Below are 121,896 nucleotides of genomic sequence, written 5' to 3' on the forward strand. Positions count from 1 at the left end.
AAGAGGCGCAATAATGGGAATGCAAGCTGGTGCAGCCACTCTGGAAAACAGGATGGAGGTTCCTCAAAAAACTAAAAATAGAACTACCCTACGACCCAGCAGGTGCACTACTAGGCATTTATCCAAGGGATACAGGTGTGCTGCTTTGAAGGGACACATGCACCCCCATGTTCATAGCAGCACTATCCACAATAGCCAAAGTCCGAAAAGAGCCCAAATGTCCATTGATGGATGAACAGATAAAGAAGATGTGGTATATATATACAATGGAGTATTACTTGGCAATCAAAAAGAATGAAATCTTGCCACTCCCAACTACGTGGATGGAACTGGAGGGTATCATGCTAAGTGAAATTAGTCAGTCAGAGAAAGACAAAAATCCTATGACTTCACTCATACGAGGACTTCAAGAGACAAAACAGATGAACATAAGGGAAGGGAACCAAAAATAATATAAAAACAGGGAGGGGGACACAAGAGAAGAGGCTCATAAATATGGAGAACAAACTGAGGGTTACTGGAGGGGTTGTGGGAGGGGATAAGGGCTAAATGGGTCAGGGGCACTAAGGAATCTACTCCTGAAATCATTGTTGCACTAGATGCTAAGTAACTTGGATGGAAATTTTAAAAAATAAATAAATAAAATCAAAAAAATTAAAAAGAAAAAATTAAAAAAAAAAAGAGGGGCGATAAGATCTAATGCAGAGACGGAATGGTTGGCTTTCAAAGCAATGGGAACTCATCTTTAGCAACTAGATAGAAGGCAAAAAATATGAGTACACATGAACGTATGTGGGTAGATGTTTTGGTAGAAGTCTGCAGAAGTTTTCTTCTGATCGCTTCAATTTTCTCAATGGAGTAGGAAACACGAACACTGAGAGAGAGCCCGAGGGAGGAGGTGTTGGGTGTTTGAGGAGAGAGGAGAATGTGTGAAACAGTCATCTGGGAGAGTGGGTGCACAAATGGACTAGAGAAAAGTAGTGAGATTGTTAGGTGGCACTAAGGGCCCACTTGAGGTACATGAAACCAGTCAGCGAGGCTGTGTGTTCACTCAGCCACGTTCGGCTACACAGGTGAATGTGCAGAGAGGGCACGGTTGCATTTAGCCAGTACTACGGTTTTACCACATGAGAGACGCAGGAAAGCGATTAGGTATCTACAAGGACCAAGGGAACGATCAGCACGTAATTTAAGCTGGGAAAGGACGGAGGTTATGACACACGTAAGGGATAGTGAATCTGAGCAGAGCAGACCCTCCCTGGGTTCCTAACCCCAATCCCACAGCTCAGAAAAAGAACTGGAAAAAGAGAAGACGAGTCCCAATAAACCAAAAGAGTTTTACTGGTGACCTTCAACTTAGAGACAGATGGAATGAAGGAGCACACCAGTCCCCGTGGGACCTCAGAAATGGCAGCAACACCATCAGGAAATAGGTCAAGGCCAACACTAGTGAAATACACCCGAGTGGGTAGAGGGGCCCCGACATGTTTAACAAGATCTTAGAAGAGAAGGTTCTCAACGCAGGTTTTTCTGCAAATCCCCGTGTAATGCCACTTCACCTACAAGAACTTTCCTCCGGCTGTGAGACTACAGGAACCGACATTCGGAGACCACACTGTACCTTAGCATGGGCCTGGGGTTTAAAAGATGGATCTAAGTAAAACAGGAAGGGTATCAAAGACCATGATCACTTACTACTGCAGAGCAAATAAAAGGTTTGGACAAAGCTGCCAGTATTAAGTAAGAGTGAGATGTAAAATTGCAAAGCAACTATGCAAGAAAACTACCGCAGAAAAGGAGAAAGGGAAGGGTATGAAGGGGACTGGAATGGAAGAAAAAACTCAGCAGATCTGGAGGAAAACGAAACTTAAGAAACCAAAGCAGTTTTTTACATTTTTTTCTGGGAGTACCTCAAGCTAGGGGGGAAAAAAAAGGAAATAAAACAAGAATGAAATATAAGATAAAATCAGAGGAGATATACAGAGGAACTAAGAAAATAAAATGAAAACTAAAATCGTCTTAATATACATTATAATAAATAAATAGGAAATGACAAGTAAACAGAATCTACTGCCTGCAGGAAAGACCTGGAGATTAACGAAAATGGCTAAGTGTCCGGATCCGAATCCCGATTCTTGGGCAGGAGGGGTTTCAAGACCAGCACCAAGCAATTCTCCTGACACCGACTCAGTGTCCTGCAATTCAACTCCAATCTGACACCATCTCCCCAAAGAGAGCATCACATTCCACAGCTGAAAGGCTTCCTCCAAGACTGCCCTTGCCTCCCCTCCTTCAGAGGACACTCGCCGGTCCAGGTTGTTACCTGTTCTTCTGACCAACTAGCTATAGATCAGAGGTTTCCACAATGCCCTCCTTTGGAGAGAATAATTTGCTAGAGCATCTCACAGAACTCAGAAACATTTTACTTCCTAGATTGCTGGTTATTACAAAGGGATATACAGCACAGGAACAGCCAGATGGAAGAGGCACGTAGGGGAAACTATGTGGGAAAGAACATGGAGCTTCCGATCCCTCTGGGAACATAATTCTCCCCAAATCCCCACATGTTCACCAATGCAGAAGCTTGTTGACCCTGTTTCTTTTGGGTTTTTATGGCGGCTTCATTACATAAGCATGACTGATTAAATTATTAATTGGCAACTGATTCAACCCCTAGCTCCACTCTACTTCGTAAGGTTGGTGGGAGTGGGACTAAAAGTTCCAAGCCTTAAATCACCAGGTTGGTTCCTCTGGTGGTCAGCCCTCATTCTTAGGTAATCTAGGGACATTCCAAAAGTCATATCAACATAACAAAACACACCTTTATAACTTCCTTCACTTACAAAATTCCAAGGGTTTTGACCCCAGGGTCGTGGGATGGGGCCCCTTGCTGGGCTCTCCACTGAGTGCAGGGTGTGGAGCCTGCTTCAGATTCTCCCTCTCCCTCTCTCCCTCCCCCACTCTCACATGCACATTCTCTCTCTTTCTCTCTCTCTCAAAAATAAATAAATAAATAAAATTTAAAAACATACTATTTGATAATGAAATGCAGCCAACCAACAGGGGGAACCAAATGAAGATTTCACGACCATATAAGGTAATGGGACCATAAGCACTGAATTCAATTACACATACAATTTAATCATGGGGCACCGGGGTGGCTCAGTCATTTAAAGGACTGATGCTTGGGGGCACCTGGGGGGCTCAGTCGGTTGGGCGTCCGACTTTGGCTCAGGTCATGATCTCACAGTTCGTGGGTTTGAGCCCCGCGTCAGGCTCTGTGCTGACAGCTTGGAGCCTGCTTCAGATTCTGTGTCTCCCTCTCTCTCTGCCCCTCCTCTGCTCGCACTCTCTCTCTCTCTCAAAATAAATAAACATTAAAAAAAAATTTTAATAAAGGACTGACTCTCGATCGAAGCTCAGGTCTTGATCTCAGGGCTGGGTAGCTGTGAGCCTACTTAAAAACAAAAACTGAGGGAACTGTGATTTCAAAGGAACACATAAACATTTATAAGCCCTGATGACATAAAACCAAAACAAGCACCAAAAACTGAGAGGTGAAACAAAGGAAGTGAGACAAATGGTAAGAGAACTCAATATTAATACAGATTCATAAAGTTAAAGTTGAAATATGGAATCCTATAACAAATACTTACTTCAGTCTCTTAATGATCTTAAGAATCTGTTTTCTCAACCTTAAAGGGATCTTTTGAGAAGCACAACTGCATGGCAAAGAAAGTTTTCTCTCATGTTCAGTGATTTCCTCAGCCCTATCTTACTTTGTGTTAAATGCAGGAAAACTGGGGCGCCAGGGTGGCTCAGTTGGTTAAGCGTCCAACTTTGGCTGAGGCCATGATCTTGCAGTTCGTGGGTTCGAGCCCCACATCGGGCTCTGTGCCGACAGCTCAGAGCCTAGAGCCTGCTTCGGATTCTGTGTCTGCCTCTCTCTCTGCTGCTCCCCCGCTCATGCTCTCTCAAAAACAAACATTAAAAAAAGAAAAATAAATCTAGGAAAAATAAAATCTAATACTTTTCTTAAAATAGTAACATGCTCCTCTACAATCCAATCGTTTTAAATTTGTGTCTATCTGCACACCTATACATCCATTCGTACTTCTGTCTTTATAGAGAGCACGAACTATAATAATGGCTACAAAGTGTGATAATATCACTCATTTCTGAGCACTGAGACTTCAGATTTTGTTTGAAATATATTCTTTGTACTTTCTTGTGTCGCTTGAATTTTTATAGCTAGCTAGCCTATGTCATTTTCATATAATGTTCACTTCTATTAAAACGAATTAGATGGTCAATCTATGATAAAGAGGAACGGGGGAAAGACAGCCCAATATTTATTTTTGACCCTACAATGAGGCTTTAACTGCAAGTCTCCCATGTCAGAACTGCTTTACAGGGTCATGACTTAGGGCAATTTCAAGTTGATTTCAGTTGTTGAACATGTGCTGCCTGTACTATTCCAGCATGTAAGTCTTTCTCCTCCTGCTTGTGCGGAGTCAGACCCTGGCCAGGAGAACGCTTGACGGGAGACATCATCCACCCTGTGAGTTAGAGGGACAACCGAGGCTTTTACTGTCTGCAGCGGTGCTTTGGGAGCCATTCGGAGATAGGAAGCAAAAGGATTCTGGTGGCAATAGCTCTGTGACACCCCTTGCAGGCTGAGGGAGACCATGGTAACTGGCCTGGCCTTCTGCCATTCAACATACAAGAGCTCACCACGTGTCATTACACAAAGCCCGAAGCAGAGCCTGAGAGAGACAACACCCATCTAGAAGCATGCAAAAACAGTATAATTCTGAGGTTCCAGGCCTAGTGATACCAGATCATTTTTATTTATAGACTTATAAATCTGTAGATTGGTAACCCACCAAAGACATAATAAATGTGTGCGTCCTATGGAAATAGTCATTAGGCTGGGAATCAAGTTCCTCCCCTTGAAAACCAGGCAAGTCTTGCCCTCAGGGATGGGACCAGAGATCTTCAGAGAGGAATTTTCCCAGCAGGAAAACTGCAAAAGCAATAGGGTTCACATCTACCCTTTATCTAGCTTCTCCTAATGTTAACATCTTACATAACCATAGTACAATCATCAAAACCAGGAAATTAACATTAACGAAATACTATGAACTACATGCCTTATTCAAATTTCACCACATATTCCACAAATGCCCTCTTTCTGTTCCAGGATCCCACCTTGCATTCAGTTGTTATTTCTCTTCATTCCTCCCCAGTTGGCAACAATCCCTCAGTCTTCATTGGTCGTTCATGACCCACACACTTTTAGACACTACTGAGCAATTTTTAAAAAATGTTTATTCATTTTTGAGAGAGCGTGAGCAGGGGAGGGACAAAGAGAAATGGGGACAGAGGATCGGACAGAGGATCTGAAGCAGGCTCCGTGCTGACAGCAGTGACCCCAATGCAGGGCTCGAACTCAAGAACCATGAGATCATGACCTGAGCCAAAGTCAGACACTTAACCGACTGAGACACCCAGGCGCCCCAGGGGGAGAAATCTTGAAGCAGAAGAATGTTCATGGAAATTGTGTAAGTCTCAAAACCAGAAAAATAATCCAGAGGTCCAATAAGACACAGCCTCATAAATTATGATTCATCAATAGAATACTATCATAGCACTAAAGATAATTATGCGAACTACACAAATAGGAAAGGTTTTAATATATAAAGTGAAAAAGCAAGCTACACAATGATTATAATTGCAACGATGCCAAATTTAAAACAATAGCTGTGTGTAAACATCACCCATCATCAGGGAAATACAAATCAAAACCACAAGGAGATACCACCTTACACCCATCAGAATAGCTAAAATAAACAACTCAGGAAACAACAGGTGTTGGGGAGGATGTGGAGAAATGGGAACCCTCTTGCACTGTTGGTGAGAATGCAAACTGGTGCAGCCACTCTGGAAAACAGTGTGGACGTTCCTCAGAAAGTTAAAAATAGAACTACCATGGGGCACCTGGGTGGCTCAGTCGGTTAAGCGTCCAACTTCAGCTCAGGTCATGATCTCACAATTTGTGAGTTCGAGCCCCATGTCGGGCTCTGTGCTGACAGCTCAGAGCCTGGAGCCTGCTTCGGATTCTGTGTCTCCCTCTCTCTCTGCCCTTCCCCCACTCGCACTCTGTATCTCTCAAAAATAAATAAACATTCAAAAAATTTTTTTTCAATAGAACTACCCTATGACCCAGCAATTGCACTACTAGGTATTTATCCAAGGGATACAGGTGTGCTGTTTCGAAGGGACACATGCACCCGCATGTTTATAGCAGCACTATCGACAATACCCAAATTAGGAAAGATCCCAAATGTCCATCGACTGATGAATGGATAAAGAGGTGATATATATACACACACACACACACACACACACACACACACACACACACAATGGAATATTACTTGGCAATCAAAAGGAATGAAACCTTTCCATTTGCAACAACGTGGATGGAACTAGAGTGTATTACGCTAAGCGAAGTAAGTCAGAGAAAGAAAACTATCATATGATTTCATTCATATGTGGAATTTAAGAAACACAACAGATGAACATGGGGAAAGGGAAGAAAAAAGAAGATAAAACAGTGAGGGAAGCAGACCACAGAGACTCTTTAAGAGACCAAGGCGCCTGGGTGGCTCAGTCAGCTGAGCGTCCAACTTTGACTCAGGTCCTGATCTCACAGTTCATGAGTTCAAGCCCCACGTCGGGCTTGCTGCTGTTAGTGCAAGGATCCCACTTCGGGTCCTCTGTCCCCCTCTGTCTCTGCCCTTCCCCCACTCGTGCTCTCTCTCAAAATAAATACACATTTAAAAAGTATACAGAATGAGAACAAACTGAGGGATGCTGGAGGAGAGGTGGGGGGGGTGGGTAAATGGGTGATGGGAATTAAGGAGGGCACTTGCTGGGATGTGCACTGGGTGTTATACATAAGTGACGAATCACTTGGTTCTACCACTGAAACCAGTACTAAACTATATGTTTAGTACTAACTTGAATGTAAACTAAAAAAAAAAAAGGAAAGGAAAGGAAAGGAAAGGAAACAGTAGCTGCGTGTAGCTACACCAAAGTGAGTTGATGCTGGGAAGTGCCTGCCCTGTCTGTATATGTCCCAGTTCCTCCTGCATCCAGGTAGAGCCATGTGGCCGAGTTCTGGCCGACTGACCTGTGTAGAATAAATGTGAACGACCTCCCTGCCTGGCCCACGCACATCTCCCGGGCGGCTTCCTTCCTTGTCTGCCAGCTGGATGTCAATAACAAGAAACCATGTGTTGACGATGGCAGACTGTCCGTCTGGGTCCCTGAGTATGAGACAGAGCCTTACCCCTACCATTGCCAACCGGGCTTGTAACAGCCAAGGAATAAACCACGGAGGTATCAGAGTGTATCTGATTTGAAATTTTCTTCAATGCTACCATTTTGCCATCTGTTAGAATAAAAAGCAATAGGACACTCCAATCTGTAGGGGGGGGGGGATGTCAAAAAAACAAAACAAGCAAGTGAGTTATCAGCATTCCTTCCTGTAGTGCTTCACCAGGAAGGTGGCCAATGGAAGCCAATATCAGAACACTCCCGGATAAGGGCTAGAAGGTGTATTTATGTTCCTCTGACTCTCAAAAAGCTGCACTCATATGGCTGCCACAGCCAGCGGGAATACAATCATCTAGGAAGCCAAGAATGTCAGAGATTTGGGGCTGTAAAAAATGACCGGCAATATATCAAAACATCACCTTAATCCAATTGTTCAAGCAAAGATGTATTAGACACAACAGCTGCCTCGGGCCCGTCGGAGATCAGCTGACCCAAACCTCCAGACCCTGACAAAAGGCGGCCACGGGGCTGTAGATCATCAGCCTTAATATTTGCAACCACATGTAAGAACAGCTTTGCTTCTCCCGTTAGAACTCCGGCTACCAGCTTGCCTCCTGTGCCTTTGTGCTGGGGCTCCCTACACACTCCAAAGCCAAACGAACAGCCCAAGAAATACGCTTCCAAATATTTTGAATTTCCTATGTATTATGATGTTTTGACATCCTTAAAAAAAAAAAAATACCTTTCTTGCCGGAAAGAGTCTGGCCCTCCAAGGGCCAAGCCAGGAGCGTGCCACTGACATATAAACCAACTAATCCGAAGCCATACCTCCTCCCTCTGGTCCCTACACCCGAGGAAACAATATTCCTGTGCCTTAATCCTGGTGGGGCACTGATGCCTGACAACTAGAGATCATCCCGATTGCTCGAAGCCCATGGGAATTATTCCAACGAGCCGATCCTAAACTGTTCACCCTCCCTTGCCTTTCCCTCAGAAACCCCAACAAAGGCCTCGCCTAAAACTTCCCTCAGTCCTCTCTTCTGACCACCTCTGCCTTCTGACCACCTGGTGTCCTCCTCCTGTGGCCCTATATGGCGGGCTGGGATTCCGGTCTCTAACCCTAGGAGCGTCATAAACTTCATTTCCCCGAGCCTCTCCTCTGCCTCCCCTTGTGACTGTACCTGACTGACCACCTTATAAAAGAATACAACAAGGAGCCCATGTCCCTTAAAAGCCCAGACGAAGAGCGTCTGGGTGGCTCAGTCGGTTAAGTGCCTGACTTCGGCCCAGGTCATGATATCACAGTCAGGAGCTCAAGCCCCGCGGTGGGCTCTCTGCCGACAGCACAGAGCCTGCCTCAGATCCTCTGTCTCCCTCTCTCTGCCCCTCCCCTGCTGGTTCTTTCTCTCTCTCAAAATAAATAAATAAATAAATAAATAAATAAATAAATAAATAAATAAATAAAACTTTAAAAATAAAATTTTTAAGAAAAGCCCCAACTGAAAGCCCACTCCCTCCAGAATGCCATCCCCTACCTCTAACCTACAAGTGTAGCAAGGGGGAAAAAAAAAACCCTGACAACTATGAGCTCTTAGAATGCATTCAAGTGTAGAGGGTGCCTGGGCAGCTCAGTCAGTTGAGTACCTGACTCCTTTCTATTTATTTCTTTATTGAGAGAGACAGGGAGAGATTGTGAGCAGGGAGAGGGGCAGACAGAGAGGGAGAGAGAGAAATCCCCAGCAGGCTCTGTGCTGTCAGTGCAGAAACCGACGTGGGGCTCAACCCCACAAACTGTGAGATCATGACCTGAGTTGAAATCAAGAGTCAGACGCTCAACCAACTGGGCCACCCAGGCGCCCCCTGACGCTTGATTTCAGCTCAGGTTGTGGCCCCAGGATCATGGGATTGACCCCCACATAGGGTTCTTGCACTGAGTATGGAGCCTGCTTAAGATTGTATCCCTCCCTAAAGAAGAGGTGATACACACACACACACACACACTGCAGTATTATTCAGCAATCAGAAAGAATGAAATCTTGCCATTTGCAACTATGTGGATGGAACTAGAGGGTATTATGCTAAGCAAAATTACTCAGAGAAAAACAAATATCATACGACTTCACTCATGAGGTACTTTAAGACACAGAACAGATGAATACAAGGGAAGGGAGGCAAAAATAATATCAAAAATCACAGAGGGGGACAAAACATAAGAGACTCTTAAATACGGAGAACAAACAGAGGGTTACTGGAGGGGGTGTGGGAGGGGGGGATGGGCTAAATGGCTAAGGGGCATTAAGGAATCTACTCCTGAAATCATTGTTGCACTAGATGCTAACTAACTTGGATGGAAATTTTTTTACAAATTTTAAAAAGATTGTATCCCTCCCTCTGCCCCTCTCCCTCGCTCACACTCTCTCAAAAAATTTCAAAAAAAAATTATTCAGCGTGTATTATGCTTGTCGTAGTGACTTAAGTTGCCCATCTTGTAGCCCCTCTTCTGTGTTCCTTCTGAGCAGGGGCCATGTATTTTTATTTACCACTCACCCTTCCACCTTCTCATTTCACGGCCTAGAAAAGGGCCATACGAGGCCTGTGTACTTATTCATTGCATCTGAATGAATGCAATTTGAAATGTATCAACTAATTGGGTGTTTGCAAACTGAATTTGCAAACACCCAAATAGTTGATACATTTCAACTGGAGAATGCTTTCAGTTTAGTAAGCCACTAATCTAAAGATGCTGCTGAGTTGGTAAACCCAATAAATTATTCATTTGTTTTAACTCAGGGAAATTTTCCACACAAACGTCTCTCCTGATTATACTGATTAAATTAGTCAATTCGGCCTTTCTAATAAATTAAATACTTCTGTTGTATTTAATACCGAATAGCTGATTTGCTTCCCCCCCCCCCCCCCGCATTGAGGTAACCAATTGTGCACATACACAGTTGTTCCGCCTTTACTGTATCTATTATAGGGTTGGTAACCTGTAAAATGTTGCTAAACTTTCAACTCATATAGTTGTAGGGGAGCAAATTTTGCGGCCCTAAAGATACGCCTCTTTGACATATTGATTATTTGAGGCTGGTTATTTTTAAGAACTAGCAGACACAGGAGAAACTCTGAAAACTGACTGGAAGTTACCCTTTTATAGGAAATATTTACATGTATAAAGAAAATCTCCATTTGTAAGGCTGTACCAGGAAGCGGGGAATGACTTAATTTCTAGCATCAGTCATCAAGGAAGAAGGCATAACAACTTTATCCTTACTTACTGTGCTTTTTCTGGTCACCTCCCATAACTGACTCCCCACCCCAACAACTTCCTTGGCTTTTAGCTGGAGATGGTATTTAAGGTGATGGCTTCAGTCATTTCAGGGAGTTTTCTCGGGTCCCTCCCATGTATATGGGGCATATACATGTTATTAAGCTTTGTTCCCTTTTCTCCTATTAATTTGTCTCATGTCAATTTCATTCTTCGGCTAGCCAGAAGAATCTTGAAGGGCAAATTTTTTCTCTTCAAGACAGTCTAGAACTCGGACAATGATAGTATGTCCATTTTACAGCTACAAAAACTCAGGCTCAAAGAAGTTAATTGATTTTTCCTATCCCATGGGGTAAGTAAATGGCAGTACCAGGATCTGAACCCAATTCTACCCAATTCCAAAATCCAGTAGGCCAAGGCTTATACAGGTAGAAAACAAATCAAACCTGTTACGAGTGGTTTCTTTGTGTGGAGCAGATCCTCTCCATAAACAGTAGCAGCCGGAATAGCAGGGAACACCGTCCAGCAGGCTGGAATTAACATGGGGCATTAAGTCTGATGGGATTAACTGAGTAGATGGGGGAGAGACCTGGGCAGTCTCTAGGAAAGGCTAAAACGGTGTTTGTTGGGGGGCTTCCAGTTGTGGTGACCTAAACCACACACGGTTCCTTCCTAAACACCATAAATGAGAATGAAGGACTAAAAATTGGACACGTGTATAAGAACACAATGCTAAAAAGACAAGGAACATTCAGAAAACTAAATACAGTCTTGTGGATGAAATATTAATAGCAGAATTTGTTTTAAAGACCACAGAAAGGTTGGAAGCTAAAGTTGCAACAATCTGATCTCCTTAATTATAGATTGGCCGACTAGGTAGGCTGAGGAGGCGGCTTGACGTTGTTCAACTTTAAAAACAGCAGAAGCATTCAAGGAGCTGTCAAAACAAATGACTACTGTCATGGGCCTCTCCTGGCTGTGAGCACAAGAGTCTCAAGAAGCAATACTATCTTATCTCTATGTCCACAGTGTCTAACATTGCTCTGTCAACTCCCCAGGCACAAACACCGATACTCAAAAGGATGATCTGTCTTCTCCTGGATCCAATACCTCGCTTCACCCTGGCCAGCTCAGGCTAACCACTGTCCAAATGACTTGATCTTCATGAAGAACTTCTCAAGGCACAGACCAGCAATCTCAGGCATGACGAATTGTGTGGCGCAGGTAAGATACAATTCCATTCTCCTACAAGAAACCTAACCCTATACAAGTGACACCTAAAATCCTAATATAATGCTGGTCTTAAAGGAGAATATTGGTATCAGTTTCAATACGCAGTTGTTGTGTTTGGAGTATATGCTTTGGCCAGGAATGAAACTGAACCTGTGTTATAGAAAGGTTGGGTGTCATGGAGTTTGTCTTAGTCTGCACAAGATGCAGTAACAGAATACTATAGACTGAATAGTGTAAACAACAAACATCATTTCTCACAGTTCTGGAGGCCAGGAAGTCCAAGATCCAGGGGCTGGCAAATTTGGTTCTTGCTCAGGGCTCCCTTTGTACCTTACGGACAGCCGCCTTCTTTTCTCACTGTGTCTTCACACGGCCAAGAGAGGAGGCTCTGGTATTTCTTCCTTTACTTACAAGGGCACTCATCCTATCATTGGGGCTCTACCCTCTTGACCTCAGCTAATCTTAATTACAACCCAAAGGCCCCACCTTCTAATACCATCACATTGGGAGTTAGGGCTTACATATATGAATTTTGAGGAGACACAAACATTAAGTCCATAGGAGAGTTCTACTTCATTTAACTCTATGCAGAGGCAAGGAAAGTTCATCCTTAACTCTCCTTCTAGGCTTGAAAATGGAGTACAATTTTTTTTTTTGAAATTTACTTTTTTTTTTTTTTTTTTTTTTTTTTTTTTTTACTAATCTCTACATCCAATGTGGGGCTCGAACTCACGACCCCAAGATCAAGAGTCGTATGCTCTTCTGACTAAGCCAGACAGGTGCCCCAAGAACAAAAGACAAATGTACAGTCCAGACATTTTAATTCTAAGAGCTTGGGTTAGACTAAAATTATTTTTGGAGACTATTCCACACTATATCTCATAAAGATCATCTAATTCAAGGAAGATTTATCTCTCTCCCTTTTTGATACAATTATAACCAAGCTCTCAAATTAAACTGCATAAGAATATTGATGATAGTTCAAGAACTGAATGCTTGAGTGAGATTGTCTTCATTGATCTTGATTTGCAATGTAATAATGGGGCCGGACAATGTACATAAATGACCACACAGAAAGTTCACGTTGAGTCATGGTTTATATCAGTCTCTGGCTTCTCTCCTAAAATCCCAACAAGAGAAGAGTTAAGAACTAATAGTGAATAGTTTTTTATTTATTTATTTTTTTGTTTCGTTTGCTTGTGGTGAGACACATTTTCTATCTCTTAGAAAATGAAATCAGAAAGGAAAACTTCCAATTGGTGTCACGGATGTCCCTCCTTCTCGGTAAAGATGCTTCCCAAGGACCACAGCAGCTGCATTCACCGATACTGTCCTGAACACAGAGCCATTCGGGGGAGGAACTCACAGAGCGAGAAGAAGAATAAAGATTTGATCCAGCAAGTTACATTTCCCGGAAATCTACTTTTCGAGGCTTCGGTCTTTGAACACAGTTGGCCATGGCCATGATGGTATCGTCTTCCTCTTTAACACAGGAAATAAATGACTCCCCTTAGTTTTTACTTGACTAGAATCAGATACAGTATTCAAACTATTTATCTTCGACGAACAATCAGAAAGATGGAGGCCTGAGGGCTGGACCTAGGTGGTCCGGATGTCCCTTGCTTCACTAGAATTTAACTCCTTAATCGCCAGATGGAAGAGACGGGGGCGATGGGTGAGAAGGCCTGTCCTGTTCTTGGAAAGCAGCTGAATATAACCCTGACTGCTACTGCAAGTTAGACTACTCAAAACCGACCTGGCCGACTTCAGCACAGCTAGACAGTACAGTTAGCATTCCTACTGGCAGAGGTGAAGGCCGTGGTTATAACAGTGCTAGGAGTAACGACTGTAGTAGTAACAAAAGCAGCAGCAACAGCAATTAAGCTGCTTAAGCAATTAGGCAATTAAGCAAGTGAGCTAGGCTTATGCTTCTTATCTGTGATCATCAAAATAAACATGCCAGACAGGTATTATGTATAGTCTGTAAATAAGGACACAAGTTTCAGACGCTTTAAGTAACTAGCTCCAACTCACACAGCTAGTAGTAAGTACGTAACAGAGCCAAGACTGGGGCCCAGGACTCTCAAGCCTGTGGTAGGTCGCTTATGCCACACTGGCTTCTCCTATGAAGTAAGACATTAAAGACTGATGCTCTCCACCTGGAGGCTGACATCTCATAACAATTCTGGTATGTACTTCCACATCTTGTTTTAAAGGAATTTTTAAGTTTAACTATTTTCAAAGAGAAAGAGAGCTTGTGCGAGAGCACGCAGAGGCATTGCGCCCAAGTACGGGAGGTGGAGAGGGGCAGAGAGAGAGAATCCCACGCAGGCTCCACACGGCTAGCACAGAGCCTGATGGGGGGCTCGAACCCACTAACCGTGAGATCACGACCTGAGCAAAATCAAGAGTCAGACGCTTAACGGACTGAGCCACCCAGGCACCCCTACAACTTATAATTCTATAACAAGCTTCTGCAATGAAAAAGCAAAACTGCAGTTCACATGGAAAGATTTATCTACAGGGGCTAGTTAAGTTTCACCAGTAAAATTTGGGAGTGGGGGAAAAAGTGATAAAGCCATTATTCTGGATGGTAGGTCATTCTACCTTTTATTCCCTTTAAAAACACAGGATCTGGGGCACCTGGGTGGCTCCTTCAGTTGAGCATCCGACTCTTGATTTCAGCTCAGGTCATGATCTCGTGATTCGTGACCTGGAGCCCCAAGCCACATCAGGCTCTGCGCTGACGGCGAGGAGCCTGCTTGGGATTCTCTCTCTTGCTCTCTCTCTTCCCTTCCCCACCTGCACTCTCTCTCCTTCTCAAAATAAATGAACTTAAAAAAAAAAAGATACAGGGTTCAACCACTTTAAGACAAAGTTCCCTTTTCTACTAGCCTCTAGTAATTTCCACAAGAACAGTTAGACGGTAGACTTGACCGACAGGTATGGTGATTAATATTTTCCTCATATGCAATTCATGCTCATTTTTAAACTCTGGAAAACACAGAAAAATATAAAGACTGAGAGTCACCCATAATCCCACTGTGGAAAGATAACCACAGTTAAAATTTTGATATATTTCCTTCCAATTTTTTTTGCTATGCATATACATATACACACAAATCGAGATCACTTCTATATGTATATGTACACACATATGTACATATGTATATACATATATATATACATATACACACATACACACACACACACACACACATATATATATGAAATGAGCATTTTCTAATGGTCATTAAAAATTCTGAGAAACAAAATTTAAAGCTTTCTTAATACTCCAACATAGAGATGAAGCATAATTTATTTAACCATCCCCCTATCTTTGGAGAACAGCAGGCCTTGGTCAGGAAATAAATGGTTATGTAAATAACAGGACCTGAATTAAGTGCAGAAGATTAAGAACCCTAGGTTATTCCTTGGTCTCTGCAAGTTAATAGACTCCGGGGAGTCAGGACAATCAAACGCAGTATTTTCAGCCTTCAGAAGGATCCATCCATATATGCAGACATTTAGCCTTTTTTGCTGATGTGTTATGCTGAAAGGTGACCCCATAGCAAAATGTTTAAGACAGAGGTGCCTTACCAAAATGTGAGAGTCACTCTTGTACATGTAAGTGTCAGAAACCACTACCAGAGAATACAATCGTGGGACTCAACTGGGCCCATCAACACCTAGCTTCTAAGAAAAGCAGATCGAGGTTTTTATTCCCCAAACTCATGATATTTAATAAATATGAACATCTGAGCTGAAATTATTGTCAGTTATTGCATTGGGGCATTTTTATCCTCTAAGTGGTGGGTCCAATTTTACAAGGGGGTTTTCTGGCTCCAGAATGCATCAACGCTATGATGTTGCAGCTATGCCCATATAGAGGCATCTATCCTCCAGACACATTATTTAAATGCACGGAAAGGACTGCATTTCTTACCAGTGGCTTTGACTTGTGGAGGACTTTGTGATTACACATAGATCAGATGGAAGAGAAACAGAGCAGCTCCCTTAGGGATCAGAAGAGCTGAGGCACTCTCGTGGAACAGTGTTTTCAAAGGATGGTGAGACAACCACCAGCAATGTACTGTTGTCATTGGAAAGGAAGTGCCCAGCCAGAGGGGACATAGCCCACTCCCTCTTGCATCTATGTGGGGCCATGTGACTAGTTCCGGCCAATGGAATGAAAGCAGAGGTGGAGTTATGTACCATTTCTGGTATTCCATCCTTGCACTTTTTTCCCCTGATCCAGTAACCATGGAGACTCATACCGAAGATGACAACATCACAAGGTGGAAGGAGACTGCATCCTGGAGCCACCATCAAGAAGAGAGCTGCCCGTGACAATGGACTTGCCAGGAACATCAACGCTAGATTCTGTATGACCAAGAAGCGAATATTTATGGTGTTAAGCCGCTGACATTTGAGAACTGTTTGTTAAATTAGACTCTCTCAACAGGGACTCACTAAAAGAGCCTCTGGTAGATGACAACCTGATTCGGCGGAGAGAAGAGTATGGGGAAAAAATAAGCGTGGAGCACTTCTTCAAGATGGAAAATATTATTTCTCGGTAAAACTTAGGGGGGAAAAGATGGACGACATCACAAATGGGGTACAAGGCAAGGAGTCAACAAAGCACCAAGGTTCAGAGAGAGTAAGTTGAACTTCCAGAAAATCAAGGTGGTGGAGAGAAGCCTAAAATAAAATTTCTTTTTTTAATGTTTTTTTTAAGTTCATTTATTTATTTTGAGAGAAAGAGAAAGAGACTGTGAGCAGGGGAGGGGCAGAGAGAGAAGGAGAGAGAAAGCAGGAGATCCCAACAGAGGGCTCGAGCCCACAAACCGTGAGGTCATGTCCTGAGCTGAAACCAAGAGTCAGATGTTGAACTGACTGAGCCACCCAGGAGCACCTCAAATTTCTTTTAGATACGACGTAGGCTCTTGATTTGTTCTGTGGCCTACAGGACCAATGAAACAATAGTTACAAACGTGTATTTCTGTCAACAAGCGCTTCTTCTTTGGTATTCAAATCATTTCTGTTCCCCCAAATAATCTCCGTTTTTGATTGATGACTCTTTGCTCTTGATTTTAGGCCACATTCTAATTCACTGGGTTCTCTGGGGATTTGGGTTACTGAAGCAATAAAGGCATAGAAAATAGTTTGAGATTTCATTACACAGATTAAAGACGTTAATGAAAGCTTTTTGATCCTAAGCAAGATTACTCAGGGATTTTTAGTCAGCTATAGATTTTTCATAGCTCGGAAAACATGCACAGTGACAAGAAGCTGCACCAATCTGTTTACTGGGATCTTGAGTGTTAAATGCTCCTCGCATGACTCTCCAAGGATAAAAGGGTGTTTAATTGCTATAAACTATAAGCCCTTGCCTTCTGCAACCCCGCTCCGTTGGAACCACTGGGTTTCATTTCCGTCAATGTAGGTCTCCATCTGTGTATCTGTCCATCTATCCATCCACCCATCCATCCACCTATAAATTTTAAGCTACCTATCTATACATTTTTCTCTCTCTACCTATAAGTTCTAAGCACTAATAATGCGCTAGGCAGGGAATATATGCTAAATGTTAAAACCAATCCCGACTAGAGTTCAGAGTCTTATGAGAGCCCCAGCTACACCAAGAGATGGGGTCAAGACTGTGTCTTCCTGCCCTCGTATGATCCTCGGTCAGCCTGGTACATACTCTATCCGCTGGCCTTTCAGTTCCTTACGGTCTATGGGCATTGTATCCTCAATATCTGGCTCAGAATCTGGCACAGAGTAAATGCTTGGCAAATGTACATTGAGTAGAACTAAGTTCTGGAATGCTCTGTCACGATTTCCTTAGAATGCTTCCGAAACTGGTCATGTTTTTGCATGGGCTTCTGCCCCAGTTTCCTGCTAGGGCTTAATATCACCTTTGCAAACCAGCCATACCCCATCCCAGAACTGTTCAGGCTTCTCCTATAGGATTTTAAACCCTGCTCACAGCGGATCTATCGATTGCTTGAGGACCTTCTCCAAAAGAACCAAACGATATTCTCTACTTGATTTAAGAACGTCATCCAAACCCGCCACATGCCCCCCTCCAACCCGCATACACACAGACAAGCTGGAGTTTTGAAGATTTCCATATAACCTTTGGTCAAAGAAGAGTTCACTGCCCTCTGCTAGATACTACACTTTCCACTGTGGGGCAACCATGCCTTAGGAACGTAGCCTATAATTCTGCCTTGTCTCTTAACTTCTCCTATTTCCAATGCTTCTCCCTCGATGCCTGCTCCCTACAGAGGCTCCAGTAAGCCCTTCAACGTAGTCCTTTCACTCAGAGACATCGACAAAGCAGTCCCGTTTATGTTTACATCAAAAAGAATAAAATACCCAGGAATAAACTTAACGAAGGAGGTGAAAGACCCATACGCTGAAGACCGTAAGACACTGATGAAATAAAGTAAAAACAGAAACACAGCAGAAAGATGTTTCGTGCTTGTGGACTGGAAAATACTGTTAAAATGTTCACACTACCCAAAGCAATCTACAGATTCGGTGCAATCCCTATCAAAATTCCAATGGCATACTTCACAGAACGGGAACAAATAATGCTAAAATTTATACGGAACCTACACAAAAGGTCCTGGATAGCCAAAGTAATCTTAAGAAGAACAAAGCTGGACATAGTCCGCTCCCGGACTTCAAACTATGCTACAAAGCTGCAATAATGAAAACACTATGGGGGCACCTGGGTGGCTCAGCCAGGTTCGAGTCCAGTTCTTGATTTTGGCTCAGGTCATGATCTCACGGTTGGTGGGATGGAGTCCCACGTCGGGCTCCACGCTGAGAGTGCAGCGCACGCTTGGGATTCTCTCTCTCTCCCTCTCTCTCTGCCCCTCTCCCACTTGAGCACATGTGCGCACGCGTGCTCGCTCTCGCTCTCTGTCAAAATAAATGAATAAACATTAAAAAACCACTATGGTACTGGCACAGAAACAGACACATAGATCAATGGAACAGAATTGAAAGCCCAGGGATGAATCATGGGAATCTACTCCCAAAGCCACGAGCACACTGTATACTCTGTATGTTAGCTAACTTAACAATAAATTATAGTTTTAAAAACAGAACTGAAAGCCCAGAAATAAACCTACACATATATAGACAATTTATAACAAAGGAGCCCAGAACATGCGATGGAAAAGGGAGAGGCTTGTCAATAAATGGCGTTAGGAAAATTGGTCAACTACATGCAAAAGAGAAATTAGACCACCATCTTATACTATACACAAAAAGGAATACAAAACGGATTGAATACTTGAATGTAAGACTTGAAACCATAAAATTCCTAGAAGAAAACATAGGCAATAAGCTCCTTGACATTGGTCTTAGCAATGTTATTGTGGCTCAGACTCCAAAGGCAAGGGAAACCAAAGCAAAAATAAACTATTGGGACTACATCAAACTAAAAAGCTTCTGCACAGTGAAGGAAACCACGATCAAAACAAAAAGGCAACCTACTGAATGGCGGAAGATACATGCAAATCATACATCTGATAAGGAGTTGATGTCCAAAACATATAAAGAACTCCTACAGCTCAACAACAAAGAAACAACTCAAAAAACAGGCAGAAGACCTGAACAGACATCGTTCCAAAGAAGACACATGGATGGCCAACAGATACACAGAAGGATGTTCAACATCACGAATTATTAGGAAAAGGCAAATCAAAACCACAATGAGATATCACCTCATCTCTTAGATGCCTATTATCAAAAAGAAAGAAAGAGCAAATGCTGGAGAGGATGTGGAGAAAAGGGAACCTTTGTATACTATTCACGGGATTGTAAATTGCTGCAGCCACTAAGGAAACCAGTATGGAGATTCCTCAAAAAATTAAGAATGGAGGGGTGCCTGGGTAGCTTAGTTAGTTAAGTGTCCGACTTTGGCTCAGGTCATGATCTTGTGGTTGGTGAGTTAGGGCCCCGCATCAGGTTCTGTGCTGACAGCTCAGACCCTGGAGCCTGCTTCGGATTCTGTGTCTCCCTCCCTCTCTGTTTCTCCCTGGCTCATGCTCTGTCTCTCTGTCTCTCTCAAGAATAAATAAACATTAAAATTTTTTTTTAAAAATTAAGAATGGAACTCCCATATTATCCAGCTATTCTGCTATTGGGTAATTTTCTGAAGAATATGAAAACACCAATTTGAAAAGACAAATGCATCCCTATGTTCACTGTGGCATTATTTACAATATCTAAGATACAGAAGCAACCTAAATGTCCATCAGTAGAAGATTGGATAAAGACAATGGGGTGTATGAGTGTGTGCGTGTGTGTATACATACATATACACATATATATACATACACACACACACACACACACACACATTGGAATACTACTCAGCCATAAAAAAAAATCTTGCCAGGTGCAACAACATGCATGGAACTTGAAGGCTTTATGCTACATGAATTAAGTCAAAAGGAAAAAGATGAGTACTGTATGATATCACTTAGATGTGGGATCTAAAAATACAAACATACAAACAGAAGAAAAACGAACTCCCAGATACAGAGAACAGATTAGTTTACCAGAGGGGAAAGGGGCTGGGAGGGTGGGCAAAAGGAGTGAAGGAGGTCAATTTGTACGGTGATGGGTGGTAATGATACTTTGGGGGATGATCACTTTGCAGCATACACAAGTGTCAAATTATAATGTCCACCTGAAACATAATTTTTTTAAAGTACACATGCAGAAAGGCAAACTTTAGCTGAAAACGACTGAATCGATTTGCTGATGAAGAAAATTTCACTAAGACACAAGATAGGCAATTCCAAGTAAGGAAAATGAAGAGCATATAGAAATAAACTTATCAGAACTTTCTAGAACTCACCAGGACATGAACCACAGAACTTCTAACAATCATACAACCAAAACCCCCCCTAGAGCAAAACATTTCATTATTTCGGTTTCCATTCTGTGCATGCCACAGTGATACCTACAGGTGTAAAAGAATAGTCTTTCCTTTCTACCACATTCCATTCAGAAATCTAGCATATGAAAGAGCACAATGAATCTCATTCTCTGTGATAAGTCATATGAGATAGTCCGCGATTAAAAATTGAGATGCCTGATGACCAGAAAAGAAGTATTAGGCTGCACCCCAAAAGTCAACTAAATAAATCCGTAACATTAATCTTGAACTCTTCTTGACAACTGTAACATACACTAAATTATTAATGATATGATTGCTGATGTTCTGCAGTCCACTGGGTAGTTATGCTAAGTTATACTCCTCACACGGACATTCACTAGAACATAATCATAATTACTTTTAGTACAGCCCTGAGCTATCATTAGTGATAATCATGATGATGGTGTTCAATGTTATTGACTGCATGAATGATAATACTATTATCAAATTAGATTGAAGGTCTAAGGGGGAGAAGTAAAATCCTCTCCACGAGAGGCCAAGAACTACCTACAGGTTGCCAGCACGGTCTCCTATAAATTCTAACGATGTAAGGTGGACAATCTAAGAGGTGCTAAGTTTCCAATTCAACAGATACTCAGGCCCCTCTCCTGAGTGAGAATAAGAGTATCCTAGTACTTCCCATGTGCATTTTTTTTAATGTTTATTTTCTTTTTGAGAAAGAGAGAGAACACAAGCAGGGGAGGGGCAGAGAGAGAGAGAGACACACACAGAATCTGAAGCAGGCTCCAGGCTCTGAGCCGTCCGTGAAAAGCCAGACGTGGGTCTCGAACTCACAAACTATATGATCATGACCTGAGCTGACATAGGATGCTTAACTAACTGACTGAGGCACCTAGGCGTTCCCACCCCCCCCCCTTGCATTAATTAGCCAAGGCTTCCAGCTTCTGGTGAAAGACCCAGAGAGCTGGCAGTGGAGGGACCCAATAAACTGGGATAGATCCAAGCCTTCAAGTCAATGTCACTAGAATAGAGATCTTGCCAGAAATTCCAAGTCACAGGGTAAGTCAGAAGAGGAAGAGCTTGTGCTCATGCACCCGAAATCAGCCATCAAAACTAGGGAAGGGCCAGACTGAAAAGCCATACTCAGGTTCACAGGACACAGCCAAGGGCGGGCACGTGCCCATTTTCCTTTTTCCATCTTCTCACCCAAAGCCTTCACTTACAGGGGGGCTCCTGAGTGGCTCAGTTGGTTAAGCAAAGCCTTCACTTATTTTTGTTTACCTTGCGCTTTGTGTTTCATTACATGTCACCTCAAATCCTTTTTTGGATAAAGTCCAAATGAAAGGATAAAAATAATGGTCAATAATACACTGGCCTGGCTTGCTGGCATTTCTTGCTGCTGTCAACGGCTTCCACCAGTCTTCCTTCATGGTGATGCTTTGCTACCTAAAAACAGCTTAAGTGAGTCACCGTAAATCAATCATTGATTTGCACAGGAACATTTCCGGAGAACTATCCTGAGCTGAACACAAGCCATCGGTTCCCAGCTAGCAGTGGTCCCTGAAGAGAGAGATGGCCTGCTTAGAGAACTACCCCTGTGCTCCTGGTGCCCAAAGACAGTCTCAGATTATTAAGAGCTGACCTGGACCAAGCCGCACCCCTACCATTAAATGCCTATTGGGTACTTTTGTCTTTTTAAGTAACTTGAACTCGAATCATTGAATAATGCAATTCTACCTATTTCCAAAAGGGTTAAGCGGATTCCACACCTGTGACTGGCTGGAGATAAATGTGGATATGGGGGGAAAAATGGTTAGTGAGTTTTGGAATTTTCTCTGAAAGCCCCGTCAACACATGCAGACAGGTAAAGAAACTTCCGCTGAAAATGACTCAATTGAACGAGAAGGAAAAAGAAGATTCTTCGACGCTTTTAACCACACCATGCATGTTTCTAGGCAGCCTGAATCCAACTTCTTTTGCAGCTGCACCCCTATACCAACACAGAAGATCCACCGGTCCACGGATATACTCGTTCTCTAACCCCATGCTTCTACGTATGATTCGTGTTACTCCTTCAGATTCACGGGTTTTGAGCATCAGATGATAACACCTTGTACCATCTTATCTGATCTTTGTAACAAATCTGTCGAGGGATTGATATCATCATCCCCATTTTATACGTAAGGAAACTGAGCTTCTGAGAAGTTTAGTCACTCACCCAAGGACACATTCTAGTGAGTGGCAGAGCTTGAATTTGAACTCAGATCTTCTGGTTCAAAGTCCTGTATTCTTCCCACTACACCATATAGCCTTCCTTGGATACAAAGTGTCTCCGACTGCACCCCACTCCAAATGCTCACCTGAAAACCGAAAATTTCTCTTTTAAGTGTCTGTTTCAAATACTATCTCCTCCATAACGTCCTCAATGATCACCCAATCCAAAAATGAGCTCCCCTTGCTCTGATCTCTTTAGTATGGTTTCTGTCAATTCAGTCATTCAGTAAACAACCGAGTACCCACTGTGTGCTAGCTTGCATGGTAGTTACTAAAGAAATAGCACTGAATGACACAGAAAGAAAGCTGATCTCATGGGTCAGACATTTTTATGGTATTTATCATAAAATCACTGAATGATAGTTTGACAGATTTCTTTTTTATATAATGTTTATTTTTGAGAGAGAGAGAGCAAGCAGGGGAGGGAGAGGGGGGGAGGGACAGAGAATCTGAAGCAGGCTCTGCTCTGACAGCAACAAGCCCAACGCGGGGCTCAAACTCACGAAATGTGAGATCATGACCTGAGCTGAAGTTGGACACGCAACCGACTGAGTCACCCAGGCGCCCCACTGAATGATACTTTTAAATTTCATGTCATCTAAAAGCTCTTATTTTTTACGTGCCTGCCTGGCCGGCTCAGTTGGTCAAGCATGTGACGCTTGATCTTGGGGTTGTGAGTTCAAACCCCATGTGCAGCACAGAGTTTAGTTAAAATTTAAAAAAAAATTAATTAAAAAAACCTTTGTTTTACAGATGAGTAAACTCATACCCAGGAAGTTCAGTGTCACGCCTACTAGAAGCAGAGCCCAGACGACCCGTCTCTATCCATGCTCCTCATCAATACTGTGTTTATAGCTTCTTTCCCCTAATAGGCTGTCAGCAACTTGAGGGCACTCTGTCTTGCTCATGTCCATACACCCTTCAGCATTAGCACCCGCAATCCGGAAAGTGGGGCAATGTGTGATAACGGCAGCAAACCAGAAAAACGGATCACCTACACCGTTAGATCTCAAATGGACAAAAGGACTAGATATTTAACATTTATAAAGCATGTTACAATTCAGCGTCTTCCCCCACGTCATTCTTCACACAAGCTTTCATAAATCACAGACGTACGCTGCTGAGCGAAGCTTGTGTAAAGGATCACGCATTTTTAGAAAATGTCTTCTGTTACAATAACCTGTAATTTTCAGTTTCCCTTCTTAATTTAATCCCCAGACTTACAAATAGTATACTGATAGCTAACTTACCCGAAGACTACATACCAATCAACTTCAACCATGAAGTCATTGAAAATAAAAAAGGAAGCAGAAAATTCCTCTGAGCAGCCAACATAAATTTTACCAAGTATAGACACTACAGAAATACAATGCATTGGTTCTTTTTTTTTAATTTTTTTTTATTATTTTTATTTTTGAAGGAGAGAGAGAGAGACAGAGCATGAGCAGGAGAGGAGCAGAGAGAGAGGGAGACACAGAATTTGAAGCAGGCTCCAGGCTCTAAGCTGTAGGCACAGAGCCCGATGCAGGGCTCGAACCCACAAACTGTGAGATCATGACCTGAGCCGAAGCCGGACACTCAACCGACTGAGCCACCCAGGCTCCCCAATGCATTGGTGCTTTAATGTTCGTTCATTCCATAGTTACCCAGGGCTCACTCCGGGACCCTTAACTCTGAGTTTGGGCACATTTCTAACGGGCACAAACATCTAATTTTCATATCCCATAGCCAATGCAAAGCAGCAAACAGAAGGTGGAAAATGTTGGCCAGAAGTAGGTGTAGGGGCCACTTTTAGGCAACAGGCCTGAGCAACGGAAACCTGAACAGGGCAAAAGGGCCCAGAGTGACCACCGGGCTCAATGCAAACAGGCTCATTAAATGACCGGCCGTGAAACAGCCATGGGCCCTACCCGACCAATTACAACCAGGCACAGTTCCTAAGATTAACAAAACAGGGAAAATTCCGTAAGTCCCCATACTCCCTCACTCCGCCCTGTAACTGTGGCCCCCCGCCACTGCCTCGTCACAGCCTCTCTCTCCTTTGCTGTCCTGCCCGCTACTCCCTTGGGCCGTATTCGATAAATTTCTATCTCTTTTGTTCTGCCCTGGGTAAATTCTTTCACCGCCTGTGCTGCCAGGCCCACCCACCCAATTAGGTCACCCCAGAGTGGCTATCCATCCCATCTCACGGTCCCCTGGAATTCCAACAGCCCCAAGCAGAAGTCATAAACGCCAAAGAATGGACGCAGTGTCAGCCTACGGGTTACCGCAGTTCATGACATTTGTGAACGTGAAATGCATAAATACAGCGTGCGAGAGAACTCGGGTTCCTTCTTAGCAACAGCCAGGTAATGATCAGGTAATGGACGGTGGGAGAAGTATTCATTTATCTTTCAGGATTTAAAAAAGCAAAACCATTACCTTTGTGTAAGTGAAGGCAAGGCATCTTGTCACCATCAGACTCAAATTACCTGCCCTTAAATTTTCAGCTTCTGAACACAGTGTATGTGGATTATTTTTCACCAGCAGGGGGAGGTTAAGACAAGGAAGTCCTAAAAATGTCCCAGTCTTCACCAGAGGGGCTGAGTCTCTTCGCAGTGTGACTGAGTGGCTCCCTTTGGCAGCCTGGTCGAATTCAGAAAGGTCAGGGAGTAGTGTTTTACACTCCCTGACGCAACAAACTTGGGAGAAACGACAGCGGCAGAAAGGAAACGCTCAGCTGGACCAGCCCTTGCACAATGCCTTCAAGGAAAAGAGCTGAGGGACAAACAGCAATTTCTGCACCACTGCACCCCGACAGGAAATACTTTGGGGGGAAGGCCTGGCTGGCGCAGGTGGTGGAGTGTGAGACTCTTGATCTCGGAATCCTGAGCTCAAGCCCCAAGCTGGCTGCAAGGCTCACTTTAAAAACTGTATTTGTGTGTCACGAAATCACACTTGGCATACTTATGCAGTGAGAAGACATCTACACTTCAACTCAGAGAGAGCTGAGGGCTTACTCTTCGTTGCAATGAAAGTGATGATGTAAAGGCATTGGTTATTGTTGTCTTTATGTGGAAATCATCATGGATAAATCCAACTCGTCGGCAGGACCAGGGGGATAAGCAGAGGGCAGCCAACTCCCCAAGAGCAGCTGGCACTGGGGTCCAGCAAAGATGGGCCCGGGGGCCCAGAAAGGTACATACCACTTCGGATTCGTCCAGGGAGGCTGAGTAATTACCACACTGTAGAGCTTACCTTTCCATAGCACCACCCAGAAGAATCACCAGACCAAATCACAACCAAGGGGAGAGAGGGTACTTCTTCGAAAAAGCACATTCTGCCAGATCATTTGCATCTCCTGAAAGACAAGAAGAGGCACAGCAAATCCAGGGAAGTCCAAGCTCTAACATGAACTTGTGTGACCATGAACCAGTTATATCCACCCCCCCCCCCCCGACTTTGATTCAGTTCCTCTATCTGCAAATTGAGGGAAAAAATCCATAGACTAGAGAATCTCTAAAATCATCTCACTCAGTCCTAACATCCTGAGCTCAATGATTCAATTGCCAGATTGAAAATACATGAGTGGCATTATTTTCCCCAACTACGGTTATTACATTTATTTGTTTATTCATCATAAGAGAGATGGGCCAGCTGTTATAACAAAAGGGGTCAACCCCCCTCCCCCCCTCATGAACTCTGCTCGATTTCTGGCTACATAACTCTAGTGAAGAAGAGGGACACTTGTGACTTTGAGCTGGCTGCAATATGACTCTCTAGGAGAGAACTGTTTTTTATTTAAGACAAAAACCATGTTTGGTTACAACGGCTGACGTAGAGAACAAAGGCAAAAGAAAAAATTAAATCTGCTTCCAACTTACAGCCCATTGACAAGTCCATGTGACAGGCAGTGGGGCCTTCCTCCAGGAACCCAACTGCCTCCTTATTAATACTTTAGGTTACCATTAGCCTGACCTCCAGGATCCTGTAAGTCTCCTTTAACACACAAAAATTCCTCTGGAAACTTCCTTTACCTCTATCCCCCAAGATATATGTTAGAAATCATCCTCTGAGCATATGGCCCGCTGACACACATCTGAAGGGTGTCATGGCTAAGGTTTTACTAGACAGTAGTAAATGACCTTGTCCTAACAACAGCTAGCCCCTCAAGGTCCCGGAAACCTTGCTTCCAAATTCCTTAGACACTTACGCTGTCCCTAACCCCCTCCCAAGTTGGAAGTGTATAATCAGCCACTCCTCACAACCCCAGTACAGCTCTTTCTGTCCATGGGTCCTGTCCCCGTGCCTTAATAAAACCACCCTTTGTGCACTGAGGACACCTCAAGAATTCTTTCCTGACCGTTCGCTCCAAACCCCAACATTTCACATCCGCCACTTGGCACAGCCCGAACTGTCTGCGCTGAGACCAGCCTAACGGCTAAACTGCTCACCACAAGAAACAAAAAACCGTGAGGTGGTTAGAAGGGTGGTTAGGAGAGGGAGAAAGGAGAGGTAGAAGGCAGGAACAAGAGGCTGTGCAGCACAATGGACAGCTGAAGCACCGACATAAGGGAGGTCTAGGAATATCTCCCACAGGCTAGGGTTGCAGATCAAATTTAACTGAACCTTGTGTTTGAATTTCAAGTGAGCGAGGAATGATTTTTAGTAGAAGTATGTCCCAAATATTCCTTGGGATATACTTACACGAAAAAAAACATTCGTTGTTTACTTGAAATTCAAATGTAACTGGGTGTTTAGCCAAGGATTACTAAGAATGTAATCCTTCTCAGAGCTACTGCTAATCCATACCCAACGTCTGGGTTAACTAGAAAAAGGTTCCGCTTCCTCCCAGGACACAGCTTAGGGCACAAGGCTTGGTGAGTGGCTCGTGGACTGAATTTCAGCCCCACTCGCCCTTCAATCCTGCCTCCTTCCCATGTCTTCAAACCTTTACCAAAGCCCACTGCACACAGCCCTAAATCAAAGGTATGGGGGAGGCAGTGAAGCCCTCCCCCAGCCCAGTGCAGAACTGGCATGGAGAAATATCAGAAAAGAGAAGCAGGTTGAGTCCAGGAGATAAGCCTCAGAGCAAAGATCAAGGATTCAGTGGCCACCAGAGGACAAGATTCAGAGGCAACTTAGTAAAACGGTCTTCAGCCCTTGCCAAGAATCCCCAGAGAGAGCAGAGGTATTCCAGGCAGCCCACTTTGCCCTGGGCGTGATGAAGTTTTGGGGTGATGGGGTTCGGAGCTGACGGTCAGGAAAGAATTCTTGAAGACATCTTTGGTGCAAAACGGTGATTTTATGAAAGCACGGGGACAGGACCCGTGGGCCGGAAGAGCTGCCTGCACTGGGGTCCGGAGGATGACTGGTTATGGACTTGCGGGAGGTAAAGTCCAAACTGACGTTTCCAAGGAGACCTTCCGATGCTAAAGACTCGCACGGATCACTGGAAGCCTAGCTATTGCCAAGCTAAGGTGGTTTTTCCCTCTAGCAAAGCATTAAGACAGCAGGGAGTTCCCTGGAGGAATGTCTTCCTCTGCCAGCCTCAAGTAGTTGTCAATGCGCTGCAGGTGACAAGGAAATTCAATTTTACCGGCCATCTCCTTTGTTCCCCACAACGCTATGGAAGGGAGGGTGATATCAGGGGCTCCAGGAAACGGAGTCTATAGGTTTCCAGAGATTAGGCTACTAATAAGATTGCCTTGGGGCGCCTGGGTGGCTCAGTCGGTTAAGCGTCCAACTTCAGCTCAGGTCACGATCTCTCGGTCTGTGAGTTCAAGCCCCGCGTCGGGCTCTGGGCTGACGGCTCAGAGCCTGGAGCCTGTTTCGGATTCTGTGTCTCCCTCTCTCTCTGTCCCTCCCCCATTCATGCTCTGTCTCTGTCTCAGAAATAAATAAACGTTAAAAAAAAAAAAAAAGATTGCCTTTTGCTGGTCATTGACGAAGGTATTTGTAAACTGATGGAGAGTCTACCACTTTAACCATTTGTTTTCTGTCCTTTCCTTTGTCCTTGGGCAGCCAGGAGTGCCTGAGGAACGTCACACATGTCCCACCTGTGGGGCACAATGCTAGCTTGTGCCGCCGGGCCCCCACCTTGCCTTATGGTCCCCTCATCAGGTGGGTTTAGAGTCCACCATAAAGCACAGGGTAAAACCTGAAGGTGGGAAGATTTCGGCATATGAAAGTGGTTACGTAAATAAAAAGGGAAGTAGAAGAGTTCATGGAGATTTAAAGATCACAAACAAAAGCGAAACCCCAACTCAGACTTCAAGACTGAGGTCAACTGTTGGCAGCTCTGTGAAGCTTTCTCCTGATGGCTCCAGGCAGAATTCATTCCTTCTCGGGGCTCCATTGTTCCCGCACCCACCTCGGTGAAGCCACAGGGAAAGAAACCATCAGAATTTAATGTGAGGCTCTCTCCCACTAGGAGTTCGAAGGGGAGATGTGTCACCCCAAAAGATGTCTCTTTGGCATTAATGGATTATCTTGAGCTGGTTATTTTTAAGAAGCACCAGGCACTTGGAGAAGCTCTGAAAGCCTGAACAAGTTACCCTTCTGTGAGACAAATTTAAATGTATAAGGGAAATCTCCATCTGTAAGGGTGTCTCCCTCTCAGCTCCCAGAAGAGGAGGACGACTTAATCTCTAGAAACTCTTACCCAGGCGAAGGCAACGCCTTGAAATCTACATCACAACAGTAAACTGTGCACTGCCTGAAACTTTCCCAGATGGGGCTCCCCTCCCCACCCCCAACACCTTTTGGCTTTAGTTGGAGATGGTATTTAAGGAGACAGATAGCCCTAGTGCTATTTGGGGGAGTTATTCCGTTTTCCTGGAAACCTCCCATATATACGAGAGGTATACAGGTCATTAAACTTTGTTTTCCTCCGGGGGTGGGGGATCAGGGTTTCGGCCAAGAACGCACAGAGGCATGGGAAAGTATTTTTCCTCCCCTACAAGTCCTTCGAAGGCACACTGACTTATTACCTTATTAGTTTTATAGCCCCAATAACTACCACCTATTAGCCACTTGATACACTTGTGGTAAAGAGAAAAGATATTCTGATGTTTGAAATTAAGACAATGAGACAAAATAATAGTGGTCTGCATGTATAGAAGGGCTTGTACAGTTGTTCTCCAGGTCCATAGAGGGCAAATCAAGAGAACAGACGTTTCAAGTGCAAGGTGAGCGAACTAGGCTAGCTTTTTATTTTTTTTTTAATTTTTTTTTCAACGTTTTTTATTTATTTTGGGACAGAGAGAGACAGAGCATGAACGGGGGGAGGGGCAGAGAGAGAGGGAGACACAGAATCGGAAACAGGCTCCAGGCTCCGAGCCATCAGCCCAGAGCCCGACGCGGGGCTCGAACTCACGGACCGCGAGATCGTGACCTGGCTGAAGTCGGACGCTTAACCGACTGCGCCACCCAGGCGCCCCTAGGCTAGCTTTTTAAAAAAGGGGGAAAGGAGCCAATGGCTCGTCAGCCGCTGATGTGGGCTTTTAAAAATAGAAAAGCAATCCTTTTTTCACTTCTTTAGTCAGTTGAGTAAGGTCCTACCTGATGGTGCCTTGCCGATCCAGAATCCTGTTGCTGGTAACTTTGAACTGTAAGTACGGTGGAAGCAATGGCATTACCATTTCCCTAACCCAGGAGGGTAATTCACTCTTCAAACTGTAATCCTATGCTAATGACCAGGAGAGGTGACACTCTGGGAACCCGCAGAAGAAAACATAACCCCAAAAAGGAAAACATCGAATTGCCAATCCCTAGGTGACCCTGAAATATCTGCTTTGACTCAACTACGAGCTTCACCTTTAAGGAGTGTTGGAACCGTCTGACCGCTCGTATGAAAGAACTGTGAACAGAAATCTGGAAAGGAGAAAGGAAGGACAGGTCGAGTCTGAGAATAATATTGCTAATAGTGATGATGAGAATCTGTGAGCCCTACAAAATCTCACAGGCTTCATGCTCCCTCTTTTGTTCACGTTACGACTCTCAAGAAAGAGCCCCCCTCTCGAAGGTTAAGCACATCCTAATTGGTGCTTTTGTGCCCGTCCCTCTTCTAGGACTTTACCCTATTAATTCTTGCTTTTTCTCACCCTCCTCCTTTCCCCTTTCAAATTCCTCCTCCTCTGGCACCCTTCTCTTGGCCCTCGCACATGCTCAGTTCTCTCCCTGGTTAAATCCCTCTTCTGCTTCTCTGCACCTTCCAGGCAAATCTGACTCATCCTCACCAATATCCATTTCTCCTCTTCTCCCCCGGTGAATGAAGCCCGCACTTCCCCCTGCCTTACAGTTAGGTAAACTCCTGGGGCTAGTTTGGGGCCAATGAATTGTGAGTGGAAGTAACATGTCATTTGGGGACATAAGCTTAGGAGGGCAGTGTGAAATGTCCATGCACTTTTTCTTTGAAGAGGCAACGAAAGAGACGCCGTGTTCCATAAGACAGAGCAAGATGACTGAAGCCTCTGTCAGCCTGTGTCAAATAGAGACCTCTCCACTGGCTTTTGATGGTCATACAGTAGGGGTGAGAAATCAGCATTTCTCACTGCGAAATGGGTTCAAAAACACTGAAATTTAAGGGTGGCTTAGGGCAATATCATCCAGCTAATCCTGATGAATACATATACAAGTCTGTCTCTTTGACCAAGTTTTCCCTTTTTATAAGGCCACCAGTCATACTGGATTAGGATCCACCCTAATGACCTCATTTTAACTTGATTACCTCTGTAAAGACCCTACCTGCAAGTAAGGTCACATTCTGAGGCATTAGAAGTTAGGGCTTCAACATATGAATTTTGGGAAGACAATTCCACCAGTAATACTTCCACGGTGAATTTACAAAACAGATGAACGTAGAGAAAGGGAAGGAAAAAAAAGATAAAGACAGAGAGGGAGGCAAACATTAAGAGACTCTTAAATACAGAGAGCTGAGAGTTGCTGGAGGGGAGGTGGGGGGGGGATGGGCTAAATGGGTGACAGGCATTAAAAAGGGCACTTGTGGGGATGAGCACTGGGAAATCACCCAGTGATATGTAAGTGGTGACATGATATGTAAGTGATGAATCACTAAATTCTACTTCTGAAACCATTATTACACTGCGTGTTAACTGATAAGGTCTTGGGGGTGCCGGTGGGGTTCCAAGCTGGCGGCCCAGAAACAAATCTTAAAGACATCTTTGGTGCAAAAAGGTGGATTTAGTAAGGCATGGAGACAGGACCCCATGGGCAGAAAGAGTGGCACTGGGGTTGCGAACAGTGACTGGTTATACAGTGTGCGGTTGGGGGAGATAAAGTCAAGTGGAAGTTTCTTAAAGGGATTCACATATGCTAAAGAAGACTCACAGATTACTGGAGGCCTAGCTCTGGTCAGGCTAAGGTGGTTTTTCCCTCCAGCAAAGCATTAGCATTAAGACAGTAGGAAGCTCCTGGAGATTAGGCTATTGATAAGATTGCCCTTTCCTGGTAATTTACGAAGATATTTGTAAACTGATGCAGACTATCAGTTTAACCATTTGTTTTCTGTCCTTTCCTTTGCTCTAGGGCAGCCTGGAGTGCCTGAGGAAAGTCACACATATCCCCCTTGGGGGGGGGGTGCGGGGTGTCAGCTTCCTTATGCTCCTTGTGACAAGGGAGATGATTCATTCATTTTCAGAAATACCAAATAAAAGCTGTGCTGTCTAGTCAACAATAGGTTTACAGTCTATTGGAAATATGTATGAACTACCCGCCCGGGCGCCCCCCCCGCCCCCCCCCCCCCCCCCCGCTCCCGCCCCAATGGAATCCCAAACCCTTAGACATCTCACATCCTGGTTCTTCCCCTCTCTATTTTGTGGTCTTACTTTGCAGGCTTCGCAAGGAGCATGCGCCAAAGAACTGAAGTCTCTCCGTCACCTCAAGGAATGTACATTTGTTCCAATCAGACTACTTTTTCCCTTACGTGGCCATAGGCGACTTCTGGGTAAGGCTGTAACCTCTGTGGTCCTCAGCCAATGAGGAACCAGGGGAGGGACTTACATGCTAGGAGATAAATGGTCTGCTGTAACTGCCCCAGTGTGCCTGTCCATCAGGCACCTGCTCTTGCAAGAACACTGATTAAAGCCTCGCTTCACTGTGCTCCGAGTCTCTGCGTCTCTCCTCTTATTGGGTCGGCGGGTTTACTGCTCAGACTCCTTATCATTAACTAACTTGGATTTGAATAAAATGTTTAAAAAATAAAAAATTACTGGGGCGCCTGGGTGGCTCAGTCGGTTGGGCATCTGACTTCGGCTCAGGTCATGATCTCGCAGTCCGTGAGTTCGAGCCCTGCATCGGGCTCTGTGCTGACAGCTCGGAGCCTGGAGCCTGTTTCAGATTCTGTGTCTCCCTCCCTCTCTGACCCTCCCCCGTTCATGCTCTGTCTCTCTCTGTCTCAAAAATAAATAAACGTAAAAATAAATAAATAAAAAATAAAAATAAAAAATTACTTCCACAGTGATTTTGCCTACTCAGTGGTTTGAATGATCACTTCTGTGCCTGTGACCCATCAATCTTGGCCTCGACCTCTCTCCCAATCACCAGTGTACCGATTTCAAACAGAAAACAGTACTGTGAACCTATGATTTCTCAGTTACACACTGAACAAGCAAAGTCTTTCTCTACGCAAAGCTAATAGAAACTCATTACACAAAGAGCTGCAAGGGAAGGTGGTGAGGGTAGAGGTAGGCAGAATAATGCAGAGATATCTAGGACCCTCCGGCAGGGGGCTCTATCCTAGTCTTGTGGCACATTTCTGACAGCTTTGGGGGTATCGCTGTTTAGACATTCAACCAGCACCGCAAACCCAACATGTTCAAAACCAGGCAGATCTCCTTTTTCGCATCAATGGCTGCAGCTGATTTCTCTATTTCTAGGAGTGCCCCTATTCATCTAGTCGCCCAGGCCTGCAAACTTGCTGTCATCTTTGCTGCTTCTCTGCCTTATTTCCAACAGTCAGCCCATCACAAGTCAAAGCCAATTTAGCTCTCCAATACGTCTCTCAGTCCTGCCTCCCCTGTTCTATTCCTACTGTCACCAGGTTAGGTCAGCCTCACTTCATCTCTACTTAGACACTGTGGCGGCCACCTGCCTTCCACGCTTCCAGGATATTCTATACAGTACTGTCCAATTAGCGTTCTAAGCAGCTAATCTGGCTAGCAATGGAGTTTACCCCGACCTATCTTTCCAGCCTCATTCCCTGTCACACCCCTACTTTACATGGAATACGAGCAACGTTTTCTAATCTCTTTCCCTGCTTTTAGTATTTGAGATGTAAATTTACTGAGAACAGGCAATGTAATACCCATTTCTATTGCTACATACGCCTTCCTTACTCTAGAGTGTCTTACCCTCAATAAATACAGCTCAGTGACTATGTTTTGAAGTGTGTGATGTTCTATGTTTCACAAAGGATATATCATTAATCCCCAAATTAACCCTTCAACATGAGTGCCGCCTTTGGCAGTGCTCTCCCAATTCCACTCGACGTCAAAACATACAATTTTTCATGGTTGTTGGGCCAGGAAAAAAGGAAAGAGCGATTCTAGAGCTTTAGAAGCATGCCCCTTGCCGGGGAAATGTACCAGGCCATGTAGAGGAAGGCTGTGTTCATGAAATGACTTTGGGCACCTGTTTCAGCCCCCTACATTTTGCTCTCCTCCCTGCTTGCTCCCTTAGGCTTATCTGGCTTCTAGCTAACACCGCCCTTCCAGTGTGGTGCCGTGTGTGGCCAATCTTGTGGCTCCTGATTCTCCTGCTCTTGATTCCTTCCCAGCTATAAACTGCCTTCGTCCTCCAGACGCAGAACTTCCTGAGACTCAGTTCCAAGACACCATTTGGCTTGGCCCCCGGACCTTTTAACTAGGAGTCGTAGTTCTATCCCAGCCCAGGGGAGTTCATATAACTGTGGAGCCGCTTACAAATTTTGTGCTCGGGTCTGACAGCAATAACTGAAAAACACCTCCCAACTTATTTTAGCATGAGTAGGACAGCTTGCAAAGGCCTGGGTGCGTCACCTTCCATCTATCATTCCCGAAATCCTGGGTCCTACTGTGGAGGGATGTCAGGACCGGAGTTGATTAGTCTCTCAGCAAAATCTCCATGTTTACTGACCAGAGAGGAACTCTGCCTTGATTCCCCGTTGTCTGCAGTGTCCTGATCAAGTTCCTGGGGCATAAAGCTCCTCGTTGGTACTTTTTCTAGACTGAAAAGAGAGAGCGTAATCGGCTGTTACCCATTCTCACCTGCTAAAAGTCCCGTCAGGCTTTCGTGCTCCTCAGACGGGTGATAGGAAGGTCTTGTCTGAAGAGCTTCAGGATACTAATCCGGACAAATGGCAGATCTGGTATCAAACTGTTTGCTCTGCTTCTCTCTTCACAGTTCCAGAACAGAAAGCACAGGGCCATGAGGAAGATATTTTCTCTTTTATTCCACAAATATCTTTTCTTTACGTTTCTTTATCCGGGAGAGAGAGGGAAAGAGTTCATGAGCGGGGGGAAGGATAGAGAGACAAGGAGAGAGAGAATCCCAACCAGGCTCCGGACTGTCAGCACAGAGCCCCACATGGGCCTCGATCTCAGGAACCAGGAGATCATGACCCGAGCCATAATCAAGAGTCGGATGCTCAACTGACCGAGCCATCCAGGTGTCTCCTAGTCCACAAATATCTAAGTACAAAGGTCGCCTCCCTCAAGTAGCTCACAGTACAGTAGAGAAGAGCCAGACAGAGCCTTTTTATTATGAGCATTCAAAGCAAGCATTTTCTCACATTTGGGAAGCCCCGGCTCCACTTTTTTCTATCAGCTTCTACCTTCTTTTTTTTCTTGCGAGAGAAAATGAAAGTTTTGCTTAGGGAATCTTGCATATAGACCCAGTGGGCAGAAGATCAGAGATTTTTATGGCAGTGGCTTATTACAGCCTTTTCTTTGCAGAGTTCTTTCAGCCATAGACGATATTCCATTTGAAGGAAAGTTTGCTTAATTCTCCCTCTCCTTTGTCTTGGGGAAACCATAGCATCAGGCACCGTGAACTTGAAAATGTCCCACCTCCACAAAGAGATCACTTCCACACACTGTGCTTTAGAGCAGCGGGAGGTGAGGTGACGCCACAGAAGAAGCACAAAGGGCCAGGCCTGGCATCCGGCCCAGATGGAGAAGCCGAGGTCACGAACGACGTCTTAGAGGTGATACTTGAGCCCCATCTGAACCATTAGGGTAAAGAGAGGGGAGTGAGTTGGGCTAAGAAGATCATGGTGGAGGAGGGCCTCACTTCAGGCAGAGCACAGTGGGAGCAATGACATGGGGGTGAGGAACTCAGCACCTAGAGACTGTGGACCATCAGCAGGAGACGGGAGACAACGCTGGCAGGGTAGACTGCGGCGAGTCACTGATGAGCTATCTTTACTTCCTTGGCAAACAGGGACAACAAAATATCTGCAAATTACCTACCTCTGCTGTTTGGGAAACTTCTTCAGGGACACTGGGAAAGATTTTTACCCTGTGTTGCTATAAAGAATTTCCCTTTCTCCGCCAACAGAATAGCATATGTCAAATACAAAATCATTTGAGTCTCTCTAAGCAGATTTATTTATATACATATATATATATATACACACACACACATATACATACGTATATATATATATTTTTTACATTTATTTTTGAGAGACAGAGTACAAGTGGGGGAGGGGCAGAGAGAGAGGGAGACACAGAATCCAAAGCAGGCTCCAGGCTCGGTGCTGTCAGCACAGAGCCCGATGTGGGGCTCGAACCCATGAACTGTGAGATCATGGCCTGAGCCAAAGTTGGATGCTTAACCGACTGAGCCACCCAGGCTGCCATCCCCTCTAAGCAGATACTTTTTAATAAAGTATTTTTATTTTTATGTATATATATTTTTTATCTTAGAGAGCATAAGCACGACAGGGGCAGAAGAGAGGATCTCAAGCAGGCTCCACACCCAGCACGCAGCCCAACACAGGGCTCGATCTCATGACCGTGAGATCATCACCTGAGCCAAAATCAAGAGTCAGACGCTTAACCGACTGAGCCACCCAGGCGCCCCTCTTTAAGCAGCTATCTTAAAGGGTGGTGAAAGTCGATGGGTCTCCTTTGAGAATACAGAGGCCCCGGACAGCCATTAAAACCCTTTTGAGAATATGTAGTAACAGATGTCTGCCTGCCAAAGAAAACAGAAGGGCAGGCTCTCAGCCTGGACCAAACAGCAGGTGCCGTCCGGAGTGATCGGAAGGAAGGCCTCACAAGTAAGAGTAAAGAGCAGAGGGACAGGGAGGAGGCCAGAATTTCAAAATCAAGGTGCCAATCGGCAGGGCTATGCTCCCTCCAGAGGCTCCAGGGGTGAACACTTCCCTGCCAGCTCTGGCTCCGGTATTCCTTTACTTTATAGCCACATCATAAACTCTGCCTTAGCTTTCTCTGCCGTGTTTATGCCTTCTCCTCTTCCGTCTCTTATAAACACAGTTGTCATTGGATTTAAGGCCCACCCAGATCATCCAGAACGATCTCAAGATCCTTAACTTAATTATATCTGTAAAGACTTCTGTCCAAATAAGATCACATTCACAGGGTTTAGGAGTTAGGGCACGGACATGTACTCTGGGGGTCCTCCATTCAACCCACAGTGTTTACAAGACAAAGTGGTAACCTCTTTCTCTTCTGATTTGTATATACCCGTTCATTACCAAGAGTATAGAAAATACAAAAAAGGCACAAAAATAAAATCAACCTTTAATGCAAAAACCCAGAGATGACCACTGTTAACAATTGAGAAATTATATTCTAGACTTCTATGAATGTATACGCATATTTTACCAGGCTCCTACTGTACTGACAATTGTGTCATTTGCTTTTTTCCTAATCACTGATATATTGCGAAATCATCCCATGCCATTAAACATCTTTTTTTTTTTTTTTAACATTTATTTATCTTAGAGAGAGAGAGACAGAGACAGAAACAGAGCGTGAGAGGGGTAGGGGCAGAGAGAGAGGGAGACACAGAATCGGAAGCAGGCTCCAGGCTCCGAGCTGCCAGCACAGAGCCCGACACGGGGCTCGAACTCACAAGCTGTGAGATCATGACCTGAGCTAAGTCGGATGCTCAACCTACTGAGCCACCCAGGCGCCCCCATTAAACGTCCTTTTACAACAGAAATTTTTATCAGCTGCATAACATGCCATCACACGGCTATATCGTAGTTTAACCAGTTCAGTACTATTTGCCATTTGGGCTGTTCCTAATTTTTCAGTGTGAGACATAACACTGAGATGAGAAGATGCATGCCAGGGTGTTTATAAGAAGACCTGGGTTGTGGGGTGCCTGGGTGGCTCAGTTGGTCAAGCATCCGACTTCGGCTCAGGTCATGATCTCACTGTTCGCGAGTTCAAGCCCTGCGTCGAGCTCTGTGCTGACAAGCTCGGAGCCTGGAGCTTGCTTTGAATTCTGTGTCTCCCCCTCTCTCTCTCTGCCCCTCCCCCGCTTGCATTCTCTTCTCTCTCTCTCAAAAATAAACAAACAATAAAAAGAAATTTAAAAAAAAAAGACAACCTGGGTTGTATGATACAAAAGGATACTGATTATGTTTACCCTACACTGAGTTTTAGGGTGAAATGTACATGGGGCTGCACTGAATCGGGTCAGAGTCAGGCCACGGATTTGGCGGGGAGCCGGGAAGCACTCTACTCCTCTTTCTCAAAAAATGCTTCATTGTTCAGTTTTATCTCCTGCCACTCCCTACTTTATGCTTTTTATTTTCGAGGATGGTGGGGGTGGGTAACACAACTGTTGCCTGCATTTAAACCGTAATAATATTTTATTGATGCTTACCATCTTATCTAGCCAAGGAAACCTTCTTACCCAGGGAAGCAGAAATAGAGCTTTTTAAGCTCCATAACAAAGCCTGAAATGAATAGCACTAGAAAAGTCCACCATGATTTTTTTTCTTTCTAGGCTTGAGCCGAGAAATAGCTGTACCTAGACTAGAAAAATTGGAGGGTAGGAGAGGGGCCATGCGTAAAATGAGCAAATAGTTATTTGCAAAGCCAGTCAGGCTCCTGAATGACCAGAAAAGATAACCCTCAGATTGATGTAAAAGGCACCCTTATGTTTGAATTACAACAAAATCAATGTAAACCCATCTCAGCGTCTCATATAATCAGGAATACAAAGAGCCTCCAGACTGTTCATTAAAGAAAATTAGTATTTGCTGAAGAAGTCCATTCTTGCATGCAGTCAGCTGGCTTTTTTCGAGTGATACAGGAACTAGGAAGTTCCGATCTACTCATATTTATAGAATTTTGGCCCATACCTCGAGTGCTCTTTCTGGTTTTGGCATTCTGCATTTTTTAAGGGAGAAACTGCTTAGAAAAAAACAAAAGTAAAAGGTCAATCTTTTTAATTTTTTTTTTTAACATTTATTGATTTTTGAGAGACAGAGAGACAGAGCATGAGCAGGGCAGGGGCAGAGAAGAGAGGGAGACACAGAATCCAAAGCAGGCTCCAAGCTGTCAGCACAGAGACTGACGCGAGGTTCGAACTCACAAACCGCAAGTTCATGACCTGAGCCAAAGTCGGACGCTTAACCGACTGAGCCACCGAGGTGCCCCAAAACTAATTTTTTTTTTTGAAATCCAGTCCTAGCTAAGGGGGTTGCTGAGAACTTCAGAAAAACACATTTTAATGCAAACGATCGACTCATTCACAGTAGCTTCTATTATCTCCCAGCCTCCTACTGCTCTCTGCTTTCCACAGTGAGTCTGGATGCAACAGCACGAGCACTTAGCCCTTGGATTGGCCGAATATGCTGTTAGGTTTGTCCCATTCAGTTCCTTCCCCGTTCATCAAGCATCTACTACGCGCACTCCCACGGACCTCAAAATCTAACAGGAGAGGAAATGCACAAATCAAAGTATCCAGCGTGCTAAGCACAGTGAGAATGGCAGGAGCACAGAGGAAAACCCAACACCAGGACGACTTACCATCTCAGCGAACTGCCCAGTGTCCGGGTCCTTCCCAGCTTGGCTACAAGAGCGAACGTTCGGTTTTTATTTATAGTGTGCTCGTTGGGTAACATCTATTTTTCATACGTTATCTCATGTAATCCTCACGACGACCATACGAGGTAGATACAAATGCCATTTAATGGGCACAGAGAAGATGAATTAAATTGCCCAAGAATTTGAGCCGAGCCTGGCCTAATTCCAGAGCTCTGGTTTATGTCACCTCGCCACGCTGACTCTCAAATTTCAAACGTGAAGGCGGCTACTAGGGTTAAAAGGTACAGAATGGTGGACCACAGTAAGAAAAGGCCTCTAGATTTAATGACTAGGAAATCCTCCTTGTGCCCACCATGGTCGTGTGTTAGGGCCGCCACAACAAGCCACCACAACTGGGTCGCTTAAACAACGGAAACTCGTTTTCTCACCGGTCTGGAGGCTCCAAGTTCAAGATCGAGGTGTTGGCAGGGATGGTTCCTTTTGAGGACTGTGAGGGAGGCTCTGTTCCTTGCCCCTCTCCAAGCTTCTAGTAGCCTCCGGTGTTTCTTGGCCTGTAGATGGTCTCCCCTCTCTGTACATGTCTGTTGTGTCCAAATCTCCCCTGTTTATGTGGACACCAATCATACTGGATTAGGGCCCACCTTAAAGATGTCCTCTTAAGTTGATTACCTCCAAAAAGGCTATTTCTAAATAAGGTCGCTTCTGAAACAAAGGAGAAGGGGAGAGAAGATTCCAACAACTGATAGTTCTGTGCATTTCTGAAGACATCTTCATCACCTTCGCCCACCTCTTATTCCCAGACTCTCCAGAAGCCTGCCTCCTATTTCTTCAGCAATTTGCAGTTATGGCTTTATACCATCACTGACAGTGTTCTTCGCCGCTAATTCTCAGGTGCTACTTACCACCTGATGCAAAGTATCACAGGATGATTCCCATAGTTATTTCTAGAAAAATGCCTGAATGATTGAGTGAATAAGTCAAGTGGTGAATATAAAGAGAAGGAGACAAAATAATCCGGTCTTGCTTCTACTTAACTCTGAACTTCAGGGGCACCCGGGTGGCTCAGGCAGTGAAGCGTCGGACTCTTGATTCCGGCTCAGGTCACGGTCCTCGCAGTTGGTGAGCTGGAGCTCCACGTGGGGCTGTGCGCCGACAGCGCAGAGCCTACTTGGGATTCGGTCTCTTCCTCTCTCTCTGCCCCTCCCCTGCGCGCTCCCTCCTTCTCAAAATAAATAAACACTTTAAAAAACCCCTGAAATTCATATGCTGCCCTGCATGGCTGAGGTTAAAACGAGGCAAAGGCCTGCGTGGACAGATAGGGAGAAAGCACCGAACAAGGATGTCAACGAGACGAACACCTCTGTGTCAAGACACATGGCAAAGAGGGGTCCTACATCTGCGGAGAAAACGAGCACACGGCCCCCTCACCCTCATTTCCAGCTAGGGTGAGCAGCAGTTAAGTGTGGGACCGGAACCCCTTATCACATCATGAAGAGGAACGTCACTATTTCAACCTAGTGGTCGAAATCCGCAGCTACTGGATAAGGTGCAAGTCCCTCAGATCAGCACGCGATGGGCCTCTGTGAAAACGGATGTTCTGGACGTGGTGGTGACGGACCGGCCCCCAGGGCTCCAGAGATCTGGGCAGCGCCGTGTGGAGCGGGCCCCGGCGCTGCTAACCTGGAACTCGGTCAAGCAAGACTCCTGCCACATCGCGCCGTATTCATTTTGGCGAATTGAGAAAGCCCGTTAGAAAAACACGAAATGCGTTCCCAGGATCTCTTTAGCAAGTCGGTGCAAGGCTACAGACTGGGACCCAAAACCCCTCTAGGTGCCCCGCTTCTCTCTCAACCGTGAACAACAGTGGCCTCAAGAATACAACACAAAAGGGGCGCCTGGGTGGCTCAGTCGGTTGGGCGTCTGACTTCGGCTCAGGTCATGATCTCACAGCTTGCGAGTTCGAGCCCCGCGTCGGGCTGTGTGCTGACAGCTCGCAGCCTGGAGCCTGCTTCAATTCTGTGTCTCCCTCTCTTTCTCTCCGCCTCTACCCTGCTTGTGCTGTCTGTCTCTCATAAATGAATAAATGTTTTTAAAAAAAAAAAAAAAAGAATACAACACAATACTGAAGCCACTTCTCTCTCCCGTCAAAAGTTCTCTTGGATTCATACGTGTAGGCTCTATTTATGGCAAGAGTTTATTTTTAGCTTACCTGCCTAAGGGCATGAGTCATTCCACATAAAATGTGACATCTTATAATTGAGCACATATAGTCTTTATTCTCTTACTAACTCGATGGTTCTCTTTTGAAATGAAAAGCTCTCATAAACCAGCACCCTTTGTTTGCAGGTGTGTGCGTGCAGGTGTAATAACCAAGAGAATGTTCCGGTATTTGAATCAAAAAGAGCCTCAACTCCATAAGCCTATCCCAAAAAGAAAATGAAGGTTTCAGAAAACCTGACAGGCTCAAATCCTAAGCCCGGTCACTTCAAGCTATGATTCACAGAAGTCGATTTTTGAAGTTTTGTATCAAATTATAAAAATCATTACACAGTCCACCTGCTACACTACCTGTTTATAATTCAGAGGTTTTATTTTCAAAGGAGGCTGCACGTGAAGAAACAAAGCCAAGCAACAATGCCCATAGACTAATTCAGTCAAACCATTCACTACTTTGCTTTCTCCCCCACCCCCTTTCCTCTTCTCCTGGGAGCTAAGAGGCAATTAGTGCTGTCTCTATGCGCTCTGGTTAACCACAAAAGAACTCAATTCAGAAAGTCCAACTGGTGCTTGCTCACGCCAATTAAAGGGCTCTGTGCTTAAATCTGCTCCGGGCCATCTTTTAGAAATGAGTCTTTCTGACCAAAATTCTCAGATGGGGAAAGGCACTGAAAATTAATTAGTACTATTCCTAGGTACATCAAGGATGCTGCACCACCACTGTGCTTTGCGAAGGCTCACCTGGGACTTGAAGGTATTCTCAGAATTTGCACCTGCTCACTGATTTTCTAAATTGATTACAAATGACAGATACTGGCAGGCAACTTCAGGGGAGGTAAAATTCAAAGAGCAAAGGACCAAAAGTTGGGCTGAGGGTTCAATTCACAATACATACGGCCTTGACCTTCTGCTTCAGAAGACATGTGTATATCAAGGATAGCTCTTCAAACAAACAGAGATATGGAATCAGCTTCCAAGCTGTCACTGGTGACATGACATTTGATGGTGGCAGACGGGAAAAACAGCTCTTGGGTCCTCTTTTGTGTCACCTGTTGTTGAATGTCAGAACCAACGATGTCAAACGTTCAAATAGTCTCTCTTGCTTCATGCTGACCTTTACATCCCTATCCTGCCCGTCCTGTCCCCAAATTGAAAAAGAAGAAGAAGAAGAAGAAGAAGAAGAAGAAGAAGAAGAAGAAGAAAAGGGAAAGACTGGCAAAGTACTAAAGAAACCCGTCATGAGGATGGAATGCAACCATGTCTTAATTAATTAAAACACACTGCATCTGCTAGAACAAAAAGTGGGTCCATTACACTAGTTGCTTTGACACATCTGTCACTGCCCAGTATCTTCGCCATCTTGTAACAAAATCATCAGGGGGTGGTCTCCCCCACCCCAAAACTTTACGTGAGGAGACCCCTCACACACAGTCCACTCTGAAGTCCCTCCACCAAGGGCCGAATAGAGCGAAGGACTCCCGGAGACAAATTTTGTTCTGCATTTACTCTGTCAGGCACACACTTGGGGTCGCTCAGATCATCTCGCTGCCATCTCTGTTTTGGTCACCTTTGCTAGCTCCTCCCCGTCTCCCTGACCTTTAAATGTTAGAGGGCTCCGGGGTCCAGTCTTTGGCCGTCGCCCCTTCTCTACACTTACTCTCTTGGTGGTCTCATCCGTCTCGTGTCTTTCAACTCCACCTCTATGCAGAAAACTCACAAATGTAAGCCTATTTTTTTTCTGAAGCCCAGATGTGTGTATCCAGCTGCCTCCTCAAGAGTTCCACCTGAGTGTCGAACAGGCACCTCAAATTTAACATGTCTGAAACCAAAACCCAGACTTTCCCCTACAACCTGCCCCTCCTCAGTCTTCCCCATCCAAGTTAACAATCACATCCTTCCTACTGTTCAGGCCAAATCCTTAGTCATTCTGACTCCTCTCCTTCTCTCACACCCATACTCCATCTGTGAGAAGATCCTACTGGCAATACCTTCAGAATACATCTAGAACCCCAGCATTTCTCACTCCCTCCATGGTCACCGCCCTGGTCCGGCTGCCATCATTTCTGCCCCAGACTGCTGCAATAGCTTCCTGAGTGAGCTGTTTCGGCCCATGCTTCTTTCCATCTGTTGTCAACACAGCGGGTGGAGTGATCCGGGTAACACGTGTCAGATCATATCCCTTCTCTGTGCAGACGCTGGCACTGGCTCCCAACTTCTTCCAGAATCTGGGTTCAAATCCTGGCACTAGACTACAAGACCCTCCGTGATCTGGACCTCCATGTGATTTGTGATTTTGTCTGCCATCATGGTCCACCTCCTTTACTCAGCTCTAGTCATCTGACATTTCACATAACTGGCTACACAGAGGCTACTCTCCCTCTGCCTGGAATGTTCTTTCTCCCTGGTGTCTGCATGCATCACTCCCTCAAATCCTCTATGTCTTCACTCAAATGGCACCTTATCAGCGAGGCCTTCCCTTGCCACCCGGTCCCAAATGGTACCATCTCCCATACACCACAAGTACACTCCCTGTCTATGTTCCTTTATTTTATGCCATGGCACTTATCGCCAACATACTGTACTTTTTATTTACTGTTTGATTCTGTCTCCCCCGTCACTTGAATGTATATTTTATAAGGTCAGGGGTATATTCCTGCCTTACTTTTTGCTTTATCTCTAGGGCCTAGAACAGTACCTAACACATAGTGAGTGCTCAACAAATACTATATGAATAAATGAACTTAATCTCAAGGCAACAGTAAACTCAGAGTAAAAATAAGGCTATTAAAGTAGGTATACACTGAAGAAAAGGTGCACTCAGGGGCGCCCAGGTGGCTCAGCCAGTTGAGGGTCCGACTTCGGCTCAGGTCACGATCTCGAGGTCCGTGAGTTCGAGCCCCGCGTCAGGCTCTGTGCTGATAGCTCAGAGCCTGGAACCTCCTTCGGATTCTGTGTCTCCCTCTCTCTCTGCCCCTCCCCCACTCATGCTCTGTCTCTGTCAAAAATAAATAAACATTAAAAAAAATTTTTAAAGGTGCACTCAGCCAGTTATTTACACACACACACACACACACACACAGAGTGCCTACACCAGTCAGCAACGAAGGAATACAGACAAGAAGGGGTGTGACGTGGCTGAACAGAGGCGTTTCCAGTCTCTTGGGTCACCACTAGGGTGAAGGCCAATTTTGTAGGCCTAATGCTCTACAAAAATCTTGCAAAGCTTATGATGAAGCACTACTGACAATTCAATTAACCATACAAAAAAGCAGATTCATCCAACCCCTGGCTGAAAGCTCTTCATTTTGCTATATCAAATGGATATAATCAGTTATAAACAGTTACCAAGTCTGATTATTTTTTCATCTGATAGCTCATCATCAAACAGAGAAACAGACTAGGCCCAATAGAAGGAAAATGATCAATGCTCCAGGAGGGAAGTGAGGTTTACTAAATGAATTAATAATCATGTTTGTCCTTTCTACTATAGTCCTGCCTTTCTCACCACTCGTTTCTGTCATTGGAGTGGGAAAGCTATTGTTGCAAGAATTTTTCTTTAACTCAAACACTTCATCTCAACCTGAATTTTTTTTTTCTTTTACCTTTCGATATTTTTCCTCCCGGATGTATTTTACCATGACAGGACCTCTCAGATGAAAGCAGAGTTTGTGGTAGGGTACCACATACAAATCTAATTAAATATTGGAGGGAAAAAGGTCTTTTGATCCAGCAAGAATTTAAAAATTCATTTATTCATTTCCTATCTAATATATTAAAAAGTGAAACGTGGGGGGGGGGGTTTAAATGGCTGAACAAATAATAACAAAGCCAGTCCACATACACCCAGCTTCTTGGATGGCAGAGTGGGATAAAGGCAAGAACACTGGCCAGGACTCAGAGTCTTGGTTTCCATACCCGTAAGACAGACACTTACTCTTTTCCCTGCCCACCTCAAAGGATTGCCATGAGACCCAAATTAAAATGAATGGGAGTGAGCTCTGCCAATTAAAAGATGCCAGCCATGTATAAGCCAAACTGCTGGGACAACTAGGAGGAAGTTACTTTAACTTATTCTCAAGATGGAAGACCACACAGAATTGTTACAATGTAGAACCCTTTGGCTCCTCCCAAAAATAGAGTACTTTAGCAAGCAAAAGAGGGACACCTAGGTGGCTCAGTGGGTTAAGCGGTTAAGCGTCTGACATCAGCCTAGGGCATGATCTTGCCGTTCCCGAGTTCGAGCCCTGCATCAGGCTCTGTGCTGACAGCTCAGAGCCTGGAGCCTGTTTCAGATGCTGTGTCTCCCCCTCTCTCCACCCCTTCCCAACTCACGCTCTTTCTGTCTCTCTCAAAAAGTAAACATAAAAAAAAAAAAAGCAAAAGAATATTATTGTGTTGAGTCACTCAAAAATTCCTTTTACCTTTCACTGGCTGTGATGTATTCTCTTTGGAAGCAATAGGATGCTTCTCTTCTAAAAATGTCACAACTTTGAGGCTACTAATTTAAGCAGTTCAGACAAGACAATGAATGTCTCTTAGAGCATCCTCTTTGAAAAATGACCAAGTATAAATCCTTTCCCCTCAATTTGTGTCACAACAATCGATAACCAGAGTGGCTAGCTGACTTATAATTGGCTCTCTCCGACCAATATGGCTCTTGATTCCACAATGCAGGGAGGCAGCAACTACTTTTACAAGAACCTGAGATACATGCTGAAAGCCAGCTACGCACACAGCACCATTTTCTTGTATGTCAAAAATCTTATTATGTAACTTACATAGAATGGGGTCCATTCTGCTCCTTTTCTCCATGTAGTCACATTATGCACCTCATTTTCCCCAGGCTATTTTGCTCATTTGCAGATTTTCACCCAGAGAGGATGCGAAGTGCTTATCATTGCATCCTCCAGTTTGAATTCATAAATAGACTAAGTATAACTTAACGCGTTTCTGCAGCTGAAATACGAGAGGGGTTACTTCACAAATCATCCACTAGCACAGCCCAAATCTCAACACCGTAAAATGAAAAAGGTCAAATCCTCACGCTCTCAGTTACTGACTGCCAGCAAACCTGTAGAAGTTTCTTTTTTCATTTTTTTAATGTTTATTTATGTTTGAGAGAGAGAGAGAGAGACAGAGCACGAGCAGGAAAGGGTCAGAGAGAGATGGAGATACAGAATCCGAAGCAGGCTCCAGGCTCTGAGCTGTTAGCACAGGGTCCGACGTGGGGCTCGAACTCACGAACCGCGAGATCATGACCTGAGCTGAAATCAAACACTTAACCGACTGAGCCACCCAAATCGCCCCAAACCTATAGAAGTTAAGGTCAGTCAGCTGTACCTCAACATCCCCGCTCTGTAGCCTTCCCTGATGCTTGTACTTGCTCCATTCAAATAGAATACTCTATTATTAATATCTATCTATAAATATTCTATTCCATTCTCTTTGCTCTCTGTTCAAAGGTAGGCAAAAATAACTGATAATAGGTGCAAATTTTAGGTCCCACCCTAGTATGATATATAGTGGACAGGAATCAAGGAGTTAGGAGAGAGAAGTAGCACTTAGTTTATCAAATATCTACTATCTGAGCAGCAGTTTATAGACATTATCTCACTCATTCATTAATTTATTCACCAATAACTTATAAATGGCAGACAACCCAAACTAAGCACACCAGACAGCATTCCTACCTCCAGGTAGATAATAATCAAGTTTAAGAAACAGATATTTAGGGGTGCCTCGCTGGCTTAGTCAGTAGAGCATGTGACTCTTGATCTTGGGGTCATGAGTTCAAGCCCCATGTTGATATTGGAGCCTATTTTAAAAAAAGAAAAAAGGAAAAAAAGAAAGAAAGAAACAGATGTTGAAAAATAATCTCACAACTTCTGCTTCCAGGTAGAATATGATATATTACAGTAAATAAATACTCTTGCTGTGATAATTAAATGTGGATACATTACAAAACTCATATTTTAAATGCCTGAGAGGGACACCTGGGTGGCTTGGTCAGTTGGGCATCCGACTTCGGCTCAGGTCATGATCTCACGGTTCGTGAGTTCGAACCCTGCGTCAGGCTCTGTGCTGACAGCTCAGGGCCTGGAGCTTGCTTCGGATTCTGTGTTTCCCTCCCCTCAGCTCCTCCCCTGCTCACACTCTATCTCTCTCTCAAAATAAATAAAGATTAAAAAAATTAAATTAAAGAAAATGCCTGAGAGAGCTTCAGTAACAACTGACTAAATGACCCTAAAAGCACATCTAAAGTGTATGCAACCATTTTAAGCCCTACACTAAATAAATAAGGGGAGTTCTTGAGACAGAGGAAAAGCATCCCAGAAAGAAATGGGGAAATGCAAGAAGGAATAAAGAACACAAGAATGGACTAATATGGGGGTGCCCGGGTGGCTCAGTTGGTTAAGCATCTGACTCCTGATTTTGGCTCAGGTCATGATCTCACAGTTCATGGGATCAAGTCCTACATCAGGCTCTGCACTGATAGCACAGAGCCTTCTTGGGATTCTCTCTCCCCCTATCTGCCCCCCCACCACCACCCTGCTCACATTCTATCTCTCTCTCTCTTAAACAAACTTTTAAAAAAAAGAATGGACTAATATGTGGGCAAATATAAATAAGCATTGACTTCACAAAGTAATAATACTGCCTTGTAGAATTCACATTGAATATCTTGTTATTGACAAGAATATTAATAACAAGAGGCATCTGGGTAGCTCAGGTGGTTGAATGTCTGATTCTTGATTTTGGCTCAGTCATGATCCCAGGGTCATGGGATCAAGCCCCACTTGAGGCTCTGCACTAAGTGTGGAAACTGCTAAAGATTCTCTCTCTCCCTCTACCCCTCTTCCCCTCTCTGACATTAAAAAAATTAAAAATCAAAAATTAAAAAAAGAATATTACTAACAAAATAATAACAGTAACAGAGCAGTAAATAGAATTTACAGGCTCCAAAGCCCTAAGGTTATGGGTATTATGCAAAATAATCTGTATTCCAATGAAATAATTCATAAATGCATGTTATAATCTTTAGAATAACCACTACAAGAATAGCCAAAAAATGTACAACAAATTTTAAGAAAAAAACAGCACAATACATTTTTATATTAATCCAAAAGAAAGAAAGGATGACAAAAGTAACAAAATGGATGGGTCAAGAAGGAAATGAATGTTAACATGATATATACAAACTCAGTCATGTCAGTAATTACAATAAATGTAAAGGGGTTAACTGTTCCAAGTAAAAGACTAAGGCTAGAAAACCAGACAAGATAAACAAACCAAAACCAAAACACAACTATATACACTGCTACTAAAATTGAAGACATCACAATAAAATAAGGCTACAAACTGGTATGTCTTATGAATATAGATGCCAAGATTCTCAATGAAATACTAGCAGAGTAAGTTCAGTGACATAAAAAGGACTATAAACCATGACCATAAGGGATTTATCTATGGAATTCTAGGTGATTTAACCTATGAAAATTACACAATGTGATGTATGGACGTGTTGAATCACTGTATTGTACACCTGAAACTAATAGAATACCATATGTTAACTGGAATTAAAACAAATACTTAATAAAAAACATGAAAATCAATGTAATAAACCATATTAATTGATTAATATAATAAAGGACAAAAGTTACATGATCATCTCAATAGATGCAAAAAAAAAAGTATCTGACACCCTTTCCTGATGAAAACACTCAACACATTAGAAACAGAAAAGAACTTTCTCAACCTAAAAAAGGACATCTATGAAAAACCTATAGCTAACATCATACATTTCCCCTCCTAACATCAGGAACAAGACAAAGATGTAATTAGGCAAGAAAATGAAATAAAATGTGCCAAGTTAGAAAAGAAGAAATAAAACTATCTCTATTTGCAGATGATGACACTATCTTAAATTCCTAAAGAACCCTGCCACCCCCCCCAAAGACTATTAGAATAAGTGAGTTCAGCAAAGTTGCAGGTTCAAGATTAATATACAAAAATCAATGACACAAAAAAAGACACTCAGATCAATGGAACAGAATAGAGAACCCAGAAATGGACCCACAAACGTATGGCCAACTCATCTTTGACAAAGCAGGAAAGAATATCCAATGGAATAAACAGTCTCTTCAGCAAGTGGTGCTGGGAAAACTGGACAGCGACACGCAGAAGAAGGAACATGGACCACTTTCTTACACCAGACACAAATATAAACTCAAAATGGATGAAAGACCTAAACATAAGACAGAAAGCCATCAGAATCCTCGAGGAGAAAGCAGGCAAAAACCTCTTTGACCTTGGCCGCAGCAACTTCTTACTCAACACATCTCTGGAGACAAGGGAAAGAAAAGCAAAAATGAACTATTGGGACCTCATCAAAATAAAAAGCTTCTGCACAGCGAAGGAAACAATCAGCAAAACTAAAAGGCAACTGACAGAATGGGAGAAGATATCTGCAAACGACATTTCAGATAAAAGGGTGTCCAAAACCTATAAAGAATTTATCAAACTCAACACCCAAAAAACAAATAATCCAGTGAAGACATGGGCAAAAGACACGAATAGACACTTCTCCAAAGAAGACATCCAGATGGCCAACTGACACATGAAAAAATGCTCAACAGTCTCATCATCAAGGAAATACAAATCAAAACCACAATGAGATACCACCTCACACCTGTCAGAATGGCTAATATTAACAACTCAGGCAACAACAGATGTTGGCGAGGATGCGGAGAAAGAGGATCTCTTTTGCATTGTTGGTGGGAATGCAAGCTGGTGCGGCCACTCTGGAAAACAGGATGGAGGTTCCTCAAAAAACTAAAAATAGAACTACCCTACGACCCAGCAATTGCCCTACTAGGCATTTATCCACGGGATACAGGTGTGCTGTTTCGAAGGAACACATGCACCCGCATGTTTATAGCAGCACTATTGACAATAGCCAAAGTATGGAAAGAGCCCAAATGTCCATCAATGGATAAATGGATAAAGAAGATGTGGTATATATACACAATGGAGTATTACTCGGCAATCAAAAAGAATGAAATCTTGCCATTTGCAACTATGTGGATGGAACTGGAGGGTATTATGCTAAGCGAATTTAGAGAAAGACAAATATCATATGACTTCACTCATATGAGGACTTTATTTATTTTTTTAACGTTTATTTATTGTTGAGACAGAGAGACACAGAGCATGAACGGGGGAGGGGCAGAGAGAGAGAGGGAGACACAGAATCCGAAGCAGGCTCCAGGCTCTGAGCCATCAGCCCAGAGCCCGACGCAGGGCTCGAACTCACGGACCGTGAGATCGTGACCTGAGCTGAAGTCAGACGCTTAACCGACTGAGCCACCCAGGCGCCCCCATATGAGGACTTTAAGAGACAAAACAGATGAACATAAGGGAAGGGAAACAAAAATAATATAAAAACAGGGAGGGGGACAAAACATAAGAGACTCATAAATATGGAGAACAAACAGAGGGTTACTGGGTTACTGGAGGGGTTGTGGGAGGGGAGATGGGCTAAATGGGGAAGGGGCATTAAGGAATCTACTCCTGAAATCATTGTTGCACTAGATGCTAACTAACTTGGATGTAAATTTAAAAAATAACATTAAAATTAAAAAAATCAATTGTGCTTCTATACACTACCAATGCACATTCTGAAATTAAGAGAACAATTCCACTTATAATAGTATCAAAAAGAATAAAATGTTGAGGAATAAATTTTTCAAAAGGAGTGCAAGACTTGCACACTGAAAACTACAGAGCATTGTTGAAAGAAATTAAAGAAGACCTGAATAAATGCAAAGACATCCCAAGTTCATAGAGCGGAACAATTAATATTGTCGCGATGGCAATACTTTCCAAATGTATCGACAAATTCAACAAAATTCCTATCAAAATCGCAGCTGGCTTTTGTATAGAAATTGACAATCCAATCAATGAGAATGCAAGGGATCTAGAATAACCACAAGAATCATAAAAAAGAACAAAGTTGGAGGACTCATTCTTCTTCATTTCAAATTTTACTACAAAGCTATGGCAATTAAGACATTGTGATACTGACATAAAAATAGACATAAATCAGTGGAACAGAACTGGGAGCCCAACAGTTTGACAGTTCTTCATATGAAATTTAAAGTTACCATACAACCCATCAATCCCACTCCTAAGTGTATGCCCCAAAAAACTGAAAACATATGTCCACACAAAACCTTTATGTGAATGTTCATAGCAGCATCGTTTATGATAGCCAAAAAGTGGAAACAACTGAAATGTCGATCAACTAACAAGCAGATAAAAAATTTGGTATATACGTACAATGGGTTATTTTTCAACCATAAAAAGGAGTGAAAAATTAATAAATGGTACAATATGTGGGATGCCTGGGTGGCTCAGTCAGTTAAGTGTCCGACTTCGGCTCCGGTCATGATCTCACAGTTCACGGGTTGGAGCCCTGCATCGGGCTCTGTGCTGACAGCTCAGAGCCCGGAGCCTGCTTCGGATTCTGTGTCTCCCTCTCTTTGTGCCTCCCCTGCTCAGGCTCTGTCTCTCTCTCTCAAAAACAAACATTAAAAAGCATATAAATAAATGGTACAATATGAACGAACCTTATAAACCTCATGCTAACTGAAAGAAGCCAAACACAAAAGACCACATTTCGTATGATTGCATTTATTGAAATATTCTCATTAGGCAAATCCCTAGGGACAGAAAGAGGATCAATATTTTCTCGGGTCTTGGGGTGAAGAGAGAATTACAAGAGAGTAATGGCTGCAGAGTTTCTTTTTGGGGTGATGAAAATGCTCTAAAATTAGTGGTGATGGTTTGACAACTCTGGATGTGCTAAAAACCACTGAACTGTACAGTTATAATCATGAACATTATAGTATGTAAATTATATCTCAGTAAAGCTGTTATAGTTTTTTTTTTTCAAGTAACTATAACATGCTTACAAAAACCACTTTCTAAAAAATACGAGGACACAGAAAGGTCTAAAGTAAAAGGATCAAAAAAATACGTCATTCAAACAGTAACCAAAAGACGGTTGGCATAACTACACTAATATCAGGCAAAGTAAATATTAAGGCAATACGCATTAACTGGAGACAGAGCTACATTTTGTAGTGATAAACAAGTCAATAGCTCTTAAATATCTTTATGATGATAAAGAGGCCAAAATCAATAAGAAGATATTACTATCCTAAAACTGTATACGTATAATAACATGGCTTCTAAGTATATGACACAAAGCGCAAAAGCTGAGAAAACGAGAAATACGCTACCCCACGATCATAAAAGAATACTAACCCATCTATCTTCATGGCTGAGGACAGACAAAAAAAAAAGCAGTATACATAAAAAAGTTCTAAAGAGCACAATTAACAAACTTGATGTAATACTCATTTATGGAGCTCTGCATCCAAAAAAGCCAGAATTCACATTATTTCAAGGGCACATGGAACAGTTATTAAAATCTACTATATGCTGAGCCTTGAAGAAAGCCTCAACATATTTTAAAATAATGAAACCATCCAGAATACGTTTTCTAACCAGAACAGAATTAGAATAGAAATAACAGAAAGAGAAATTAAAAACCTTTAACTGAATGGAAATTATACAATACAAATAAAAGAGTCATGATCCGTGGGTGACTGTGGTTGAAACATTAGATCAAGTCTTTCCGCTTTTGCTCTGCTCCTCTGAGTGTATTCTGTACCTGTGTGGCTCAGGGGTCTGCCTGAGACTTTGATGGTATTTATATACAGGATTGGGAGGTCCCTCTCCCCAACTCCCTCCCCTCTGGGAATTATCCCTGACTCTGTAGTCCCGGTGGCCTGGCTCTCTTTCCCTGGTCCTCCTAACCAGAAAGCACCATTTCTGAGTTGAAGCTGCGTTCGCTGCCCGCCCTCACCGATGCCTGCCCTTGAGGCCAGGTCACAAAAAGCACAAAACTCACACCCGTCCCCAACGCTTCTCCGAGTTTCAGCTCTCCTCCAGTTTGTGTGCCTTCCTTTTTTCATCAGCATCCTCAGGTGGTTATTTGCGTATTTTGTCAGATGGAGCTACCAGGGGGAGACTGGTCTGTTGAGGGATTATACCACCATATCAGAAGCTACAGGTCCTGGGGCTCCTTGGGTGGCCCAATCGGCTAACTCTCTGACTTCAGCTCAGGTCATGATCTCCCGGTTTGTGAGCTGGAGCCCCGTGTTGGGCTCTCTGCTGTCAGCACAGAGCCCACTTCAGATCCTCTGTCCCTGTCTCTCTCTGCCCCTCTCCTGCCCATGATCAGGTGCCTTCTCTCTCAAAAATAATAAATAAATATTAAAAAAAAAAAAAAGAGGGGCACCTGGGTGGCTCAGCCAGTTAAGCAGCTGGCCTTCGATCTCAGCTCAGGTCATGACCTCACGGTTTGTGAGTTCAAGCTGCACGTCGGGCCCTGCACTGACAGTGCAAAAACCTGCTTGGGATTCTCCTTCTCCCTCTGTCTCTGACCCTCTCCTGCTCACTCTCCCTATCTCAAAAAATAAATAAACTAAAAAAAAAAAAGCCGTTTAAAAAAGAAGCTACAGGTCCTATAGTGATTTTAACTTGCATTTATCTGATGACAGTAAATATGGGATGACTATAGATTTAGTCATCAGAAAATATGAAGAAGAGAAGATAGTGGAATAGCATATTGAAAATGAAGAAAGAAAAAAAAAAAAAGCCACCCAGAATTCTATGTCCAGTGAAAACATCCACCGGGAATAAAGGGGAAAGACGTACATTTTCTGCAAAAGGAAAACTAAGAAAATACATTGCGGGGTTTTTTAGACTGCAGGGGCACAGTACTAGAGAGAGGCTTGAACGAATCCTCAACAACAAATGAAAAGCATTAGAAATGATGTGCTTCTCAAGCTCTTTAAGGTGCATATATGCCTATTTGAAGAAAAAGAGTCACATTTTCTTGTTTGATTTTCAACGTAGGTGGAGTTAACACGTAGGACAATTATAAAGGATGAGAGTGGGAATTAAAGGGAAACTATATAGTTAAAAAATTTCTACATTTTACATGAAATGGCATAAAATTAATTCTAAATAGACTAGTGAAGTTTTGAAATGTATATTTTAATTGCTGGTACAACCAATAAAACTAATACAAACTATTAGAGCTAAAAAGCCAACAGATTGGGGCACCTGGGTGGCTCAGTCGGCTACGCGCGCAACTCCTGAATTTAGCTCAGGTCATGACCTCGCAGTTTGTGGGTTCAAGCCCTGCATCTGGCTCTCCACTGTGCGGCATCTGCTTGGGATTCTCTCTCTCCTTTCTCTCTGCCACTCCCCTGCTCATGCATGTACACATGTGTGTGCTTTCTCTCAAAATAAATAAACTTTATTTTTAAAAGCCAATAGATTAAAGAGAATACAAAAATATATTCAAATAATCAAAACGAGGGAGAAAACAGGACAGGAACAACAACAACAGCAAAACAGAAGAGACAAGCAGAAAACAATAAGATGGTAAACTTAAATCCAACCATATCAAGAATTACATTAAACAGTAATAGTATAAGTACTTGAATTAAAAGGAACAGATTATTGGGGCACCTGGTGCCTCAGTCAGTTAAGTATCTGACTTCAGCTCAGGTCATGATTTCACGGTTTGTGAGTTCAAGCCCCGTGCTGGGCTCTGTGGCAACAGCTCAGAGCCTGGAGCCTGCTTCAGATTCTGTGTCTCCCGCTCTCTCTGCCCCTCCCCTGCTTGTTCTCTTTCTCTCTCTCTCTTCCTCCCTCTCTCTCTCTCTCTTCCTCCCTCTCTCTCTCTCAAAAATAAACATTAAAAAAATTTTTTTAAGGAACAGATCGTTAGAATGGATAAAAAAGCAAAATTGAACCATATGCTGCCAACAGGAGACAAACTATGAACACACTGAAAGGTCAAAAGTAAGTGACAAGGAAAAGACATGCCCTGTCAACAGTAAGCATAAGATGACTAGAGGGACAGAGGTATGGTGACCAGATATACCTGTTTCCTTGTGACAGCCCTAACGTAGGCTTGTTAACCCCAGCTTAATACTTAATGTCACCTCCTTCCACTCTCAGCAGAGTCCTGCTTGGGCGAATAAATTATATAGTCACCACAGGCAAAAGAATGACACAAATTCTGATTCAAAAGGTCCAGTGAATTCCAAGCAGGATAAAGGAAAAGAAATCCATGCCTAGATACGTCATAATGAAACCGAGCAGAGACAGAGTTGAGTGGGGGGAACAGAAGAGGTTATGTGTGTATGAAAGAGAGACTCAATCAACCTTAAAAGGAGCCCAGAGTGGGGGCGCCTGGGTGGCTCAGTTGGTTGGGCGACCGACTTCGGCTCAGGTCATGATCTCGCAGTTTGTGAGTTCGAGCCCTACGTCGGGCTCTGTGCTGACAGCTCGGAGCCCGGAGCCTACTTCAGATTCTGTGTCTCCCCCTCTCTCTACCCCTCCCCTGCTCATGCACTGTGTCTCTCTGTCTCTCAATAATAAATAAACGTTAAAAAAAAAAAAAAAAAGAAGTAGCCCAGAGGGGTGCCTGGTTGGCTCAGTTGGTAGAGCACGCAACTCTTGATCTCAGGGTCATGAGTTCAAGTCACATGTTGGGCATAGAGCCTACTTAAAAAAAGAAAAAGTAGCCAAGAAATAAAGATTAACTTCAAAGGAATAACCAATAAACAGCTGACCTCTCAATACCAACGACAGAAGCCAGAAGACAGTCTACTATTTCAATGTGCCTAGAATAGTCTACTATTTCAACCGTTAGCCTAGAATTCTATACTCCACAAACATACTTTTCAAGAATTCATGCAAAATAGAGACAATTATAGGCAATGTAATAATGGTAATAATCATAAATGCATCATAGCCTATATTTTTTCTAATAAAGTGTAAAAGATTTATTTAAAGCCAAAAGAAAATATACCAGATGGAATATCTGAGTTGTGGGGGAAAAAAAATGAAGCATAAGGAAAGTACTAAAAATGTGGTCAGGGCTGCCTGGGTGGCTCTGTCGGCTGAGCATCAGACTCTTGATCTCGGCTCAGGTCATGATCTCACAGTTCACGAGTTCAAGCCCCACATCAAGCTTGGGATTCTGTCTTGCCTTCTCTCTGCCCCTTCCTGGCACACACTCTCTCTCTCTCAAAATAGATAAATACACTTTGTTTAAAAATGTGGGCAAATATAAATGAATATTGACTATAAAAGCAACAATAATAGCATCTGTTGGAATTAAAAAGAGAAGTGAAACATAGACTTTAAATTCCAGGCAATAAAACATTTAAGCTTAAGGTGCAGAGGGGAAAACAAAATACAAATATGCTCCAAAATTCTTCTAATATCTAAGAGTAGGATAAAGGCTTTGACTCACTCTAGACTTTGATATGTTATTTATTTATGTCATAATTTATAGGGTAACATCTAAATGAATAGAAAGGGTGCACAACTTTCTGACTGCTAAAGGAAAAATAACAGAAAAGTTAAAAATGCTTAACTGAAAGACAAAGAAGAAAAAGACCCAAGAACCCTAGACAATAAAATGAAAAATTTAATCCCAAATATAATCCCAAATACATTAACTCTAAGTGGGCTAAATGTTCCAGTCGACAGGACAAAGACTGTCCGATTGGCTTTTTAAAAAAACCAACAGCGTGGGGGTAGTGTTATCGTGATGAAACTGAGATTCAAAGAGATGGCTTAAATTGCCCAAGTTCCCCTAGTCCTTAAATAGCTAAGCGGAGATTCGAACCCGGGTTTTCTAACTCTAAAGCCCATGCTCTTTCCGCGATCACATGCTGCCTCCTCAAACTGGGAGTGCAATCAAATCCATCATCTTGGATCTTCTAAGCACTGAGTCACAAACCTACACCTGAAGCTACGAAACTCTACTGCTTACGAGCACCAGTTGGTGGTCAGGCTTTTCAGTCACTGGATGTGCTGATACCCTGGCACGTTTCTTCGCATGCGAGGAACAGTTTATGAAGTTCTAGTGGAAGGTTCACTTCCACAGGACACAGTGGAGTTCCCAAAACATTTTCACATCCCATCTTTCGTTAATCTCGCCAGTATCGTGAGATATATGTAGCCATTATCACCACCATTTTTATGGATAGGAAGCTAAGATCCAGTAGTAGTGCACCTCTGTCTGCTGCCCCAACAGTCTGCCTTGAATTCACAGACGCACCCAAAGTTATGAGACCGCTCAGTAGATGATACGTAAGAGAAGCTGTTTCCACTCATACAAAAGGTCCTTAAAGACGGTTGCTAAGCATAATTAGAAAAATCACTCTTGGGGCGCCTGGGTGGCTCAGTCGGTGAAGTGGCCGACTTCGGCTCAGGTCACGATCTCACGGTTCGTGAATTCGAGCCCCGCGTGGGGCTCCGTGCTGATAGCTTGGAGCCTGGAGCCTGCTTCGGATTCTGTGTCTCCTTCTCTCTCTGCCGCTCCCCTGCTCATGCTCTGTCTCTCTCTCTCTCTCTCTCTCTCTCTCTCTCTCAAAAATAAACATTAAAACAAATTTTTTTAAATTGCTCTTTTCCTGTCCTTTCCATGATACTAAAATGCCTCCATCACATCACGGAGATGGTCAAGTATCCTTCGATGGACAGTGATGTAAAAGCAGTGCAAGTTCAGACAGGGGCCATACAAGACCTCTCCGGTGAGCCAGTGGGGAAGAAAGCTGTAAATAGGCAAAGGTCCGGTCTCTGAACAAAGTAGTCAACGGTCCACTATACATAACCCAAAGGTTCACGGGGAACTAGGACTCTCCAGAGGGGCCAGTGTCCATAGGCCCAGGCAGCTGGCAGCACTGATCAGTATTTCAGAATTGGAAAGTGAGCAGCTAAGCTTACACTTGATCTTAGCCAAAAGGCTGAGCAGTGATGAGCTGCTGCGATTATAAGGGCCACCAGCTTCAGGTTCCAGGGAGAGAATGGGTACCGGAGAATATAGCTCAGTAGGTGGTTATGGGAGAGTGGAGAACCGGTGGGCTAGGTGGGGGAAAATGAGGCACCAGCCCAGCTACACGGCCTGGTTGGGGGAGGAGGTGTTCACCTCAGGCATAATGGATGTAAACGTGTTAACAGAAGTAGGTCCAGACCTCATCTAACGGTGAGGATGGGACTTCTTAACATCCCTTCTCCCTCAGGGCTGGTTGGGGCTGAGTCCATAGGCTCTAGTATGGAGAAGGCAGAGACTGACAACCAGAGTTGTCTCTGGGCAGCGAGAATACTCAGTAGTTTATTGAATTGAGGGAAACAATACGGTTTCCCTGCAGAATGTGATATATGGAAATGGAGAATTCTCTGCCCCACCATTATACCCTGCAACACACATTCATCTCTAAAAATCGGCACAATGATCCCTAACACATCCCCCCCCCATGACTTCTTGTGTCTGTTTCTCTTGCAGAAATGCAAGAGAGTGTTTCAGGGGAAACCGACGGAGGAATAATTCTGGAGGCTTTCTCTCCCTGAGCTAGGCAAAGCGCAGAGCGAAGTGAAAAGGAGAAGATGAAATTGTACTGGCAACGCCCCTAGAGATCATCATCTTTGGCGTGAGATTCTCTGGCCCAGCTCTGCGCAGGCTGGCTCTTTGGGCCCTCATCTTCTGAGCATGCTGGCTTGTCTTGCTGACCAAGAGCTCATCTGACAGCAGTAGTTATTTCCCAGATACACTGCAGCATGAGGGTTATTTATTTTGTGGATGGCTTAAACAAACCTGGGAGGAGAAGTCTCACACCTAGTAACTCAGTTGCTCCAACACTATGTTCAGTCATTGTTTTTTTCAACCTCTACAATACAGAGCAGTCTGTTAATTACTTTTAGTATTCTTTGCATATTTAATCATCATTCTCATTCCATAGGCTTTCGTGAAGAAAAGGATAGTCACCAACTGTTTTTACTCAAAAGTTCTTCTTTATGAGTCGATTGTAACGGTTTCCCTTTCACAGGCCACACTATTCAAAACTCGGAGTTATCTCGACCGTGAAAGTGTAATGGGGGCGTTTCTCAGGACCACCCTTTGACGGATCCCTTTGAACCCGAGGCATGCTCTGAGAGCTGGGTCTGCATTAAATTCTGAACCATCCTCTGAGCCCATTTTGAAGCCACAGAGATCAGAACTCGTGAATGACGAAGACTTAATCAGAGCATTTAACGCTCCCAGATTTTTTTCAACTGATGATGTCACATTTCAGAAAAACTGAACAAATCAGTCAGTCGCAACAAAAGTTATTATGGTCCTTGGAAATTTGTGATCACAACCCAACCCTCTTTAGTGGGATCTGTGAATGGATTCACATAAACTATGGCCTAATACACGGAGGGTACTATTTGTTACAGTACAACTGCGGGTGAGGTACAGAAATAACTGCAGTGATTTGGACTTATAATTATAGAGAGGCACGCAGGTGCAGCACAAAAAGCTTAGGCTTGGGAATTAGACAAGCCTGGAGCCAAGTTCTGATTCTACCATTTTCTAGATGTGACTTTCAGCAAGTTGCCTCATCACTCTCAGGCTCAGTCTGCCTTATGTAAAGTATGGAGAGCCGAACTACCAGCATTACAATGTCGTTGGGATGAAAAGAGAATAAGAACGTGAGAAAAAGCTCTGGTATATGGTTCACGTTCAGGGAGTATCACTGACATGGTTAAATACATCTTAATGATTCAGACTCCGTAGCGAGTTGTTCACACATCCCGTATTCTAGCAAATCTCAACTACTTGGAAAGCAGAACAGTGCTGCTGCTGGTGGTGGTGCTTATGGCAGTTTCCCTTTATTGAGCTATTTATGTATATTACTCTGCTGAGTACCTTACACTGATGGTCTTATTTAACCCTGACAACTCTAAGAGGTAGGTGCCAACATAGTAGCTAGCCACAGGGTTCTGAAATGAGGAAGTTCTGGATTTGAATTGTGGCTCCCCCAATTCACATCTCTGTGGCCTTGGACAAGCTACAGAACCTGTATGACTACAGAGTGTCAATTTCCCCCATCCGTAACAAACATCATTCCTATTGCCTGGAACTGTCCCTAGGATTTAAGGGATTAGTGTATAAAAGATCCTGGCACCTAATAGGTGTTCAGTGATAGGCTTCCTTCTTGCTTTATATTTTAATAAGGAATGGGCAAAAGAATTTTTATATTACCTTATCACTCCTTAAATTTAAAAACTAAACCAAACAAATCGTATACACTAACCCCTTAAATCCTAGTGACAGTTCCATGCAATAGGAATGATGTCAGGCATCTTGAAAGAAGTCAGGGAATGGAAAGAAATTGGAAAGATTTTTTTTTTTTAGGTTTGCTTTTTCCAATGTTAGTCCTGAAAAAAGTGCTATTTTTATTTGAATGTGGTATTATTTCTCAGTTTTATTCACTTGACAATGATAACTGCTTCAACAGTTCTTCTCTAGGGTCAGGATTACTGGAAGAAAGCATATGGTGACATTTGAACAAACCATTTTTTGAGGCTCCATTTTGGCCACAGAGAGACCATGCAGATGGCAGGCAAGCAGAGTCAGAAATTAATTTAATGGCTAACTCCATCTTAATGGTAACGTGCCACAACTGTCGACTCCTAGAAAGTTTTTAATTGGCCTTTTCCCAGGAAGAAACAGGGCACAGCCCTTTATAGTGCTTTAACAAGCTGGCCCTGCCACAATCTGACACATTCCCAGTGTGCACAAACTCATTTCTTCAACTGCCCCCCTGCGCTCAATCCATACCTTTTTCCTCACTCTCACTTCTTTTCCACTAGCCCCTCACCACCCCAACTTGTTTTTAAGGTTATTTATTTTGAGAGAGAAAGGGAGAGCACAAGAGGGGGAGGGGCAGCGAGAGAGAGAGCAAGACAGATTCCCAGGCAGGCTCCCCGCGATCAGCGCACAGCCCAATACAGAGCTTGATCTCACAAATAGTGAGATCACGACCTGACCCGAAATCAAGGGTCGGATGCTTAACTGACTGAACCAGGGGCCCCTGGCCATTCCAACTTTAAATCACCCTCTCGGATGGACAGATAATCTCATCCGTACAAACTTGGCTTCCCTTCTGACCGAATGTTTCTATTCTCTCTCCCTCTCGCATAGGCCGATAACTTGCACGATAGCACCCTTTTCGATCAATCTGGCCCCATAGAAAATCCTGCCCATACAATGCCTCTGTGTACAGCTTCCCAAACCTGTTTGACCGTGGCTTGTGTACAGGCCTGGACTGACAGGGATGACTGAGAGAGGGGGACCAACACTATAAGAATTGTCCCTACAAAAAGCCTGAACTCGAGGGCGAGTAAGATTCTTTTTTTTTTTTTTTTTAATTTTTTAAGCGTTTTATTTTTGAGAGAGAGAGGGGCAGAATGTAAGGAGGGGAGGGGCAGAGAGAGAGAAGAAGACACAGAATCTGAAGCAGGCTCAGGCTCTGAGCTGTCGGCACAGAGCCTGATGCAGGGCTCAAACTCACGAACTATGGGATCATGATCTGAGCCGAAGTCGAAGGCTTAACCGACTGAGCCACCTAGGTGGCCCTACAGCAAGTAAGATTGCTGAGGAATAAACATTCCCGTTAGGGTCCCTCCACGTCGCTGTTTTCACCCCTCCTCCTTGCATTGTACCAGTTCTAGTTTCTTTTAAGATCAGCCCCCAGTACCACAACTTAATGCCTGCTAACTCTTCTGCACCTAGCCGTTTAGACTGGCACCCCCATTAGCCAAGGCAAGTGACTGCCGCAAAAGAACAATCTTTGGGACTCACTACTGAACATACCAGTAGCTTGTGTAGGTTCAAAAGGCTCAGCATGACATCTGCCCTTCCATTTAAGAAAAATACTTTGGGGGCACCTGGGTGGCTCAGTCAGTTACACGTCCGACTCTTGAGATTGAGCCCCAAGTCAGGCTCTTTGTGGACGGCACGGAATCTGCCTGGGAGTCTCGCTCTCCCTGCCCCTCCCCTGGCACGTGCTCACTTGCTCCCTCTCAAAATAAATTTTAAAAAAATGTTAACAAATAATTTTTTTAACTTAAAAAAGAAAAATGCTTTGGCTTCTATGGGCACAGCTACAATGTTCACCTTGAGACTTCTGTGACATTCAAACGAGTTGGCTATACTCCTCGTTACCAACAGGTAGCTTACTATATGTAGAAGTTTAGGTAGCTTACTAGATATATAATATGATATACTTTATTTTCTATTTCGTGATAAAGTAAAAACTGTAACTAAGATATAAGGTAAAGAAATCAGGGCCAGGTTTAAGGGGAAAAAAAAAAAGGCAGAAAGGTAAAAACAAAGCCAGGAGTAAAGTTAGTACGCAAAATGTCTACTGAAAGTCTGGAAGACTTGCTAACAGCAAGCTACAAAATTGGCGAGTGTGAAGGAAGAAAAGTAGTTACGTGATCTACAATGCCTCCAGGAAATACGGCAGACAAGAGAAGCACAAGTATTCCTGGTGTCAAGACCAGACGTGACATTACACCATCTGTAGTAACACCTTTCACAGGGCTGTTTCCTATTGGATCGCTCGCTACAGGCTGCTGACTTCAGGCCAAAGCACAGTCCCGCCAAAGCACTTCTAGAGGGAGGCAGAGTGATCGGACCCAGGGAGGCAGATCCGCAAAGGTCTGGCTTAGAGAAAAGCTGTAGCCTTTCCGTAGGAATGGGTAGATGACATAATTTGTACACAGTTCTTCATAAATATGGGTCCCACAACTGAGCTTCGGTCTTTAGCATCGGCAAGTCCTAGGAAATGTTGCCCGACAAGTCACTGAAATGGAGCTTTCTGGACTACCAACTAAGCACAGACTCGTGTACTTCAGCAGTGAGTGTGGTTACAGGAAATCAAATACTCATGTCAGTTATTTAAAAATACATAAAATTATCATAAAATGTCTAACCTAGCACAGCGTACATTTCTGGTATGTACTTTAAAATAAATCACGGGGGGTAGGGCGGCGCCTGGGTGGCTCAGTCGGTTAAGCAGCCGACGTCAGCTCAGGTCATGATCTCACGGTGCATAAGTTTGAGCCCCGCATCGGGCTCTGTGCTGACAGCCCAAAGCCTGGAGCCTGCTTTGGATTCTGTGTCTCCCTCTCTCTCTCTGCCCCTCCTCTGCTCATGCTCTGTCTCAAATATAAATATAAATATAAATATAAATATAAATATAAATATAAATATAAATATAAATAAATCACAGGGGCATCTGGGTGGCTCAGTTGGTTAAGTGTCCAACTTTGGCTCAGGTCATGATCTCACAGTTCATGAGTCTGAGCCCCACGTTAGGCTCTGCTGTCAGCCTGCTTGGGATCCTCTGTCCACCCCCCCTTCTCTGCCCCTACCCCACTCACATGTGAGCACGCACACACACGGTCTCTCAAAAATAAATGAACATTTAAAAAATTAAAATAATTCACAAAGTATGGCTGATAAATAAATCATAAGGATCTCCATGATGCCCTCCTCTTAGTGTTCACCTTCTTGTCTAACACCTTCATCCAGACCGTGGCTGGGACACGTGACTTGTTTCTAAATAATACAAATGGCCAAAGTGATGAGACGTTACTTCTGTGATTAGGTTACGCTGTACAAACTTCATTTTGTTAGCGGCCTGGCTTCAGAGACTCCTTGCTGGCTTAAAGTAAGTGGCCGTACTGGGGAAACCTACATAGGAAGGAACCGGGGGTGGCCTCTATGACCTGACGGCAGCTGCCAGTCAACCTAAGGCCAGGGGGCCCTCGGTCTTCAAAACCCCAGGAGACTGAACCGCAATCACCTGAGTGAACAAGAAAGCAGATTCTTCCCCAGTTAAGTCTCCAAATGACTACACGGCACGCTTGGGACCTTGACAATCACCTCGTGAGACGCCAAAAAGAGGACCCAGCTAAGGTAGGCCTAGACTTCCGACCCACAAAAACTTGGAAATAATAAGTGTGTGTTGTTTTAAGCCATTAAGTTTGTGGTACCCTGTTGCACAAAAATAAATTTCTAATATTCCAAGATAGACTCGCTCTAAAACATATGCCAAAAGAGCATTTCATTTGTTAATTAAAAGACAGTTAGATGGTGAGGACCCCTTGCCAAAAATAAAAACTTTAGTTTTAGAATAAAATACAGAGGGGCGCCTGGGTGGCTCGGGCAGTTAATCATCCAACTCTTGATTTCAGCCAAGGTCACGATCTCACAGTTGTGAGATCGAGCCCTGAGTCAGGTTCCATGCTGGGTATGGAGCCTGCTTAAGATTCTTTCTCTCCCTCTTCCTCTGCAACCCCCCCACCCCAAAGTTTAGAATAAAAAACAAAAACTCTTTCTGGCTACAAATAGATAGTAGGGATAGTTGATTAAAGTCTCCCGGTTTCTGCCAACGTAACCATTTCATTTTCCATGGGCTGTGTCCTTGCTGGGTGCAAAGCACCATTACTGGGCTCTAGGAGAGAAGAATTGGAATAAAAGCCAAGATCCCATGCCCTTGAAAAACTCGCAAGCTGCTCAGAGACACCAAATATACAAAATGAAACAACTTACAAACAAATGCCAAATAATTGTACTAATGCAAATTAACAAAGATGTGGGGAATTTCATTGGAAAATAACAGGCGTTTTAAAATTAATTTCAATTCAGCTTTAGGTGTTTTGGGTGCTTACATTTGATTGCGGATATGCCTGCTGTTCTGACGGTTTACCTCAAAACAAATAGGAACACCACAATGTGCCTCTTATCCCCTCAATTCTTCCAATGCACTGTAGGAAAGGAGCTGGTTCATTCTGTCATATCAATGATGCAAAGTTTATCTCCCCTCACAATGGCTCCAGAGCAGAGGTGAAGGGAAAAGCTGAGATTTTATGGACTCTTCTACTTCCTGAGCACCACTGTAGCTGAGGACATAAGCTTCAGGAGTTTTATTCTTAAAAAAATACATGCTCATTACAAAAAAAATTAAATCATAAATAAGGAAAAAGGAAAAATAAAAACCTACAACCTAGCCCAAGCAAAATACAGTTTGAAAACTTTGGGGTAATCGACTTCCAGAGAAGATGGTTGAGTAGGAGGATCCTAAGCTCACCCCTGTCCCAAGAATACACTTAGATAACACCCACATCAGTGTAAATAACCCACAAGACCTGAAGACTGGCAGAACAGACCCTCCACAGCTAAATGTAGAGAAGAGGCCACATCGAAGAGGGTAGCAAGGGTGGAGACGCAGTCAGAGGCTAAACGGATCCATGGGACTATCCACAGGAGGGAGGGACATGGCAGCCACAGGAGAAAGAAACAGACCCGCACACAAGGCAACCTAGGCACTGGGAACCCACACGAGGAAGATGAATCCCTGTAACATTTGGCTTTGAATACCAGAGGGGCACAATTTCATGAGTTCTTATAATCAGCAGAGCTTAACACCTGGAACTTTGAAAATCAGCTGGCTTAGCTCTGGGAGAGCCAAGAGGGTGAGAGGAAACTGAGTCCCCACCCTTAAAGAGACAGCACAACAAACAGGTCCCAAATGAAAGAACGGGACAAGAATCACAGCAAGACAGTTAAACAAAATGGAGATAAGGCATATGCCTCATAGGGAATTTAAACTAATGCTGTTAAAGACACGCACTGGAGTTGAGAAAAGAGTAGAAGACTTCAGTGAGACCTTCAAAAAAGAGCCAGAAAAGATTAAAAAAAAAAAAAAACAATCAGAGATGAAGAACTCAAAAACTGAAATGAAAAATACACTAGAGAGAAAAAACAGCAGACTAGAGGAAGCAAAAGAATGGATCGGCAAACTGGAGGGCGGAGGAATGGAAAGCAATTAAGCTGAATAATAGAGAAAAAGATAATAAATGAAAAAACATCGAATAAATGAAAAACATCGAACATAATAAAATATGCATTATAGGAATCGAGAAGAGAGCGAAAAGGTGGCAGAAAAATAATTTGAAGAATTTGAAGAAATAATTTGAATAACTTGAAGAAATAATAGCTGAAAACTTCCCGAATGTGGGGAATGAAAGAAAAATCCAGATCTGGGAGGCACGGAAAGGGCCCAACAAAATCAACTCAAGGAGGTCCACACCAAGACATAGTAATTGAAACAGTAAAAGGTAGTGATAAGAGAAATTTAAAAGCAACAAGAGAAAACAGGTGCATACAAGGGAAACCCCATAAGGCTATCAGCTGATTTTTCAGCAGAAACTCTGTAGGTCTGATGGGAGTGGCATGATACATACAAAATGCTGAAAGAAAAAAAAAACTTGCAACCAAGAATAGTCTATCCAGCAAGGCTATCATTCAGAATAGGAGAGATAATGAGTTGCCCATGCAAACAAAAATTCAAGGAATTCATCACCACTAAAGCAGCCCTACAAGAAATGCTAAAGGGGATTCTTTGAGTGGAAAGGAAAGATCACAAATAGGAGCAAGAAAAGTAGGAAGCACAAAAGCAGTTAAAATTACTACCTATAAAAATCAGTCAGGGGATTCACACACACACAAAGTATAAAGTATGACACCATATACCTAAAAAGTGGGGAAAGGATGAGAGTAAAATCAAACATAAACAACCATCAACTTAATATTGACTGATATATGTATAAGACGTTATACATAAATCTAATGGAAAACAAAAACCAGAAACTGGTTACAGATATGCAAAGAGCAGAGAAAAACAGAGAAAGGAATCCAAGTATACAACTAAAGAAAGTATACAATTTAATGGTTTTTATTACATTCACAGAGTTGTGGAACCATGTAAAATTAATTTTAAAACATTTTAATCACCACCAAAAGAAACTCTGTATCCATCCCATTTCCCCTCAACCCCGTTCCAAAGCCCTCAGTAACCAACTAATCTACTCTCTGTCTCTATGGATTTACCTATTCTGGACATTTCATATAAATGGAATCATACAAAATGTGGCCTTTTGTGACAGGCTTCTGTCAGTTGGCACAATGTTTTCAAGATTCATCCAAGTCGTTGCATGGATCAGTCCCTAACTCCCACTTATGGCTGAATAATATTCTCTCACAGGGCTATACCATATTTGGCTTATCCATTCACATGTTGATGGGCACTTGAGTTGTTTCCACTTTTTTGCTATTATGAATAACACCGCCATTAACATTTACGCACACGCTTTTGTGTGGGCATAAGTTTTAATTTCTCTTCAGTACATACCTAGAAGTAGAACTCTAACTTCTTCAGAAATCAACAAATTATTTTCCACAGCAGCTGCACCATATTACATCATCAAGAGCGATGTATGAGGATTCCAATTTCTCCACATCTTCCCTGACCTTATTTTCCATTTTATTGATTATAGCCATCCTAGTGGATTTTAAGTAGTCTCTAATTGTGGTTTTGAAAAAAAAATTTTTTTAATTGCAGTTTTGATTTGCATTTCCCTAATGACTAATGTGAACGTCTTTTCATGTGTTTTCTGGTCACTTGTAATATCTTCTTTGCAGAAATATCTGATCAGATATTTTGCCAATGTTAAATTGGGTTGTATTTTTATTGCTGAATTGTAAAAATCATTTATATATTCTGCTTAAAAAGTCCCTTATCAGGGTGCCTGGGTGGCTCAGTCAGTTAAGGGTCCGACTTCAGCTCAGGTCATAATCTCATGGTTCGTAAATTTGAGCCTTGCAGCAGGCTCTGTGCTGACAGCTCGGAGCCTAGAACCTACTTCAGATTCTGTGTTTCCCTCTCTCTCTACCCCTCCCCTGCTCATGTTCTTTCTCTCTCTCAAGAATAAACAAACATTAAAAAAAATAAATAAAATAAAAAGTCCCTTATCAAATATAATTTGCAAAATTTTTCTCCTGTGTGTTGTAGTTTTTTTGGAGACAGAGAGAGAACATGAAGTGGAGGGGCAGGGGGGGAGAGAGAGAGAGAGACAGACAGACAGACAGACAGGGAGAGGGAGGGAGGGAGGGAGAGAGAACTTCAAGCAAGCTCCACAGTCAGCATGGACCCCAACACGGGCTCGATCCCACTACCCTGGGATTGTGACCTGGGCTGAAATCAAGCATCAGATGCTCAGCCACTGAGTCACCCAGGTGCCCCTGTAGGTTGTACTTTCATTCTCTGCTAGTGCTTTCTGATGCAAAAATTTTGATGAGATTCAATTTATCAATTGTTTCCTTTGTTTTTGTGCACGTATGCTTCAGGTGTCCTAAGAAACTATTGCCTAATACAGTTTCGTGAAAATTTATGCCGAAGTTTTCTTCTAAGAGCTTTGTAATTTTCATTCTTACATTTAGTTCTATGATCCATTTTTGAGTTATTTTTTTTTTTATATAACACAAGGCAGGGATTCATTCTTTTGCATGTGCATATCCAATTGCCCTAGCACCATTTGTTAAAAAGACCGTTCTTTGACCCACTGAATTGTCTTGATACCCCTGTCAAAATCAATAACCATAAATTTGAGAATTTATGGGCTCTCAGTTCTAATCCACTGTTCTGTACGGGAGGCTGAATAATGGCCCCCAAAATATGCCCACATCCTAATCCCCAGAAACTATGAATATGTTGCCTTATAGAGCCAAAGGGACTTTGTAGATGTAATTAAGATCTTGAGATGGGAAGATTTCATAGGACCATCTAGTGGGCATAATGTAATTACAAGGATCCCTGTAAGAGACAGACAACAGGATCATAGTCAGTAGGAGGCAATGACTATGGAAACAAGAGACCGAAATTAACGCAAGGAAGGAGCTATGAGGCAGTAATGTAGGCAGGCTCTAGAAGCTGAAAATGCCAAGGAAATAAACTGGCCTCTCTGAGCTTACAGACACAACCAGCCCCCAAAACACTTTGACTTTAGCCTCGTGAGACTGATTTTGAATTTGTGACCTCCAAAAGCATAAGATAATAAAATTTTTTTTAGAGCCACTGAAATTGTGGCAATTTGTTACAGCAGTAATAGGAAACTAATACAGTCTGTCTATCCTTATGCCAGTACTATATTGTCTTGATTACTACAGCCTTGTAGTAAATTTTTAAAAGAGGAAGCACAAGTTCTCCAACTTTGTTCCTTTTATTTATTTATTTATTTTAATTACAGGCATAACAATATAGAGCAGAACTCTAGGACTTATTCATCATGCATAACTAAAACTTCATACCCGTTAAACAGCAACTCCCTACGGTTTTGGCTATTCTGGCAAAGTACATGATGTTAATAGCTCAACAGTCAATTGTTTAATTGGTACCAAAATTCTCATTGTTGGATATTTGATACTCGGATTGTTTTCAATAGTTCGCTATCACAATAACTGCAAAATATATCCTTTGAGACCAGTTTTTTTGTACACTTATAATTATCTCCTTAATTTCTATGTCAAAAATACGCATTTTTGAGGCTTCTGAAAAGGCCTAAATGACCTCCAGAACTCTATTCCTACCAATAGTATATGTGAGTATACTTTCCCTATACGTTCATCAATCCTGTTATCAAATTGTCGACTTAAAGATTAGAAGTTTAGATGCGAAAGACAAAGCTATAAAGTTAGTATAAAAATGTAAAAGAATAGTTTTATGACCCGGGGGCAAGGAAGTACGTCTCAAACAAACCTTAAAAAAAACCCAGAGATTCTAAAACAAAAACTGATGAAATTAATAAATTCAAATTGAGGACTTCAATTCAACAAAGCATAAGAGAATCACAAAGTCAGTTGACATGTGACGGAATGGAAAACATTATTTGCAATGTCTAAAGCTGATAATGGATTAATATCTAGAACATTCGGAAAAGCCTTCAATTTTATAATTCTAGTACAAAAGTGGGCAATGATTATAAGCAGGCAATTTACAAAAGAGGAAACCCAACAGTCTGAAAAGCACAAAGAGATATGTTCTAATTCATAGTAATAAGGAAAACACCAATTAAAACAATAAGATAGCACTTTCTCTATTAAACTATCAAAAATTATAAAGGAGAATAATGCCAAGAATTGGCGTCAATATGCAGTATAGACATCTACACACACTGCTGGTGGGAGTGTAGATTGGTGGAGCCAATCTGAAGAAAAATCTGGCAGCAATTAGATCAGGAATATGTATATCCTAAGACCCAGACATTCTGCTCCTGAATATATATCCCAAGGAAATTATCCCATTATTCCAGAGGGGTTGTGGCAGTATCTGGAAGTAAGGTGTTTTGAGCCATCTAGATGTCAATACCTCGGAGAGATGTTAGGGAAAAAATATGATATATGCACATCAGGCAACAGTTGGAAGCATCAGACCAGATAAGAGCATAGAAATAAAAATGAATCTTAATATGAAGGCACTGAATTAAAAAATTTAAGAAAAACCATGAGATATGTAATACACACGCATTTGTATACATTCAAATATGTGCAAACAGAATTGACAGCTCAATAACAAACTCATATGTACAGAGTCAACTGATTTCTGACAAAGGTAACAAGATAATAAGAAGGGGGAAAAGATAGTCTTATCAATCAATAGTACTGGAAATAAATACATATTTTTTTTTTAATTTTAACATTTATTTTTGAGAGAGAGAGAGAATGCAAGCAGGGGAGGGGCAGAGAGAGAGGGAGACACAGAATCGGAAGCAGGCTCCAGGCTCTGAGCTGTCAGCACAGAGCCCAACGTGGGGCTTGAACTCACAAACCGTGAGATCATGACCTGGGCCAAAGTTGGACGCTTAACTATCTGAGCCAGCCAGGTGCCCCAAAAATCCCTATTTGTAAAGAACAAAAAATTAACCTGAAATATTAACCTCACTTCATACACAAAATCTTTTCAAGATATATCATAGGGGCACCTGGCTGGATTAGTCAGCAGAGCATGCGATTCTTGATCTCAGGGTTGTGAGCTCAAGCCTCACGCTTGGTGTAGAGATTAAAAATAAAATCTTTTTTTTTAAAAAGATGTATCACGGGACACCTGGGTGGCTCAGTCGGTTTAGCGTCTGACTTAAGCTCCGGTCATGATCTCACAGCTGGTGAGTTCGAGCCCCGCATCGGGCTCTGTGCTGACAGCTCGGAGCCTGAAGCCTGCTTCGGATTCTGTGTCTCCCTCTCTCTCTGCTCCTAACCCACTCACATTCTGTCTCTGTCTCTCTCAAAAATAAAGAAACTTTAAAAAAAATTAAAAAAAAAGATATATCATACACTAAAAAATAAAAGCTAAAACGATAGTTTTTATAAACTCAAATTAATGTTCTCAAAATGGAATGTTTACCCTCCCAGAGGTACCAATAGTTCAAAAAGAACTTCATGAAAAAGCAATGTTTATCACAAATGAAATACTAATGGAATGTTAGTTTTCTATTGTCACAAAACAAACTGCCATAAACTTAGTGGCTTAAAACAATATCCCTTTATTATATCACAGTTCAGTAAACAGAAGTAAGTACAAGCAATCTCAAGTCTCACAAGGCCGAAGTCAAGGTGTCAGCCAAGTAGGCTCCTATCTGAAGGCTCTAGGGCATAATCTACTTTCAGACGCATTAAGGTTGTTGACAGAATTAAATTTCATTTGGCTATAGGACTGAAATCCCTGATTTCTTTTTCAAATTTATTTATTTATTTTGAGAGAGACAGAGCATGAGCAGAGGAGGGGCAGAGAGGGAGAGAGGGGGAGAGAGAGAGAGAGCACGAGCGAGCCCCAAGCAGGCTCCATGCTGTCAGCGTGGAGTCTGACACAGGGCTCAGTCTCACAAACCAAGAGATCATGACCTGAGCCAAAATCAAGAGTCAGATCCTTAACCAACTAAGCCACCCAGGCGCCCCAGAAATCCAGAGACCCAGATTTCTTGCTGGGTCTCAGCCAGAAATGGCTCCCAGCTCCTACCTAGAGAACACTCTTTGGTCCTTCCACATGCACCCCCACCCACACCAATCTTCAAAGCTACGAATACTTCATTGAATCTGTCATGTACTTTGAATATGACTTCTCCTTTTGCTAGCAACTACAGAAAACTCTCTGCTTTTAAAGGACATACCTGATTGAGTCAGGCCCACCCAGATAATCTCTATATTATAACACCAACTGACTTGGAACTTTAATTACCAAAATAATATTACAAAGGATCTGAATGTTAAATTGGCATTGGAATCACAGCCCAGAAAAATTAACCAGAACATGTGGGCTAGGCCTAACAGCTGACTGCCTACTGAACAGGACCCAGAGTCTACTAACATACTGGATAAAAGGTCCAGAAAACAAATGAAAACCAATCATTACACAAAAAACAGGAAAATCACAACTTGAATAAGAAAAGACAATCAAGGGGTCCGACTTTGGCTCAGGTCATGATCTCGCGATTAGTGAGTCCGAGCCCCTCGTCGGGCTCTGTGCTGACAGCTCGGAGCCTGGAGCCTGCTTCAGATTCTGTGTCTCCCTCTCTCTCTGGCCCTTCCCTTCTCGAGCTCTGTCTCTCTCTCCCTCTCTCTCAAAAATCAATAAACATTAAAAAAAATTAAAAAAGAAAAGACAATCAAGTGATAACAACACTGAAATGAATCACAGGTTAAAATTATCTGACAAGAATATTAAAGCAGCCATCATAAAAATGTTTCAACAACCAAATACAGATTAGCTCAAAAAATTTTTAAAAAGTAGAAAACCTCCGGGTGCCTGGGTGTCTCAGATGGTTAAGCGTCTGACTTCAGCGCAGGTCATGATCGGGCTCTGTGCTGACAGCTCGGAGCCTGGAGTCTGCTTCAGATTCTGTGTCTCCCTCTCTCTCTGCCCCTTCCCTGTTCATGCGCTCTCTCTCTCTCTCTCTCTCTCTCTCTCAAAAAATAAACATTAAAAAAAATATTTTTTAATTTAAAATTTTCTAATTAGAAAACCTCAGCAAAAAAGTAGAGGTTATAAAAAAAGAAGAAAATGGAAATTATAAAGCTAAAGAAAAACACAATAAACTAAAAACAAAAAAACACACATCTCCAGATGGGTTCAACAGCACAGTGGAGATGACAGAGGACAGACTCAGCAAATTCAAAGAGGATGCAGTAGAACTCACCAAACACTGAACAGAATTTACTTGATAAGAGAGAAAATACAGACTAATGAAGAGAGACTCAGAGACCTGTAGGACACTAAAATAGACGCAACATTCATGTCATCAGAATCCCAGATGCAGAGGAAAAAGAAAGTGGGGCCAAAGATACAATAGCTGAAATTCTCCCAATTTTGGCAAAAGAAGCAAAGTTACAGATTCAAGATGTTGAATGAACCCCAAACAGTACAAAGCCAAAGGAACTCACGCCAAAATACATCACAACTAAACTTCTGAGAGCTAAAGAGGAAGAAAAAATCTTGATGGCTGCCAGGTTTTTTTGGCACATCATCTACAGAACGGGGGCAATTTGAATGACAGTAGACTTCTCCTCTGAAACACGGAGGCCGGAAGGAAATGGCGCAACATTTTTTCAAGTCCTGGAAAAGAAATGTCAACCACAAATTCTATATCTATGGCTATATTCTATATAGTGAAATTATCCTTCAGGAAAGAAGAAGTAACGTCATTGTCAGACAAAGGCAAACGGAAAGACTTTACTATCAGGAGACCTACCTTTAAAAAATGGCTACAGCAAGTATGTATGTATGTATGTATGTATGTATTTACTTATTTATACATACTCTTTAGGTGACCTTGATTTTTTTAAATTTTCATTTATCTTTTTCATTTATATCCAAGTTAGTTAGCATCTAGTGCAGCAATGATTTCAGGAGTAGATTCCTTAATGCCCCTTCCCCATTTAGCCCATCCCCCCTCCCACCACCCCTCCAGTAACGCTCTGTTTATTCTCCATATTTATGAGTCTCTTCTGTTTTGTCCCCCTCCTTGTTTTTATATTATTTTTGTTTCCCTTCCCTTACGTTCATCTGTTTTGTCTCTTAAAGTCCTCATATGAGTGAAGTCATATGATGTTTGTCTTTCTCTGACTAATCTCGCTTAGCATAATACCCTCCAGTTCCATCCACGTAGATGCAGATAGCAAGATTTCATTCTTTTTGATTGCCGAGTAATACTCCATTGAATATATATACCACTTCTTTATGCATTCATCCATCGATGGACATTTGGGCTCTTTCCATACTTTGGCTATTGTCGATAGTGCTGCTATAAACATGGGGGTGCCTGTGCCCCTTCGAAACAGCGTAACTGTATCCCTTGGATAAATGCCTAGTAGTGCAATTGCTGGGTTGTAGGGTATTTCTATTTCCTAATTTTTTGAGGAACTTCCATACTGTTTTTCAGAGTGGCTGCACCAGTTTGCATTCCCACCAACTATGCAAAAGAGATCCTCTTTCTCCACATCCTCGTCAACACCTGTTGTTGCCTGAGTTGTTAATGTTAGCCATTCTGACAGGTGTGAGGTGGTATCTCATTGTGGTTTTGATTTGTATTTCCTTGATGATGAGACTGTTGAGCATTTTTTCATGTGTCAGTTGGCCATCTGGATGTCTTCTTTGGAGAAGTGTCTATTCGTGTCTTTTGCCCATGTCTTCACTGGATTATTTGTTTTTTGGGTGTTGAGTTTGATAAGTTCTTTATAGGTTTTGGACACTAACCCTTTTATCTGATATGTCATTTGCAAATATCTCCTCCCATTCTGTCAGGTGCCTTTTAGTTTTGCTGATTGTTTCCTTGCTGTGCAGAAGCTCTTTATTTTGATGAGGTCCCAATAGTTCATTTTTGCTTTTCTTTTCCTTGTCTCCAGAGATGTGTTGAGTAAAAAGTTGCTGCGGCCAAGGTCAAAGAGGTTTTTGCCTGCTTTCTCCTCGAGGATTCTGATGGCTTCCTGTCTTATGTTTAGGTCTTTCATCCATTTTGAGTTTATTTTTGTGTCTGGTGTAAGAAAGTGGTCCATGTTCCTTCTTCTGCGTGTCGCTATCCAGTTTTCCCAGCACCACTTGCTGAAGAGACTGTGTTTATTCCATTGGATATTCTTTCCTGCTTTGTCAAAGATGAGTTGGCCATACGTTTGTGGGTCCATTTCTGGGTTCTCTGTTCTGTTCCCTTGATCTGAGTGTCTGTTCTTGTACCAGCATCATACCGTCTTGATGATTACACCTTTGTAGTACAGCTTGAAGACCAGAAAGGAAGTTTTTAAAAGAGAAGCAAACGATAAAAGAATTGGATGGGAAGCAATGGATAGAAAGATGAAGCAATGGAAAAAGCATACATACATATTCATTAGGCTTATCCCTCTCCTCATGAGTTTCACAAATCATGTTTGATATTTAAAACAAAAGAATTAATATCATCTGACTATCAAGGCAATGACATTTGAAAGTGGGGAAGGAGAAGGAACCAAAATCAAGGTAAGGCTTCATACTTCATTTGAAGTATTAAAACGCCAATGCCAGTAGACTGTAATAAGTCACATATGCATATTGTGAAACCCGGAGCAACAGCTACAACAATGACACAGTAAGATACACATAAAAATTCTAAATAGGGTGCCCGGGTGGCTCAGTTGCTAAAGCATGGGACTCTTGATCCCAGGGTCATGAGTTCGAGTCCCACGTTGGGAGAAGAGTTTACTTAAAAAAAAAAAAAGAAAAGAAAAGAAAGTAAACATCAGAGCAAAGGAAAAACTGGCAGTGAAGAAGGACATTCAATGCTAAAAGGATTAATCCACCAGGAAATCATAAAGATCCTAAATGTGTACACCAAAAGGCAGAGCCTCAAAACACATGAAGCTAAAACTGATCAAGCTGAAAAGATTAGTTGTCAAATCCAAAATTACAGTTGAGGACTTCAACACCCACCTCCAAGCAAGCAACAGGAGTGCTAGACAAAAAATCGGCAACACAGATCACATGAACACTACACTCAACCGACAGGAGTTAACTGACATGCAAAGAACACTCCACCCAACAGCAGAATACCCAGTTTTTTCAAGAACTGTGGAATATCTACAAATATAGGCCATATTCTCGGCCATAAAACAAATTTTAAAACTTTAAATTATACAGCGTATTCTCTGACAATAATGGAATCAAGCTAGACATCAGTAAGAGAAAGCCAACAGGAAAATATCTAAACACATGAGAACCAAACAGCTCCCTTTTAAGTAAGCTGTGTGCCAAAGAGGGAGTCTCAAGGGAAATGCAAAAGTACAACAAACTGAATAAAAAAAACACATAACACATCAACTTGGGGGGATGCAGCCAAGGCAGTGCCAAGAGAGAAATTTATAGCAGTAATGATCACATTCCAATGAAAGAAGATTTCAAGTAAACAATCTACTTTCCTATCTCAAGAAAACACAAGGAAGAAGAAAACAAAGCGAGCAGAAGGAAGGAAATACTAAATATCAGAGCAGGGATCAATGAAATTAACAGCAAAACAACAGAGAAAATTAATTAAACAAAAAGGTGGTTCTTTGGAAAAATCAGTGAAGTTGACAAACCTGTAGCAACACTGAGAAGAGAAAAAGAGAAGAAACAAATCACCAGTATCAGGAATAAAATAGAGTCTGCTACTACCGATCCCGCGACCGTCAAAAATAATAAGGGACCACAATACTACAAACAACTTTATGCCCATAAATTCAACAAGTTAAAGAAATAGACAAATTCCTTGAAAACAACAAACCAGCAAAACTCAAACAAGATGAGCAAGTTGAATAGCCTTACCACCACGAAAGAAACTGAATTTGTAATCAAAAAGTTCCCCAAAAAGAATTCTCCAGAACCACACTGCTTCACTGGCGAATTCTACCAAACATACAAAGAATGCATTCATGCCGTAACATAAACTGTTCCAGAACATACAAATGAGGAAGCATTTCCCAACTCATTTTAGGAGGCCATTATTACCATAAACCAAAACCAAAGTACAAAAAAAGACCAATATTATTAAAGAAATTACATGCAAAAATCCTCAACAATAGTCAACTAAATCTATCATATGTGTGTATGTATATATATAGGTATACACATATATATGTATATACATATAACATACATATAACATAACATATATATGTATATACATATAACGTATGTTATGTGTGTGTGTGTGTGTGTGTGTATATATATATATATATATATATATATATATATATATATATATATATATATATATTTCATGACCAAGTGGGATTTTCCTAGGTATACAAGGCTGGTTCAGCATTTGGTAGTCAATCACTATAATCCACATTATCAACAAGATAAAAAAGGAAAATGCTATGATCCTATCAACTGACAAAAAGTATGACAAAATCCAGTACACATTCAGGATTTAAAAAAAAAAAAATCTTGGCTCAGGAAAGAGGAGTATTACCCTCAACTCAATAAAGAACATCTAGAAAAAGCCTACATCTTACATTGTACTTATTGTAGAAAGACTGAATACTTCCCCACTAAGATCAGGAACAAGACAAAGATTTTTTTTTAACTAAAGCTTTTTCATTTTAATTTCAGTATAGTTAACATAGTGCTTTATTAGTTTCAGGTGTACAATACAGTGATTCAATAATTCTACATATTAGTCAGTGCTCATCATGATAAGCGTACTCTTTAATCCTCATCAACTATTTCACCCATCCCCCCTTCCTCCCTCTGTTAACCATCAGTTTGTTCTCTACAGCTAACAATCTGTTTCTTGGTTTAAGATAAGGATTTTTTTTAATTTTTTAAAGTTTATTTATTTATTTTAATTTTTATTTATTTATATATTTTTTAATATGAAATTTATTGTCAAATTGGTTTCCATCCAACACCCAGTGCTCATCCCAACAGGTGCCCTCCTCAATGCCCATCACCCACTTTCCCCTCTCCCCCACCCGCCCATCAACCCTCAGTTTGTTCTCAGTTTTAGTCTCTTATGGTTTGCCTCCCTCCCTCTCTAACTTTTTTTTCCTCCTTCTCCTCCCCCATGGTATTCTGTTAAGTTTCTCAGGGTCCACTTAAGAGTGAAAATATACAGTATCTGTCTATTTTTGAGAGGGAGTGAGCACATGCACATGAGTGCATGCGAGTGATGGAGGGGCAGAGAGAAAGGGAGACAGAGAATCCCAAGCAGGCTCTGTGCTGTTAGCCCTGAGCCCAATGGGAGGCTCGAACCCATCAACTGTGAGACGATGACCTGAGCCAAAACCAAGAGTCGGATGCTTAACCCACTGAGCTACCCAGGTGCCCCAAGACAAGGATTTTTTCTCACCACTGTGATTTAACACAGTACTGAGAGTTCTAGCAATTACAGTAGGAGATATAGATACAGATATAGATATAGATGTATGTACATATACATAGGCATACAGACTGGAAATGAAGAAACAAAATTATAACTCTGCAAATAATATGAAATTGCAGATTTTATCATAGAACATGTCAAGCAATCTACAAAAAGAAAAATAAACTCCTAGAACCAGGAGTGATTTCATCAAGGTCAGAAGATACAAAATTAATGTGCAAAAATAAACTGCATTCCTGTTTGCTAAGAATGAATATGCAAAGCCAGGTATTAAAAATGCAATATTTAAAATTACTCTAAATAAAACGAAATACATAGATTTACACCTACCAAAACATGTACAGTTGATCCTTGACAACACGGGGCTTAAGGGCGCCAACCCTAAATAGCCAAAACAATCTTGAGAAAGAACAACAAGGCTGGAGGTATCACAATCCCAGATTTCAAGATATACTACAAAGCTGTAGTAATCAAAATCCTTGTATAACTTTTGAGTCCCCCAAAACTTAACTACCAATAACCTGTTGACTGGAAGCCTTACCAACAACATAAGCAGTGGGATAACACATATTGTGTATGTTATCTTACATATTGTATTCTTACAACAAAATAAGCTAAAGGAAAGAAAATATTAATAAGCAAATCATAAAAGGGGCGCCTGGGTGGCTCAGTCGGTGAAGCGTTCGACTTCAGCTCAAGTCATGATCTCACAGTCTGTGAGTTTGAGCCCCGCGTCAGGCTCTGTGCTGTCAGGTCAGAGCCTGGATGGAGCCTGCTTCAGATTCTGTGTCTCCCTCTCTCTCTGTCCCACCCCCACTCATACTCTGTCTCTATCGAAAAAACGAATAAACGTTAAAAAAAATATTTTTTAAATAAGCAAGTCATAAAAAAGAAAATATATTTAAAGTACTATAAAAAAAAATCCACGTATAACAAAGTAGCAGAAAGAGACATTAAGAAAACACTACCATTTACAACTGCACTAAAAAGAAGAAAATACTTAGAAATAAACTTAACCAAAGAGGCGAAAGACCTGTAACTCAGAAAACTATAAAACACTGAGGAAAGAAACTGAAGATGATGCAAACAAATGGAAAGATAGTCCACCATGGATTGGAAGAATATTGGCAATTGTTAAAATGTCCATATTACCCAAACCAGTCTGCAGATTCAATGCAATCTCTATGAAAATACCAATAGCATTTTTCACCTACCTAGAACAAATAATACCAAAATTTGTATGGAACCACAAAAGATCCCAAAGAGTCAAAGCAATCTGGAGAAAGAAGAACAAGGCTGGAGGTATCACACTCTCAGATTTCAAGATATACTACAAAGCTGTAGTAATCAAAACAGTATGGTCCTGGCAAAAAAACAGACACAGATCAATGGAAAAGAATAAAGAGCTTCAAAATAAACCCACAATTATATGGTCAATTAGTCTATGACAGAGGAGGGGCACCTGGTGGCTCAGTTGGTTAAGCGCCTGACTTGGGCTCAGGTCCTGATCTCATGGTTCATGAGTTCAAGCACCACTTCAGATCCTCTGTCTTCCTCTCTCTCTAGCCCTCCCCCACTCATTCTCTTTCTCTCAAAATAAATAAAGTTTTTTAAAAACTACAACAGAAGAGGCAAGAATATACAATGGAGAAAAGAAGTATCTGCAATAAACTGTGCTGGGAAAACTGGACAGCTACATGTAAACGAAACTAGACCACCTTTTAACACCCTACACAAAAATAAACTCAAAATGGATTAAACACCTACAGGCACCTGAATGGCTCAGTTGGTTAAGTATCCGACTCTAGATTTTGGCTCAGGTCATGATTTCCTGGTTCATGAGTTCAGGCCCCACGTCAGGCTCTGCCAGGGCAGAGCCTACTTGGAATTCTCTCTCTCGCCCTCTCTCTCTGCCCCTTCCTCCCTTCTCTGTCAAAACTAAATAAGCTTGTAAAAAAGTGGATTAAAGACTTAAATGTGAGACCTGAAACCATAAGAATGCTACAAGAGAACAGTCAGTAATTTCTCTGACACTGGCCACAGCAACATTTTTCTAGATGTGTCTCCTGAGGCAAGGAAAACAAAAGCAAAATGTAATTACTGAGACTACTTCGAAATAAAAAGCTTTTGCACATCAAAGGAAACCATCAAGAAAACAAAAACTACTGACAACCTACTGAACAGGAGAGGATATTGCAAATTATGTATCTGACAAGGTGTTAATATCTATAATATGTAAAGAACTTATAGTCAACATGAAAAAAATCTGATTAAAAAATGGGCAGAGGACTGGAATACACATTTTTTCAAGGAAGACATACAGAGGGACAACAGACACGTGGAGAGATGCTCGACATCACTAATCATCAGAGAAATGCAAATCAAAAACCACAATGAGGGGCGCCTGGGTGGCTCAGTCAGTTAAGCATCCAACTCTTGATCTTAGCTCAGGTCTTGATCTCAGGGTCATGAGTTCAAGTCAGGACCTGCTGGGAGTCTACTTAGAATCTACTTAAAAAAAAAATGAGATATCACTTTACCTGTCTTAGAATGGCCAAAACTCAAAAAGACAAGAAACAACAAGTTTTGGCAAGGATTTAAAGGAAAAGGAACTGTTGGTGAGAATGTAGATTGATAGACTCAATATAGATAACAGTGTGGAGGACCCTTAAAAAATTAAAAACAGAAATATGATACGACCCAATAATTCCACTATTGGGTATTACCGAAAGAAGACGAAAACACTAATTTGAAAAGATAGATGTGCCCCTATGTTTACTGAAGCATTATTTACAATAGCCAAGATATGGAAGCAATCTAAGTGTCCTTCAGTAGACAAATGGATAAGGAAGATGTGGCCATATGTATGATGGAATATGATGCAACCATAAAAAAGGATGAGATTCGAGACAACATGGATGGACCTAGAGGGTATTATGCTAAGTGAAATAAGTGAGACAGAGAAAGACAAAAACCATATTATTTCACTCACAAGTGGAACCTAAAAAAAAAAATGAATAGACAGAAAGCAACATCAGACCTATAAATACAGAGAACTGATGGTTGCCAGAGAGGAGGAGGTTTGGGGTTGGGCAAAATGGGTAAAGGAGAGTAGGAGATACAGACTTCTAGTTATGGAATGAGTAAGTCATGGGAATAAAAGGCACAACATACGGAATATAGTCAACGGTACCGTGATGGCAACATATCAGGAAATACGGTAGCTTCACTTGAATTGAACACAGCATAATGTATAAACTTGTCAAATTGCTATGGTGTATACCTGAAACTAATGTAATATTGTGGGTCTACTAAAAAAAAAAAAAAACTGCACATAAGCAGACCTATGCAGTTCAAAGTGTCTGGTTCAAGGATAAGTTGACACAGAAGACCTGTATGCTAACAATTACAAAATGCTGATGAAATAAATCAAAGATCTAAAGAAATGGACATACGTGTCCATACCACGTCCAGGGACTAGAAAACTCAACAGAGTGAAGATGTAAATTCCTCCAAATACACACACAGGTTTAATGGAATCCCCATCAAAATCCCAGCAAGAGTTTTTTGTAGCTACAGGTTATTTTTAAATGTATAGAGAAAGTTATGGGCCCTAGAATAATTCAAATAATCTTGCCTCAAAATACTGAATCTCCACTGTGAGTCACTGCAGTTTCGTATTTCTTTTTTTTTTTTTTAACGTTTATTTGTTTTTGAGACAGGGAGAGACAGAGCATGAACAGGGGAGGGGCAGAGAGAGAGACACAGAATCCGAAGCAGGCTCCAAGCTCTGAGCTGTCAGCACAGAGCCCGACGCGGGGCTCGAACTCACAGATTGTGAGATCATGACCTGAGCCGAAGTCAGCCGCTTAACCGACTGAGCCACCCAAGCGCCCCTGCAGTTTCCTGTTTCAACAGTATGTTGGCAGAACCCGGCACTCGTCCCCCACCTCAGCTCTCCGCTCAGAGCCAGCCCTCTGCCATCTCCTCACGGTGCCCGTGAACCTCCGTGGTGCCTCCGAAGCCACTCCAGCACCACGCAGCCACGCACCCTGTCCTTGGCCGTCCTCGGCCACCGCCCTGACGGCCACCTCCCCCTCACGGGTGTGCCAGAACTACCACCAGGACTCAGAGGCCACCCTCAACCACCACCGCAACCTGGAGCTCTCCGCCTCCCCCGTCTACCTGCCACGCCTTACTACTTTGACCGCAAAGGCGTGGCCTTGAAGAACTCTGCCAAACGTTTTCTTCACCAGTCGCACGAGGAGAAGGAACATGCCGAGAAACTGATGAAGCTGCAAAACCAACCAGGTGCCCGAATCTTCCTTCAGGGTATCAAGGAGCCAGACCCTGATATGACTGCAAATAGAGTGTGCATTACACTTGGAGAAGAGCGTGAATCACTCACCCCTGGAACTGCACGAACTGGCCACTCATAAAAACGACCCTGTCTGAGGGACTTCACGGAGACGCATTACGTGAACGAGCAGGTGAAATTCACCGAAGAAGTCGGCGACCACATAATCAACCTGGGCGAGACGGGGGGCTCTGGAATCTGGCAGGGCCAAGTGTCTATGACAAGCACACCTTGGGAAACAGTGATAAGGAGAGCTACGCCTTAGGCTGTCTTCCCATTGCCTCAAGGGTGACCTCCCGGGTCAGCGAGGCAGTGCGTGCGTGCTGGGGTTACGTTTACCTTTTCTCCAAGTTGTACCAAAACATCTACTTCTTTCATTTGTACCACTCCTTGAAATAAAGTAATTTGGTAACCCCCCCCGCAACAAAATAATCTTGCCACACAATCCAAACGTGGGAGAAATCACTCTCCCTGATATAAAAGCTTACTAGACAGCTTTAGTAATGAAGACAGGTGGCGTTGGCAGAGGAAGGCACACATATGCCAATCAAACGGAACAGGAAACCTAGAAATCAACCCAAAACAAGATATTCAACTGATTTGTGGGGAAAAAAAAAAAACGCACAAGCAATTCAACAAGCAAGGATTCTCTTTTTAAGAAATGGTGCTAGAGGAATCAGACACCCACAGGCAAAAAAAAAAAAAAAAAAAAAAAAAAAATCAACCTAAACCTCATACATTAGAAACATTAACTCAAAATGGAACACCAGAACATTAACTCAAAATGGAACACCAGAATAAATCTAAAGCGTAAAACTACACAATATTTTTAATGGGAAAAAAAACTTCAAGATTCATGTTCGTGGAAGAGTTCTAAATGCGACACTAAAGGTATGATCGTTAAAAAATGTTAAATTGAGCTACATCAAAATTTAAAACTTTGGCTGTGCGACTCAGTTACAAGGATGGAAAGATAAGCAACGGTCTTAGACACAGTATTTGCAAACCATGTATCTGAGAAAGGACTCACACCTACATTTTTTAAAAAACTCTAAAATTGAACAAGAAATCAAACAATGAACATACATTTCACTGAAGAGGATATACAGATAGTAAGTTATAAGGTGTTCAACATCACGAACCATTAGGGAAATGCAAATTAAAACACAGTGAGCTATCACAACACACCTATGAAAGTGTCTAAAGTAAAAAAAAAACAAAAAACAAAAAACAGTGACAATACCAAATGCTGGCAAGGATGCCTAGAAACTGGATCATTCACCCATTGTTGGTGGGAATGTAGACGTGGCAATCTGTTTTGGAAAACAGTATAGCAGTTTATTTAACATTTATTTATTTTTGAGAGACAGAGAGAGACAGAGCATGAGCAGGGGAGGGGCTGAGAGGGAGGGAGACACAGAATCCGAAGCAGGCTCCAGGATCCCAGCTGTCGGTACACAGCCCGACACAGGGCTCGAACTCAACGAATCGCGAGATCATGACCTAGGCCGAAGTCAGCGGCTTAACTGACTGGGCCACCCAGGCGCCCCAGGGTGGCAGTGTATTTAAAAGCTTAACATTCAACTTTAGCTTAAACATACCATATGACCCAGAAACTGCATTGCTGGGCATTTATCCCAGGGAAATTAAAAAGTTACATCCACACAGAAACCTGTACATTTAAGTTTATAGCACATTATTACGATAGCAAAACCTGGAAACCATCGAAATGTTCCTCAGTAGGTGAATAAACAATTTGTGGTACATCCACATCATGGAATACTTCGCAGCAACAAAAAGGAACCGACTATTGAAACATGTAGCAACCTAGATGGATCTCAAACGCACTGCGCTCAATGAAAACCGCCAGTGTCAAAAGCTCACATACTCTGTGCCTATTTATACAACATTCTCATCACAGAGGCTGAACACTGATTAGTAGTGCCAGGGGTTAGGAATAATTGGGAGGAAGGAGGTGGGTGTGATTATAAAATAGTAGCACAAGAGAGATCTTTGTGGTGATAGAACTGTTCTGCACCCGGACCACAGTGGTGGTTACATAAATCTACACATGATAAAATTACGTAGAATTACACACACACATTATGCCAACATCCATTACCTGGTTTTGATGTTATACTACATTGATGTGAGATATAAACATTGGGAGTAACTGGGTGAAAGGTATACGAGACCTCGCTGAAGTGTTTTTACAATTTCCTGTGACCCTAAGGGTACCTGGGTGGCTCAGTCGGTTGAGCGTCTGACTTCGGCTCAGGTCGTGATCTCACAGCTGGTGGGTTCGAGCCCCGCGTCAGGCTCTGTGCTGACAGCTCGGAGCCTGGAGCCTGCTTCGGATTCTGTGTCTCCCTCTCTCTCTCTGCCCGTGACCCACTCGCATTCTGTCTCTGTCTCTCTCAAAAATAAATAAACTTCAAAAAACATTTTTTTTAATGAAGGTAAAATGGAGACATTTTCAAACAAAAGCGGGGGAAATTCATCATAAGAAGCCCTACACTATCAAAATTGTTGGAGTATTCAAAGTGATGAAAAATTATAACTTGGATCTAAACAAAGAAATGAATTTCATAATGGTAAATATGTGGCTAAATAGAAACTACTTCTTCTCATTTTTAAATTTCTTTGAAAGGCTGACTGCTTAAAGCAGAATCATATCACGTAGAGTTTATAACATGTACAAATAAAATGTATCACAACAACAGCACAAAGAATGATAGGTAAATGTTGGTATACGTCGATTTTTTGTATTGTATGTGAAGTGGTAGGACATATTAACACAACCTAAAACTATTATATACTACTACTCGTCCATCGTATCATAGAAATATGTAAGTATATACGCACACATACACACACATACATACGTGTGTTCTGAGTAGGGTCCTTACATTTCACCTTGGGTACATGGCACAAGAAAGTTGAGTCGTCGTGAGAAGGAACATACTAAGAATCTACCAAGCGGCCCAACGTATGTGAGCAGTGAGTTTTAAGGTAGGTAACCAAATGACTTCGTTGTCTCTCTTTACTTTTAAACCATATGCCATTAGTGCTCCCTGACGAGGATAAACATGGATCCACTGATGAAGTTTGCTGCCACGGCCACTCCAGCCATTGTACCCGCTGCACCACCACCCCCCCCCCCACCCCATTCTAATGATGTGTCATTTCCTGCTTCAGTCTCCCATCAGCCACTGCGGTAGAAGTCCACAGAATCAGAGGTGAAGTTTAAAGATTGACACTGCCTATACTCTTCACTTAACCCAAGAAGCCACTGGAAATCGCCCAAAGACCCACTGGGGGAGATGGACACTGTTTCCCAGAAGTAAATACAGCTCAGCTTGTACTTTGGAACAATTGGTCAACCTTGCTACTTGCACAATCTGTCGGCAAAGGTTATGCGGTGCCTGAACATGATCATGGCAGAACCACCGGGCCTCATCACCATCTGCCTTTTAGGATATCTACTCGGTGCTGACTGTACAGGTTGGTTTCCTTTTTCAAGATACACTGTATGCTTGTCTTTTAGATATAGAAGTGTCTGGTGCTATCTTTTCCACTAAACAGTGATTACAGGATTTGACAGCAACGTTTACGATCCCAGTCATCAGCATGTGAGTTGGTAAGTACCAGTTCTCTAGTATCGGTGTCTTCTTAATGGCGAAAACTAGATTTACAATGCCTATGGTACTGTTTTCTTTTTTAACGGACACTGTTAGCCTTATGATTTGGCCAGGTAAATTTGCTTTGAAAACAGCCATCTCCTGGGTTAAAGAAAAATAAAAGTGGGAAAACGTTTTAACCAGGAAACAGCAGACTATGAAACACATTAACTCTGTCATGTGGTTTTGTTTTTTTTTTTCACTCACCACTTTGAGATCAAAATGGGACACATGAAAGCCACAATGGTTTTATTCACAGAAAGAGCTTGATTTTTAAGATATCTGGTACAGTTCAAAATGTTAGAACTATAAAATGCGGCAGGCTTGTGGCTTTAAATATCCATAAACTCATACACTTCCAATTTTAAGTGTTACTTAAAACGAAGTCTTCGTTACTAAGTTGTTATTTATCCCTAAACTTTTTCATGGATTAGGAGCAATTCTTTTGTCTCTGCTTCTAAACATCTCGGAGTTAATACAGGGGGAAACCCAATACTCACTTGAGCAAAACGAGTCCAAGACTGACATAAGGAGTGGGAACAGAGTGAATGCGATGCATATCGCTTGGTTTTTTCACAACTTCAGTGACTTTTTAAATTTTTTTTAATGTCTATTTACTTTTAAGAGAGAGACAGACAGATAGAGATTGCATGCAAGCAGGGGAGGGACAGAGAGAGAGGGAGCCCAGAATCGGAAGCAGGCTCCAGGCTCTGAGCTGTCAGCACAGAGCCCGACGTGGGACCCGAACTCATGGACCGTGAGATCATGACCTGAGCTGAAGTCACCCAGACTGAGCCACCCAGGCGCCCCTCAACTTCAATGACTTTATGCACTTCCCAAAGGCAGGCACACAGGGAAGGAATTACCCCATCTAGGCAAACGGCGTGTTCTCACAGGAAACATTTATCACCCTTACTTGTCAACCCACTATAATCAAATCTAGCAGCTGACAGTGCCGGGATCAGGGTGCCAACCCCAAGGGTCCCCAGAAAGCAGACTGGCCCCGTGCTTCCCACTCCAGACATGATGGCACACTGAAATGCAGAAATGATGGTACGAGAAGGCAAAGGTTAAATCAAACTGGCAAAGTGGGTACAGTGAAGAAATTTAGCTGGAAAATTCACCAAGTGGGACATAAGGCTAAGTCTTTACACGTAGCTCATCAGTGTGAGATCTAGGACCACAAAAGATCCAAGCCCTTCCTTCAAGATAAGTGGTGAGATAACGGAGGTTTCTGGAAGGCTACTGCTCCCTTGAAGACCTCAGATGTTGGGGGAGAAAAAAGGATAGGTATGGAGCGGGGACGGGGAGTAGGATTTCAGAGCTGGGGAAATAATGGCTAGAAGACATAAAGCTGAAGAGAGGCTAAATATATGACCGTCAAACAATTGTGTAGAAAGGCAGTGTGATTCTGGAGTCACTGCAGTCAGAGATAACAGGCCCTGGAGGAGAGAGCCGAGGGAATTTCCCAAAGGATGGACAGTTCTAATGCAGCACTGTCTTCTGCTGTTAAGCGGTCACTGGCTTCTAAGAGCTGTTTCTATCAATGACTTACGGAGATGTTACATTTTCATGACTGCTGCCATTAGGCATTATTTGCATCAGTTTAGAATTTTGAAATCAAACCCGTTCTGCAGAACTAATTCGATTTTGTAACGTATACGGACTGAAGGGGTCTTTCATTCAGAACGAATGCATGAAATGAATGAATGAAAGAAAGACAGCCTCGGTCCAGATGCTTTGCAGAACTTCACAAGACTGAGTGACCACGGTGCCAGGTACTGGGGTGAGGTATTAGGGGCGCAGGGATCATCTGGACTCCCTCTTGGACCTAAAGTATCGTGAGGTCAGGTGAGAGATTTCAATGTAACGTGACAACATGTGTACCAGGAGCACAAAGGGATACATTAACTGGGGAAACACTCGGCACAGAGACAGTATTTGGGGCTGGATCTTAAAAGAGGAGTAGGTTCACTGTCCTTTAATGTCTGATCTAGGGCATCCTACGCAAAGAGACTCACTCCCGTGCAAAGATCCAGATCCACAAAGAATGTGAGGTCTTTCAGGAACTCAGGGTGTTGTGAATATTAAATATGACAAGCGAGGTAGGATAGCTAGACAGGGTCAGGTCACCAGATAACAAAGGCCTGAAACTAAGGAGTTTGGACAACAGAGCCCAACTGTCGGGTCAACGGACGTGGAAACGTGAATGGCACTGATGATGGCTGATCTAGAATGCTCGGTCTGGCAACATTTTTATCATTTTTTTCTTATTGCATTTTTCATTTTCATTCCCGTGTAGTTAACATAGAGTGTTACATTAGTTTCAGGTGTACAATATAGTGATTCAGCAATTTTCTACATTACTTGGTGTTCACCACGACAAGTGCACTCTTTAGGCGCCATCACCTATCATGAGTCTGGCAACATTCTAGTGAACTGTTGGAGGAAGGGGTGGCGAGACACGGAGTGACCGTCTTGAGGCCACTGCAATCATCCTGGGAAGGCATGAGGGGCCGGAGCCTGGACATTAGTTGTGCAGAGAAGAAGGAAAGGAAATCAGGGGACATCCAGGACGTAGGAAGGACAGGGCTTTTACCCCTCTGGCTGTGGAAGGGGAACAGGTTCAGACAAGTGTGGAGTACACATCTGGGGCGTCTGATGTGATTCCAGGACACAGAGTGGTACCTCTGAGTGTGGACTGGGCAGTCTGACTGCCAAAGTCTAAACCCTGGTTCTGACACTTCAGTGCGTTACCCAGGGCCAATTACTTAAACCTCTGTGAACCTCCATTTTCCTCCTTTACAAAAATGAGATGTCGGGATCAATCTCATGGGGCTGCTGTGAGGATGGAATGAAATGGGGCTGCTGTGAGGATGGAATGAAATGATGGCTGCAAAGCACAGAGCATCACGTCCAGCACTGCAGAAGCATTAGATAATCATCAGCTCTGATTCGTCGCATGACAATGTACAGTTAGGGAGCTGGGAAGATGATCTGGAATTCAGAAGATATATCTGACTAGAGATGGCTATTTGGAGCCCGTCGTTGTCGGGGCGCCTGGGTGGCTCATGGGGTTAAGCGTCCGACTTCAGCTCAGGTCATGATCTTGCGGTTCGTGAGTTCGAGCCCCGCGTCGGGCTCTGTGCTGACAGCTCAGGGCCTGGAACCTGCTTCGGATTCTCTGTCTCCCCTTCTCTCTGCCTCATGCTCTGTTTCTCAATAATAAATAAACATCAAAAAAAATTAAAATGGAAAAAAACAAAACAAAAAAACGGAGCCCACCGTTGTAGAAACCGCACTTACAACCGTGTGTGAGGATCCAGGGAGGGAGCACGGATAATGTGGTATCGAGCACAGCGCCTGACTGCAGTGAGCGCTCAGAAAATGGTGTTGAGGGGCGCCTGGGGGGCTCAGTCGGTTAAGTAGCCGGCTCTCGGTTTCAGCTCAGGTCATGATCTCATAGTTCGTAGGTTCGAGCCCCATGTCAGGCTCCACGCTAAAAGCACGGGACCTACTTGGGAGTCTCTCTCTCTCTCTCTCTCTCAAAATAAATAAACTTTAAAAAAAGAAAAAGAAAATAGTGTTCAAAGAGTCAGGGCTGGACTAGGGTGAGGCAATCAAGGCACACAGAGCATAAATGTACTTGCACACACCGAGAGAGAGCGTCTCCTTAAGTTCTGTGCCCCAGATGACTCGGGTACCTTGCCCGAGTCCCAGCCCTGGTAGAGTCGAATGGCATGAAAAGCCTGAGGCAGGAACCTGGGAGAACTCTGGACATTTAAGGGGCAGGCAGGCAAAGGGGAGTGAATTGATTCGAGTGGTGGATGAGTAACAGGAGTTACAGCAAAGAGAAGAACCAGAATGGGGTGGCCTCGTGGAAAGAGAACCATGAAGTAAGAGAGACAAAGCATTAGAAATGTTACGGGGCGGTCAAGAAATGCGTGGACTCAAACTTACCCTTCAGGAGGTCACTGCCGATCCCGACAGGAGTCATTTCAGGATACGCATGGGAGCAAAGAAGGGAAAGAGCCCCAGAAAAGGGCACCAAGGAGCTACAAAGGGAATCAAGCAACAGGAAGGCAGGCCAGCACGAGAGGAGCGGGGAGAAAGAGGGCACAGCCCGCGTCCGCCACGTGCTGCGCACGCGTATCCGCTCACCGATCCCCGTCCCACAACACCGTGAGCTCAATGTTCCTATCGTACGACTGCCGTACCCGTTTTGCACTTGGCCGAGGTAAAGCTTCGGCGCTCACGTCACTCGCCTGGCGTCCCCCCGGCCGACGGGTGGTCGACACGGGACTCACATCCGGGTGGGTCGGACCTGGCTGCAAACCCCTGTTTCTCCGCCCGGCCCACGCTGAAATTGGACGCAGACCCAGAGGCCATGGTAGGGGCGCCCGGGGCCAAGCAAACGGATCGCCAGGCAGAGAGGAGGGCCCGCTGGGCAAGGCTGGGTGGCGGCAGTGGGTGGCTTTCTCCCACGGCGCCCGGGCTGCCTCGGAAGGCAAGATGTGCAGGTGGCCGCACTGATCTGGCGGCGGGGAACCACAGGATCCCGAGGCACAGAAGAGGGAGCGAAGGGAACCGAGAAAGTTGGCAAGGGTTGGAGAGGAAGAGTCTGCTGCATCCAGGGAAACAAGCGACGCCCCAGAGGACTCACAGAGCCACAGAAAAAGCGAGGTTGCCGAGGGACTAGAAGTGTCCGTAAAGTGACCAGCTGCAGGGAAACTAAGGGAATATGGTTTAGTTGGTCCTTCCTTCCTTCCTTCCTTCCTTCCTTCCTTCCTTCCTTCCTTCCTTCCTTTTCTTTGAATTCATGAGCAAGCAGTCCCAAAATGCCTGGAAAGTTCATCTTGTAAGCACTTGGTCCTGTTGACATGGGATCGGTCCCTCGAAGAAAGGAACAACTCCGGCAACTTCTCAAGTTCCTGTTATTAATAATAGACGTGAAGGGGCACCTGGGTGGCTCAGTCGGTTAAGCATCCGATTCCGGCTCCGGTCGTGATGGCACGGTTTGGGAGTCGGAGCCCGGCATCGGGCTCCGTGCTCACAGCACAGAGCCTGCTTGGGATGCTGTCTCTCCTTCCCTCCCTGCCCCTCCCCTGCTCGCACCTTATCTCACTCTCAAAATAAATAAATAAACTTTAAAAAAATGATAGAGATGGATATGTTTTCTATATCTATCTAGAGAGACAGAGACAAAGAGACAGAGAGAGAGAGAGAGAGTGAGTGAGTGAGTGTGGGGAGGGAGGGACGGAAGGAGACAAATAGGTTAGAGACCTCAATCCTCCAGAGTTCAGGACTGCCCCACAGGCAGGCACATCCTGAATCCCAGAGACAGACTTGTCACTGTAATTCCCGTAACACGTGCCAACCGACGGTGTTGTGAGTCTGGAAATAAACAAATTAGTGCGATGGTTTTTCTTTAACATCTAGTGAGAGACACTGGGGTTGCATGTGCAGCGGGCCCACAATCAGGCTTCTGTTTTTCCCAGAGAAATTTGCTGCAAAGTCACTTGGGCAACCGCATCCTGAAAACACAGCCCGGCCAGGGTGATGGATCACCTTGCACGGATCTGCAATTAGCTATTTTCAAACGATGACCAAGTGTGAAGTTAACTGTTTATTTGAGAACTTTCTTTTTTCATCCAAAGTAAATCCAAATACAATTGAAAATCTGACCGTTCATTACTGGAGCTCTCTTGACGAAAAGCCAAATCGAATTTTAATTCCTAAAGCTCCGTGTGTATACAGTGCTGTGAGGACATCATAGATTTTTGGCTCTAGGCCCCAAAGATAAATTGGCTTTGGGATTCCTTGGATTAAAAACAAAGCCCTTCTTAAGAGATGTATTTAATTTTCACGATGCTTTCTTTTTCCTAAAGCTAAAGAACAGTTCTTTTAAATTGCAGTTTTTCTTGATCATGAAGATGCCACGAAAATTCTGCGCCGGCCCAAGAGGTATAATTCAGGCAAACTGGAAGAGTTTGTTCAAGGGAACCTTGAGAGAGAATGTATGGAAGAAAAGTGTAGCTTTGAAGAAGCACGAGAAGTTTTTGAAAACACTGAAAAAACCGTGAGTATTTTCCACGTAACATACTTCAGATGCTAAGAACAGAAAACCTAAAAAGAAAAAGAAGAAAAAAAAGAACCCTCTCTCTGAAATTTTTAAATAGCTACACACATAGATGTATGACAAATGTTACAGAAGGGAAGCAATCAAATCCAAAACATTTTAAGTACTGCCATTAACTTGTCCTCTTTTTCTTTATAGACTGAATTTTGGAAGCAGTATGTTGGTAAGCAATTAATTTTTTCCTCTGGCTGGGACACGAAACATTTGAGAATTACGTTTCTTTTCTCTGTGTAAACAGACAGTATATTAGACTCCGTCCAAAGCGTCCAACTCTTTTACTCAAGACCCAACGGTGATACATGACAGGTTTATGCCAGCATGGGAGGGATCAGCGGGCAGATAAGCTCACTCCTCCCCAGGGCTTTCAAAACATGGCGGCCGGAAGGAGGAAACTCAGGTTCCTTTGTCTGGGGACTGAATCAGAGTTCGCAGTCTTCAGCAGAGAACGTGAGAATGCTGACGGACTGAGATGTGTATTGTCTAGTACAAATCCTCCTCCTTGTGATGGCCCCCAAGGCTCCCCGTGATGGTCCCGGCCCTCCCTTTCCACTGGCCCTGGGACCCTCTCCTCCTGCTCACCTCCTCACACACAGTGGGAAGTAGGGGGGAGAAGGGGGTGTTCCCCAGCCATCCTGGCCTCCCTGCGGCTCCCTGCACACCCCGGAAATGCTGCGGGAATGCTTTGGCTTTGGCCTTTGATCCGGCTGTTCCTTTATGGTGCCAGGTTCTCTTCCGCCAGGTTCCCCTAGGCGCGCTCCCTCCCCTCTTTCAGCTCTTCACCCGAGCGTCACCATCTCCATGAAGCCCACCTTGATCATCTATTAGTACTTCAGCCGCCTCCCCATAACCCCATCACCTACCAACCGCATCCTGCTCTATTATTTTTCGTAGCACTGTTCACCATCTGAGGTAACATATAATGTTCTTATTTGTGCCACTTATTATCTATTTTCCCCACCTCGTGAGAATGTAAGCTTCCCGTTGGCGGGGGCGTCCAAGTGTTTTGTTTACGGACGTACTCCCGGTACAGAAGCGCTGAGTAAATATTTGTTGAATGGGTCGACCAAAAAGAGGAAAAGCCAAACTTTCATGACAACTGAGCTTCGCAAACTCACGTAGAATCCAGCAGCAAGATTCTGAGGCAGCGTGAGCCCCACAGGTTGACATATCTGTCTGCACGGATAAAACCTAGAGAGCAAATTCACAGAGTTTCCAACACTTTGAGATCTAATTCTATTTTCCAGTTGCTGTTCTGGGGACACTATTAGACTTATTCATAGGCTGGTAACTCATAATGTCTCCGCTTTTGTTTTTATTTTTTGAAGATGATTTTCTAAGTAGTCTCTACACCCGACATGGGGCTTGAACCCGCAACCCTGAGATCAAGAGACACGTGATCTAACCGGCTGAGCCAGCCAGGTGCCCCGTCCACTTTTGTTTTTAAATCGTGAGGAAGGACGAGGTGCACTCTATTACGTTCACTTTGCCTTTCCTTGTTAGTAATGAATCTATTCTTAAGTAATCTCTACAACCCAACGTGAGGCTCGAACCCACAACCCGGAGATCAAGAGTCGCATGCTCCACTGACTTGAGCCATCCAAGTGCCCCTTGCTTGGGACATGTAGTTTTTTAAGTTTATTTATTTGTTTTGAGAGAGACAGAGCAAGCGCTGAAGGGGCAGAGAGAGGGGGGGAGAAAGAGAGAATCCCGAGCAGGCTCTGCGCTGTCAGCACAGAGCCTGACGTGGGGCTTGGACGCACACACCATGAGATCTGAGTCGAAACCAAGAGTCAGACACTTCACCGACGGAGCCGCCCAGGTGCCCTGTGAGAAACATTTAAAGCAAATCAATTTCTACTTCCCTTCCCCCGCCCCCAAACCCCTGGCTGTACTTAAACCCCCACGACCGCTTCTTCGCTCATTCCACCCCCCCGCAGGGTTGGCCCAAACCTCGCAAGCACCGCACCGCATTTTGAAGACGGGCCCCTGCCTTCTAGGTCACAGGCCGCACTGTTTACTGTATCTGGGGCCAAGATTATCTCAGAAACGTCAGAGGCGCGACTCTGTCCCTACCGCTTCGTCCGCCAAAAACAAGAACAAAAAAGCAAAGAGAAAACCAAAACGCCATGCCGTCTTTCGCTTGCAGCAGGAAACAGCCGATGCTATTTCTCACCAGGCGGGCTTTTACAGACTGCGGGGCGCAGGGCCCTCACTCGCCTGCTTTATTCTCTGCTATCAACTCACCCCGGACAGGGCCCGGTTGGAGCAGAAAGATGTCCGAGCACATTAGCTAGCATGGGTCAAGCACCTTACAGTCTACAGCGTGCCTGTCCTATTTAATCCTCACACCGACTCTGTGAGCAAAGCATTATTCGCCTCATTTTACGGAGGATGCTGAGGCTTAGGGAGGCTAAGAGACTTGCCTAAAGGTCACCCAGCTGGGGTGGGGGTGGGCACAGAGCCCAGAAAAGAACCCAAATTCCCTAACGTGCAAGCCTTTCTCTTTCACAATCACCCCTCCCGGCCTTGAAATCTGAATGCAGTTATTCATTAAACCACCACCTAGTAGCCTTAAACGGGAATCTCTCGCTTGGCAAGATCTTGTCCCTTGTTGTCTTTGACCCCTCCCGTCCGTGGCTTTGCCCGAGCCCAGGGTACACGCAGGCAAGCACCCGAAGGAGGACTAAATGCGGGATAAAATGACACTCGGTTTAAAGATATGTCTCAGCAAATGAGTTGCTGCGTCGCTGGCTGCAAGCCCAGACCCTTTCAGTGAAACATCCTAAATAATTCAGACCCGTTGGTCTATAATATAAAGCGCAAATGTAGCTCGTTTTTTAGACCAGTTCAAACATCAATAATAATAAACCAGAGATAACGTATTTTGTTTTCAGAGCATTGGAACAAATTGAACTAGCTGTGCAAAAGCACATTGGATCAAGGGGCAGAGGGGACAAGGTCTAATCTTTACGGCAAGCAGCCTTCCCAGAGAAGGGACTATTTCTGAAAAAGGGAGAGGAACCCCGGGTCGACAGGACCCGGATACACAGTGACTGGGAGCACGACAGATGCGCCGCCGTCCTCCCTAGGGCAGGCACACGGACAGGCTAGGTGGCAGGGAGTTTGGCTCTTGAGTATGACTGACAACGAGAAATGCCTCTTTTGCTGCCCTCTTCTTCTTTCTTTCATTCTGAGGTCAGCTTTTACCTCTTCCTCTTGCAGATCTAGCTCCTATTGTTTTCTTCCGGGCTGTTTCTCTTAGCTCAAAGCGTGTACCCGTCTCCCCTCTGGTTCTATTCATCCCTTTCTCCCGAAGCTTCCTTAGAAGTGTGGATGGAGCCGGAGCGTTCAGAAACCAGACTGAAAGGCTCCCTTCTCATCCTGACCCTTCCCCTCTTGCCGATTCTTTCCTCCTGTTTTCTTTCCACCGGTGTCTTCAAAGGCTCTCGAGGACTCTGGGAAGGTACAAACTTCAGGAAGGGCGGACAGGACACACAGCCCATCGCTACATAAATAAAGCAGATCTTCAGCTCTTTTCAGACCTTTTCATTTTTAATTCTTTGTATTAAAAGTTGTTTCTCACCTGAAACCGATAGGATGCTCTATGTCGACTGACTGAAATTAAAATAGAAACTTAAAAATTTGGTTTTAGGGGTGCCTGGGTGGCTCCGTCGGTTGAGCGTCCGACTTCGGCTCAGGTCATGATCTCGCGGCTCGTGGGTTCGAGCCCCGCGTTGGGGTCTGTGCTGACAGCTCGGAGCCTGGAGCCTGCTTCGGGTTCTGTGTCTCCCTCTCTCTCTGCCCCTCCCCTAACTTGTGCTCTGTCTCTATCAAAAATAAATAAACGTAATAAAAAAAATTTTTTTTAATTTGTTTTTAATTTGTTAAAATTTGTTTAATTTGTTTAAATTTTTTTAAATGTTTTTAATTTGTTTTTTAATTTTGTTTTAAAGTGGTAAAGAATTACCACTTTAAAAAACTTAAAAATAGATAAAATAGTTTAAAAAAATAGATTAAATAGATAAAATAGATTAAAAACCTTAAAAATAGATAAAAACTTAAAAATAGATTGTAAAATTGTTTAATTTGTTTAAATTTGTTTTAAATTTGTTTTTAATTTGTTTTTTAATTTTGTTTTAAAGTGGTAAAGAATTACCACTTTAAAAAACTTAAAAACAGATAAATAAATAAAAAAGCTGCTTCCCACTTGACCTAGACCGTTTGGGACCACTTCACAGACAGCAGAATATCTTTAAGCAGCGAGAGATGCTCCCGGCATCTCTTCCAAGGTTTTGAACCACTACTGCCTGCTACAATGTTTTACAAAAAGTGAAAGGATAACACAAGGAAGTAGATGCATTTGCTCCAAGCTTAGGCTGCCGGTTCCTTGAGTTGCAAATACCATATGCTACCATGCTCGGTGTGTTCGGCAAGACCTTTGATAGTGGGCCCTGAATGACACAGAGATAATAATGGTTGAAGTGATGTCACTTGATTTAGAATTCACTTGCCATCGTTCTACAAGAAAGGAATGAAAACCCTTCTCTCTCTATGCTCGCACAGTCCATTTCTAACCTCAGACCTTCTTCCCCCTCTTCCTCGTCCCTTGGGTTGCATCAACTACGAGCATGGCTGCCCCAGAGCCATTTCCTAGGACGGTATTAGCCGGGGAACCTCTGTTTGGGTTGTTTTTAGGAACTCAGGAAGACAGGGTCATCCCACAAGGAGCAGGATCAGCAGTCCTGACCCTAAAACCAGGCTCCCCTCCCCACGAGTCTGTGCAAGGAGGCATTCTAAGCGGTTTATTTGCTAACTCAACTTTATCTTAACCTATTTCAAAGATGGAGATCAATGTGAGTCCAATCCCTGTTTGAATGGCGGCATATGCAAGGATGACATTAATTCCTATGAATGCTGGTGTCAGACTGGATTTGAAGGGAAGAACTGTGAGTTAGGTAAGTAACTTTTTTCTTAACGTTTATTTATTTTTGAGAGAGACAGACAGACAGAACGCGAGCAGGGAGGGGCAGAGAGAGAGGGAGACACAGAATCCGAAGCGGGATCCGGGCTCTGAGCTGGCAGCACAGAGCCCGGCGCGGGGCTCGAACCCACGTACGAGCTATGAGATCACGACCCGAGCCGAAGTCACACGCTTAACTGACTGAGCCACCCAGGCGCCCCGGTAAGTAACTCTTTTTTGATTACTCATGGTTCCATGTTTGCCTGTGGAACCAGATGAAACTGGAAAATGTAATATTTATGTAGAAGTTTCTCTGAAAAACGTGCTCTTATTGCAGTAAAGAACTAGACACCGTGCTGTACTGCAAGCACATCTCTAGAACTCACTCAGCTTGCAGAACTCAAACTTTATACCCACTGGACAGCAGCTCCCCATTTTCCCCTTCCCTCAGCCCCTGGCAGGCACAATTGTAGTCTCTGTTTCTGTGTTTGACTGTTTTTAGACACCTCAGATAAGTAGAATCAGGCAGTATTTGTCCTTCCGTGACTGGCCTCTTTCATTTAGCATAATGTCCTCCGGGTTCATCCATGCTGTCGCATAGGACAGGGTTTCCTTTTTTAAAAAGGCCGAATAATATTCCAGGGTATGAGTCATATACTTCCAAACCTTATAAACATTCAGTTTGTCTGTAGTCACAGTTTCTTGGACGAACTCAAGAAACTACGGCAAGAGCAATACTATTTGGTAGCTAATCTTATGTGGTCATGATGCTCCCCACTTGGTATTATCCCTCGATGCAACCATATGCGGTCAGTCCCATTATTATCCCCATTCTGTGCAGATGAGGAAACTACAGCTCAAACGGCTCAAAACCATAGAGGCAATAAATGGTTGTTGAGCCAGAACTTGAACTTCAGTTTGACCAAAACCCATGCTTCTAACTACTGGCCACAAAACGCAAAGAAAACCGAACCCATAAAATTGTTTGCGCTCGTGACTAAACTGTTATCAACATAGGCCGCGGCAGTCGATTAAGTACAGAACTGAGATACGGGGAGGCCAATTCTCCCCAAAACAGGCGCTTTTTGGCACATACGAACCGCTTCGCATGTTATATTTGTTGACAAAAATCAGAGCTCGCTCCCAAATCTGACCACATGGATCACACTGAAAGAGTTACATGGCAAACCTACGAGCACTGCGCATCTTTCCTCCTTATAGTCTAGAATTTTTTTTTTTTTTTTTTTTTTTTTTGCTGAGGTTTTGGCAATTGGAGCATTAAATCCCAAAGTCCTCTCCTACTTGCTTATTATCTCTGGATGCAAGATTACTGGTATTATGGTTGTGAAAGACCACGCTAATGACAGATCCTCTTTCTACTCTGAAACTCTGGAAGAATGGAGATGCAATCCTAGGGAAAGAATTTAACAGCACAGCCTACGTGACTAGGGGCAAAGAGCAGAAAATTAGCAGGAGTCTATTAAGACTTTCTAGCCATCCACCTGCCAGACAGATGAAAAAGGTATAAAACAAAATGAAAGTCACCAGCTGCAATTGTCCTGCAGAGAAAGGAAAGAAAAAAAAAGTCGCCTGTAATGTCGTTTAGGAATCTTTTCAGCACTACAGAGAACTCCAGTGATCATCTTCCTTTGAGAGCTAGAAGATAAAAAAGAATAGAAGAAAAGGAAAAGGTGGCCGGGCAAAAACATGTGAGAAGAAAAGAGTGGATGCAGGCGGATAGCCCTGGCTTGGACCCCCACCCCTCAGATTTCCCAGCGTGGGGGGCAAAGCCTCCCGATCCCTGTGGGTGTGGTTCACGATCTCCGCAGCGCTTTCATATAAAGGTTCTAATTTCAAATTCAGACTTACCTAGATAAATCTGATCCTGCTATTATGGAAACATACGGAAATCTTTGCAGTAGTTACTCATTATCAGCTTAAATAATATAACCATTGGAGCTGAGGGAATGAATGACTCAATTAGTCTCTGTTAAAAATGAAGGGCACACTGTAGTAAAGTATAATTGAAAATAGTGGTTAGTGAGGTGCCTGGCTGGCCCCGTCAGTAGAGCGTGCAACTTTTGATCTCACGGTCCTGAGTTCCAACCTCACGTTGGGCCAAGAACTTACTTTAGAAAGTAAAATTAAATTAAATTAAATAAGGAGCAATTTGAAAAAAACAGCATCTAGCGTTAAGTGTTCCTAAATGTCTTTAGTTTAAAATAAAGACGCTTTAGGGACGCCTGGGTGGCTTAGTCGGTTGAGCATCCGACTCTTGGTTTCGGCTCCGGTCATGATCTCACAGTTTGTGAGTCTGAGCCCCATATCGGACTCTGCGCTGACGGTGCAAAGCCTGCTTGGGATTCTCTCTCTCCCCCTTTCCCAAGCTCACTCGCTCACTCTCTCTCTCACTCAAAATAAATAATAAACTTAAAAATAAAATAAAACAAAACAAAGACAGTTTAGTGGAGGAGAACCACCCCAAGGAATGTAAACGTAAGCACAAAACTTCTGTAACACATTCCATCGCCTGCGTGAAGCTAACGGGCCACACAGCAGAAGTGCTAAGTCTACAGCTGCCACCGTCTCAGGCCTCAGGTCCCCCACATTCTGCTTTGGTCACAGCTCTGCAGCTGCACCACCTCTGGCCCCTAGGGAGCCTCGATCTCCCCCAGCCTGCCTGATCAAGGTCTAGAAAAATCCTCTCGGCGCAGTCGGTTCAAAAACAAAGTGGGGATCCTCTCAAAAATCTCTTTATCTCAGACACCGGAGGCAAGCAAAAGCATTTACAAACTCCCATTTAAGCTGTCACTTCAAACTGATCCACAGACTGACCTCAGAGGCTGCTAAGTGGCACAGTTTATAAGAGAACCGAGGCCCCGAGTTTCTTGCCTCACCCTTGTCTCCAGAGGGGGGAAAAGGGAGATTTCCATTGTCTCAAGATCATGTTACTTGCTTTGTCCCTTGTTCATCAGGCTCCTCTCCAGAGAAAGGAGTACAAACATTTAGGGCACGCTTTCTAGTTAAAAGAATAACAATTAATTGGCTGTTGTGTCCCTTTGGTTAGAATAATGACCACCGTGTGTCCCCATTTACACGTTACATCTGAGGCCTTTCCAGACAGATCAAGGTGTGTAAGAACTTGGGTCACTCCTGTCCCCTCTAAACAGCGTAAGAGGCATCCACCGACAGTAAGCAAGGATGGAGAGGAAAACAAAATCACAAGCAACATAAACACTTTTTTCACTCTGCGAACACATCATAGACACCACACTCTCATTTACTGAGTATTTCTGTGGGATGGAGAAAACACCTTGAGTTTAGCTGAATAAGAGCACATGCTATGGTAACCTTGCGAAATAGAACATCTTTTGTCCAAGCTTTGGTTTCACAGGAGTGAATATATGAGGGGGGATGGCAGCAGAGTAAAAGAAAGCCGGACAGGATAACTTTGGCAGTAGGCGTGAGGAAAATTAGAAAGAGGCCTTCGTGCTACCATGAAGTGAAAAGAACAGATGAGTTGAGAGGCTCAACAGATAGTCTAGAGGCACAGAGACCAGCCTCGGGACCAGGGAGAACCCATACCCAACACAGCGCCTGACATCTAAATGCTCAATAAAGCACTGATGAATGAGCCCCATAGTAACGGTTCCTTAGATCCTGGACTAGGGACGTCTCCACTGGAATTCCTTGAGCTATTATTCTATTTCCAGAATCTTGAGTCCTTTATTTGAGAGCAAAAGACTGCCGATTGGACAGCACCACTTCCCACTGCACATACAACCCAAGCCATGAAGAAAAATGGCAGACGAGGAAAACAGTAGACAGGTCTAATCACTTGGCCAAGGACACAGAAGCAGAACTGGGAAAACCACACGGAGTTCATTCATTCCCGTTGTGCGGGGCCCGAACCAAACTAGGCCACAGCACCTACCACCTACCTCTGTTGACTTGCCCCAATGTCATATTGACTGAACACTTTCTACAGGTGGTATTTGACTTGGCTGAACACTTTAGCATTGCTTTGTAGCAACAAAATGATAGCCAATAACATGAAAAGGGCCAGGGATGTAATCACCACGAGTGAGGAGAAAGGTCTTTGAAAACTAAATACAAAGGACCAAGTGCCATCTTTTTGGATCATGCACTTAGTGGATTATTGGCAGCAAAGGTTAAAGCTCAAGCTGGTTCCTTTGCCTCCCTGGCAACAGCTGATTTGCCTCCCCTTAATTCCTGTTTCGGCTCCACACCCAATGTGGAGCCCAACACAGGGCTTGAACTCATGACCCTGAAATCAAGACCCGAGCTGAGATCGAGAGTCAGACACTCAACCGACTGAGCCACCCAGGCGCCCCTGCCTCCCCTTAATTCCTTAAGTGTCAGGAAGGAACACCAGCAAATTATTATGTTAACCTATGCTAGCCATGTAAAATAAATTTGAAAATTTAGATCTGTCACTCAAGAATCCATAATATACTCCAAAACCATATAGTCACTCTATTAGACTGGATTCTTCCAGAAAAAAAAAAAAGAGTCTGTGACTCAAGCTTACTTATTAGGGTGTGCAATCCTAGAGAACAAGAGTAAGGGACGGGGGGTGGGCGGTGGGGGGTGAGGCAGGGAGGAAAGGAGAACCAATAATAGAAAGGGTCATCCCTCCTCATCTGCAACTGATTACTGGATCTCTTGGGACTGTTTTCCAAGGAGCCACAGAACTGGCCTCAGCCTAGTCCATCTGAGAGGGGAGAAGATGGGAGTTTGCCCATCAGCACCTGTCTCCCAGTGGTCAAAAGTTTAGTCGAGGGGGTGTTAACTCCCCCCACATCTCCAGGCTGTACGTGCTGGGGCACCTGGAGAGGTCGTACAGCATCCCGTGCCTCGGCCTCAACAGGGAAGAGCCGAGGTAAGAGGGAGAGGCCCGTAGTGCAGATACGAACCCAGGCAATTCAAGGCTGCACCCGTGTGAGGTCAGGGGAAGTCAAGGCAGAGCTGACGGCCTCAGTGCTGGGAAAGGACACCCATGAGGCTGAGAGGAAGGAAGGTGGCACACAGGAGGCGTCTAGTATAGTCCCTCGCCTTCAAACTTTCCAGGGTCTAACCGTACCCACAAGTGAGCGTTTCTGTTGTACGTGGCTGAGTAGGTAGGGAAGGGGGAAGGGATCTCCTAGTCAGCGTGTTCCTGGGCTGCTCTAGAGACAGAAATAGGCCCAAGGGCAGAGCCCGCGTCTCTGAACTCAGTGGGTCTCGGCTAGCCAGCCCTGAACCATGCTACTTCCGGTGGTCGAGATCGCATAAAAGAAACCAAGGGAAAGCACAGTAGTTAAAAAATACCGACTAAGATGGCAGGACTAAGCCAAGGATACCCAAAATCAGCGTGAATGTGAAGTGGGGTTAATGGCAGATTTTCAGGCTGGAGTGAAAAATAGAATTGTATGCTGTTGACAAGAGAGGTACCTAAAATAAAATTACACCAGGAGGCTAAAATACAGGGATATAAAAAGATTTTTAGGTAAACGCTAACAAAAAGAAGCTGGTGAAGCAATCTTAATCTCACACAAAATAGAATCCAAGACAAAAAGCATTGTAAGAAACAAAGAACAACACTTCCTATGAATAAGGGAGACTGTATAGGAAAGTCAAGAGAATGCGGGCCACCAGAACGCTCATCCTTGCCAGCACATAATGTCTTTGGCATGGAGCCACCTTAAGGGACCCAATTTCATTCTCCTGTGTTAAGATATACCCACCTTGGCCAGCTTCAAGTGTGCTCAGATAAATTGGATTCTATTAAAACCATGAACTTCTATTCAGCAAAACACACTGAGACAAAAACGCAAGTCAGAGTGGGAGAAGAAACCTGCATTATGTTCGTCTAAGAACTGGAACTCTCACACACCGATGGTGGGAATTTAAATTTGCACATTTTAGAAAACGCACTTGGCAGTGTCTACTAAACCTGAACAGATGATCCAATAACTGCGCTCATAGGTATACATCCAGTGTTTGTGCGCATATTACCAAAAGATACGTATGAGCACATTCGTTACAGTATGATACATAAGAGGCAAAAACTGGAAACTCGACTCGAATATTCATCAACAGTAAAACGGATGAAGATAGTAATATTCGCGCGATGGAATACGACACAGCATGTCGATGAACTGCTGTACAAAGAACACGGGTGAATCTCACAAAGTATTAAATGAAAAGACACAGAGGAGGGCACACTGGGAGCTTCTACCGATATAAAGTTCATGAACAGGCAAAATTCACTGTTAGGATTTGGGGGGGATGGCGCCTTTGGAAAGGAGGAATGGTGCAGAAGGCGGCATTAGGAGAGCTTCTGAGATGTGGATCGCGTCCTACGCATTGGTCCGTTGGGTGTTTAAACCGGTGGACACGCTTTGTGAAAATTCACCGCGAGGTTTTGGGGATTTCTCTGAATGTAGACTATACTCTAATAAACAGTTGTTTTTTTTTTTTTTTAATTGCAGTCCAAGATTTAGTGAAAGCAGAATATCCAAACCTTCAGTTTTATGCCAAATCAAATATATTGCTGCCCTTTTGATGCCTTATTAAGAATTGTATCTTGCTTTCTACGCTTAGCTCGAGGCTCCCGAGCTTCTCTCCATGAACGCCCCCTGCTTAGATCTGACCTTCACATGAGTGAGTAGTTTCATGTACTTTTTAGAAATGCATGTGAACTGACGCTATTACTTTTGATGTGGCTTTCTTTCAGATGTAACGTGCAACATTAAGAATGGCAGGTGCAAGCAGTTTTGTAAATTGGACGCTGATAACAAGGTGGTTTGTTCCTGTACTACCGGATATCAACTTGCGGAGGACCAAAAGTCCTGTGAACCAGCAGGTCAAAATCTAAATAAGCGTTGTTGTTGTCTGCAAGCTAGGGGGATGCATTCTCCAAATCTCTATTTGAACCTTCAGCATTTTAACTGGCCTATGTACTTTCATAATCTCTACTTGTTTCTTTTTTTTTGAATAATTCTGGTGTTTTGTTAATTATAGGTGGACTCTTTTCCTGATATATTTTTTAATGTTCATTTTTATTTGTGGGAGAGGGAGAGAGCGCGCGCACGCATGAGCGGGGGGGGGAGGTGCAGAGAGAAGTGGGGACCGAGAGATCTGAACCTGGCTCCACGCTGACAGCAGAGAGCCCGATGTGGGGGCCTGAACTCACAAACCGTGAGATCAGGACCTGAGCCGAGGTCTGACGCTCAACCGACTGAGCCACCCAGGCTCCCCTCTCCTTTGAGATCACAGAAGAGATTAGTAGCTGGGACAATTTTCCAAATTGCATAGTCATTTTAAATAGAAATTCTATGGCTGTATTCAGTCTGAATTCTTCACTGTGCCCACTTTTTTCCTGACTTTTATATCATGAAGCAATCAATTTATATGATTTCTATAGATCTGTAATTAACCAAGTCAAATTAATATAGTAATCCCAGACCACAAAAAGGTACACAAATGATGGACCGATAGGCTTCTAGCACAAGGAATGGGGAATGTAATGCAGGACTCTGCCAGGGTGTGGCTGGCTTACTCTGAGAAAGTCATTTCCCATCCTCGGGTCTCGAGCAGAGTTTACGCACTTGACATCAGAATGGTTCTGACGACCATCTGTTTCAAGTTGTGCCAGGCTGACTCACACGGTCCATCTCCACAGCAGTGAACAAAACAATGTTTCCCAGTCATGTCGACCGGGCCACCACGCTGACAGCTGACTGGTGGTACTCAGAACATCTCCACTCCACGCTCATATTGCTATCCTCTGAAAATGAAAGCAAGAGGAACTTTGATTAAAGAAAAAATAAAAAAAAAAAAAAGTAGGCTCCGCAGGATCAATTATAGTTGATAAATGAGGGGCCTTTTTGAAGCAAACTAGATATAATTTCTTTTGCATTTTCAAAGCCTGATATTAAATTGGTACATTAAATCATGCACCAATCCTCTGTAACTGGGTTCGATACCTATCTCACCAAAGCACCCGGCAGAGGAAATTAAAGAAACGACCAGAAGCCAAGGGTATACATGCTGTTGCAACTAAAACGAAGGGCAGTCTCTAATGCTTCAGGGACCTACCCACCTGTCTTCTGCCTGGTTCTTCACATACAGTGCTTCACAGCTAGCTCACCTCCAGAGGAGAGTATCTCTATGTTTTAACCTTCAAATCTGAAGTCGTTTTAAAAATAAAATGATTTATAGTCGGGGGGGGGGGGAGCCTTCAAAATCTAACTTCCAGTGTAGACAGATGGCATAGTAGCTAAACCCTTATAAGCCCTTCCACGTTAGAAGGAAAAAAAGAATTGAGAACCACCTCTTACTATTCAGTGTTATATTTGATTATAGCCTTATCTTTAGCAAAGTAGGCCAAACCTAAAATGAGCTTTTCTGCCTTTCAATAGTAATGGTCCTTTTTCCCCAGCCATTGTTGATTTATATTTATACATAAGTATTTTGAACTAATTTCCTGTTTTCCCAACCACATGCTGTCTTCATGATACTTTGCTACAGCTGGTTGCTATAGAAATGTCTGTTATAAGGAATGTGGCTAGAAGGAACGTGAGAAATGAAAATCAAATGTGAGGTGACTTTGCTTGACTACAGATTTCCATTCTGGTTGTCCCCAATGTATCAGTACACGATTTCCTGTCTTTAGGAAATAAACTGACCCAAGGTAAAAGGGTGGCTAGGTCCCAGGTGGATGTGGCTGTGATAATCATATTAGCAATTTATTTGGTTAAAGTTTTTTTTTTTTTTTTTTCAGTTTAAGTCATCTCTACACCCATTGTGGGCTCAAGCTCATGACCCCGAGATCAAGGGTCACATGCCCTTCCGACTGAGCCAAGCAGGTGCCCCAGCAATTTATTTGGTTAACGCTTAACCAAGCCAGATAATTAAATCATGATTTCTTCCCAGCAGATCCTTAAATCCACCTTGGAGTCTAGAAGGCATTCTAGTCTACAAAAGAAATCCTGTTCACAAAAAGCAGCGGAGGTCCCAAGTACCTAATTCTAAAGTTAAAGTTCCATGGCACCACTCAGAATTCGATTTAGGGACAGGCCTTGGGACTAAGACTTTTTAGAAAAGAAACACAACAGAAAGTCATAAGACTTTATAAAACTCTCACAAAATCGGATTCTGGAACACCTATTCTATTTCCGCAAAGATGATGGATTCCTGAGCCAAATGTTCTTTTCATGAAGGGTTTGAAAACTTTCCATGAAAATAATGCAATTAACCTTTTAGTTTGAGACTATATTCATTGATTAGATTTTTTTAAATATTGATGGGCCTGCTTCTCAGAAGTGACAAGGATGGGCCTCATTCTCGATTTCTGTAATACACGCTCTGCTTGCCAATGAGAAATATCAGAACACTGATTTTTTTTTTCCATTTTTCTAGTGCCATTTCCATGCGGGAGAGTTTCTGTCCCACACATTTCTACGACGCACACCCGCGCTGAAACTCTTTTTCTCAATACGGACTATGAAAATTCCACTACGGACTATGAAAACTCCGCTGAAGCTGAAAAAAATGTGGACAACGTCACCCAACCATTGAACGACTTGACTCGAATTGTTGGTGGAAAAACCGCCAAACCAGGTCAATTCCCTTGGCAGGTACTCTATATTAATGGTGTGTCACAACTGGAGCCCAGAGGGCAAGGGACAGGCCAGGTGGGGGCTCACGTTAGGACACCAGACAGGTCTACTGGGGTGAGGGAAGCCTTTGGGCAAGTTTCAGTGCTAAGCAATATGAAGAAGCCCTCACTGGTGGGGAGCTAGTGAATGTGAAGTCCAGGGACAGCTACCACACAAGGTCAAGGAGAGTCTGACATCATGGAAATAGCATAGCAGCATTCCAGACATGCAACAAGGTCTGGGAGTGAGGCCGTGCGCCTTGGGGTTCAGGGTGCTACTTCCGCTCGTGGGAAAAGTGGCGAGAGAAAGTCTCTAGGTCTAGAGACACTGATTTCGAAGGCGTTTTTAAAAGGACTGACGTAGGAAGGAGTAAGGCAAGAACTGAGTTACTGGAACTAGGGTATGTGACAGGGGCTTGGTCGAAGCCTCAAAGTGTGCCAGCATCAGAATCACCTGTGCACATTTCCGGGGCAACGTCCAACAGCTAGATTTGTAGCAAAACTTGCAATTGACCCTACAGCTAAAGCCTAAGTGATTCCATCTGAGAGAAGAAGTAGCCCCCCCACCCCCTCCCCCCCACCCCAGAAGCAAGGAGCCAGGCTGGCCCTTATATAAAGTTGTGCTGTCCAATAACAGAACTACTAACCACATGTAGCTATTGAACTCTAAACACCATTAAGTAATGTGCTCGCTTCGGCAGCACATATACTAAACACCATTAAGTAAAATTAAAAATTCATCTCAGTCACAACTGCCACATTTCGAGTGCACTATAGCCACACGTGGCTGGCCTGTACTGGACAGCACAGATACAGACCATTTCCATCATTATGGAAAGTTCTATCAGACATGGCTTATAATAGTTTAGTCTAAAAACTCCCTAGTAGCCACAATTATGTGCTTCTGTGGCTATTTCAAGGATGCTTCACTCCAAAATATTTTCTCTGCTGAGGTTGGAACTTTTGCCATCAGGAACCAGTAGCTTCAAAGGCTTTTCAGTCATCAAACCGGTTAACAGTTTAAGCCACGATCACGTAATCATCCCAGGTTTAACACCACTGGAGTTTTCTAAGACTATGTACCTATTCAGGATTCTTCAGCATTTTCCAATATGATGGGTGTAATGTATTGAACATATACCTGGGAGGCAGGTATTGGACAGACATTGCAGACGATGGTACTGAAGGGTGGTAGACCATCACGACCAAGACTATATTTTCTGTTCTTTTACCTTGGCTTTGCTTTTAAGAATATCTGTTGGACTTGATCTTACAGTCAATAAAACACACTGCATGTTCCTTTACACCCCCTCTACCCCCAATTTAGGCCTCCTACCACTATCTCTTCCCTCATCCACTTCTTTACCGTCCTTCATGACTCTTCATAAGACTGACCTTCTACATTGACCTTTCCTTGAACAACCCCTATTGGATCCAGCAACTCTAATCATGCTTTCATTCTATTTAATGTCCATGGATCTAAATCTATCTAATTTTACTATTTGTGTTCTTGTGCATTCTCTTTCTCAATATGTATCCAACTTCCATGGATAGGTGGTTGGAACAAAAGACCCTACTTTATAATAATGATCTTCCTTGGGGTTGTGGGACATAAGGCAGTCCCTAGGCTGGAGGATCCACAAACCCAGGGGTGTTTTATTAGCGCCAAGATGACTATTCTTTTTTTTTTCAATTTTTTTAATGATTGTTTATTTTTGAGAGAGACAGAGACAGAGAGTGAGTGGGGGAGAGGCAGAGAGAGAGAGGGAGACACAGAATCCAAAGCAGGCTCCAGGCTCTGAGCTATCAGCAAAGAGCCCAACACGGGGCTCAAACCCACGAACTGTGACATCATGACCTGAGCTGAAGTTAGACACTTAACCGGCTGAGCCACCCAGGTGCCCCCCAAGATGACTATTCTTAAAAAAAAAAAAAGATTTTAAAAAAAGGATAAAAAAGTATGTCTCAGGATGCACACATTGTGAGCGAGCTTAGCATTGTCCCCTTGTCAACCCAGAAGTGAAATTGCCAAACACGTTTAAATAAGAGCTAAGGGGGGGGAGGGTGTAACATAGTGTCAATTTAGTCACATAATCTCTCCATTCTCCACCCGCCCCCCTTAAACCAGATGCTTGCCAAGATTTTATCAATGCAAGTCTTTCCTAATAGAAATTTTAGTTGCTCTCGCTATTTTTTTCTTTTAAGCAGAACAAACTATTAGATGATGGCTGTGAGGAACAAGGTATGATACACATCATCTCAAATCTTTTCATACCCTCCTCATCGCACACTTACATAGTTAGTATACCTGTTGACTCTTTCCTATCAAGCCTAGCTAAGCTCATCTGGAAAGTTCAAGATCACTCATGCACATGGTCACTCCCTGTGTCATCCATATGAAGTAGGACTGCAGGCCGGAGAGGCACAAAGCACTAAGTTTCAGCCTTTTCCAAAGGTGAAAAACTGAGCTACTCTGCAGCATAGCCGAACCAGACCCCAAAACACCCCCGCATTGGTTCCTTTTCACCCGAGAGCACTCTCGCCACACCCACCTCCACCCAGTTTCTCACAAAAGGCTACCGGTTTTCAAAACCAGGAGGTAAACTGAGGGTCCAAAAGTCACTTGCAGACAAAGACCAAGCAGGAAATGCAACGAATCGGACTCTCTCGCGTGTGGACGCGCCAGCTCCACGGCGCGGCTAATCTGCAAGGTGGAAACGCTTGACTTGCTTGCACGCAAGACCGCAAACACACCTGCTGCCGCCGAGGCCTCAGGAGAAAGCAAGCAACAGCTGGGGTTTCAGTGGCCACAACAGTAGATCTAGGGCTCTGAAATACGAAACAGTTTCGCGATCTCACCTAGACAGGATTCAACATTCCCATGCTTCAGAAAAGGGGGCTAGGGGAGATAAAAACGACCACTTGGGTGAACGCATCGCGCAAAGAAGAACGTAGGGAGGTCACTTTCATCTGGAGTAATGAATGGCGGGAACAAGCTGGAAAGGTTTCGTTGGCTAAGGAAAAGGTTGAAGTTGGCGGTCTGCAAGCGCTAAGGGGCCACAGAGGAAAGGGAAAGACAGCTTTTTCTTTGAGGGCTTACGGGTGAATCTCCCAGGCAGGCGGGCAGGCGGATTCTGACGCTGGGTTAAGAAAGCCCTTTCCAACCAGTGTCGGTGCCGTGGGCTGAGCAGCTCTGGGAGGAAACGTCGGTTGAACAAATGTTTGTTGAATTGTTAACTGCTAAACCGGCTGGGAGAGCGTTGAGGGCCTTGGCTCGCCCGGTGGGGGGATTAGAGCAGGACAGGGGACCGCTGCCACCCCATCCAGGCTTGAGACCCTAAGAGGTGAGCTTCACCTTCCCCGTAGCTCGTGCGGGGCCGCGTCGGGTTCTTACCTTTATTCGAGGGCTTTCACTTCAGCTTCCGAGCGAGAGGCGAAGCTGCACGGAACGTGCCCCCTGCGCCTGGCGCTTCCCAGAAGCCCCTCGGGCTCTGGAGGCTCAGCCAGCCCCGCCCCCACCCAAGGCCAATGGCGCAGACTGAGTGCGGGACCTCTAAACTCGCTGCGGTGGGAGACGCGAGGCCGTGAGCTCGGAGAGGAAGCTAGAAGGTCAAGTGCACTATATGGGAACAGAAAGGATGTTTCCTAGCGTCACTGTATCCTTAGAGTGGAGAACTAGAACAAGACTCCAATTTCCTACAGCTGCAGAGGGAAGCCATGAAAACCTTTGAACATTAGAGCAAAAAGGGGAAATACTACGAGATCACCTTCATCAACAGCTTATAAGAGAGATTTGAGAGAAAGCAACACTACGTTTCTGCTTTCTAAAGCTTTACTTTGGTTTGGGTCCCGCGCCCTTGACCCTGTCAGCCAAGTCTGAGCCCGAGCAAAATTGCCCCAAGAGCCCCTCCCACCTCTTCTGCTTTGGGCCTTGAATGTGAAGTACCTGGTCTATTTTCTGTTTTATCATGGGCCTCAGCTCTGTAGTAGTCATATTTATTCCCTTTTTTAAAGATCATTTATTTATTTTGAGAGAGAGAGCAAGACGGGGAGGGGAAGAGAGAGAGAGACAGGGAGAGAGAGAATCCCAAGCAGGCTCTGTGCTGTCAGTGCTCAGAGCCCCGGAGGGCTCCAACTCATGAACTGAGATGATGACCTGAGCCGAAACCAAGAGTCTGTGGCCCAACCAACTGAGCCACCCAGGCACCCGAGCCATATTTATTCTACATTTAATAATTGGGAAATCTTTCTACCAAACTGAAAAAAAATGGAATACAGTGGGCACCAAGTGATCTTTGTATTAGGTTGTCTCATATGCAATTGCCAATATTCAACCATTTCAACCAGCAAAATGTCTTAGAAACACTGTCTTTTCTTTCTTCTGCTCTTGGCCTAAATGATCTTTAAACTGTCTTCACATTTTCCCCAGTCTCGGCTTTCCTCAGCTTAACCTGAAGCTGTCCTTAAAGGTACCCGAGCTCTTGACCTGTGCAGCTACCTACACGCACCCAATGCTTTCCATTTGATTAGGACACACGCCCGTGACAGCATGCAGTTACCATATGCATGAATCAGAACTTTCTCTTTCTTTCTTTCTTTCTTTTTTTTATTGGAAGAGGGGAGGTTTGGGGAAAAGGTTTTAGAAGAAGGTCCTAAGACTATAGACATATCTTCACCTGGAAAAAGTAACCCTCTAGTTTCCCTAGCTCAAGTGTCAATTAAGAGAAATAAGACGATGACATATGTAATCTCACCTGGCCCCACAAAACTATTTTAGAACATTTAGACTATTATTCTGTGTATGTGTATTTTGTGGCTGGAGGTGGGTGTGTTGGGCGTGCCTCTGTGCATGTGTCACAAAGAGAGAAAACAGGCTCCTCTTAGGATTGGACAAACATGAAAATGTTTAACAGATCAGAACTTGGATGCTTTGCTCAGAGCACATGCCCTCCCATTTTCCCCTTCATTTGCCAAAGGGATGTCTTACTAGAACTTGTCCTTGGCCAAGCAGACAGCTCATCCCCAAATAGCTCGTATTTAGATAGCTGTGATCCTGAGGTAGCCAAGCAAACATTCCAAAACCAATGTAATATCTTTAAATGCAAATATTTTTTAGGGCTTTTTCTTGGCAAAGATATTTGCTAAAATTTCTAATACCAATCAGCGATTGGCAAAAAAAAAAAAAAAAGAAAAAAAAAAGAAGAAGAAAGAAAGAAAAAGAAAAAGAACTCCAGTTACTAGAACAGGTGTCTTCAGATGTGACCATTCAGATCCGTGTAGGACAGTGTTGCCCAAATTTGCTTAGTGATAAAATATCCCTTGGGGTCAGGGCCAGCTTCATGAGCTTGTGACCAGTGTACTTGCGTGGGGCCTTGCTTTTGGAAAGGTCCCGAATTTGGAGTTTAATGCTTTGTATTTTGTAACTCAAGTCTGATGAGACAGTGGAGCAGCCCTGCGCTGAGAACTTGGAACCTCTCCCCACCTCCTCGGGATGGATTCTTGACCCTCCCACTCCCTGTCCCCCCTGCCCAATGACTACTGCCACCCCTCAACCTGTGGCACGCTGGCATACTTCCGTCCTCGTCTCCAACAGCTACCATTGTCACCCTCCTCTTGCACAGGCGCAGGGAGGCTTGAGGTTGGGTGCACGCATTCTATGCCATTTGGGGATGGGTCAGGGCCACAGAGCATCTGAGGACCAGATGTTTGTCACAGCACATTTGGAGGGTGAATGGTGGGAGCAAGCTTCTTGCCCACCTCCATTCCAGGTACCGAGCACATCCTGGCATGGAAGCTGTAATCCCTTGGGAATCCCCCCTCCGCTGCTGGTCGCTGCAGTGGGCCAGTGAGAAGGGAAGATTGTCTTATCTTCCCTTGGGGCTGGTGGGAGAGGGGACCTGACAGCCAGGGGCATTTGTGCTTGCATGCTAAATCACAGGGTGTGGCTCCTGGGCACCCATTAGTGTCTGCACTCTCCCAACAAATATCCCCCGCACCTGAGAAAGCGTGACATTAAGTAATAAACTAAAAACACCATGATAGCTCTCAAGAGACCACAGAAGAAAGAGAAGAGTTTTGTATGTTAGTGTTTTCAATGGCATGTTTTTTTCCTGGTCTTTGAACAAGGGGCCCCACATTTTCATTTTGCATTGAGCCCCACAAATTATGTAGTCAGCTCTGGGGTGAACTGAGCACTTAAAAAAATGTTTTTAATGTTTATTTATTTTTGAGAGAGAGAGAGTGAGAGAGTGTGAGCAGGAGAGGGGCAGAGAGAGAGGGAGGCAGATTCTGAAGCAGGCTCCAGGCTCTGAGCTGTCAGCACAGAGCCCAACGCGGGGCTCGAACTCACAAACTTCGAGATCATGACCTGAGCCGAAGTCGGACGCTCAACCGACTAAGCCACCCAGGGGCCCCTGAGCACTTTTAAAATAAAGGTCACCAAGCCTTGGAAATTCTAAAACAGAATTTCCCCAACTTAATTATGCATAAGGATATTCTGGAGATCTTCATCTTCACTGCTCACACCCACCAAATATTCTAGTTAAGTCCGGGTGAGCCCCCAAATCTGCATTTTACAAGCATCCCAGATGATTCTACTGCAACTGGCCCACTAACCCCACTTGGATACATACTGTGTGCTTAGGAGCATCGATTACGAAGCCAGGCAGACTAGGGTTTATGTCCTAGCTTCACCACTAACTAACCTAAGTAACCTTAGGGGAGTGAGGTTAGCTGTAAATGGATATGTTAATATCTCTCCATAAAGTGTTGTTTTAAACGTACGTAAAACACTTAGCACAATGATTAGTCCATAGGAAGCGATCGATAAATGTTCAAAAAAATTAAGAAGACGGTTAAGTCTGAGTGGTGGCTACACTGGTGTTTATTATATTATTCTGTGAGTTTTCCTATATTTTACAACTTTTCAAAATAAAAAGCAACAGCTAGGGCTGCCTGGGTGGCTCCGTCTGTTGAGCGTCCCACCCTCGATTTCGGCTCAGGTCATGGATCCAGCCCCACATCAGGCTCCACGCTGAATGTGGAACCTGTTTGAGATTCTCTCTCTCCCTCTGTCCATCTCCCCCCACTGAGCACCCGGGTGGCTCAGTTAGTTGATCCACCAACTCTTGATTTCGGCTCAGGTCATGATCTCATGGTTCATGAGTTTGAGTCCTGCGTTGAGCCCCGCGGAGCCCTGTGTTGGGCTCCAGGCCCGCAGTGTGGAGCCTGCTTGGGATTCTCTCTCATTCCCTCTCTCTCTGCCCCTCCCCCACTCATCCATGCACTCTCTTTCTCTCTCTCAAAATAAATAAATTTAAAATAAAATAAATTTTTAAAAAGCAACAGCTAGAATGAGAGAGAAAGCTAAAATATGGTAAAAGGGGTCAGAGGCTTGCAGTGGGTCAGCCCCATAGGTCTCTGGGGGGGGAGGCCAATGATTCAGTGTCTAGGACTTAGTAGGTGTTCAGTAAATTGAATTAAGGACAAAAAGAATCTTCACTAGAACATGCGCCAAGGACCTTCTCAGACTCCCACTTAAGGGGACTGACCACTCTCTTTCTCCAGTCTAGAAACGGATTTATGCCTGGGACAAGGCATGCTTTAGGAAAAAGGGCAGGAGTTCATAGGAGTTACTCAGCAACTTGCACAAGCTTTTCCAAATGTTCAGTGCGCCCTCTAGTGTCTGTACTTCTCAGCTTTTTTTTTTTTTTTTTTTCCTGAGCAGGTGGCTCAGGGTGCAATGGAAGTGAAATTTTTCACGTTGATCTAGATATTGAGGTGGTAAAAACATTAATTGTCCACTCTGATTATACAATAAACGTACAGATGAAAGAATGGATCGGCCTCTTGTCTAATAACGCCCAGGCTCCAACCAGGCACCCAAACACCTCTGTCCACTTTGCCCAAGCACAGCTAAGTAGACCTTTTCAGGACAGAGGCAGCTTGCATATCTAGCCAAGGGGTGTGGAATATGGCTAGGGGGACAAGGGAAGGAGTGCATGTGTCCTGCTGTGTCTCACTGCCTGGATGGCTGTAAGCACCGCCCTTATGGAGCCCAGTGGCCTCAATTCATACTTAAAGAGACCTCACAGAGGGGCACCTGGGTGGCTCAGTCGGTTAAGCGTCCGACCTCATCTCAGGTCATGATCTCGCGGTTGGTGCGTTCGAGCCCCACGTTGGGCTCTGTGCAGACAGCTCGCAGCCTGGAGCCTGCTTCGGATTCTGTGTCTCCTCCCTCTCTGCCCCTCCCCTGCTCACACTCTGTTCTGTCTCTCTCTCTCTCTCTCAAAAATAAACATTTAAAAAAAAAGGACTTCATGGAAAAATCAGTAGTTTTTCTCTTGCAAATCACCCTCTAGCAAGAGTTCCTCACGCAGGGACAGAAGACCCAATAACAACAATGGATCTGGAGGAGTCAAGTCAGCGCATCTCTTAACTTACCTGCCATATCCCCATGAAACGATGTGTGTGCCATCAGAGAATCTGACTCACCTGGAAAAGGCATCCAAGGGCCACAAATCACCGAAGCTGTTCCCTCATATTTGCCTCGTCTAGAGCTCCCCCTGGCTCTCATTGCACATTCTCTTTGAGACCGTTGCAGAAATGGCTTTTTTGATCGTGCTCCGGAAACACTAACTCATCTGCAAAGCTGACACTTTCCAGAAACGCTCCAGTTCTGCCAGCACCTAGAATCCAACGTTTTGCCCACTCCTATCAACAGCACCTGAATTTATTTTGTTCTAGATCAAGCACATGATGTAGTGAGTTTCACAATTTTGTTTCCACAGGTCCTTTTGAAAGGGAAAATTGATGCGTTCTGTGGAGGCTCCATCATCAATGAAAAATGGGTGGTAACTGCAGCCCACTGTATTAATCCGGATGTTGAAATTACTGTTGTTGCAGGTAAATAAACAAAACAGGATAGCATCTGTGGTATCACTGTATGCTGTGTGTACTTTCCTAAGGTCTAAGAAGAGCTTTCCTAAATAAGTTGGGCTAGTGCTAGAGGAGACACATTTCCAGAACCCAACTTGTTGCATCCACCAAGCCCCCCCACTGTTCCTTGGGTGTGCCTATGTTAGTGCCCGCCTCACAGGGGTAGAATTATTTATTGAGGTGCGCATTTCTCCAGCGCACTGAGCCTCCCCAAAAGTCACGTCCCATCACTCATCTTCGAGCCTGTATGTAGCGAGCCTTCGGCTAACATGTGAACGAGTGAGCAAATGAATGTATTATCTGTGCTCAAACAGGGGGTCAAAATGCTTGAAAGTAGGAGAATCTAGGATCATTCGTGACACGCAGATTCCTGATCATCCGTGAACGATGTAAGAGTCGTATCAGCCTGGGTCAACTAACCAGCCCCACGATGGTCCTGAATGGGTTCTGGGTCTGGAAAGTATGCATCGGCCCTCGTGACGTGTTACCAAAATCCTAACGATGTAAGATTGGGATCTTTGACACTTGGCTACCAGTGAATTCAGTGAGGCCGAAAATCTTGGAAAATCTGCTTCTTTACGGGAGAGACTATTTGTGACTGAAGAGAAATTTCTTTTCCATAGGTGAACATAACACCGAGGAGACGGAACATACAGAGCAAAAGCGAAACGTGATTCGCACTATTCTTCACCACAGCTACAATGCATCTGTTAATAAGTACAGCCATGACATTGCCCTTCTGGAACTGGACGAGCCCTTAACGCTAAACAGCTACGTAACACCTATTTGCGTTGCTGACAGGGAATACACGAACACCTTCCTCAAATTTGGATATGGCTACGTGAGTGGCTGGGGGAAAGTCTTCAACAGAGGGCGACCGGCTACAATTCTTCAGTACCTTAAAGTCCCCCTTGTTGACCGAGCCACATGCCTTAGGTCCACCAAGTTCACCATCTATAATAACATGTTCTGTGCTGGCTTCCATGAGGGAGGTAAAGATTCGTGCCAGGGAGATAGCGGGGGACCCCATGTTACCGAAGTGGAAGGCATTAATTTCTTAACTGGAATTATTAGCTGGGGTGAAGAGTGTGCAATGAAAGGAAAATATGGAATATATACCAAGGTGTCCCGGTATGTCAACTGGATTAAAGAAAAGACAAAACTCACTTAAAGTAAAATGTATTTCCAAGGTTGACATATTGGGGGTTGAAAATGGTCAGGGTCCTTTACTAACGAATCACTTTCCTATCTCTTTAGATTTGACTATATACATTCTATGACTACTGCTCTCTCTCTTTATGGGGAGAAATCTATCTAGAATTCCTATTTTACTGGAGTAAGTCAATTAGAAAATGTAATCACTAGGGGGACCTGGGCGGCTCAGTCGGTTAAGCCTCCGACTCCGGGTCAGGTCATGATCTCATGGTTCACAAGTTCAAGACCTTTGTTGGGCTGCATGCTGACAGCTCAGAGCCTGGAGCCTGCTTTGAGTTCTGTGTCTCCCTCTTTCTCTGCCCCTCTGCTGCTCATGCTCTCTCTTTCTCTCTCTCAAAAATAAACATTAAAAAAGTGTTTCTCTCTCTCTCTCTCAAAAATAAACATTAAAAAAAATTTTTTTAAAGAAAATGTAATCACTACAGAAATATACTTTGATAGGAAATTGTGACCATCTCTACAGGTCCAACCCTTGACAACATTGTAAAGTTAAGTTCTTCATGCTCCATTGGGGCAACTCTCTGATTCTCCACCTTGGCAGCATTCCATGTTCCAGAGCATTCTTACCTCTCCCACCAAAACATCACAATTTATTAGATCTGTATCCAGGATATTTGGTCTAGTTCACGATAAGACCAGCACCACACTCATAAAGGAAGAACACAGGAGCAGGTGACAGGGTGAAACTCACCAGAAACACCGTTCCTCTTCTGTACCCTTATTCCCGCTTCCTTTATCTCTTCCATTTCCTAATCCCAAAATCAGCCCCCTCCCTTTCTCCTTTTCCCTACATGGGCATTAAAGGAGGGAAGGGCCACATAATTCTGTGTGACCGCTGTCCACGGTTACACATGTCTATCAAACCCAGACTTGCTTTCGGTTTGGTCTTTGACTTGCTTTTCAGAGCAAAGGGATGACGTAAGGGACCTGAGGAGCTTGAGGGGAAGGATCCTCTGAGAGAGTTGTGTTATTAAAATACATGCATCATGGAAGGAATGGCCCACCAGAATAGTCCTCTAAGAGCTTGCAGTTGAGTTGTGATGGAGGTAACTGAGAATGGTGACATCCACTCAGGTGTCTCGTCTCCCGCCTGAAAAAAATGTTAACAGAAAGAGAACGGTCAGCGTGCAATCAAGACCTAGTACAGTCTTCAAGGAAGAATTCACCAACATGTCTCCAATATCGTCCAAGGCTAAGGAAGAAGTTGCCCTAGACCAGAGAACATAAGCATCATGGGTCCTAAACTAGCCCATCCCCACAGTGAAGAAGGGTGCCCGGGGGCTCTCACAGGCATGAGTCGTTCCAGGGAGCCAACTCACTCACCTTCTTCTGGGGAGGCTGACCCACCAACTCACTCCCCTTTTCTACGGGGTTGCTGACCCACCTGCGTATAGACCTCAGTGTGTTAGAATAGCTCCCTTTATGATTTAATAAACTGGTGTTCCGGTTCACAGCTCAGCTTTTTGTGAACTTGGTTGATGTGAATCAGGCATCCTGTATTTCATCACGTGGGGAACTACTGACAAAATCACATCTGGGACCACTTTGACCCCACCGAGCTGCTGCCCTCACCTCACCCCCAGCCAGGCCTCCCTCTCGCTGAGGTCTTTCAAGTGCCTCTAGTTCATACCTTTTTACTTTAGGCTTTCAAACCTAAATATCAATAAATGCATTTTCAAACGTCTCAAAAAGTGTTCCTTGTCACATCATTCACAGAGACGTGTCCCAAACGCTACGTTCGGCAGGGCCCTCGGCGTAATGGGCCCAAGTGCAATACAGCACATCTGAGTTTTCATGGACCTTGCTAGTCGGTGATTTCGGGGTGTCTCGTTCCTTTATTCAACAAATATTCAAGGACTGAACACTGTGTGCCAAACGCTGACGTGTTCGTCAAATATGAATCCACGTTTATGTATCTTGGGACGTCACTAAAATGACGTATCATGAAAGGAGGCCGGAATAAAAATAATGAGTGAGGCTGACGCTTCACGAACAGAGGAAGCCAGTTCTGCTCTTGTTGGCTAAAGGAGGGAGAGACAGGAGACACTCCGATTGGCCGCCTTAGGTTTGAGGAGGATCCCGATTGACGCGTGCAAACGCGTTACTTCATGTTTGAATGACGAACAGTCTGGAGCCCCAGCACTCCAGGGTTGATCAAAGTGAGCCAGTTGAGGCCCGGTGGCCACGGAGACCACACCGACAAAGGCCGCAAGGGGGGGTGGCTTGACACTTCCTGGGACGGGTCCTCCCCGTGGCAGAGAAAGAAGATCCTGGGCCCCTCAGTCTCCCAGCCATGGTTCTCCTTTTCCCACAACGACTGAAGTCATCGGGAGCCACCTGCCGCGTGTGGCCACAACCCAACACGTGGGGGGCCCCGAAGCCCGCCCGAGAGCCAGCGACTTCACAGCCAGGTCCTCGCTAGACTCCACCCAGGGCGCTGGCAGTGGCCACGGAAGAAGCGCTTTAGCGCTTCCCAAACGGCTGCAGCTACTTAACCTAAACGGGTGGAAACACACCGCTGCAATATTGGAAACGACAGGTTAGAACAGAACTCACGCTGAGGGAAGAAACGTGTGTTCACGCAGGGCGGTCATCTTAACTGGCTGCTTAAGTATGACGGGTTTTGGTTCTTCTGAAGCTCCGTAGGTTCTTTCTTTTCTTTTTTTATTTTATTTTTTTTAACACTTATTCATTTTTGAGAGTGAGAGAGACAGAGTGCGAGTGGGGGCAGGGGCAGAGAGAGAGGGAGACCCAGGATCTGAAGCAGGCTCTGGGCTCCGAGCCGTCGGCCCAGGGCCCGACGCGGGGTTCGAACCCACGGACTGTGAGATCGTGACCCGAGCGGGCGTCGGACGCCCAACCGACTGAGCCACCCGGGGGGCCCCACGAAGCCCCGTTGTTTCTGATGGCGGGAAAGGAGCACTGTCTGATTTTTCTGCCAAAGGAGAAAGAATGGGTTTTCTCCCCTACTCTCCGAAACCGTGACAGACCAGGCCACAGAGTCGCTTCGTTATGATTTCCCAAACAGCTTCCGAATGCTTCAGACACCATCAAAACCACTCTGCCCGTTGAACAGATGAGGAGATGGAGGCCAAGATAAGGCCGGGCCCAGAGGAACACGCTGGAGGAGTCAGGACTCGAACTCAGGTCCCCCACTCTATAGAGCTTTCGATCGGACAACCGGCTGTTTTTAGGGCAGCCGGGGACATCTGCAGGTGACCAAATCAAGGCCAACAGGTCGTCCGGAAGGTAGAGCGGCACACTGCGGCTGCGGCCGCTGCCTCGTAGCAGGCACTCGGTGACACAACACGTGTGGGACAGACCCGCGGGGCTGGGCTCTAGCCTCTAGCCCGGCCGTGCACACTGGGCCTTCCAGATGTGACACCCGACTTCTAGAACAGGTTCGTCGGTGTCTTCCGGCACGCAGGCATTCGGCAACGTTTCGATTCAATTGA

At 43.7% G+C, this 121,896-nt stretch overlaps 1 protein-coding gene and 1 pseudogene across 1 annotated transcript; both read left to right on the forward strand.

The window, feature by feature from the left end:
* The first annotated feature begins 58,895 nt into the window (after positions 1-58,895).
* LOC106969946 (ferritin heavy chain-like) lies at positions 58,896-84,245 on the forward strand (annotated as a pseudogene).
* A 2,845-nt stretch (positions 84,246-87,090) lies between these two features.
* On the forward strand, positions 87,091-119,583 carry F9 (coagulation factor IX). The gene is made up of 8 exons (XM_015066499.3): positions 87,091-87,350; positions 93,442-93,605; positions 93,804-93,828; positions 98,507-98,620; positions 105,365-105,493; positions 108,052-108,269; positions 117,079-117,193; positions 117,850-119,583. Exons 1-8 carry the CDS (start codon positions 87,263-87,265, stop codon positions 118,395-118,397), a joined length of 1,401 nt encoding a protein of 466 aa, XP_014921985.1. The 5' UTR covers positions 87,091-87,262; the 3' UTR covers positions 118,398-119,583.
* Positions 119,584-121,896: the final 2,313 nt, after the last annotated feature.

Source organism: Acinonyx jubatus, chromosome X, assembly GCF_027475565.1.
Source record: "Acinonyx jubatus isolate Ajub_Pintada_27869175 chromosome X, VMU_Ajub_asm_v1.0, whole genome shotgun sequence".
NCBI lineage: Eukaryota > Metazoa > Chordata > Mammalia > Carnivora > Felidae > Acinonyx > Acinonyx jubatus.

What these genes read in the sequence shown, in the direction of transcription:
- F9 (XM_015066499.3), top strand. Translation starts at nt 87,263, where the DNA reads ATGCGGTGCCTGAACATGATCATGGCAGAACCACCGGGCCTCATCACC. An exon ending in AAAGTCCTGTGAACCAGCAG is followed by an intron (nt 105,494 to 108,051) that starts GTCAAAATCTAA and finishes CCATTTTTCTAG; the next exon opens with TGCCATTTCCATGCGGGAGA. An exon ending in TGAAATTACTGTTGTTGCAG is followed by an intron (nt 117,194 to 117,849) that starts GTAAATAAACAA and finishes TCTTTTCCATAG; the next exon opens with GTGAACATAACACCGAGGAG.